This window comes from Bufo gargarizans, chromosome 6 (assembly GCF_014858855.1).
Source record: "Bufo gargarizans isolate SCDJY-AF-19 chromosome 6, ASM1485885v1, whole genome shotgun sequence".
Classification (NCBI taxonomy): domain Eukaryota; kingdom Metazoa; phylum Chordata; class Amphibia; order Anura; family Bufonidae; genus Bufo; species Bufo gargarizans.
Window position 1 is genome coordinate 311,861,568 of NC_058085.1, and position 144,179 is coordinate 312,005,746.

The 144,179-nt window shown below is 44.8% G+C and overlaps 1 protein-coding gene across 5 annotated transcripts; it reads left to right on the forward strand.

Moving 5' to 3' along the window:
* The first annotated feature begins 26,569 nt into the window (after positions 1 to 26,569).
* PCGF5 (polycomb group ring finger 5) lies at positions 26,570 to 99,077 on the forward strand. Of its 5 annotated transcripts, none has more exons than XM_044299804.1 (10): positions 26,570 to 26,672; positions 67,186 to 67,499; positions 70,633 to 70,729; positions 73,499 to 73,554; positions 74,414 to 74,473; positions 82,422 to 82,564; positions 84,287 to 84,385; positions 94,695 to 94,784; positions 96,799 to 96,876; positions 98,145 to 99,077. In XM_044299804.1, exons 2-10 carry the CDS (start codon positions 67,316 to 67,318, stop codon positions 98,190 to 98,192), a joined length of 855 nt encoding a protein of 284 aa, XP_044155739.1. In that variant the 5' UTR covers positions 26,570 to 26,672; positions 67,186 to 67,315; the 3' UTR covers positions 98,193 to 99,077. The 5 variants fall into 5 exon arrangements, with proteins under 5 accessions (XP_044155739.1, XP_044155742.1, XP_044155743.1 ...); XM_044299807.1 differs by having other exon boundaries at positions 96,799 to 96,829; XM_044299805.1 differs by lacking the exon at positions 26,570 to 26,672 and adding an exon at positions 61,806 to 61,846.
* The last annotated feature ends 45,102 nt before the right edge of the window (positions 99,078 to 144,179 follow it).

Sequence of the window (144,179 nt, forward strand, 5' to 3'; positions counted from 1 at the left end):
TATGACTCTTAAACGTACATATACATGTACACATCTGTCTATACCAAATTCCATATACAACTTGGAAACGTACATAGTGTATATATGTTTTTCTTTTTTATTATTATTATTTTTTTTTTTTTTTACTGTACTTTTCCTATTATCTATGTTCCTTGTAGACTTGATAAAGGGGCCGTCGAGACCCCGAAACGCGTTGTCTTAAAATAAACTTTGTTGTATCCTGTACTGGGTCGTGGTAATGCGCCTTATGATCGTCTACCAGCTTGATCACTCCACAGTGACAAGCTAAGACACGTTTTCCAATCTTTCATTCTCAATCAGTCTCAGAGGCCTCTGATTCGGCGTCCTCAGCCTCCTCTTTGCCTAACAAACGTGCTAAAAGGCCTAAACTACGTGATATTTGGTCACTGCTCAGTACTCTTTTCCACTACAATGGACTTAGAGGCGATGCTATTGAAGCTTAAATCTAAACAAGATAAGGCCATTGCCTCAGTCATTGCCTCAGTCAAAGCTGATATTAGCGCCATTTCTACCAAACTGACCTCCCAGGAGCGTCTTTCTAACTCTCTGGAATCACGTCAGACACAGGTGGAGGCAAGCGTGGCCTCTCAAAAAGCTCTAAACAGACACCTGCTGCTACAACTTGATGACCAGGAGAATAGAGGGCGCCGTAACAATATTAAACTGCGAGGGATCCCCGAAGAGATTCAATCTTCAGAATTGTGTAAAGCAGTGACGGCTATTTTTAACACCCTCCTCGACAGGCCGGAAGAGTCCGAGATTGAACTGGACATGGTCCACCGAGTCACGGGTCCCTGACATGTAAGTGCCTCCAACACGCGAGACGTGCCGTGTCGCATCCATTTCTTCAGAGAAAAAGAGGACTTGATACAGAGAGCCTGGAGACGAGGCCCGGTACCTTTTGCAAATTCTGAAATCCACATTTTACCGGATGTGTCTAGAAGAACCTTGATGATGAGGCGTATTCTGAAGCCGATCCTCCAAGTTATTGCTGAAGCTGGAGCCATGTATCCATGGGGACACCCCTTCCACCTGATTGTCCGCAGGAATGGAACCACGTTCGCTCTTCTCTCGCCGGACCAGGCTGAGGACTTGTCCCACTTTTTGGATGTACCTATAGTATCACTACCGAACTGGTGGGACGTCCCGACCCCTGCATTTTTTGTCCTGGACTCATTTAGTTTCCAGGGTGTTGGTGACAACCGGACATTGCCTCAAGATGTACCAATAGGGGGACGAGATCATTCTCCCCGCTCTGTTCCGGATTAATGAGCTTGTGCTGGGGCTTGAAGGCCTCTATTGTCATAGCCGGTAACTGGCTCTCTCAAAGCCACTGTGTAGGATGATCCGAGTCCTACTATCTCACCCATGTCATGTGGGCTTATTGTTATTGTTTTTCCACTAGCTGTTTTGTTATTTTTTGCCACTCAGATTAATATGACCTGGGCCCAGGGACTGGGATGCATTTTCTGATTGATCTCCCTCTCTCCAACTAGGTCAAGCGAATCTTGGTCGACTCTCTCTGAGCCTTCCAAAAATAGCATAGTGGGGAGTTTTTCTCTGCAGGCTTTGTTTTACCCTCAACTGGACTAGCCGGTTAGGGTTATATTGTAAAGTCTTCTTTGTTTTGTCTTGTCTTTTCCCCTCCCTCTTGTTTCCTCTGTCTGTTCGTATTTTTCACTTCCCTCTTTCTTAGCAGATTGAAGCCATGACTACTGTCCAGTTTGCGTCTATCAACGCCAATGGGCTGAATACCCCTGAGAAGCGCTCCTTCATTCTCTGGCTCCTATGGAGCAAGAAGGTACAGGTATCATTTGTCCAAGAGACCCACCTCCGCAGGGATGCTATGCCGTCGCTTAAATATTCTAGGTATCTGGTTACCTATCATAGCTGTTTTTCGGGGTCAAAGTCGAGGGGAGTAAGCATACTCATTGCTAGATCTGTTCCATGGGAATTCTTAGATGCTCGCACTGATGAGAATGGTCGCTTTCTATTCCTCAAGGGACGTCTAGCTGGGCAGCTGTACACTCTAGCAAACGTATACCTGCTCAACACCAAACAACTCAAGGCCCTAACCGGGATCTTGACTCGCCTGGATGACTTGCGGAGGGCACCCTGTTGGTCGGGGGGATCTCAATGTGGCACTAGACCCTGTCGTGGATGTCTCTAGAGGGACCTCTCACCTTGCCCATTCATATCTTCGGGATATCAAAAAGCTTCTCCATACCCATCAGCTAGTAGACGCGTGGCGGGTTCTTAACCCTGAGGTCAAAGACTTCACGTTTTATTCCGCAGCGAAGGACACTTACTCCAGACTAGACAATTTTCTACTGAGACCATCAGCGGCATCCCTCTTAGCTTCATCAGTTATAGACCCGCTGACCTTCTCGGACCACGCGATGCTCCATGTTTCCTTGAAGTCCCCCCTCCCTGCTCCGAAATCTTGGCAGTGGCGATTAAACAAATCCTTACTGCAAGATCTGGATGTAGCTCAGGAGGTACATACGGAGATCTCTCGGTACTTTGAAACCAATCAAACTGATGATATGTCACCTATCTCGGTTTGGGCAGCTCACAAATGTGTAATCCGTGGGGAATTCATCAAGCATGGAGCGAGATGTAAGAAAGAAAAGGGCAGCTGAAATCTCTCAGCTTTTAGCGTAAATAGTCACCCTTGAACAGGCCCATAAAAAGTCTCATGCGATGGCTGCACGCACATCCCTCCTCTTAGCCAGAAGTAAGCTCAAGGAGAAGTTGGATTTACGTACGAAAACCATTCTAGCTAATGGCCGCAGGTACTTCTTTGAGTTCGGAAACAAAAGTACCAAATTGCTAGCCAAATTACTCAGATAACAAAGAGCAAGAAATTATGTTCCCTGTATAGCCACTGCCCGAGAATCACTCCTTAATGACCCAGCCGCTATTGCAGAAGCCTTTGCTCAGTATTACTAATCCTTATACAATCTCTCACAGCCCAGCGACACTACTGGGTCTCTGCACTCGGTGATGAGCAAGTATCTTGCTGATTCGGGTATGCCAAAGATACCTACAGACTCCCTCCTAGACTTAGACAGGCCGATCTCTACCGAGGAAATAGCAGAGGCTTTAAAAACTATGCAACCCAGTAAGGCCCCGGGTCCTGACGGCCTCCCTGCCTCCTACTACAAGAGATTTTTACCTCTTCTCCAGGCCCCACTAGCTAAAGCACTCAATGTACTCAGCTCAGGGCATTCACTCCTTCACTCATTCACATCAGTCCTGTGTCATGCCAACAGTAAAGCATCCTGAGACCATTCATGTGTGGGGTTGCTTCTCATCCAAGGGAGTGGGCTCACTCACAATTTTGCCCAAAAACACAGCCATGAATAAAGAATGGTACCAAAACACGCTCCAACAGCAACTTCTTCCAACAATCCAACAACAGTTTGGTGAAGAACAATGCATTTTCCAGCACGAAGGAGCACTGTGCCATAAGGCAAAAGTGATAACTAAGTGGCTCGGGGACCAAAACGTTGACATTTTGGGTCCATGGCCTGGAAACTCCCCAGATCTTAATCCCATTGAGAACTTGTGGTCAATCCTCAAGAGGCGGGTGGACAAACAAAAACCCACTAATTCTGACAAACTCCAAGAAGTGATTATGAAAGAATGGGTTGCTATCAGTCAAGAATTGGCCCAGAAGTTGATTGAGAGCATGCCCAGTCGAATTGCAGAGGTCCTGAAAAAGAAGGGCCAACACTGCAAATACTGACTCTTTGCATAAATGTCATGTAATTGTCGATAAAAGCCTTTGAAACGTATGACGTGCGTGTAATTATATTTCACTACATCACAGAAACAACTGAAACAAAAATCTAAAAGCAGTTTAGCAGCAAACTTTGTGAAAACTAATATTTGTGTCATTCTCAAAACTTTTGGCCACGACTGTACATAAGGAAGGAAAGGACCCCACCCTCTGCGGCAACTATCGTCCCATTTCACGTTTAAACGTGGACCTTAAATTGTTTGCTAAAATCCTGGCCACACGGCTGGTTCCGCTGCTATCTAATCTCATACACCATGACCAGGTGGGTGTCATTCTGTCGCGTGAGGCGAGAGATAACACCACTAAGTTCCTCAATCTGATTCACCATGCCAGGATCCGAGATGCCCCACTCTGTCTCTCGTCCACGGATGCTGAAAAAGCCTTTGACAGGGTGGGGTGGCCTTGGTTGTTCGCGGTATTGCGCTTTGTTGGCATCTTCGGTCCTCTGGCGACATGGATCCGAGCTCTCTGAGTCTCCGTCTGCGGCCACGAAGGTGAATGGTGTGCTCTCTCCGTCTTTTGCGATACGGAATGGGACCCGCCAGGGGTGTCCCCTCTCCCCACTGATTTTTGTTCTTACTCTGGAACCGCTCCTGAGAGCAATCCGACAGAACCCGAATACATATCGGGACTCTCAGTTGAGGGCAAAGAATTTAAGATAGCAGCTTATGCGGATGATCTGATGTTCACGCTTACTAACCCCAAGATCTCTTTTCCGAACTTGATGGCGGAATTTCACACATTTCACAGCCTCTCTAATCTGAAGATTAACTTTCAGAAATCTGAGGCCTTGAATATTTCTCTACTGGACACGCTTGTGTCCGAATTGGTCGCTTCCTTCCCATTCAAGTGGGCTACCGGAGCAGTGAAATATCTGGGCACATTCATCCCCTTGGATCTGAAGGAGGTGTAGCACAGGAATTTTATCCATCTCCGGGACCGGATCAGGGAAGCTCTTAAGAGGTGGTCGAAAGGACTACACACGTGGTTTGGAAGATGTGCTATTTTTAAAATGAACATCCTCCCACGGGTGTTATACCTCTTTCAGACCCTCCCCATTAAACTCCCCTCTAGTTTCTTCAACATGATCCATGGGGACTTATTCAGATTTATCTGGGCCAGCGGTAGCCCAAGACTCGCTAGATCTCTCTTACACATCCCGAGAGACAAAGGAGGGCTGGGTGTACCTGACTTACGTAAATATTACTCAGTCTCCTTGCTTCAAAGGATAGTGGACTGGTGTCGGCACTGTCGACACTGCTTAAACAGTGTCTCGATCGAACAACTGTGTTCGAGCTACCCTCTGGCCTCCTTGCCCTGGGTAGATATGAAACTCCTTTCAGCTCTTTCTAACCATCCCACAATCGGTCCCACCATTACACAATTTCATAAAGTCAAAGAAAATCCTTTGATCTCCCCCTCACCATTGTTTCCCATCCTAGGAAATCCCAGTTTCCCAGCGAGTTGTCGAGGAGGACTGTTTTTGCAATGGTGGGTAAATGGTAGGTTCCGTGCTCCCTTTTTCAGAACCTCGGGCAGATGGTTTACTTATGACGAGATATTGAAAGTGACAGATCCCTGCCCTTTGGGATTCTGGAGATCCAGACAACTGACACATTTTCTATCCTCTATTCCGGCCTCTGCAGGGTTTGATAGGTCTCTTACCTCTTTTGAGAAAGCTTGTGTTGGGTTGGGCGCTTATAGACATTCCCTATCTGAATGTTACCAGTCCTTGGTGGCTTCTCGACAGGACGACCTGCCCCTATATGTGGCGAAGTGGTCTCAAGACCTGGGAGTAGATGTCTCCCCGATCATTGGTCAAAACTATTCTGCCTGCTCTACAGGTCATCCATGGCGAGTAGGTTCCAGGAGGCAGGATATAAGATAATGTCCAGATGGTACTATGTTCCGGTCAGACTACAGAAAATGTTCCCATCTGCGTCCCCTGTTTGCTGGCGTTGTGACTCAGCCATGGGCTCAATGCTACACAATTTTTGGGAATGTCCAAAAATCTGTCCTTTTTGGCAGTCGATCCATAAAACATTGTCCTCAATTTTCCGGTTTACGGTACCAAATACACTTGGTTTCTTTTTATTATTCCTATCGGATCTCCCAATGAGTGTGCTTCATAAGTCTTGTCTGTGCTCCTTGGTGATAGCGGCTAGTTCATGCATCCCTGCGAGGTAGAAGCTCTCTGACAATTAGCTGCCGGATCCAAAAGGTGGAGGAGATCTGGAGAATGGAGGAACTTACTTCGCAGCTACGAGCTAAGCATAAAGCTTTCCTTGATGCTTGGGCCCCCTGGTTTTCCTTCCAGGAATTTTGGCAAATCCTCCTGTCCTGAGAAGCTGAACTTATCAACCTTGTACTCTTTTGTGCTCCCCCCTTCCTCCTGTGTTCATTGTCCGTCAAAGTTTTGTTCTCCTTATATCACTATATGTTTGTTGGAAGCACCTTTCAATATGTTTACAAGTGTGTCATTTCATTCTTCCTGGGCATTTTTGTTTATGAGGCCAGGAATAACGTTTTCATCAATATCTCCAGGCAGGGTTCCTGCTTAGACAAATCAGATCCTTTTTCAACGGGGTTCTTCACCCCATACTACAGTTGCCAGAAGGCTCTCTTAAGATGACTGTAAAATGATGACCTCTCATTGTAGTGCATTATCTTTGAAGTACTCGATGTATTCTATCTACTTTGCTGATGCACGGTTTGTTATCCGTATATATTAAAATAAAGAATAAAAAAAAAATGCACCCCCACATTTTGTTACCCATTTCCCCCGAATACGCCAACACCCCATATGTGCTCCAAAAATTATGTATAGCCGCACGGCATGCTTCAGAGTGGAAGGAGCACCATATGGCGGATAGGAGAGAAGATTTAGCTGGAATGGTAATTGGGAGCTATATCGCATATGAAGGCACCCTGAGGTGGCCCTAAAGTGGAAACCCCAAAAAAGTGACCCCATTCTGGAAACTACACCCCTCAAGGAATATTTCAACGTGTGTAGTGAGCATTTTGACCCATCAGGCGTTTTACATAATTAGGAAATGCTTGGCTCTGAAAATAAAAATAGTAAAGTAAAGTTGCTTTATACCCACATTTTTCACTTTCAGAAGGGGTAACAGGACAAAATTCACCCCCACATTTTGTTACCAATTTCCCCCCGAATACGCCAACACCCCATATGTGCTAAAAAAAATGATGTATGGCCGCACGGCAGGCTTCAGAGTGGAAGGAGCATCATATGGCGGTTAGGAGAGAGGATTTAGCTGGAATGGTAATTGGGTAATTTTGGCGCACAGCAGGCCTCTAAGAGGCAAAGTGCAAAATATGGTTTTTGCAGGCCTGAATTAGCAGACATGGATTTTTGCTGCCATGTTGCATTAACATTTTTTCCTGAGGTCCCCAGAAATGAAAAACTCCAAGAAGTGACCCCATTTCGGAAACAGCACCCCCCGTACGGACATTTTAAGTGGTGGAAATGGTACTTTTTACCAAACGGGTGTCTCAAAGAAGGCAGAAATACTAGACAAAGGATTTCAAAGCACACATTTGTAAAAATGAAAAATTACTAGCAGACCCTAATTATTCACTTTCACAAGGGGTTAAAGGAGAAAATGCACCCCAGTATATGTTCCCAATTTTCTTCTCATTTTGCGAACACCCCATACGTGCTCGTAGCCTGCTGTTCTGGCGCACAGCAGGCCTCTACAGGCAAAGTGCAAAATATGTTTTTTGCAGGCCTGAATTGGCAGACATGGATTTTAGCTGCCATGTCGCATAAAAAAAAATTCCTGAGGTCCACAGAAAAAAAACAAAAAACAAGAAGTGACCCCATTTTGGAAACAGCACCCCGTATGAACATTTTAAGTACTGGAAAGGGTACTTTTTGCCAAACAGGTGTCTCACAGAAAAGAATATGTAGTGGTTGTTGAAAAGTGTATATTCAAGCGAGGTGGACAAAATCAGATATAAAGTGGAAATATTTCAGGGAGCATAAAAATTTTAATTCCATGGAAGAATGGTAGATTCTGAAGCAGTCCTGCATGCACAGGCCAGGTTTTTCAGGGCAGGTTTCGCATTGGGAAATGGTGTCTTTCCTTATCCCTCTTTTGTGACACACCCTGCATCTTTTTTGGGTCCTTCCCTTCCTTGCTGTCTGGGGGAGTTGACCTGGAAAATGTTGCCCAGGCACAACTCAGGCACCATGACTTCCTGAAGTACTGGGACCCTCCCTGGTCTGGGTTTTAAAAATTAGGGCCTTGATTACCACCTCTTGGAACTGAAGGAAAGTTCCTCTGTAGCCTGAAGATTGAAATAAGCTGTACGCATTGCACATTGCCATCTGTACAATGTGTACGACCAGCTTTTTGTACCACACTTTTGTTTTTCGTGTGGCACTGTAGGGCTTCATAAGTTGATCTGCAAGATCCACCCCTCCCATGTGCCTGTTATAATCAAGGATGCAGTCTGGTTTGGGGACAGTGGTAGTGGTGCCTCGTTCAGTGGCAGGGGAGCTGGCATTAGTGTGAATGGTGGTCAGTACAAGGACGTCCCTCTTGTCCTTGTACTTAACCTCCAGCATGTTCTCATTGCGGAGAGCCCTACTTTCGCTCATTCTCAGTGGTTGCACTACCAGGCATCTAGGAAGGCCTCTTAGATTTTTGTGTACTGTGCCGCAAGCCACAGTACCCCTGGCAGTTAGGGACCTGAATAGGGGGATACTGGTATAATAGTTATCCACATAGAGGTGGTAACCCTTATCCAGCACTGGGTGCAGTAAGTCCCACACAATGTTCCCACTAACTCCTAGGACGGAGGGTGCATTCTGGGGGTTCTATTCTGGAATCTTTCCCTTCGTAAACGCAGAATTTGTGGGTGTACCCGGATCTACTCTCACAGAGTTTGTATATTTTTATGCCCGTTTGTTAGGCAGAGATTGGCGGAATCTAATCCTCCCTTTAAACAATAATAGGGACTCATTTACACTGATATTTTTCTCTGGGTTGTACACCTCAGCAAACTTGTTGCTGAAGTGGTCAATGACAGGCCTAACCTTGAACAGTCGGTCAAATGTTGGGTCGTTTTGGGGCGGACACTGTGTATTGTCATTGTAGTGTAGGAATTTTCGGATAGATTCAAATTGCTTCCGGGTCATGGACTGACTGTAAATTGGAGTCTGGTAGAAAATGTCAGAACTCCAATATTGCCTAACGTTTGGCTTCTTTACTACGCCCATATGCAGCATGAGTCCCCAAAACGTCTTCATCTCTGCTGCATCTACTGGGGTCAAATCTAGGGGTCTAGCGTATGGCGAACCAAGGTTCTGAATAATGAATTGTTGGATGTACAAATTGGTTTGGGCCACCATTAGATTTACAAAATCTTCAGAGAAGAAGTCTGCACAATCTATCAGAATTCCTGAGTTGCCCACAAACTCAGGAATTTGGGGCTGATAATCGTCAGGAGGTGGGCTCACTCTGGGGGGCTGCCTCCACTGCTACCCTGGGGTGCCTTCTAGAGGGTCCCTCATCAGCGGATGATGATGATGAGGGGGTAGAGGAATAGAGGAAAGTGGCATCCTCTTCTCCCTCACTGGCCGACTCAGTATCGGAGGCAAGATAGGCGTATGCCTCTTCAGCTGAGTACACTCGTTGGACAGGCCATTTTTATTTTATTGGGGTGTAATGTGTGAAACGTGTAAACCTTTATTTAGTGTGGGGTGTGTATGTAGTGCTTCTTACACGTGAAGGGGCTCTGTTCAGCTATTCCAGATGTTCTTCTTTCCAGCAGCAAAGGGGTTAAATTAGCAGTGGTGGTGCACCACAAGTCCCAGCAAGCCACAGCAGCACAGAACCTCTCTGCAAGCAGTCACCAGCTAGAATGGCTGCTTGCAGGGAAGTTCTGCCTCTTCCTGTGCACCTAATAGCGCTGCCATTGGCTGGAGTGTTGTTCCAGCCAATCGCAGCGCTGGCAGGGGACCCAAAACACTGGTGTCCCCTGCCTCACCTCGGATGTGACCGGTGCTGACCAGTTCAGCACCAGCCACTGACCTCCTCCCGACCTTCCCAGCAGCTGCTGACTGCTTCCTGTGCTGCGATGTGACCGACACATTGATCTGCCAATCACAGCGCTTGGAGCTGCAGGGGGGTGGATCGGCACCATGCTGCTCTTTCCTGGCATGGCTGCCTGCTGGTAAGAGCAGCCGTGATGCAGTGATTCCACCCCGATCTTCCCCCAGAGCCCCGCAGACCCCATGAAGTATATGTACGTCATGGGTCCTTAAGAGGTTAAAAAAAAGCCAGGTGCTTAAACATACTACACTACTAACAAAATGTTAAGGATATTTGGCTTTCGGGTGAAATTTATGGAAAACGTAAAAAGTTCACGCTACAGTTATATTATATCATGTAAGTAGGGCATTTAAGTAGAAGCTTGCAATGGTGATTTCCTCATCTCAAACAATTTATTGAAACAAAAGCCAACACCAGTGGTGGGTATACCCCCACAAAAATGTCAGTGACTTGTCATGTGGCTTTGAGCATCAATTACAGCTTGACAACGACGTCTCATGCTGTTCACAAGTCGACTTATTGTCTGCTGAGGTATGGCACAAACTGTTCTTGACGGGTGGCCTTTAGGTAATTGAGGTTCTGGGGTACAGAGTTACGAGCCTCTGCATAGCGACTCAGCTGATCCCATAGGTTTTCAATTCAGGTCTGGAGAAAGTGCAGGCCACTCAATCTGAGGTACCCCTGTTTCCTGCGGCAGTTCCCTAATGATGCAACCTTGATGAGCTGGCGCATTGTCATCTATGAAGATGAAATTAGACCTGTGTTGTTCATGCAGAGGCAAAATGACTGGATTAACAATGTTTTTCAAGTAGTATGGGCTTGTCACTGTTTATTCACAAAGTGTAGGGCAGTTCTGTATTGACTAGACACCTGCCCGCACTGTAACACCACCACTACCAAAGGCTCGTCTGGTGACAACAGAAGCTGATGCGAATCGCTCTCCTTGACGTCTCCAACATCATTGGTGGCCATCATTTCTGCTCAGCGTGAATCGACTTTTATCAGTGAACAGCACTGAGGCCCACTGGTGCCTCATCCAGCGTAGATGCTCCCTGGCCCATGCAAGACGATGACGCCGGTTCCTGATGGTGTAGTCAGGTACTCTTGCAGGTCATCTAGCATGCAGACTACGCTGATATAAATAGTTTTGAATGGTCTGATGTGACACTTGGGTACCTCTCACTTCCCTTAAATGTGCCTGGAGTTGTGTGGCATTCATCATCCTGTTCCACAGGGCATTGTTGACAATGAAGCTGTCATCAGTATGGGATGTGGCCAAAGGACTTCCACTTCTATGCCTTTCTGTGACTCCTCAAGTCTCTCTGTTGAAACCTGCTGATGGCACTCTGTGACACTCTTAGGCTACTTTCACACTAGCGTTCGATCGGATCCATTCAGACTGCATCAGGGCTGGACGGAAGCGTTCGGGTCCGCTCGTGAGCCCCTTCAAACGGAGCTCACGAGCGGACAGCCGAACGCTAGTGTGAAACTAGCCTTAGCTGAGTGACCACTTCTGTCTGAGAACATCCTGCTTGAAGCCTCGCAATGGCGAGGTACTGTTGATCAATTGTTAGGTGTTGTCTTGGTTTCATGATGTCAAAATGTGAACAGCATGATGAGGAGGACTGTTTAAATAACAATTCTAATTGAACCAGGAAATTTTATTGGGCAATTCATGGATCCTGTTGTGAATTTTGGCATTAAGCTGCTTGTTAAAGAACAGCAAGTTTTGCAAAAGGTACTGAAACATTGAACATTTGGACATGTGCATTCAAAAGTTTGGAGAAGGTCACATTAAGTTCATCTGTTAAGGTTAGAGTGCATTTTAGGTTCATCTGGAAATCTCACCCACAAGCTAAATATCCCTACCTTTTTGTGAGTAGTGTATATGGTAAAAAATGCCTAAATAAACTATAAAAAAAACACTGATCACATTAGGCGTTTTTGACCCAAAACATGCCAGGACCAAAGCTCCAGCAATATTAGGACTGAAATCTCCGTGATCACATTTGTGACAAGATGGTCAGCGGTTCATTCGTGAAGATGTCTGTGAAGTATCTATGTTTGGTCTGTTTTTTGTCCTCCGTATGTCATCTGTATTCCACGGACACGGGTAGGCTGAAAATTAGCTTCCAGAGCATCTCCCACGACAGTCAGCTCCAACCTCTCATAATAGGGGACATCCATGCTCAGATCCCAGAGTAGACAAGATACTGAATAAACAAAAAATAAATAATTTCCAGCACCCAATGTCTCCATAAAAATCCAAGATTTATTGAATATCCATTAAAAAGGTTATGTGAGCAGGTAACCCGTGCATGGTCAACGCGTTTCGGATTTAAAAATCCTCTGATTTTTAATCCGAAACAAGCAGTTATTGCATGCACAGTCAACGTGTTTCGCATTAAAAATTCTCCGATTTTTTTAAAATCTGAAATGCCCCGACCATGCATGCAGTACAAGCTTTTTAATAGATCGTTAATACAGGTGAAACTCGAAAAATTTGAATATCATGCAAAGTTCATTTATTTCTGTAATGCAACTTACAATGTGAAACTAACATATGAGACTCATTACATTCAAAGCGAGATATTTCAAGCCTTTATTTGTTATAAAATTCCAGCAAAGTCAATAGACATTGATATAATGGGGTACAATTATGTCAACAAGTCCAGCATAGGAAATTAACCCCTAAAAGTAACAATTTTATTGATATACCTTAAAAGGATCCTACTAGGGTCCACTATACATAACAACAAATATATATAAAGACTTAGACGCAACTGATACTCACATCCAGTATCTGATAGTGAATAGCCTGGGGTAAGGGAATAATTATCCCTATAGATACCCCTATCCTATAGCCTCAGCCCAGGGAGGACTCTTGATGGTAGAGGCCCCCTGTCCACGTACCTAGACTGCTACCCCTTCCAATTCCCTATAGGGGTACAGAGAGGGGGTGGCACTAGATTACCCCAGGTTAAGGTAAGGATAATTAATCTGTCAATGGATCTATAAATCAGCTGGATGGAGTGAGAAAAAGACAATACAAACACAGTACATAAAGTATAGACAGATACTAAACATATAGTTGGTCCGGGTTGACTGGATAGTCAAATACCTTGGCTACCAGGTGGTAAGCAACCACCTTGGCCACCTCACTACCTAGTGGTGGACAGCCACTTTGGTTGCCTCACAATCACTTTGGTTACCTCGACGCGTTTCCCCCCTATACCGTGCTAGGTAGGGATGAGCGAACTTGAACTGTATAGTTCGGGTTCGTACCGAATTTTGGGGTGTCCGTGACACGGACCCGAACCCGGACATTTTCGTAAAAGTCCGGGTTCGGGTTTCGTCGCTTTCTTGGCGCTTTTGTGACGCTTTCTTGGCGCTTTTTGAAAGGCTGCAAAGCAGCCAATCAACAAGCGTCATACTACTTGCCCCAAGAGGCCGTCACAGCCATGCCTACTATTGGCATGGCTGTGATTGGCCAGAGCACCATGTGACCCAGCCTCTATTTAAGCTGGAGTCACATAGCGCCGCCCGTCACTCTGCTCTGATTAGCGTAGGGAGAGGTTGCGGCTGCGACAGTAGGGCGAGATTAGGCAGATTAACTCCTCCAAAGTACTTGATTATTGATCGATCTGCAGCTGTGGATCATTGAGCTGCTGATACTCAATTGCTCACTGTTTTTAGGCTGCCCAGACCGTTTGTCAGTCAAATTTTTCTGGGGTGATCGGCGGCCATTTTGTGTCTTGTGGTGCGCCAGCACAAGCTGCGACCAAGTGCATTTAACCCTCAATGGTGTGGTTGTTTTTTGGCTAAAGCCTACATCAGGGTGAAGCTGTCACACCAAGTGCATTTAACCAGCAATAGTCTGTTTATTTTTTGGCCATATACTACATCAGGGGCAAGCTGCGCCTGTCACCAAGTGCATTTAACCCTCAATGGTGTGGTTGTTTTTTGGCTAAAGCCTACATCAGGGTGAAGCTGTCACACCAAGTGCATTTAACCAGCAATAGTCTGTTTATTTTTTGGCCATATACTACATCAGGGGCAAGCTGCGCCCGTCACCAAGTGCATTTAACCCTCAGTAGTGTGGTTGGTCAAGCTATCACACCAAGTGCATTTAACCAGCAATAGTCTGTTCATTTTTTGGCCATTTACTAAATCAGGGGCAAGCTGCGCCCGTCACCAAGTGCATTTAACCAGCAATAGTCTGTTCATTTTTTGGCCATATACTACATCAGGGGCAAGCTTCGCCCGTCACCAAGTGCATTTAACCCTCAGTAGTGTGGTTGGTCAAGCTATCACACCAAGTGCATTTAACCAGCAATAGTCTGTTCATTTTTTGGCCATTTACTAAATCAGGGGCAAGCTGCGCCCGTCACCAAGTGCATTTAACCAGCAATAGTCTGTTCATTTTTTGGCCATATACTACATCAGGGGCAAGCTGCGCCCGTCACCAAGTGCATTTAACCCTCAGTAGTGTGGTTGGTCAAGCTGTGACACCAAGTGCATTTAACCAGCAATAGTCTGTTCATTTTTTGGCCATATACTACATCAGGGGCAAGCTGCGCCCGTCACCAAGTGCATTTAACCCTCAGTAGTGTGGTTGGTCAAGCTATCACACCAAGTGCATTTAACCAGCAATAGTCTGTTCATTTTTTGGCCATATACTAAATCAGGGGCAAGCTGCGCCCGTCACCAAGTGCATTTAACCAGCAATAGTCTGTTCATTTTTTGGCCATATACTACATCAGGGGCAAGCTGCGCCCGTCACCAAGTGCATTTAACCCTCAGTAGTGTGGTTGGTCAAGCTATCACACCAAGTGCATTTAACCAGCAATAGTCTGTTCATTTTTTGGCCATATACTAAATCAGGGGCGAGCTGCGCCTGTCACCAAGTGCATTTAACCAGCAATAGTCTGTTCATTTTTTGGCCATATACTACATCAGGGGCAAGCTGCGCCCGTCACCAAGTGCATTTAACCCTCAGTAGTGTGGTTGGTCAAGCTGTGACACCAAGTGCATTTAACCAGCAATAGTCTGTTCATTTTTTGGCCATATACTACATCAGGGGCAAGCTGCGCCCGTCACCAAGTGCATTTAACCCTCAGTAGTGTGGTTGGTCAAGCTGTCACACCAAGTGCATTTAACCAGCAATAGTCTGTTCATTTTTTGGCCATATACTACATCAGGGGCAAGCTGCGCCTGTCACCAAGTGCATTTAACCCTCAATGGTGTGGTTGTTTTTTGGCTAAAGCCTACATCAGGGTGAAGCTGTCACACCAAGTGCATTTAACCAGCAATAGTCTGTTCATTTTTTGGCCATATACTAAATCAGGGGCAAGCTGCGCCCGTCACCAAGTGCATTTAACCCTCAGTAGTGTGGTTGGTCAAGCTATCACACCAAGTGCATTTAACCAGCAATAGTCTGTTCATTTTTTGGCCATATACTAAATCAGGGGCAAGCTGCGCCCGTCACCAAGTGCATTTAACCAGCAATAGTCTGTTCATTTTTTGGCCATATACTACATCAGGGGCAAGCTGCGCCCGTCACCAAGTGCATTTAACCCTCAGTAGTGTGGTTGGTCAAGCTATCACACCAAGTGCATTTAACCAGCAATAGTCTGTTCATTTTTTGGCCATATACTAAATCAGGGGCAAGCTGCGCCCGTCACCAAGTGCATTTAACCAGCAATAGTCTGTTCATTTTTTGGCCATATACTACATCAGGGGCAAGCTGCGCCCGTCACCAAGTGCATTTAACCCTCAGTAGTGTGGTTGGTCAAGCTATCACACCAAGTGCATTTAACCAGCAATAGTCTGTTCATTTTTTGGCCATATACTACATCAGGGGCAAGCTGCGCCCGTCACCAAGTCCATTTAACCCTCAGTAGTGTGGTTGGTCAAGCTGTGACACCAAGTGCATTTAACCAGCAATAGTCTGTTCATTTTTTGGCCATATACTACATCAGGGGCAAGCTGCGCCCGTCACCAAGTGCATTTAACCAGCAATAGTGTGGTTATTTTTTGGCCATATCCCAGTCTAATTCTGTCACTAAATCCATACCGGTCACCCAGCGCCTAAATACTAGGCCTCAAATTTATATCCCGCTAAATCTGTCGTTACCGCTGTACTGTTGTGGCTGGGCAAGTTATTTAGTGTCCGTCAAAGCACATTTTTTGTTCAGGGTTGAAATACAATTCCCAATTTAGCAATTTCATAATTTAGTGGTTTCTGCTATATCAGAGCTATTTGAAATCTATCCCTAAAAGGGTATATAATATTCAAGGTGCACATAGGATCATTCAGAATAACTTCACACACACGCTACTGTGCATTTCCAAGTCCAATTCTGTTAGTAAATCCATACCGGTCACCCAGCGCCCAAATACTAGGCCTCAAATTTATATCCCGCTAAATCTCTCGTTACCGCTGTCCTGTTGTGGCTGGGAAAGTTATTTAGTGTCCGTCAAAGCACATTTTTTGTTCTGGGTTGAAATACAATTCCCAATTTAGCAATTTCATAATTTAGTGGTTTCTGCTATATCAGAGCTATTTGAAATCTATCCCTAAAAGGGTATATAATATTCAAGGTGCACATAGGGTCATTCAGAATAACTTCACACACACGCTACTGTGCATTTCCAAGTCCAATTCTGTTAGTAAATCCATACCGGTCACCCAGCGCCTAAATACTAGGCCTCAAATTTATATCCCGCTAAATCTCTCGTTACCGCTGTCCTGTTGTGGCTGGGAAAGTTATTTAGTGTCCGTCAAAGCACATTTTTTGTTCTGGGTTGAAATACAATTCCCAATTTAGCAATTTCATAATTTAGTGGTTTCTGCTATATCAGAGCTATTTGAAATCTATCCCTAAAAGGGTATATAATATTCAAGGTGCACATAGGGTCATTCAGAATAACTTCACACACACGCTACTGTGCATTTCCAAGTCCAATTCTGTTAGTAAATCCATACCGGTCACCCAGCGCCTAAATACTAGGCCTCAAATTTATATCCCGCTAAATCTGTCGTTACCGCTGTACTGTTGTGGCTGGGCAAGTTATTTAGTGTCCGTCAAAGCACATTTTTTGTTCAGGGTTGAAATACAATTCCCAATTTAGCAATTTCATAATTTAGTGGTTTCTGCTATATCAGAGCTATTTGAAATCTATCCCTAAAAGGGTATATAATATTCAAGGTGCACATAGGGTCATTCAGAATAACTTCACACACACGCTACTGTGCATTTCCAAGTCCAATTCTGTTAGTAAATCCATACCGGTCACCCAGCGCCTAAATACTAGGCCTCAAATTTATATCCCGCTGAATTTGAATACAATACATTGGGCCAAATAATATTTTTGTTGTTGTGGCGAACCATAACAATGAGGAAAACATCTAGTAAGGGACGCGGACGTGGACATGGTCGTGGTGATGTTAGTGGACCCTCTGGTGCTGGGAGAGGACGTGGCCGTTCTGCCACATCCACACGTCCTAGTGTACCAACTACCTCAGGTCCCAGTAGCCGCCAGAATTTACAGCGATATATGGTGGGGCCCAATGCCGTTCTAAGGATGGTAAGGCCTGAGCAGGTACAGGCATTAATCAATTGGGTGGCCGACAGTGGATCCAGCACGTTCACATTATCTCCCACCCAGTCTTCTGCAGAAAGCGCACAGATGGCGCCTGAAAACCAACCCCATCAGTCTGTCACATCACCCCCATGCATACCAGGGAAACTGTCTCAGTCTCAAGTTATGCAGCAGTCTCTTATGCTGTTTGAAGACTCCACTGGCAGGGTTTCCCAAGGGCATCCACCTAGCCCTTCCCCAGCGGTGAAAGACATAGAATGCACTGACGCACAACCACTTATGTTTCCTGATGATGAGGACATGGGAATACCACCTCAGCATGTCTCTGATGATGATGAAACACAGGTGCCAACTGCTGCGTCTTTCTGCAGTGTGCAGACTGAACAGGAGGTCAGGGATCAAGACTGGGTGGAAGACGATGCAGGGGACGATGAGGTCCTAGACCCCACATGGAATGAAGGTCGTGCCACTGACTTTCACAGTTCGGAGGAAGAGGCAGTGGTGAGACCGAGCCAACAGCGTAGCAAAAGAGGGAGCAGTGGGCAAAAGCAGAACACCCGCCGCCAAGAGACTCCGCCTGCTACTGACCGCCGCCATCTGGGACCGAGCACCCCAAAGGCAGCTTCAAGGAGTTCCCTGGCATGGCACTTCTTCAAACAATGTGCTGACGACAAGACCCGAGTGGTTTGCACGCTGTGCCATCAGAGCCTGAAGCGAGGCATTAACGTTCTGAACCTGAGCACAACCTGCATGACCAGGCACCTGCATGCAAAGCATGAACTGCAGTGGAGTAAACACCTTAAAACCAAGGAAGTCACTCAGGCTCCCCCTGCTACCTCTTCTGCTGCTGCCGCCTCGGCCTCTTCTGCTGCTGCCGCCTCGGCCTCTTCCTCCGCCTCTGGAGGAACGTTGGCACCTGCCGCCCAGCAAACAGGGGATGTACCACCAACACCACCACCACCACCTCCGTCACCAAGCGTCTCAACCATGTCACACGGCAGCGTTCAGCTCTCCATCTCACAAACATTTGAGAGAAAGCGTAAATTCCCACCTAGCCACCCTCGATCCCTGGCCCTGAATGCCAGCATTTCTAAACTACTGGCCTATGAAATGCTGTCATTTAGGCTGGTGGACACACAGCTTCAAACAGCTCATGTCGCTTGCTGTCCCACAGTATGTTGTTCCCAGCCGCCACTACTTCTCCAAGAGAGCCGTGCCTTCCCTGCACAACCAAGTATCCGATAAAATCAAGTGTGCACTGCGCAACGCCATCTGTAGCAAGGTCCACCTAACCACAGATACGTGGACCAGTAAGCACGGCCAGGGACGCTATATCTCCCTAACTGCACACTGGGTAAATGTAGTGGCAGCTGGGCCCCAGGCGGAGAGCTGTTTGGCGCACGTCCTTCCGCCGCCAAGGATCGCAGGGCAACATTCTTTGCCTCCTGTTGCCACCTCCTCCTTCTCGGCTTCCTCCTCCTCTTCTTCCACCTGCTCATCCAGTCAGCCACACACCTTCACCACCAACTTCAGCACAGCCCGGGGTAAACGTCAGCAGGCCATTCTGAAACTCATATGTTTGGGGGACAGGCCCCACACCGCACAGGAGTTGTGGCGGGGTATAGAACAACAGACCGACGAGTGGTTGCTGCCGGTGAGCCTCAAGCCCGGCCTGGTGGTGTGTGATAATGGGCGAAATCTCGTTGCAGCTCTGGGACTAGCCAATTTGACGCACATCCCTTGCTTGGCGCATGTGCTGAATTTGGTGGAGCAGAAGTTCATACACAACTACCCCGACATGTCAGAGCTGCTGCATAAAGTGCGGGCCGTCTGTTCGCGCTTCCGGCGTTCACATCCTGCTGCTGCTCGCCTGTCTGCGCTACAGCGTAACTTCGGCCTTCCCGCTCACCGCCTCATATGCGACGTGCCCACCAGGTGGAACTCCACCTTGCACATGCTGGACAGACTGTGCGAGCAGCAGCAGGCCATAGTGGAGTTTCAGCTGCAGCACGCACGGGTCAGTCGCACTACAGAACAGCACCACTTCACCACCAATGACTGGGCCTCCATGCGAGACCTGTGTGCCCTGTTGCGCTGTTTCGAGTACTCCACCAACATGGCCAGTGGCGATGACGCCGTTATCAGCGTTACAATACCACTTCTATGTCTCCTTGAGAAAACACGTAGGGCGATGATGGAAGAGGAGGTGGCCCAGGAGGAGGAGGAGGAGGAAGAGGGGTCATTTTTAGCACTTTCAGGCCAGTCTCTTCGAAGTGACTCAGAGGGAGGTTTTTGGCAACAGCAGAGGCCAGGTACAAATGTGGCCAGCCAGGGCCCACTACTGGAGGACGAGCAGGACGAGGATGAGGAGGAGGTGGAGGAGGATGAGGATGAAGCATGGTCACAGCGGGGTGGCACCCAACGCAGCTCGGGTCCATCACTGGTGCGTGGCTGGGGGGAAAGGCAGGACGATGACGATACGCCTCCCACAGAGGACAGCTTGTCCTTACCCCTGGGCAGCCTGGCACACATGAGCGACTACATGCTGCAGTGCCTGCGCAACGACAGCAGAGTTGCCCACATTTTAACCTGTGCGGACTACTGGGTTGCCACCCTGCTGGATCCACGCTACAAAGACAATGTGCCCACCTTACTTCCTGCACTGGAGCGTGATAGGAAGATGCGCGAGTACAAGCGCACGTTGGTAGACGCGCTACTGACAGCATTCCCAAATGTCACAGGGGAACAAGTGGAAGCCCAAGGCCAAGGCAGAGGAGGAGCAAGAGGTCGCCAAGGCAGCTGTGTCAATGCCAGCTCCTTTGAGGGCAGGGTTAGCATGGCAGAGATGTGGAAAACTTTTGTCAACACGCCACAGCTAACTGCACCACCACCTGATACGCAACGTGTTAGCAGGAGGCAATATTTCACTAACATGGTGGAACAGTACATGTGCACACCCCTCCACGTACTGACTGATGGTTCGGCCCCATTCAACTTCTGGGTCTCTAAATTGTCCACGTGGCCAGAGCTAGCCTTTTATGCCTTGGAGGTGCTGGCCTGCCCGGCGGCCAGCGTTTTGTCTGAACGTGTATTCAGCACGGCAGGGGGCGTCATTACAGACAAACGCAGCCGCCTGTCTACAGCCAATGTGGACAAGCTGACGTTCATAAAAATGAACCAGGCATGGATCCCATAGGATCTGTCCGTCCCTTGTCCAGATTAGACATTAACTACCTCCCCTTAACCATATATTATTGGACTCCAGGGCACTTCCTCATTCAATCCTATTTTTATTTTCATTTTACCATTATATTGCGAGGCTACCCAAAGTTGAATGAACCTCTCCTCTGTCTGGGTGCCGGGGCCTAAATATATGCCAATGGACTGTTCCAATGTTGGGTGACGTGAAGCCTGATTCTCTGCTATGACATGCAGAATGATTCTCTGCTGACATGAAGCCAGATCCTTTGTTACGGGACCTCTCTCCTCTGCCTGGGTGCTGGGCCTAAATATATGCCAATGGACTGTTGCAGTGGTGGCTGACGTGAAGCCTCATTCTCTGCTATGACATGCAGACTGATTCTCTGCTGACATGAAGCCAGATTGTCTGTTACGGGACCTCTCTCCTCTGCCTGGGTGCTGGGCCTAAATATATGCCAATGGACTGTTGCAGTGGTGGCTGACGTGAAGCCTCATTCTCTGCTATGACATGCAGACTAATTCTCTGCTGACATGAAGCCAGATTGTCTGTTACAGGACCTCTCTCCTCTGCCTGGGTGCTGGGCCTAAACTTATGAAAATGGACTCTTACAGTGGTGGCTGACGTGAAGCCTGATTCTCTGCTATGACATGAAGACTGATTCTCTGCTGACATGAAGCCAGATCGTCTGTTACGGGACCTCTCTCCTCTGCCTGGGTGCTGGGCCTAAACTTATGAAAATGGACTCTTACAGTGGTGGGTGACGTGAAGCCTCATTCTCTGCTATGACATGCAGACTAATTCTCTGCTGACATGAAGCCAGATTGTCTGTTACGGGACCTCTCTCCTCTGCCTGGGTGCTGGGCCTAAATTTATGACAATGGACTGTTGCAGTGGTGGGTGACGTGAAGCCTGATTCTCTGCTATGACATGCAGACTGATTCTCTGCTGACATGAAGCCAGATTGTCTGTTACGGGACCTCTCTCCTCTGCCTGTGTGCTGGGCCTAAATATATGCCAATGGACTGTTGCAGTGGTGGCTGACGTGAAGCCTCATTCTCTGCTATGACATGCAGACTAATTCTCTGCTGACATGAAGCCAGATCCTCTGTTACGGGACCTCTCTCCTCTGCCTGGGTGCTGGGCCTAAATTTATGAAAATGGACTCTTACAGTGGTGGGTGACGTGAAGCCTGATTCTCTGCTATGACATGAAGACTGATTCTCTGCTGACATGAAGCCAGATTGTCTGTTACGGGACCTCTCTCCTCTGCCTGGGTGCTGGGCCTAAATATATGCCAATGGACTGTTCCAATGTTGGGTGACGTGAAGCCTGATTCTCTGCTATGACATGCAGACTAATTCTCTGCTCACATGAAGCCAGATTCTCTGTTACGGGACCTCTCTCCTCTGCCTGGGTTCCGGGGCCTAAATATCTGAGAATGGACTGTTCCAGTGGTGGGTGACGGGAAGCCAGATTCTCTGCTATGGGACCTCTCTCCAATTGATTTTGGTTAATTTTTATTTATTTAATTTTTATTTTAATTCATTTCCCTATCCACATTTGTTTGCAGGGGATTTACCTACATGTTGCTGCCTTTTGCAGCCCTCTAGCCCTTTCCTGGGCTGTTTTACAGCCTTTTTAGTGCCGAAAAGTTCAGGTCCCCATTGACTTCAATGGGGTTCGGGTTCGGGACGAAGTTCGGATCGGGTTCGGATCCCGAACCCGAACATTTTCGGGAAGTTCGGCCGAACTTCTCGAACCCGAACATCCAGGTGTTCGCTCAACTCTAGTGCTAGGGGTTCATCAGGAGGTGTAGTCAAATTATTGGTCTATACAGATGGGATGCAACTAGATATATACTGACATAAAGCCAGGTCGCATACGAAAAGTGCTTTAAAGATAGGTGCCGGAATAAAACCAGCTCACGTATACGCCTTGAGATAATCACTTTAATTTTTAGATACAGGGGGATGGAGTCAGGTAAAAGGATGTGCTTAATAGCACCATTTCAAGCCATTCATGTACATATTTAGTCACATGTGCCTGTGTTGGGCTTCTTTAATTAGCAGGTATTGTATTCCCCCCTGGTAGGGGGAAAAGGAGCTAAGGGAAGGACTCCAACATTGCGGTTCTTATCAAGACCATATAATAGTGGGACAACAGAATCAATATCTTGATGAGTCTCTCCAACATCTGAACTGTAAGTGAGCACCGACTTTTGATCAATGATGCTGCATACACTTGGGTGGTAAACACCAGACTGACTCTGGCTTATCATTATTTTTTGCCCCATAGGATGTGGAATACAATACCTGCTAATTGAAGGAGCCCAACACAGGCACATGTGACTAAATATGTACATGAATGGCTTGAAATGGTGCTATTAAGCACATCCTTTTACCTGACTCCATCCCCCTGTATCTATAAATTAAAGTGATTATCTCAAGGCGTATACGTGAGCTGGTTTTATTCCGGCACCTATCTTTAAAGCACTTTTCGTATGCGACCTGGCTTTATGTCAGTATATATCTAGTTGCATCCCATCTTTATAGACCAATAATTCGACTACACCTCCTGATGAACCCCTAGCACGGTATAGGGGGGAAACGCGTCGAGGTAACCAAAGTGATTGTGAGGCAACCAAAGTGGCTGTCCACCACTAGGTAGCGAGGTGGCCAAGGTGGTTGCTTACCACCTGGTAGCCAAGGTGTTTGACTATCCAGTCAATCCGGACCAACTATATGTTTAGTATCTGTCTATACTTTATGTACTGTGTTTGTATTGTCTTTTTCTCACTCCATCCAGCTGATTTATAGATCCATTGACGTATTAATTATCCTTACCTTAACCTGGGGTAATCTAGTGCCACCCCCTCTCTGTACCCCTATAGGGAATTGGAAGGGGTAGCAGTCTAGGTACGTGGACAGGGGGCCTCTACCATCAAGAGTCCTCCCTGGGCTGAGGCTATAGGATAGGGGTATCTATAGGGATAATTATTCCCTTACCCTAGGCTATTCACTATCAGATACTGGATGTGAGTATCAGTTGCGTCTAAGTCTTTATATATAATTTAAGGAGAGAAGGTAGGTTATTGGTGGCTCACCTGGTCAGTACAATGTGTAGGTGCTCTGGTTCTGGACTGATTCACCCAATCAGGAGGCGGTTTATAACAATAAAAGTATATAGTGGAAAAACCGGCACTCTACATCTATCAATAATGCTAAGGAGGCAGTATGTGGGATAGTAAGATATGTATTTATTTTTGTAAGGGTACGTTTTAGGAGTGGGAAATAAAGAGGTAGAGGTTCTAAAAATGTGGAGGTCCAAAGGATGAGGTTCTCATAAATAAAAATAACAATAAGAATGATGTTTTGCCATATACAGCGTTGCAGATACACAATACCAGAGATATGTCAAAAATTATACCAAAAAATAACAGGAGTAGCAAAAATAGCAAATATATGCAGAGTGGAGGTGTGGCACTGCAGTAATTATTTAATAGCGGTTTTCACCTTCCGTGGGTACAGTGAGTGGTTGTGTCTATTTGTATGTTGTCCATAAAAATTGTCTGTCTGTACCTCCGGTCTTGGTCACATAGGAGGTATATAATATATGGATAGAGCGGTGAAAAAATAAAAAGGATAAAAATATATATAAAATACAAAAATGTAAAAGTATAAAAATATATGTAGTAGGTCAGTCGGGTGCTGTACTTAGTGTGGCGTCCCACACATTAAGGGAACTGCACCCTGACTGTTTACCTTTCTTTGCGAGGTGTCCTGGTTGTTGGAGCAGCCTTGCTGCGCTCTGCAGTGTTTGTTTTCCCGGTCTTCTCGGCGTGCCACGTGGATATGACGTCACTTCTTCGGTGTCTCACGTGTCTTAGCCGGACTTGGTTTTAAGTTTTTCGTTGGTGGTCTTTTTCGATCCGGAGGATTCAGATGGGATTCGTTGCTCGGAAGCGCTTCCAGAATGAGGTTATTGGCAGGTTTTCAGAGGGAGGTCACCATTTTGACCTCCCTCTGAAAACCTGCCAATAACCTCATTCTGGAAGCGCTTCCGAGCAACGAATCCCATCTGAATCCTCCGGATCGAAAAAGACCACCAACGAAAAACTTAAAACCAAGTCCGGCTAAGACACGTGAGACACCGAAGAAGTGACGTCATATCCACGTGGCACGCCGAGAAGACCGGGAAAACAAACACTGCAGAGCGCAGCAAGGCTGCTCCAACAACCAGGACACCTCGCAAAGAAAGGTAAACAGTCAGGGTGCAGTTCCCTTAATGTGTGGGACGCCACACTAAGTACAGCACCCGACTGACCTACTACATATATTTTTATACTTTTACATTTTTGTATTTTATATATATTTTTATCCTTTTTATTTTTTCACCGCTCTATCCATATATTATATACCTCCTATGTGACCAAGACCGGAGGTACAGACAGACAATTTTTATGGACAACATACAAATAGACACAACCACTCACTGTACCCACGGAAGGTGAAAACCGCTATTAAATAATTACTGCAGTGCCACACCTCCACTCTGCATATATTTGCTATTTTTGCTACTCCTGTTATTTTTTGGTATAATTTTTGACATATCTCTGGTATTGTGTATCTGCAACGCTGTATATGGCAAAACATCATTCTTATTGTTATTTTTATTTATGAGAACCTCATCCTTTGGACCTCCACATTTTTAGAACCTCTACCTCTTTATTTCCCACTCCTAAAACGTACCCTTACAAAAATAAATACATATCTTACTATCCCACATACTGCCTCCTTAGCATTATTGATAGATGTAGAGTGCCGGTTTTTCCACTATATACTTTATATATAATTGTTGTTATGTATAGTGGACCCTAGTAGGATCCTTTTAAGGTACTTTATTTGTTATAATTTCGCTGATTATGGCTTACAGCTTATGAAACCCCAAAGTCACAATTTTGAGGTCCCCTTTGCTCAGGGGGTATGGATTAATTAGCTGACTAGAGTGTGACACTTTGAGCCTAGAATATTGACCCTTTTTACAAAATTCTAATTTTAAGTTGCATTAATGCAATTCCTTTTCATTTGCATTACTGAAATAAATGGACTTTTGCACGATATTCTAATTTTTCAAGTTTCACCTGTATATCTTGAATTTTTATTTGTTTTTTTCATACCATCTCCTAATATGGTCCCTGAAAACCACGGACCAAAAACAGAGGACTACTTATTTTTTGTAAACATGTGGAAGAGGTTCAAGACGAGTACACCCAGGGCACATGAGTTTCTTATACACAGTACATTGAAATGACTCCTTCAGCTATTTATGTTCCTTGCAGAGGACACATCCTATAACCAGAATGCTCATGAGGAGGAATAGAAATTATTAACAACCCAACATTAAAGATTTGCTGCAGACTATATTCTGATGCTGCACTTTAAGGCTACATGCACACCACTGTATGTGTTTTGCAGTACGCAATTTTAAGATCCGTTTGCCATCCGTTTTTTTTTTGGGGGGGGGGGGACCAATTGTAACAATGCCTAAAACGGACAAGAATAGGACATGTTCTATTTTTTTTTTTTGCGGGGCTACGGAATGGACATACTGATGCGGACAGCACAGGGTGTGCTGTCCGCATTTTTTTAAGGACCCGTTGAAATGAATGGGTCTGCATCCTATCCGCAAAAAAAACGGAACGGACACGAAAACAAACAACGTTCGTGTGTATGTAGCCTAAATCGGTGAATTGGATGCTGTGGCAAGAACTTCTGGATGGATTAGGGCTTGTCCTCGCTCAGGAGTCTGATAAACAGTCTCTGTATCTTTAAGCAGAGCACGCCCACAAAGAAGTCACACAGCTCCAGCCCAGCAGCGTGAATTCTGTGTGTGTGCTGCAGGGTCTAATGAGGAAACACCATGATTCACTCCACACTTTCTGGCTTTGCTAAAGATTCTGGTAAGTTTCCGGATTGGTTTCTACCCCCGTCCTCTTACCCCAAGTTCTTCTACGTTGGTTATGTGACATTCCAGTGCACAGGACAAGTTCACGCTATGTCTACGAGGATGAACATGACCCCCCCCCCCCCATTCCATCCTATTTGCTCCTGCTCATGTTTCATAACAAACTGCTGGGCTGACATTAGCATTGGATGCTGGATGCTCAGTGATGCACATTGCACACGTTAGAATGGATGCAGAAAGTGCCACAGCGAGCGTGTAACTTCTCTATAGACACCGTATGATATTCAGCTGTGTGAACGCTGCTTGCTATAGATTTCACAGCAATTGAATCTATTACTGAAGGAGGAGGAGTGAGCTGCTAAGTCTCCTTCTAGGATGCTGACGCAGGTCCTAATGTGTGGAGCTCGCTGAACCCACACTGACTTAGCAGGCGACACAAATCAGTATACGCCGTGGTCTTTCTGCTGCCAGAGGCATATCACAATGGGCCGGCCTATCATTCACTGAGCTTTTATTACAGAGCTGTTATGTAAGATGTCAGTAGCACCATAAAGGACCCAGGATTACGGTGGAATGGCGTGGAAGGATGGAGCGGAGGGAGGCTGCTGATTTTCACCTGTGAAGGGAGCGTAGCTGATGTCACTGATCCACGTTTTCCGTGGGAGGTCTACACTACAGGAGAGCTGCATCTATCTGGCTGTTTCCATTGACACTCAAAGGGGGTTTCCATACTGTAAATGTTAAGAATTTGTGAATCACATCCCAGCAGGGTTCACGAGAATTCACTTGTCAGACAGTATCTGCGGGCTCAAAATGACTGCTTAACTGTTTGATTGCTGAATATCATTTTATCCCTTCCTGTGTAATGGAAGCTGTTAGTAGATATATTTAAAGGTCCGCCTACACAGCGACAAAAAAAAAAAAGGGGTACAGCTACGCGGCAACATTTGTCACTCAATTTTCCGAGAATACAGTATTGGTGACCTATCCAGAGGAAAAGTCATCAATATCTGATCGGACTCTTGGCACCCTCTGCTGATCAATTGTTCGAAGAGGCCACAGCGCTTGGTATTGCAGCCCAGGTCCATTCATTGAAGGCGCTGTTCACATCTTCGTTTTGGCATACGTCAAGCGGATACATTTGTAAACAGAAAAAAAAGTATGGCTTGACATACCCATAAACCATAATTGAGCAAACTTAGTTCAGAAGTGTATACTTTTGACTCAGTTTGTCGCTGTTTTCGTTTCTATATGGTTTTTGCAAAACCTGATAGAAACATATAAATTTTCTTTTTACATTGCAGTGAATGGGAGATGTGATGGAAGCATAACGGTACTTTCACACTAGCGTTTTTCTTTTCCGGTATTGAGTTCCGTCCTAGATCAGTTTTATCCTAATGCATTCTGAATGGAGAGCATTCCTTTTAGGATGCATCAGGATGTCTTCAGTTCAGTCACTGTACGGTTTTTGGACGGAGAAAATAAAATTCCGGAACACTTGCCGGAATGCCAGATCTGGCATTATTTTACATTGAAATGCATTAATGCCGCATCCAGCCCTAAGTGTTCCGGAAAAACTGACCCGGTTTTGCAGTCTGTGCATGTGCAAACCTTTAAAAATTTCAAAAAGATAAATACCGGATCTGTTTTTCCGAATGAAAACCGGAGAGACGGATCCGGTATTGCAATACATATGTGAGACAGACCCGCATCCAGGATTCGTATACAAATGGTAACCATTTGCATACAGAGTTCCGGCGATGGAACTGCCTGCCGGAATCCAGCGATGCTAGTGTGAAAGTACCCTAAGACGATACATTTCCATCTGTTAACCGTATCCCTTTTTATCCAGATACTTCAGACTTCCTTTGATACACTTTTTATAAAAACATATACATTTTTTGTTTAAGAAAGACACAAACGCATTAAAACGTATTAAAATGTATGCACATCCATCAAATGTATAAGTTAAAAAAGGATAGATAACCACAAAATCGCATGTTTACGTACTTTTTTTTAACTGTATTTCTAAATGTTTCTGCTTGACATACAGCAGTGAACAGGCCCTAAGCTAGACATGGGCCACGTGACCGATTAACACAACGTCACTGGCCTAGGAAGAGGCCACAGCGCTCAGCAGAGCGCCACCGTCTCTTCAAAAAGTTTGTCAGTGGGGAGTGCCAGGTGTCAGACCACCACGATCAGATTTTGGTCACCTATCCTGAGAATAGGTCGTCAATATTTTACTCTCTGAAAACCCCTCTATTAGTTCCTATGACTCGTATATTACAGCAGGAGAGAGGGGAAGAATCCAAATTCCACACAGTTTTCCTGGAAGCTTGTTAGCAGCAGTTTGATAGCAGCAGTTTGATGGCAGCCTGTAGCCTACAGTCCATTCACAGACTGCGGGTTCACATAAACAGATATGTACATAATCCAAAGACAGGCAGGGCCGCCATCAGGGGGGTACAGCCAATACCCCAGTAAGGGGGCCTGGCCAGTCCCGAGCCTTTTTCTTTTTTTGAGTCAGTCAGTGAGTGATAGGCCGCGTCGCTACAGGTAATCCGTATCCTGCAGTAACTTTAACTTTAAATCAGCGCTCATCTCTTTACTATCTTACACTGAGCTCCGGTAACAGGCAGTGAGGGCGGCGCTCACTCACTGACGTCACGCGCCTGCTCCTCCCACTAGGCGGCGCAGGCGCGTGATGTCAGTGAGTGAGCGCTGCCGCCCGCACTGCCTGTTACTGGAGCTGAGTGTAAGGTAGTAAAGAGATGAGCGTTGATTAAAAGTTAAAGTTACTGCAGAATACGGATTACAGTTTATAAATGTATACTCCTGTGAGCGGTGGGGAGAGGGATCTGTGGATGGCGGCACTGTTATAGGGAGAGGATCTGTGGATGACACTGTCATGGGGTGAATCTGTGGATGACACATACAGTATAGCATAAGATGCTATATACGATATGTGTCAACCACAGATCCCCCCCCCCATAGGTGTCATCCACAGATCCCCCTCCCTATAACAGTGTCATCCACAGATCCCCCTCCCTATAACAGTGTCATCCACAGATCCGAAAAGAGAAGAGGGTCAGTCAGGAGAAGACAGGAGTGTCTCCCTGATTACTGCTCGGTGAACAAGATCAATAAACTAAGGGGGCAGTAACTATTAAAATATTGTTTTTATTAAATCATAGGAGTAAAAAAGACGGCCCCTACAGACAAACAACAAGTAAGACTGATACATACATAGACTGGTATATGGATGGAAACCAGTATATTATATATGGTGTGAAAGAGAGGTGGACACGACCATAAGTAGCAGGTTAGGCACAGCAATGTCGGATGACAGTGACTAGCCCTAATCAGTCCCTGCTTGGCCTAGTCCACCCTATAACATAAATCCTCAGGACGGGGTCCAAAAATGCCCCGCAAGGGGTGGCCCAGACAGGAGCTCTTAACCTGCGTAGGTAACCCTGTCAGGCCCTAGTGCATCTGGCAGGAAAAAAACGTCCAGAGGAGCAAAAAACACTCATATATATCATAAGACGTAACCCCACCACAGAAAATGACCACCGAGGTGGTTAAAGAGTGAGAGGAATACTTAAGTGTCCCGACGCGTTTCTTCAAAAAGATTTGCCCCAGGATTCATCAGGGGACACGGGGCAGTAGCTAGAGTCAGTTCGCAGCTGAGTTTATTGTGTGGCAGCGGTCAAGCGTGTAGCTTTTTCCCACCGGAAGGCTGAGACCCAGGGTGGTGGTGTCTTCAGTGGTGGTGTCTTCAGTGGTGGAGTGACCGGCCGGCAAATCAAATTTTCTGGGAAAATTTGATTTGCCGCAAAGCAGAATTTTATTGTGTTTAGTGGTAACGAATCAAATTTCCCTGAAATGGCGGGAAAATAAACTGATACTCAGCCTCATCCACTTGAGCCAAGAGGACGGCATGGCAATCTTGGTTGAAGATCCCGAGCGAAATCTCGCATACAGTGAAATATGACATCACCACGCCGGCCATCGTGATGACGTTATCACACACTGTATCACACACCTCTTCGAGCTCAAATGGATAAGGTGAGTGTTATAAAAAAAAATTTGAACTGATTGACCCCTGAAAGCCCTAATTTTCCATCTCAGATGCCTTGTGATTAGCGATGAACGCGGCATCTGAGGAGTTCAATGATTGGGGAAGGGGGGGGGGCGCAAAGGACGGTCCCCATCATTGCGCCCGCTACTTACAAGGAAATTAACTTCGTGACGAAATCATTTGTCACAAAGTGAATTTCCTTGTGAAATTCAGAGAAGCAGCTGAATCAAATTTTTGTAAACTTTGCTCAAAACGGATGCAGCCGGTTGTATTCTGCTGCACAACTTTTGTCTCAGTTTAAAAAATCTTCCTCTGAGCGTAAACCTAACGGACCCCATTATAGTCTATGGGGTCTGTAGGCTCCGTTGGGCTCAGTTATGTACTGAATCCGTCCTTTCCTTTCTACTGCTCCTATAATGGAGCAGGAGAATGGAAAGGCTGAACTGTGATGTGAACTCGGCCTGAGAGATTTAGACAGAAAATGTTGTAGTTTGCAGACAAAAGGCCAAACTGGGCTGCTTTCCCTGGTAACATAAAGGTGCTAATGGATTTAATGCATGCCACAAATGGTATGTCTTGAGCCCACTCAATGACAGTGAATAGTGCTGTATATCTCCATAGACCAGAAGATACACTTCAAAAGCATCCTCGTCATAATTTATGTTCTGTAATAAATCATTTATGTTCTTGCGATCAGGGAACTTAGGAGCTTCTTTGGTCTCATGTGCCAGGATTTTCGGCCTTAGGAAACCTACCGAATTACATATTGGTTGAAAGGATTAATATTTCATATTTGTGTTTGATATGCCTGGGTTTAGAAAAATATTCTGTGTAACCTGACGATCATATAATCCCTCTCAGAGATACCTACAAGAAGTTCTAGCTCAGATTAGAATTATGACATGCAGCTTTCTGTCACATGACTAAGAGGGTGAAGGGGGGCATACTAAGACCTTAAACGTTGTATACTGTAAACCCTACTGAAGCCCTGTACTACGTGAAGTGCTAGGTGCCTGTCTACCCCTTGAAACCCAATGGACCCTATTATAGCCAATGAAGTCTACTAGGTACCATTTTTTTTTTCCTGTTCTTAGAATGGAACAAAAAAAACTATACAGAGGTGAACATAGCCTTGAACTAACTGGTAAAGCCCCCACTATTGAAGCACCGCTTCTCTGGTGGTCTTTGTTGACTTGTCCTGCGGTGATGACGTGTTGTACATACACACGTTACTACTGCAGACAAGCTATGGCCTCAGCAGTTTTATTCTATACAGGTGCGTGGCACGTCATCGCAGCAGGGAAATAAACAGAGACAGGCCGGAACTTCCAGAGCAACAGCTATGGAGTAACAGAGAATTTACTGAGTAAAAGTTCTTTGCCGATTCCTTGCTTTTGGCCCAGTCAGTCACAGTTCACACCATCTCTGTTCAGATTTGTGTAAATCTCAAAGTATACCACCTGCACAGGAACCACATCCCTAGCAAACATAGATTCACAGCTTTGACAGGACACAAGCCTTGTTACTTCATGTCTGCATCATGGGCATGTCCTCTTCATGAGCAGATGTACTGTATGCTGGCTACAGGAATAACTCGCATCTCCTAGGCCCAAATGTAAAATCTATTACAGGGCCTTCACTCATCACATGCCATTTATAATACTTGCATCTTTTTATGTCGCAGTGGCGCCTTCGGGCCCTCACACCAGGGCACAGGTGTAACTGCTATCTCTGCATTCCCTACATTTACCATCCCAGATTCTGGATACACACATACCCCCTTTACCCTGACAGACATTTCTAGAAGCACTTATCTCTGCCCTGGAAGAACAGATTTATCTACTTTGTATGCTTTGCAAGAGCATCTCTTCTTAGAATTCTGTTTTGTGCAGTTCCTCTATAATTTCTCCTTAAGGCCTCACGCACACGACAGTATTTTTTTCACTGTCCGCAAAACGGGGTTCCGTTGTTCGGTGATCCGTGTCCATTTTTCTTCCATGTGTCTTCCTTGATTTTTGGAGGATCACCAGACATGAAGGAAAGTTAAAAAAAAGTCGTTTTGGTGTCCGCCTGGCCGTGCGTAGCCAAACGGATCCGTCCTGACTTACAATGCAAGTCAATGGGGACGGATCCGTTTGACGTTGACACAATATGGTGCAATTGCAAACGGATCCGTCCCCCCATTGACTTTGAATGTAAAGTCAGGAGTCCCTATTGGAGTTTTCTCCAATCCGAAGGTATATTTTAACTTGAAGCGTCCCCATCACCATGGGAACGCCTTTGTTAGAATATACTATCGGATTTGAGTTACATTGTGAAAACTCAGATCCGACAGTATATTCTAACACAGAGGCGGTCCCATAGTGATGGGGACGCTTCAAGTTAGAATATACTAAGAACTGTGTACATGACTGCCCTCTGCTGCCTGGCAGCACCCGATCTCTTACAGGGGGCTGTAATCCGCACAATTAACCCCTCAGTGCGGCCTCCCCTCCCCCCCCCCTAATTAAAATCCCCCCCCCCCCCGATCATTGGTGGCAGCAGAGAGTTCCGATCAGAGTCCCAGTTTAATCGCTGGGGCTCCGATCGGTTACCATGGCAACCAGGGCGCTACTGCAGTCCTGGCTGCCATGGTTACTTAGCAATTTTAGAAGCATTATACTTACCTGCACTGTCTGTGACCAGCCGGGTGCTCCTCCCTCCAGCTAAGTGACAGGTCTGTGCTATAAGCAATGCACCGCACAGACCTTTCACTTACCAGTAGGAGGAGCGCCAGGCCGGTCACAGACAGCGCAGGTAAGTATAATGCTTCTAAAATTGCTAAGTAACCATGGCAGCCAGGACAGCAGTAGCGTCCTTGTTGCCATGGTAACCGATCGGAGCCCCAGCAATTAAACTGGGACTCCGATCGGAACTCTCTGCTGCCAGCAATGATGGGGGGGGGCGATTTTAATTAGGGGGGGGGGGAGAGGGGAGGCCGCACTGGCCACCAATGAATTTAATACAGGGGAGGGAGAGAGGGAGGGGGGCCCCACTGGCCACCAATGAATTTAATACAGAGGAGGGAGGGAGGGGGGGGCCGCACTGGCTACCAATAAATTTAATACTAGGGAGGGAGGTAGGGAGGGGGGCCGCACTGGCCACCAATGAATTTAAAACTGGGGAGGGAGGGAGGTCTGCCCCCTGCTGCCTGGCAGCACCTGATCTCTTACAGGGGGCTATGATACGCACAATTAACCCCTCAGGTGCGGCACCTGAGGGGTTAATTGTGCGGATCACAGTTCCCTGTAAGAGATCGGGTGCTGCCAGGCAGCAGGGGGCAGTTATGTCCACAGTTCTTAGTATATTCTAACTTGAAGCATCCCCATCACCATGGGAACGCCTCTGTGTTAGAATATACTGTCGGATCTGAGTTTTCACGATGTGAAAACTCAGCTCTGAAAAGCTGTTATGCAGACAGATCTGCGGATCCGTCTGTGCGAAAGTAGACTATGGACGCGGATCACGGACGCGGATGAGAATCTTGTGTGCCTCCGTGTTTTTTCACGGACCCATTGACTTGAATGGGTCCGCGAACCGTTGTCCGTCAAAAAATAGGACAGGTCATATTTTTTTTTACGGACAGGAAACACGGATCACGGACGCGGATGACAAACGGTGCATTTTCCGAGTTTTCAACGGACCCATTGAAAGTCAATGGGTCCGCAGAAAATCACGGAAAACGGAACAACGGACACGGATGCACACAACGGTCGTGTGCATGAGGCCAAAAATGTATGAATACACTGAAAACTGAGTGTTACCATTTCCTGCATTAGAGTGGTGTGTCCCTACTCTGTCCAGTCAGTGCTGACGCTCACTCCATACAGTATTAAAACAAAGTTTTATGCGTATCGACTTTGGATGTTTCATCCAAAGTCGATTTGCTCATCCCTAGTCAGAAATGCCCGTGCTGCAGAGCGCGTACTGTGGTGCGGACCTGTTGACTTTAATAGGTCAACAATCCATAAAACACGGCAAAAGATAGGTCATATCCGAGTGTTTCCATGGGCTTCCGATCCGTGCATCCTCTCTGCGAAAGACACTGTATGACATGTCCTATCTTTTGCCATATTTTGTGGATCGCAGACCGATTCGAGTCAATGAACATCCACAGTAAGGAGTTCACACGGCTGGTGCCCGTGTATGGCGGACCAGCTGTTTGTGGTCCCCAATATGGCCACGGCAACCATACGGTCGTGTGAATGAGCCCTTATACTGTGTTGGGACACATCCTATTGACAAGCAGAATGGTAACTCCCAGTTGTAAAGTTATTTATTCTTTTTCAGGGAGAATAACGGCTCAGTCCAGGAAAAGATGACCCAGCATTGTTATTTTATGGGGACCTGAGAGATTTACTAAACCTGACATGTCAGTAACAGGTTCTCTTTATGTTCTGCCACTGACACATAAAGTGATTGGCAGCAGGGACAAATAAGTTAATTAGACCCAAAATGGTGATGTCACCCAGACTCCTACTGCCCACTTCACTTAATAAATTACTCACCAGTATTTCCTACCTGCACGGCTGTCAGCTACTATAGTCCAATGCTTTACCAGTACACGGGATCTTATTGCTGCTGTTGTTAGTGCTCTGGGGAATTGCCACATAATACAGCAAGACAGAAATTCCAAGCCAGTGACACATCAGCACCTAAGACTGTTTTATTGCATGGTTGACAGCTCTCAAAAATAGCTCTTACTGGCAATTACAGTTTAATACAGTTTGAGGAAATAAAAAATAAATAGCAAGTACATGGAGGGCCCCATTACTGCATGTAGTGTTAACTAACAGTTAACAATTATCTCAGCCTGAAAAGAACACTAAAAATAAAACCCAAAATACTTTATTCAAAGATACTGCGATAAAATCCAGGCAACTAAACCCACATAAGATACACAAGCAGGCTGTATGGATGCCTCAAGTGGTAAGAGGTATATAAATACGCAGACCTCAGCCACCCTGCACCCAAAGGTTGCACTTTATTTTACTTTATGGTGGTGGCTAGATATTCATTCCAACACACCCACCATGCCTCCACTGGCCCTACAGTATACTGGGCAACTCAAACACTGATCGCTTGCAACTATGCATTTGCGATCAAGTGAGGGGACATACAAAGACCAGCTGGCAGTGCAGCTGTTAATACTTAGTATCTTGTATCTATACAGAGCCAATACCAGTAATCCTACTCTAATTACTTACACTATATCTATGCTCAACGTGTTTCTACATGGGGGAGTAAGCCCCACGTGTCATCAGGAGCAATCTCTTTAGCAGAGTAGTCTGTGTACAAAGTACAAAAGAACGCAGTCAACCACTGATGGCGTGTGGACCACATGTGCCCAGCACTTGGATGGCCATACGCGGCCACTCTAGATGCGGGTCTAAATACAGAAAGCCCCACCCCCCTGGACGTGCTCCTACGGCCGTTCCCCCAATCAGGAGTGTGGGGGTCGGCGGCCGAGATACAGGATTATCGCACGAGGGCAGAGCAAAAGAGCGCTACAGCTAGCAAGGGAATATACATCGGCGGATAAAAACATAATCTCCAGTATGAATACATTGGCTCAATAATTATTGGTACTTAGGACCACCGAGGGTTATCAGAGAAAGGGATGAAACCACCTCCATAAGAAAATCGGAACATGTATTAGAGGATGTCCTCAAATATAACATGAAAACGCAGGCAAATGGGTTATTAGAATATTTAAGATATTAAGTCACATCTCCAGATGTATAATAAATCAAGTAGGTGAAAGGAAGGGTGAGTGGCCACCAAAGACCATCATATTCACCCACATAAACTCCACAGGGCCATATATCAAATAAAGCAGGCTAAGGAAATGGCATCATTTAACCTTTTGGGACAATCAGTTTCTAGATTGAGGATCCACAGGGCTTCTTCACTTAACAGTGTCACATCACTGTCTCCACCACGCTGGGACCTCTTGACACTCTCTATGCCCTGAAATTTGACCATTTTCACATTTCCATCATGATAATCGCCCACATGGCGATTGGGGTCTCCTTTTTATTCCTGATGTCTGACATGTGTTCCCCGATCCTTTTCTTAAACTCCCACTTAGTTTTGCCTAGGTACTGTATACCACAGTTACACGTAAGCAAATAGATGACCCCTATTGTTCGACAATTAGCAAAGGATCTGATGTAATATTCCTTGTCTGTAGTGGAACTTCTAAACCTTTTGCCAGACTCGCATGTTACGCAGGACCCACATGGGTAGGTTCCTACTGTGGTATTCCAGCGCCAAGTTTCTTGAAGGGGCTTTTATAAAGGTTGTGTACCAACTGATCTCATAAGTTTCCACTCCGTCAGTACCTGAAATCTGCTAATTTAGAGCAGTTTCTCAGCGCCCTCAAAAATTGCCATTTCGGGATCTCTCTTTTTAAAGTTGCCGGGTGCCTACTCTCCCAGCGGAGCAAATTATTCGTATTTTTCCGGAGATGGACAAATCGAAAAAAATTGATGCTTATGGCATTAATGTCACAAGTAAAAAAGAAGCCCAGTGCATTGTTATTAAGCACTGACACAAATTCCATAAATTATTCTTTAGTGCCATTCCACAAGAAGAACACTAACGGTTAGGACACAGTCATGACTATTACCAGAGTTGTAGACACAGATAGAGCTATGGCACACAGTACCGGAGAAGGCCCTAGTCCCAGGATCATTTTTTCTTTCAAAAAGGTAATACTTGTTATGTAAACCTATTTAGGTAGTGTCTCCCTTAGAACTTTCCACTAAAGAAGTAACTTGAAGTTTCCAATGTAAAATCTGTAACCGGGTCCTCCAACTTTATTATGATATTGTATATAGAGCAGAGTAATGGTGGGTTTACACGGGCTAAGGAGCAGCCGATTATCAAGAAGGAAGTGTTTCTTACCAACAGTCGGAAGCTCGTTCGGTGGGGGTGAAGCATTGTATTTACATACAGCAATCACTTCCACAGTATAAAAATGAGCAATCACTATTGTGATCGTTCGTCTTCATACAGCTGAATTGTTTCTGGGCAGAATACTGTTCACATTGCACAATCTTCTGCCCAAAAACAATCATTTACTTGTCTGCATGAATAGCGGTTGGACCCGATAAATGAACATTTCGCTCGTTCATTGTGATTGGCTGCACACGGCCAGATGTGTTCGCAGGGATATTCGTCCCGGATAACCTTCCCGACTATTGGGCCATGTAAACCCACCATAACTGAGATAATAATCTGAGCACCCTGATAATAAACAGAGATGTCACAGAAGAGGGATAATAAACACAGTGATGTCACAGTCATAGCAGATAACAGTTCGAAGCTGTGGCCAGAGCAGATTCTAGCTTTCTGCTGCCTGATGTGTACAATTGAAACGGCACCCCCACCCCCATGCCAAATTCTCAACCCAATTCCCCACCCCAACCCTACTGTTAAAGACATATTTGAATAGAACACTACATACAGCGCTACATACCACCAGTAATGTTTCCTCTGATCTAGACGTTCTCTTTCCTCATCTTCTCCATTTTGGACCAGATTGTCATGATGAATTATTTCAGCCACGTCTCATCTCAGAGTTTGGCACACAGACATCTTAGATTCCTCACTTTACCATCATCCTTCCCTCCTGTTTCCCCAACAGTGTTATCCTGCTGCTCCCTCAATACTGTGCCCACTTTGCCCCCCTATCCCCATATACCATACTTATGAAATAACAGTGAAACAACAATATAAGTTATGCATAGTCTTGTATATGGTGATATGGATGATCTGGTAGATATTTATATACATTTTATTATGTAAAGTGATAAATGGACCATACTTCTGATTGAGAAAATGCTTAGGATATAACAGCATGCACCATGTTGCCATATATAAAAAAATAAAATAAAATGGTCCATTTATTACTTTTCATTAATAAATAAATCTAAATACCAGCTGTGCATATCAATATATATCATATGTACAGTTGGCATATACATTAAAGGGCTTCTGTCAGCCCACTAAACCGTTTTTTTTTTGGTTAATAATAATCCCTACACTGCGAGCTCCCTATACATAAGTTAAATAATCATTTTGGTTCAGTAGAATTTGATAAAAAGCTATTTTTAAATATGTAAATTACCTTGCTACCAGCAAGTAGGGCGGCTACTTGCTGGTAGCAGCCGCATCCTCCGATCCTAAAGACGCCCCCTCCGCATTGTGATTGACAGGGCCAGGGAACGGAATCGTTCTCTGCTGGCCCTGCCTGTTTGCATTCAAAATCCGGCGCCTGCGCTGCGGCCGTACCTATCTTCAATGTGCGCAGGCGCACTGAGAAGCGATCGCTCGCTCGGCCGCTCCATCCTCAATGCGCCTGCGCCGATGACGTCACATCTACACCCGGCGTAGGTATTTTGCGGCCCGCAAAACAAGGATCCACAAAAAAAACGGATGACATCCATGTGATGTCTGTGTTGCAGCAGTTTTTTTTTTGGTGGACCCATTGTAACAATGCCTGCCCTTGTCCGCAAAACGGACGGGAATAGGACATGTTCTGTGACGAGGGGACATCCTATGCGTCTGGAGGAAAGAAGGTTTGTACACAAACATAGAAGAGGATTCTTTACGGTAAGAGCAGTGAGAATATGGAACTCTCTGCCTGAGGAGGTGGTGATGGTGAATTCACTAGAAGAGTTCAAGAGGGGCCTGGATGTATTTCTGGAGTGTAATAATATTACAGGCTATAGCTACTAGAGAGGGGAGTTATTCTTATTGTCTGATTGGAGTTGGGAAGGCATTTTTTTCCCCTAAAGTGGGGAAAAATGGCTTCTACCTCACAGGGTTTTTTTTTTTTGCTTTCCTCGGATCAACTTGCAGGATAACAGGTCAAACTGGATGGACAGATGTCTTTTTTCAGCCTTATAAACTGTTACTATGTTACATTCTAATACTGTACAGAGCCGTACAGTATTAGAACAAAGTTTTATGCGAATCGACTTCGTATGTTTCAATGTCTTGGATGTTCGCTCATTCCTAGTCATGCAGGACCCTCTTTTCAGCCACCTATTGCAGTCCTCTCCTGAGCCTTCTAGGGATCCCAATCGTCCCCCATGGGTGACCTTTTGACCATGCACTGGGCACTGAAATGTGATTCAAATTGCCCTAACCTAATTAACCAATGAAGATCTGGCAATATATATATATACATACATAACATTTAAAGTGTAGGTGTAAATGTGACAGGTGAATGGAACATTCCCTGTCCTGGATTTTACAGATTATGGGGTGACATTGTGTATATGAAACCTTCATCACTGCTTCTCTAAAATGTCATAAACTGGAAAGTATGTGAGCTGTACAGTATGTATGGTGTGTAGAAGGAGTGTAATTCTGCAGATACTGCAATGGCCAGGAGAATGTGTGTATAACCATCGCAGCAGTTCTGATTATTTCTTCATCCGGACATCACATTATCAGGCAGATATTTTTTAACAGGTTTATTTCAAGAATTTCAATATATTTAGAGCTTGCAAATGGGGTAATTGGACACGACAACTGGTTCTTAAGCGTCTGGTATGAAGGCATTTATGTACAGGCATGTTTTATTTATCAGTGTACTGACTTGTTTCTGGATGTATCTGGATACACAGTGTGGCAGTGGAGCTGCCAGAGGGCCATTAAAATGGTGTATCTCACCCAGAGGAAGCTGGGTTAGAAGAACGGCTGAGACAATAGGTTTTTCCCACTGTCTGCAGCAGCTAGGCTGGTATTTAAGATAATTAGCAGCCGACTGAGGAGCTCGGATAAATGTGGGCTGAGCTCCTCAATCAGGGCTCCCGGTCCGGGGAATGAGCAGGCTGCGCCAAGGCCTGTGGGAGCCGGGACCCTCTAACCCTGTGTAGGGTAAGCACCATGTTGTGTTTTGGGGAGCTGGGTGGTAGACCCAGATCCTGATAGACAGGGAGAAATACTGTGTAGTCAGTGGCCAGACGGCCAAGGATTTATGTTTATGATTTGTTTGGACTGCTGTAAAAGTGACAATAAAGCTGGTCGTGGCCAGTTTGCACCCAAATCTGCAGTGTTGGAGTGGCTTCTTGAGGTGTGCCAACAGTCTAAGGCTACTTTCACACCTGCGTTTAGGTGCGGATCCGTCTGGTATCTGCACAGACGGATCCGCACCCATAATGCAAACGCTTACATCCGTTCAGAACAGATCCGTTTGCATTACCATGAACAAAAAAAAATTTTTTTTCTTCATGATAATGCAAACGGATCCATTTTGACTTACATTGAAAGTCAATGGGGGACGGATCCGTTTGAAAATTGAGCCATATTGTGTCAACTTGAAACGGATCCGTCCCCATTGACTTACATTGTAAGTCTGGACGGATCCGTTTGCCTCCGCACGGCCAGGCGGACACCCGAACGCTGCAAGCTGCGTTCGGGTGTCCGCCTGCTGAGCGGAGCGGAGGACAAATGGTGCCAGACTGAGGCATTCTGAGCGGATCCGCATCCACTCAGAATGCATTAGGGCAGTACGGATCCGTTCGGGGCCGCTTGTGAGAGCCATCAAACGGAACTCACAAGCGGAGCCCCGAACACTAGTGTGAAAGTAGCCTAATCGGAGAAGACGGCGATCCTGGAGAGCTAAGTGACCCCGAGTTGTCACAACAGATACTGGTTAGCCCAACTGTCGGAGCTCAGTAGGCAACCTCTGTCAGCCCTCTGGGCCACCATTAAAGTGTACTTATAAGTTTAAAAAACTTTTGATAGGTGAGAATGATGTAGCAAAGGTTTTGATTGTTGGGGTTCCAATTGCTGAGACCTCCATCTTTCCCTAAAACGAGGAGATTTTGACAGTGCTGTCTCTCCTCGCTGCAGAAGTACAGACTCAATAGAAATTTTATGAGCCCGTCTCCAGCAGTGCTGAGTGCTGAAACCCCCACCGATCAAAACCTTCCATATGTCACTAAGACATCTCAAAGGATTTTTAAAAGTACAGGTAGACTGAAGGATTAGATAAACAGGGCAGCTTTCTTTCAAAAACAGCTGCCACAAATGTTGATAGGTTGTGTCTGGTCTTGCAGCTAAATGCCACAGGGGCAGAGCTGCAGTACCATATACATCACTGTGGGCAGGTGTGGCACTGGAAGAAGCAGCCATGTTTAACTTCTTCTGGACAACACCCTTTAATATTTCATAATCTATAAAGGGGTCGTCTCATCTCATCCCTAAGGCAAAACGGGCAAGGAAACAGTCGAGCAGGCCATCACTCCACTGTCAGTAGCTGCCATGCACTGCAATGGGGACTACTAAAACTCTGCTGCTTCCTGGCCACCTGGTGGTCTTAGTAATGGACAGATAAGACAACCCCTTTAATTCTTATGTCTTTGAGTTGCGCAATAAACTTTATTACAGGGTACATGTTTACACCATTAAAGGGGTTTTCCAAGATCTGATCGGATGGGTCCCGGGTGTCAGACTCCCACCAATCAGATCTTGGAAAACCTTTTTTAATGGTGTAGACATGTACCTAGTAAGAAAGTTTATCAGCTGTCTGAGAAGACACCAGCACTTGCTCTAGCACTGTGGCCTTCTCACAGCTTTTCCTAGGCCATGTGATGTCACGTTCATCGGTCACGTGGCCTAGACACAGCACAGCCCCATTGAAGTTAATGGGGATGAGCTGTGATACCAAGCACAGCCGCTATATAATGAGAGAAGGCTGAGAGATCAGGGGCCTTCTGAAACAGCTGATCAGCGGGGGACCCCGGTGTCAGACCCCCACCAATCAGATACTGATGACCTATCCAGAGGATGGTAATAAAATATGGGCAGAAGCAGCACTACACGGTCTTTCGTCGATGCGAATGATCAATGCAACAGCCTCGCCGTTGGCCCTTGATCCAACAGGCCATATGATGAACAAAGAAATAAAGATGGCTCCGGCAGCATCTTACATCATCCGGTATTTTTATTGCGACCTCAAGACAAATATAACAGCAACGTTTCGGCTGAAACTCAGCCTCAGGCTTGACAAAGGCTGAGTTTCAGCCGAAACGTTGCTGTTATATTTGTCTTGAGGTCGCAATAAAAATACCGGATGATGTGAGATGCTGCCGGAGCCATCTTTATTTCTTTTTTCTCTATCCAGAGGATAGGTCATCACTTAAAAGGTCTAAGAAAACTCTTTTAATATTGACAACTATTTTCACTTCCTGTTCATATTTAGATTTAGAAAGGTGCATTCTTCTACTCCAGCATTTAAATTGGTTGCTCATAGGCCACCTGGAAGTAATGTTGTGGTCTCCTACTTCATATCCCACTCATTCCAGACCACTTCCCATGGTGATAACAGCCAAATCCTAAATAGCTCATTTTCAGGGACCTGTTGTGTGGTATGGGTTTATTCAATTCTAAGTCAGGGATCAGCAACTTCCGGTACTCCAGCTGCTGTGAAACTGCAACTCCCAGTATGCACACTTAGGCCTTTTTCACACGTGCAAGTTTTCCGCACGGGTGCAATGCGTGAGGTGAACGCATTGCCCCCACACTGAATCCGGACCCATTCATTTATATGGTGCTGTGCACACGAGCGGTGATTTTCACGCATTAATTGTGAGTTGCGTGAAAATCGCAGCATGCTCTATATTGTGTGTTTTTCAGGCAACACAGGCCCCATAGAAGTGAATGGGGCTGCGTGAAAATCACAAGCATCCGCAAGCAAGTGCGGATGTGGTGCGATTTTCACGCATGGTTGCTAGGTGACGATCGGGATGGGGACCCGATCTTTATTATTTTCCCTTATATATAACATGGTTATAAGGGAAAATAATAGCATTCTTAATACAGAATTCAAAGTAAATTGGGGAAGGGGGGGTTAAAAAATAAATAAAATTAAACTCACCTCATCCACTTGTTCGCGCTGCAGTCTTCTTTTTCTTCTTTGATGACCTGGGAGGAAAAGGACCGAACCCGGACTTCTTCACAGAAGTTTGGGTTTGGGATCAGTGTTCTATAAATTTTGTTATTTTCCCTTATAACATGGTTATAAGGGAAAATAATAGCATTCTTAATACAGAATGCTAAGTAAATTAGGGATGAAGGGGTTAAAAATAAAATTAAAAAAATTAAACTCGCCTCATCCACTTGTTCGCGCTTCCCGGCTCGTCTTCTTTCTTCTTCTCTGATGTACTGGGAGGAAAAGGACCTTTGGTGATGTCACTGCACTCTTCGCATGGTCCATCACCATGGTGATGGACCATGTGATGGACCACGTGATGAGTGCAGAGCCATCACATGGTCCATCACCATGGTGATGGACCATGTGATGAGCGCAGTGACGTCACCAAAGGTCCTTTTCCTCCCAGTACATCAGAGAAGAAGAAAGAAGACAAGCCGGGAAGCGCAAACAAGTGGATGAGGCGAGTTTAATTTTTTTTTATTTTTAACCCCTTCATCCCTAATTTACTTAGCATTCTGTATTAAGAATGCTATTATTTTCCCTTATAACCATGTTATAAGGGAAAATAACAAAATTTACAGAACACCGATCCCAAACCCAAACTTCTGTGAAGAAGTCTGGGTTCGGATCTGGGTACCAAACATGCCGATTTTTCTCACGTGGGTGCAAAACGTATTAAAACGTTTTGCACTCGCGTGGATAAAAATGCGCATTTTCCCGCAATGCACCCGCATTTTATCCGGCCCTCACACGCAACGCCCGTGTGAAAGAGGCCTTAGGGTATGTCTACACAGCAACATGTGTCACGTGGCAGCAAGTTGCAGAAAAGTTGCGCAACCCCAAAATATGTGCGACTTGTCAGCAACTTCCTGTCACATGACTATTTTAGAACTGTGATTCCGACATGCCTGGATCTTTTGCGACTGTCACGTAGCAGCATATCGGTCACATTGCGACATCATTAACATACATTACATTAAATGTTGTGCTACTTTCTTGTCGCTGTGTACACTTGTGAAAAGAATAGCGCTGATCCTGCTAAGACATGTTTGTTGGTTGAGCATATTAACAGTACATCTCTACCCAAATAAACGCTGTGCACATAAATGCTGATCTCCTCTCAGATTTCTCTGTGTTTCAGTTTAGAGCAACACTTTGTGCTCCACAGCTGCTCTTCCTGAAGTATGTGGGGACTTCAAATCATGGTCAAACAATAGACAAGATATTAAAGGGGGAATCCCATAAAACCACACTATTCACCTATCCAAAGAATAGGGGACACCGCATTCAACCCTATGGGACTGCAGGAGATAGCCGAGCCCTTGTATGTAGCTATCTTTGGCAGGCCCATAAAGTATAATGGTGTGGTGGACACACGTGTCTGACGTTCCATTTAAATAAAGAACCTAGGCCCCTAGTGATCGTCGGGGTCCCAGCAGTCAGACCCCCGATAAACTGACTCTTGGGGATTCTTGTCATGGGACAACCTGTTTAACCTGATTTACTCTTGCAGCCTCAATCTACCTGTATACATAGATTCTATGGTGATTTTTCCTGATTATGTCAGGTCTCTGTCTGTCAGTAAGGTGTACATCACTTCTATAGTCATATCCATGCCCCATTTGTATTTAAAGCAAGGAATAGGCACCGAAGTAGAAGAATCTACGTGCTATGAACTGGGGTGGATTTCAGTTGTAATTTACTCCAGTTTTCTGAAGTAAATTATTATGATTGTGTCAGTCTGCAGACGAGCGAGTATTCCGCACGGGTGCAATGCGTGATGTTAATGCGATGCGCCTGCACTGAGTCCGGACCCATTTATTTCAATGGGTCTGTAGTACATGAGCGTTGGTTTTTGCGCATCACTTGTGCGTTGCATGAAAATCGCAGTATGTTCTATATTCAGCGTTTTTCACGCAACGCTGGCCCCGTAGACGTGAATGGGGCTGTGTTAAAATCGCATTGCATCCGCAAGGAAGTGCGGATGCGATGCGTTTTTCACTGATGGTTGCTAAGAGATGTTTGTAAACCTTCAGTTTTTTATCACGCGCGTGCAAAACGCATTAAATCGCATTGGACCCGCGTGAAAAAAACTGAACAACTGTATCACATACAAAACTGAATGAACTTGCTTGCAGGACCTTTTTGTTTGGTAAAAAAACAGGATCCCAAATGGAAACTGAATAGATCCCATTGTAGTCAATTGTGTCTGTTCAGCTCAGTTAATTTCAGTTACTGTATGTGCGACACTTCCGTTATTTTCGTTGTTCTGCTCCTATAATCTCGGATTTTTTTAGATGCCTCCCTTATGGACCTCCACTGTAACCAATTTTTGGAGGTAACAACCTAAGTTGATTTTGGTCGTTCACTTCAGATGCCGCAGACCCGCTCTTTTCTTAGCTCCACTGAATGAAGCTAAACTGCACGGACAAGCCCCTTCTTGGTGCGGCTTTAAACTGCCAGCCCACTAACTTCAGCACTGCCTCCTGTTGAAACCAGTGGGAGGCAGACGCCACACGAATTTTAAAGCGGTGTCTGCATCAAAATCCATTATGTGAATGGGCCCTAAGCGCTAGGCCACACATCCGAGAGGACCTGTGTATTGCCTCTTAATTTTGGCACATCTCAGCGGACTTTATACTAAGAATGTGTATGAAATGCTAATCTTGGTAAACTTCCACCAATGATTTTTAGGAGTTTCATTTAGCATACAGTTTACATTCTAGCAGATTTTTCTTGTATTTTCTTAAGATGTTTTTAGATAGAAATGTCTTGTACATGGCATAGGTTATTACATGCGTTATATTGTGACTTGTCTGCGGGTATATGGTTGCCTTGTTTTAGGATTATATTTTGTTTGATAGCTATCCACAGAATTGATAAATGAGGTCTTTGGTGGAAGAGGAGAAGAGAGCAGTAGTTGTTTTAACGTAATGCTTTCCAGGAGCACTCTAACTAAAGCCACTTCTTGAATGAACTTTTTGTGTTCTCTTCAGAAGCAGGTAGGTGGAGCACTACAAAAGTATAGTGTATTTCAAATTAAATAAATTCAATGCAGAAAGGGCAAGTCACAAAGCACCTTTGTTCAGCAGTATGGATTTTCATGAGGTAATAGGAGCGTCTACCTGAAAGAACACTGTAAAGTCACATCTATCTTCTCCGTAAGAAGGACACCCTAGCAGACACATAGTGGTTCACATGAAGATTGCTTTCACAGTTGACATTTTGAAGACACTTTGCCTTATATATAAGTAATTATATACTATCAAATAGTGTAGGGATCGTCTCTTATTCGGGGGTCAGTCTCACAGAATTGCCTTCATCATCACTGGGTTTCAGGTCCAAACAGTGCGATTTATTTGACACTCTTCATACACAGCATGGCATAAAACAAAAGCCTGCCCGTCTGGGCTCTACCTAAACATAATAAACATCGTATCCCTCACTCAGCTATACGATAGCGTTCACACATGGAACCAGGTGCAGCTTACCCCAGACAACAGTCCACCAGCCCTCAGACTGTAACAAATGCAGTACCTTTGGAGGGGGTTGTGGTCTAGCAGTCCTCCCGACTATGACCTTTCAATGCTTGTTCCCGGGCGTCGCTGAGTCCCCCAAAGTCCAGGCTATTGCATAGCCTCGTGGCCCCTCAGCCTTGCCTAGCTGAGACCACACTGAGAGAGCCTCACCAGGCCTCTGCACACTCTCCTGAGTGAGACACATCAAATTCCAGCAACCAGACTGAGACACATCCAATTCCAGCAACCCAATTCCACACCTAATTCCAGCAACCAGATTAAATGGAATCCCTGGACGTGAGCGTGCCCTAAGTCCTGGACTGGAGCATGGGGAACAGACACCCACCCAGCACATTGCCTGTTCCCAGTAAAAGCCCGCCCCGGACTAGCTGGAACCAGCTATTCTAACTATATTGGTGTCCACCAGCTAACTTAGTGACCACCTATTTAGGGGCCTTAACTCCACCAAGACCGGGCCCCTTGGTGACATGCTCCTGGTGCAAACAACACCCCTTTTATCATGCTTCCCCAGAACATTACTGCACACCTCAATGTTCACATTGCCACAATAGTAATTAATGAACACTAAAAGCATGTATTTCATAAGATGCCACACATGAAAGGATGTGCACTCTGCTCCAGGTAGAGGTTGTAGGGATGTTCAAACTGTATTTTCTTCTTTTCTCCCACCTATCGCAGACATACACAGTTGAGTCACATTATTATGACCACTTTCGACGTCGGCAGTGCGTAGCTTATGGAGGAAAGTGTGTTGGGAGCGGGCTTGATGGGTGTATAAGTCTGCACACATATCCCTCGTTGCTGTCATGGGTAAAAGGTGCAATTTATCAGAGTTGCAAAAAGGGATGATTATTGGCTTTCGGGGACAAGGGTGTCAGTATTTCTGAAAAAGTGCAGTTTGACGAGGACAACCCAAGTTGTTATCAACGCTCAGTTCAGAAGCCTGCATCTCTGATGGTATGGGGTTGCATGAGTGCGTGTGGCATGGGCAGCTTGCATGTCTGGAAAGGCACCATCAATGCAGAAAAATATATTCAGGTTCTAGAACAACATATGCTCCCATCCAGACGTCATCTCTTTCAGGGAAGACCCTGCATTTTTCAACAAGATAATGCCAGACCACATTCTGCATCAATCACAACATCATGGCTGCGTAGGAGAAGGATCCGGGTACTGGAATGGCCAGTCTGCAGTCCAGATCTTTCACCTATAGAGAACATTTGGCGCATCATAAAGAGGAAGGTGCAACAAAGAAGGCCCAAGACGATTGAACAGTTAGAGGCCTGTATTAGACAAGAATGGGAGAGCATTCCTATTTCTAAACTTGAGAAACTGGTTTCCTCGGTCCCCAGACGTCCCAGATTTCCAAAAAGAACTTCGAATCGTGACTCGTCTGACCACAGAACAGTCTTCCATTTTGCCACACTCTATTTTAAATGATCCCTGGCCCAGTGAAAACGCCTGAGCTTGTGGATCTTGCTTAGAAATGGCTTCTTCTTTGCACTGTAGAGTTTCAGCTGGCAACGGCGGATGGCACGGTGGATTGTGTTCACTGACAATGGTTTCTGGAAGTATTCCTGAGCCCATTCTGTGATTTCCTTTACAGTAGCATTCCGGTTTGTGGTGCAGTGTCGTTTAAGGGCCTGGAGATCACGGGCATCCAGTATGGCTTTACGGCCTTGACCCTTACGCACAGAGATTGTTCCAGATTCTCAGAATCTTTGGATGATGTTATGCACAGTTGATGATGATAGATGCAAAGTCTTTGCAATTTTTCGCTGGGTAACACCTTTCTGATATTGCTCCACTATCTTTCTGCGCAACATTGTGGGAATTGGTGATCCTCTACCCATCTTGGCTTCTGAGAGACACTGCCACTCTGAGAAGCTCTTTTTATACCCAATCATGTTGCCAATTGACCTAATTAGTGTTAATTGGTCTTCCAGCTCTTCGTTATGCTCAAATTTACTTTTTCCAGCCTCTTATTGCTACTTGTCCCAACTTTTTTGGGATTTGTTGACACCGTGAAAATTTGAATCAACGTATTTTTCCTTTAAAATGATACATTTACTCGGATTAAACGTTTGATCTGTCATCTACGTTCTATTACAAATAAAATATTGACATTTGACATCTCCACATCTTTGCATTCAGTTTTTATTCACAATTTGTTTAGTGTCCCAACTTTTTTGGAATCCGGTTTGTAGTTCCACACAGATAATGCCATAAAAAGGAATAGTGCAAATCATATAGTGCCCATCAAAATATTTCCATATGCACAACACCCCCAAGCAGTGTCTATCTTTGTGGGTGGTGGCCCCTAGATCCCGAAGGTGGTGGAGGCAGGGTCTGTGCTCCATATGCTGCTCCAATAATACAGCCCTGCCTGGCAAGGTTGTCATTTATCTTTCCAAGGCAAGATAAAATACTGGTGAGGTAGGCTCCAGACATATGCAATATTGTATATAGCGGACCGGTTTTTACTCCGCTGTCATTGGCATCTGCCTAGGTCTGCCTCCTGATGACAATATACAGATCTGTTATGTAGGAGCTGGGTTACAACTCATGTGGGAGTTGTAAGGTAACCCTGCTGAATGTCGTCCAGGTTTTCCATGTAACTAGGAAATTATTAAATAGGATTTTAAGAACCTTACAAAAAAAATACATTTTGTGTCAAAATTGCCAGCCTGAGATACACAAAAAAATCTGCAATACAGAAAGCAACTTTGTAGTAAATTAGATTTCAGTAACACTGAGGTCACTGACTACTACCTGAGGTGATGGAGTGATCTGGAGGTTTACAGAATTGATTGTGTACAAACAGCGCCCCCTATGCAAAAACCTATATTTATGGTTGATTTTTCATAATACTGAAGTATCAAGATATGTATTGTGGGGAATTTGTCATAAGGGGAATATTTGAAGTCAGTTTTGCTTGAGTCTGTGTTGGGGTACTTTATACCACATTTATCAAGTGTTGCATGTTGTTTGATAAATTTGTGTTATCCTGAAATTGCTTGACCAGTTTCCTATACTGATGACCTATCCTAACCCCACTGATCAGCTGTTTGAAGAGAATGCAGCGCTTGTACGAGTGGTGCCTTCTCTTCACTCTTTAGGCTTGTTTCACACTGGTGTTAGCCTTGTCCGGGTCCATACTAACCTTTGCACATGCGTGCTGCCGGAAGTCTGCTCCGGCACCACTCACTATAATAGGGACGGGCCAGAGATGCAGCCGCAGCACGACGAACATGCCGAGAGGTGGCCGGACAAAAAACACACGTGTGCAAACATTAGTACGGATCCGGCAGGCTGTTCCCCTGCCGGACAAGCTTAACAACAGTGTGAAAAAACCCTACCTACTTGCTGTCGACATTGCAGCAGCGAGCAGTGTAATTTGCAGCTCCTCCGTCCCATTCAATTCAGCACAAGCGCTGCGTTCTCATCAAACTGCTGATTGCCTGGGTGCCGGGAGTCGGACCCCCGCCGTTCAGATATCGATGACCTAACCTGAGGATAGGTCATCAATATAGGAAACTGGCAAACCCCCAAACCCTTTAAACCTAACACTTTTTGTCTAGAAAAACTACTGGAATGAGATTGCGACTTTCCAAAAACTTTTCAAAGCCGGAATTCTGGAGTGAAGACATGATAACTCAGGGCCATAGGCTGTTAGGTGCATAGAGTCAGCTGTATGAAGTAATGGTGCCAGTATCTAAAGTGGTTGTAAATGCTGTGACATCATTGTACATGAAATATGTTACGCAGCTGGAAAGCCCATAACTATCACAAAGCACCATTTTTGTTCTGCATTTCCTTTCACTGGATAACAGGAACTAGGCATGGACTCATTAATACATGAGATATACAGATAAGGTAGTTCCTAGACCTACTGCTATGAAGAACTGGAATTGCGGTACCACTTGCAGAAATAGTCTTTCATTGCTACAATTTTCCGCATTTAAGTCAATGGTAGAAAAAGCATGGAGAGGTTTTAAAGGGGTTCTGCAGTTTGTTTAAATTGATGATCTATCCTCTGGATAGATCAATCAGCATCTGATCGGCGGGGGTCCGACATCCAGGACCCCCGCCGATCAGCTGTTTAAGAAGGCAGCGGCGCTCCAGGTGAACAGAGCTTAGCCCCGCTCAGGCCAGTTAACACAAGTCGTGACGTCACTGGGCCTGCGGTAAACAGTGAGAAGGCCGCGCTGCTCCCTTCTCAAATAGCTAATCGGCAGGGGTCCCGGGTGTCGGACCATCGCCGATCAGATGCTGATTGATCTATCCAGAGGTTAGATCATCAGTTTAAACAAACTGCAGAACCCCTTTAATGGAAACCCCTTTTCCTATGGTAGTGTAGGATTTAAAAAAAAAAGACTCTCCTGTTGCCAGCGCACTGGTTCCAGTACAAGCTCCCTTCTAGTCCCTGCTGGACCAGAAGTGTGACGTGCCACCTACATATACGTCACCCTAGCCTCAGCGTTGATGTTTGCAGGCATGGCATGTGACCACTGCTAAGGCCACCGAATGGCTGGCAGGGGTAACATGCATGTAGATGACACGTCACATTCCAGGTCCAGTGGGGACTGGAAAAATTGAAGGGAGCTCGGTACTAGAACTGGAGCGCCGTTTACTGGTGTTTTTTTTTCTTTAAACTTATGCAACCCACCCCAGCCCCTCAGCCATATGAAAAGGGGGTTCTGGTATTGAAATAAGTAGAAGCAATTCCTGGAAAACATGAAGTTTTCAAAAGCAAAGGGTGAATGCATTTTTTGGACACGTGGTGTTTATACTGAACTCAGTTGGCGGCTCCATTCTGCATTTTCATGGTCTACTGCTTGGAGACTGAGCACTGGTTGCTGCTACAATAAAAAGCACTTACAGTTAACCTGGGCAGATCCGGCAGATCGAAATTTCACAAACTGACTTGTGGCAAAGGTGGCATCCTATGACCATGCCACATTTAGTTACATAGTCAATACGGTTAAAAAAACAACATAAGTGCATCAAATCTCTTCGGCACAACCCATACTACTATGAGTGAGATGATATGGTTGCATGCTTGATTTTATGTACCTGCTCATAATGGGTGTAACTGAAAACACCCAAACTCAATAATTAGGAGTGGTTTGACAGGCACAAAGCTGAGCACATTAATTAAAGGGAGTCTGCTTAACCAAGCACAATGTCTTGTAGGACTAGCTCAGCTGAATGTACTGATACATTTCACTTAGTGATGGTTTGGTTCATTCTGGGAAAAAAGTATTTTTAATCTATACGCAGATTAGCAGTTAAGTGCACCAAGGGCGGGCCTAAGCCACCCCGTGCACCTTCCGCCTTCCTCTGCCAGCCCCTTCTTCTCCTGGATAAGGTGAGATGACTGTGCAGGACCCTGACTCTGTCAGACCAGAAGGAGACAGAGGGGCCGGCAGGGGAAGCAGTAAGAGCGAGGGTCCATCCTCTGGGCACTTAACTGCTAATCTGCATAAAGATTAAAAGTACTTTAGCAAAGTATTTGGGGTCATGCCCCTCCGCCAGAATACCGCTGTAAAAACAGTCGCAAACTGTAGGTTTGCAACTTTTTAAATTACATTTGGCAAGTGGTGTTTTTACTCCACCCTTGGTGTTTTCCAAAAGGGGGGCATGGTATGGTGGTTCCGGGGCCATTGAAGATGGCAGATGTATCATTTTCTCCAGTTTTCTCGTATAAATGACTGAAATCTACACCAGCTACCAGCTGGAGTAGATATCATTGTAGACACGCGGACCGGTATTGATAAGTGACCCAAAATGTGTCTGGTTTTAGGTTAGGTTCCATGTTCATGTTTTCCGATGCAGTTTTTGAAGCCACAACCAGGTGTGCCTGCATCAGAAAACCTGCCTAAGGCTGCTTTCACATATAGAAGTTTGCTGGCATTTTTCTGCATGTCAGGATCACGACTTAGACTCAGGATGGGGAAAAAGTACAGATGGGTGTTACCAGTTGGGGGTGTGTCTCTGCGCAGTCTGATACCAGCAGCACTGATTGGACAGTCAGATAAGGCTACTTTCACACTTGCGGCAGAGTGATCCGGCAAGCAGTTCTGTCGCCAAAAATCCCTGATCAGTCTTAAAAATGCTTTGAAATGGCGGATCCGTCTTTCCGGTGTCATCCGGAAAAATGGATCCAGCTTTTTTTTTTTCAGAACAGAAGGACAGATCCAGCATTCCAATGGAAATAATTGCCATTCAGGCAAGTCTTCCGTTTTTTTGGGCCGGAAATAAAACCGTAGCATGCTGCTGTTTTATCTTTTGCCTGATCAGTCAAAATGACTGAACGGAAGACATCCTGATGCATCCTGAACAGGTTGCTCTCCATTCAGAATGCATGGGGATAAAACTGATCAGTTCTTTTCCGGCATTGAGCCCTTTTGACAGAACTCATGCCGGAAAAGAAAAACGCTAGTGTGAAAGTACCCTAAACCTGCTACTGGTTACACCCAGCAGTACCTTTACTGCAGACTGCTGGCTATTTATTTGTAAACTTTTAGCAGGAATAATACAGGAATGGAACAACATAGAGTCATAAGAATATATGCTCCAGAATTGTTATTATATGGGGAACGCAAGTCCTTACTAAAACAGACCTGTCAGGAGTGGGGACAGGTCCTCTTTAAAAAGTTTTCTCAGTTAATATTGTTCTGTTAAAAAAAATTGGCCGGCTTATATAAACTTTAAAATAGAATTAATATATTAGGCCGTGGTGACATTTTGTTGGCCCATTCTTCGTAGATGTTGCTGGAGATGAACTGAAAATCATTATGATTTGACATGTGAGCTAAATGACGATACTTATGTCAACTCAATAGAAGAGATGTCACAAGATCAGTCACTCAGTAGATGTCACTGCACACATAAAGGTCTGCTTTTAGTAGATGGATGATGTGTGTCTCACGTTTCCATCTATGACACAACCTCCATAAACTATCATAGTACAGGCTCCCAGCGACCGCACGGTATGAGCCTTGCCCTTCACATTCTCATAAGGAATAATTAGCACTGTATATCCGAACAGATGTAAAATTTACAGACGTACATAAGGGAAAATAAATAATAAGGATTACCATAAAATCTATGGCTAGATATCCTACAGCTCCCTTGCTTCAAAGGGTTCTCTCATTAGAGACAACCTCTTTCAGAATCCAGTCCCAGTTACTGTGGATCCCTCAGCCAGCGTGTCCGGAAAAACAGCTGATTTTGCCGGGAAAAGCCATGGGAAGCGAGGGATTTGTAATGTATATGACGGCCATTCGGATAAATGGCCTTTCTGTAAAACAAGGATAGCTTGAGTCCATCAAGATTGGGAGCCACGTGTGCAGAGCAACACTCCATTTTGGTTTGTCAAAGGAGGTCCCAAAAAGGGTACCCTCTGTCCTTATGTTTTAACAAGGCATTAAGACAGCATTTGTTTTAATGAGACAACCCCTTCAAGGCTGGTTTCAGACAGCAAAAATGCAGATCCGGACCTTCTGTCATTCTGTGGTTCATCTGATCTGAGATGAAATTACAATCTTCATTATAACATTGTACTGGGACCATCAAAGAAGGCACTGGAATCTGAGACTTCAAATCTGGTTGTGACCTTCACCAGCTGCCTCAGTCTGTAGAACAGAATAAGGGGACCCCATTCCCACTGCAGTTTGTGGGGCTGTTTGTTGAGCCAAAGTCACAAGTGGATGCACCAAAAATGAGAAGTATATGTCCTTTTTTCATATTTTTCATTCCTTTTGAATCTTACTGGCTTTAGCCAAAAAACTGCACTAAAAGCTGTTGTTTTTTTTTTCAAAAATGCTTTGTGAAACCACCCTGAAGGAAGTTTCAAACCAAATACTTTTGTAGTAGTTTTTGTACTAGTAGTGTATTTTTGTAGAAGTTGAATCAAACTGTTACAGTACATGTAAACCTGCAAATACAGAAGTAGATGTTACAGCGGCGGTCCATGGCTGTCAGGGTAGTTTTGTGCCTCGATGCAGGCTGCTAAGCCTCTATCTCTCTCTCTGCCCATCGGGTGCTCGCGCACACTCTCTCTGGCCCTGATCCTCACCAGCCAGGCTGGCCATCTTGGGGTACTTAAGGCACTTTCCCCTGTGGGAAGGTGCCTAAGCTATAGGTTCTAGTTGGCTAATGTCCTGCAACGGTGTGCTGTTTTAAGTGTCTTACTGTGTACCGACTTCTGCATGTTTAATGAACTTGACCCTTCGCTGTCTAACCTGACCTATGCCTGATCTCTATACTGCCCACTCTGTGTTCAGACTGTTTATCGGATTGCACATACTCTATCAGTCCTGACCTTGGAAAGTCCATAACCGCAGTTTTGCTCAGGGGCATAGCTAAAGGCTCATGGGCCCTGGTGCAAGATTTCAGCTTGGGCCCCCCTTCCTTAATTGGCCAGGAAAGCACATTTCCTTTGTGCTGCCTGAGGCAAAAATTTAAACAGCATGCCAAATTCTCGACCTAACCCGTTCCCTCCAGCCAGAGGTTTAACTTGACCAGTATGCACTTTCTATAATACCAGTGTCTTCTTATACACCACAAGGATCTTTGGGCCCCCTCAGGCTCCCGGGCTCGGTAGCAACTGCTACCTCTGCACCCCCTATAGCTATGCCCCTGGATTTGCCTAATCCCACGGTGCTCAACACTGGTGTCTCTTGACCCTCTTGGGTCTGCAATGACTTGAACAGAGTCTACTCCGAGAGGTAGTAGCCTGGTCTTTCCCCTGCAGCAAAGTCCAGATCCCTGTATAGAGGTTAAGGAGTGAAAACCAGGGGGGGCCACTTTGATAATGCCCTTGGTAGTAGACCTAAGCCAAATAGTGACACGGTGGATCCACACTTGTTGTGTAACACTGGCTAAGAAGTATCAGCCTTTGGCCTAATGTACACGGCCGTTGTTTTGGTCCGCATCCGAGCCGCCGTTTTGGCGGCTTGGATGTGGACCCATTCACTTCAATGGGGCCACAAAAGATGCGGACAGCACTCCGTGTGCTGTCCGCATCCGTTGCTCCGTTCCGTGGCCCCGCTAAAAAAATATAACATGTCCTATTCTTGTCCGCGCTTTGCAGACAAGAATAGGCATTTATATTAAAGGCTGGCCATGCAGTTCCGCCAATTGCGGAACGTGCACACATGGAAGCCATCCGTGTTTTGCGGATCTGGGATTTGCGGACCACGGTCGTGTGCATGAGGCCTTTCTCTAATGTTTCCATTTCATTATGGATCCACTGCTGGCTTTGGCTGGCTCAAACAATGATGACTTACTCCATGTGTGATTCCACCTTTTGTCTATTTCGTAAAAGGTGAAACAAAAAAATGATATCATACTGAATGTGCATTTCCAGCGTCAGTCTATTATTCAGCATTTTGAACTTGCTCCAAGGAGCAGTTTTCATAAAGAACACAATCTGTATTGGGTTCAGATTTTGGGAAGACAAGAAGTGAGCTGGAAGGAATTAATTGCATTTGAGGGAGCAGAAAAGTTACTGAAGCAAAATGATTTAATGAGCCTACAGAAAAGGAACTTTCTAAAATCTTGTACAAATGTCTATTTTTTCTTTTATAGATAAGTCTATCTATATATTCCTATATCTTATGTACAGTATATTAGCCTTGTTTTTTAAAGGACTTCCCATTTATAAGAACATTTTTCAGGTTATGTCTAATAGATTTTACTGCATTATCGTTCAAAATACTGTGCACTGTAGTAGTTGCAGTGATCATTAAAGAGTAAATGACCCTATGAGGGACCAATTTATCAGTTGGCCTGTGTTAAAGGGTTGTCTCACTTCAGCAAATAACATTCATCATGTAGAGAAGGTTAATACTATATTGTCATTGTCCATATTGCTTCCTTTGCTGGCTTTGCTTTGATTCGTTTTTCCATAACATTATACACTGCTTGTTTCCATGGTTACGACCACTCTGCAACTCAGCAGCAGTGGTTGTGCTTGTACACTGTAGGAAAAAGCAGTATATATAGTGTTACCACGGACCGCTCGCGGCCACGGAACACGGCCATGGGCATTCGGCCTTTAGCTGTCATTAAGGTCTTGTAAGAAAGCTTGGATTTCAGGCTAGCTGCTACCATTCAGGAGAAAGCAACATCTATAGCAGCCCTCCACTTTCTGCCTGAGCCCAGCTCCAGCAGAACAGTTAGCTACTTTTCCCACTGCCCCAGCTGGACTCGGGCAAAACAGTTAAGTGGTTAAAAAACAAACAAACAGGTTTTTTAGTGGCATTTTTTACACATGTTTTTCCCCCCGTACATTTCTATAAAGAAAGTGACATTACAGGGGGCATATACTTTCTTCTAATAATCACTATGCATGCAAACATTTTATTTATTTATTTTTGGTGGCCCCCAAAATCTCCAAAACCAAATCTGTTGTAGCGTGTCAATTTTTTATGTGCGGATTTCATAAATCTGCACCCTGTGAAGACACCCTTAGGGTGCCTGGACATGTTGTGGATTACATCGGGATTTTCTGCATTGATTTTCATACGGACAAACCGCAGTGTAATACAGTGCCAGCAAAGGGTATAAAATTAGACAAATCTCATGTACACTTTCCTTTTTTGTTTGATGAGGAAATTAACCTGCTGTGCAAATTTTGAAATCTGCAGTATGTCAAATCAGTGTTTGTCCGTCATGTGATAGAGAAGCCAGAGGGGAGCTGTCCAAAAAAACTCTTTATAAAACTCATAGGGGCTTATTTATTAAGACCGGTGATTTAGACGTCGGCCTTATGTCTGTCTGTGCTGCTGGAGGAAGCGCCAAAGTTATGTGGAGGCGCTTCCTCCAGGAGGCCGTGTGACAGACTTAAATCTACATCAGCTCCCTTTCTGGTGTAGATTTAGGGTCCATTCACACGTCCGCAAAATGGATCTGGATCCAACTTTGCGGAACGGATCCAGACCCATTTATTTTCAATGGGATTGGAAAAGATGCAGACAGCACACAGTGTGCTGTCTGCATGCGCACTTCCGTTACGCATCCGCACTTCCAGTCTGCAAAAAATGGAACATGTCCTATTCTTGTCTGCAGACGCGGACAAGAAAAACATTTCTATTAAAGTGCCGGCCTTTAAATGCCAAAATGCGGAATGCACATGGCCGGGTGTCCGTGTTTTGCAGTTCCGCAATTTGCAGACGTGTGAATGGACCCTTAAGCAATTTTCCACGCCAAAAACTGGTGTAGGAAATGATAAATGAGATGGCCCTGCCAACCCGCCCTCTTCCCCGCTCCCTTTTCTCGCTCTGACGCAAAAGTCACAGATATTGCCGCAAAATGATATGTCACAAAATCTGCAACTGATATAGGCCACAAACGTGGCCTATATCAGTTAATAAACGAGCCCTATAGTCTCTTCTTATGGGGGAGCCCTGGCTGGGGCTGCATGAAGAGGCTTTCTTTAATAGTAGGGGGACTTGCACACGCTGCAGATTATGTGTGGTTTTTCAGCGTTTATTCTCATGGGGAAAAAATGCTGCCTAATACAGTACCAGCAAAGGGTATGAGATAAGACAAATCTCATTTACACTTTGCATTTTTGTTCCATGCAGAAATTGCCCTGCTGTGTGGATTTTGAAATCCGCAGCTTGCCAGTTCTTTTTGTGCGAATTTCACCCTTTTTAGGTTCAGGCCTCATGCACACGACCGTTGTGTGCATCCGTGTCCGTTGTTCCGTTTTCTGTGATTTTCTCCGGACTCATTGACTTTCAATGGGTCTGTTGAAAACTCGGAAAATGTACCGTTTGTCATCCGTGCCCGTGATCCGTGTTTTCTGTCCGTCAAAAAAATATGACCTGTCCTATTTTTTGGACGGACAACGGTTCACGGACCCAGTCAAGTCAATGGGTCAGTGAAAAAACACAATCCTGGCTGCCATGGTTACTTAGCAATTTTAGAAGCATTATACTTACCTGCGCTGTCTGTGACCGGCCGGGCGCTCCTCCTACTGGTAAGTGACAGGTCTGTGCTATAAGCAATGCGCCGCACAGACCTGTCACTTACCAGTAGGAGGAGCGCCCGGCCGGTCACAGACAGCGCAGGTAAGTATAATGCTTCTAAAATTGCTAAGTAACCATGGCAGCCAGAACTGCAGTAGCGTCCTGGTTGCCATGGTTACCGATCGGAGCCCCAGCGATTAAACAGGGACTCCGATCGGAACACTCCGCTGCCACCAATGATGGGGGGGGGAGGGGGGAGGCCGCACTGGCCACCAATGAATTTAATACAGGGGAGGGAGAGAGGGGGGGCCGCACTGGCCACCAATGAATTTAATACAGGGGAGGGAGGGCCGGGGGGGGCGCCGCACTGGCCACCAATAAATTTAATACAGGGGAGGGAGGGGGGGGGGGGGCGCACTGGCCACCAATGAATTTAAAACTGGGGAGGGAGGGAGGGGGGTCTGCCCCCTGCTGCCTGGCTGCACCTGATCTCTTACAGGGAGCTATGATATGCACATTTAACCCCTCAGGTGCGGCACCCGAGGGGTTAATTGTGCGGATCACAGCCCCCTGTACGAGATCGGGTGCTGCCAGGCAGCAGGGGGCAGTCATGTACACAGTTCTTAGTATATTCTAACTTGAAGCGTCCCGATTACCATAGGAACGCCTCTGTGTTAGAATATACTGTCGGATCTGAGTTTTCACGCTCTAACTCAAATCCGATGGTATATTCTAACATAGAGGCGTTCCCATGGTGATGGGGACGCTTCAAGTTAAAATATACCATCGGATTGGAGAAAACTCCGATAGGGACTCCTGACTTTACATTTAAAGTCAATGGGGGACGGATCCGTTTGCAATTGCACCATATTGTGTCAACGTCAAACTGATCCGTCCCCATTGATTTGCATTGTAAGTCAGGACGGATCAGTGTGGCTCCGCACGGCCAGGCGGACACCAAAACAACTTTTTTTTTAACTTTCCTTCATGTCTGGTGATCCTCCAAAAATCACGGACGACACACGGAAGAAAAAACGGACACGGATCACGGAACAACGGAACCCCATTTTGCGGACCGTGAAAAAATATTGTCGTGTGCATGAGGCCTCACACTGAGTTTTTTTTATAGTTTGAAGCAGATTTCCCTTTAGGTTTTCCAGGTAAAGCCAGAATTGGATCCAGCAGGAAGGAGAAGCAGAATTCCTTCCTTTATAGTTCAGATTCCTTTTGTATCCACTTCCGGCTTCAGCTGAAAACCTGCAGAAAAATCTGCCTCAAAAGCTCAAATATGTATTTTGCGATCCACAAAACGGATAATGTCCGTGTTGCATGCGCACTTTTTTTGCGGACCTAGGTCCGTGATCCGCATTTTGTAGCCATGCTCTATCTCTTTGCAGAATGGACATACGGATGTGAAAAGCATGTCCACAAAACGCGGACAGTCCGCATTCGTATTTTGGAGATCCCCGCAGTTTGTGGACCGCAAAACAGAGTGTGCAAGAGGCTGAAACCAATGCAAGGGTGAAAACTGCAGTAAATCTGCATCAAAAACCGCTGGGGACACGTGTGGATTTTGGTGTTACTGCACAAAACAAATGTGTGGATTTTCTGTAGGTAGCCTGATTACATGCAATCTATTTACATAAATTCAAAGCCCATCTGTCAGCAGATCTGTCCCCGTGACACTGGCTGACCTGTTACATGTGCACCTGACAGATGAAGACGTCTGTGTTGGCCCCATGTTCACATGGCCTCGCCTTGCAGAGAAAAATGTTTTAATATATAAAGATGAGCCTCTTGGAGCAACGGGGGCGTTGTCATTACACCTAGAGGCTCAGCTCTCTGCACTTTGATTGACAGGGCCAAGAGGGGTAAAAATCATGTCCCTGTCACTCAAAGTGCAGAGAGAGCGGAGCCTTTAGGTGTAACGACAACGCCCCCGTTGCTCCTAGAGGCTCATTTGCATATAATAAAACATCATTTTTCTCAGCACTGCGGGCACATATGAACATGGGACCAACACCGATGCCTTCAGCTGCCAAGCGCCCATGTAACCGGTCAGCCAGTAGAACGCACGGCTGCCGACTGTCCAGAAATTCCTGGAAAGGCAGTAAAAATAGTCAATTTTGGCAATCTGACTGATTTTATTTTATTTTTTCAGCAGTGGTAGTGGAGCAGGTTGTTTTTGAGGTAATTATTATTTATACACGTTCATTGTTGGATGGTTTTTGCAATCTGTTCATAAAACCCTAAACATAAAATATATAAGCACAGCCAGTTAGAGAAGTGGCACCAGCCCAGCAGCAATGTTTATCCTCTCACCGAGCAGTCTATGAAAAAACCACTGTCACCAAATGTGTATACAATGTGTCACTCTCCACCGCCCCGATGTCGTCTCTATTTACTACGCAACCTCACCTCCCATTCATGTTCACCTCCAGCATTGTAGTGCGCCTGCGCAGACCCCTGCCCGCCGCTCGCTAGTAGCGCGCATGCGTCAGGCGAAGTCTTCGTCATCAGGAATTACTGGCGAGGTGATATTTGTCGGCGCATGCGCGGTCCTCTCTGGTGAGTTTCGCCCCCCTAGAAGTCCCCCGTACCGGCTGCGAAAGAGCGCGGAATACTTGTATCGCGCTGTGTGTATATGGCGCTGCTAGAGTTCTAGAAGTAGAAGGCCTCAGCTGGAGCGAGCTGAGAGGAAAAAGTCGCAGCCCTCCCTGTTTGTAACAGGGGGAGCTCTGTTGGTTTTCTGGCTTCGGGGGAGTGTCAGGACATGTTGAAGAATCAGGGAGGCTGCTAGGAGCCTTGACAGTTCTTCCCGCCTTATATCTCTGACAGGATACAGAGAAACCTGAGGGGATTATAGGAAAGAGAAAGTCATTGGGGGACATTTATCAAACTGGTGTGAAGTGGACCTGGCTTAGTGGCCCAGAGCAGCCAATCAGATTCCTCCTTTCATTATTCACAGGTCCTTTGGTAAATTAAAGGTGGAATCTGGTTGCCATGGGCAACTAAACCACTTCGACTTTGCACCAGTTTGATAAATCTCCCCCATTGCCTTCTGTTGAGTGACATGGGTGGGCACCCAGCTTTCCCAGGTTCCTGAGCTGCTAATAAAGTGATACGTTCCTGCTTGACCAGTCAGATTTGCTGACACATGAGTTTTTTTCAAGACTTTTAATTGTCAGGTTGACATACAGATCCAGCACGTGTCCTGTGTGTCGCACTGGGAACTTAGGCTACTCTCACACTAGCGGCAGGACGGATCCGACAGGCTGTTCACCCTGTCAGATCCGTCCTGACGCTATTTCGCCGTGCCGCCAGACCGCCGCTCCGTCCCCATTGACAATAATGGGGACTGGGGCGGAGCTCCGGCGCAGTGCACGGTGAGAGGCCGCCGGACTAAAAAGTCGGACATGCAGTACTTTTAGTCCGCCGGCCTTCCGCCGTGCTGCGCCGGAGCTCCGTCCCCATTATAGTCAATAGGGACGGAGCAGCGGCAGGACGGATCCGACAGGGTGAACAGCCGTTGGATCCGTCCTGCTGCTAGTGTGAAAGTACCCTTAAAGTGGCCCTGCAAAAAAAACTTAAAGTGTCCTCATGTTGTAGATGGGTCCAAATTGACAGAAGGCGGGAAACACAAGTAGGTGAGGCCAGCGATACTGTAGTGCAGCACAATATACTGCCCCCCAATGTCTGATACGTGTAGGGTCCACCTCTGGCGCCCACCTATCCTTAGAACGGAGCCCGTCGGAGGGTGCACCGCGTATGTGGGGCCACCCTCCATTTATTTCTTTGGGAATGTCGAAAATAGCCAAGCGGCACGCTGGTATTTGTGAAAGTTCTGTTGAAATGATTGGGAAGTGCACGTGCACGGCCACCGCTCCATTCGCTTTTGTGGGGCTTACGGAAGTAGCCGAGCCAGCCATAGAAATAAATGGAGGGCGATGAATCCTGGCGATATGGCCCCAGTGTCCCTGATGGGATGAACCCTTTAATTGATGGTTAGAGCATCCGATCATTCTGTACCCGACCGGTGGCAGTGAGGAGGGCTCGGGCGCCCCCTGGGCATTGGCCCACTGAGAAATTTCCCTGTAGGGTCTATGGCCATTCCGCCCCTGGTTGCACATCTGTTTAGAATTTTGCTGCGTAATTCACCCCTTGGGTCAAATCTGTGTCAGATTTATGCACGTGGTACATACAAATTTTAGGCCACGTTACAATGGATGAATCAGTGGGGGAGATTTATCACAACTTTTGTAAGGGAAAACTTCATAGCGACCAATCAGATTCCAGCTTTCATTTTTCACAGCTTCTTTGGAAAATGAAAGCTGAAATCTGATTGGTTGCTATAGACAACTAAGCCAGTTTTCCTTTACACCAGTTTTTTATAAATCTCCCCCCAGTCTGTGTATATATAGCAGTAGCCGGGGAAATGCGAATTCCAGGGCGGGTTGAGGGTTTGAAAGGACGCTTTGTGTCCTCAAATGTGTGCAGACGTCTCTGCTGCGTGTGCACTGGGTTCTATAAATCTCTGTTTACATGCTTTGTACTCTATGGCTCACTTTCAGATGAGATTGGCAGAAAAAGATTGATCAGTGTGGTTGGTGACAGATTTGGGGTCCATTAACACGTCCGCAAATGGGTCCGCATTTGTTCCTATATATTGGAAACGGGTATGGACCCATTCATTCTCTATGGGGCCGGAAGAGATGCGGAGAGCACACTATGTGCTCTCCGCATCCGCATTTCCAGTGCGTGGCCACGCAAAAAATTGCGGACACGAATAGGCAGTTCTATGGGGGGTGCCGGATATTTTTATTCTCTGACTTGTTGGAAAGGCACATAAGGTAATCTTATTACCAGCGATTGTATTTGTGAGTTATAACCTCCCTTCTGATCCTCAGCTGTGTCATGTGACCAGCACTCTGCACTTCCCAATAACACAGCATCTTATGTGCAGACAGGAAGTCTGTTTCTGTGTGTTTTCCTATGGAAGCCTCAATGTCAGTCTCATAGGATTGAATAGAGAAGTAACTGCTTTCCTGTCCTGTGTCAGTTGGGGATCAGAGAGTTGGTCACATGACACAGCTGAGGATCAGAAGGGAGGTTATAACTCAGAAATACAGTCAGTGGTGAAAAGATTACCTGCACTACAGATTACATCATGTACCTTTCTTACAGGCCAGAGAATAATAATTTTTGTGGGAATGCTACTCTCATAAGGTTTGTGATCAGTGGAGGCCCCGGGTAATTTCAGCACTTACACATTTCAAGGCTCCATTCAGATGTCCATATGAGTGGTCCGGATCCGTTCCGCAATTATGCAGAACAGGTGACCCATTCATTTTCAGTGGAGTGGGAAAAGATGCGGAAAGCACACAGTGTGCTGTCCGCATCCGCACTTCTGGTCCGCGGCCCCGAACGTCCACAAAAAAATAGAACATGTCCTATTCCTGTCCGCAATAGCAGACAAGAATAGGCATTTTCTATTATAGTGCCGGCCATGTACACATGGCCGGTGTCCGTGTTTTGCGCATCTGCAAAACTCTTACAGACGTGTGAATGGACCCCAAAAGCCGCTCACATGGATACGTTTCTCTTTTCTACATCTCTAGCAACAAATGTGAAACAAAGTTTGAGTTTGAGACGCAATAATAAAAAGTGAGATGCGCTTGTTTCATGGGTCTCCCTCTCCCGACTCTTTTTAAGAGCTCATGCGCACAACCTTTTTTTTACAGGTCCGTATGAGGAACTATTCACTTCAATAGTGCCGCAAAAAAAGAGAAATTACTCTGTGTGCATTCCGTTTCTGTGTGTCCACATGTCCGTTCCGCAGAAAAATAGAACTTGTCCTATTGTCCGTTTGGGGACAAGGACAGGCATTGTTATAATGGATTTGCAAAAAAATGGATGCAATACTGGTGTCACATGGATGTCATCCATTTTTTTTTTTTGCAGACCACAAAATACATACTGTCTTGTACATGAGCCCTAAGGCTGGGGCTACGTGTCAAAGCCAAGATACAAAGCATGAAACAGGTGCCGGTCTTTCCTCATCTGGTTTTGGCTTGGAAAAAATATAGTAGGTTCAGATGAAGTGTTTTCTACAGGGTTTTAGCGCCGTAAATCAGGCTGAATCTGCGCTGAAACTGCCTCCCATTTTTTCAGTGGGAGGTACTGCCCCTGTTCATGCGTCTGAGGGTTCTTGCTGCACAGTTCTCAAGACCACGGCAAGAATGTACAGGTTCATTCTTGGCGCAGTTACCGTGTGGACCCCTCACCAGCCTGCTCGCGATGTATTGGAGCTCCGTTCCTAGAGCAGGTCCGCATGGACACCCACAGCAGAACTCGCAGCTCAGCGGCTTCTGCTGTGGAATACGCTGGGTGAAAGGGACTTTGTGGCAGGCCATCAGTATGAGATCGCGGGCGTCCGACCCTGGGGATCCCAAATATCACTAAATAATGGGGTTAAGGCGCTGAATGCGTGATGAAGCCACCTCAATGTTTTCAGGTTTTCCAGCTGCTTTCAGAGCGTGCTGTTTAGGGCGGGTTCACACTTGCGAAAGGGTATTTGTTCCGTTATAACAGAGTTTTCCATTCTGTCTTACGAATTCCATTATAAACGTAACCTATAACCCGCCCTTACATCACACTAGGACAGGAGTGGATTCTAATAGAATTATTAGAATCCATCAGTGATGGATTTTTTTTTTTTCGGTTGACTTATCCAAAATCGCTGTGTAGCCAAACCCTTATACATTCATTTCAATGGGGAAACCTGCAGCAAAACTGATTGTAGTTTATACCTGTTAGGCCTCATGCACACGACCGTTGTTTGGGTCTGCATCTGAGCCACCGTTTTGGCGGCTCGGATGCGGAACCATTCACTTCAATGGGGCCGCAAAAGATGAGGACAGCACTCCGTGTGCTGTCCGCATCCGTGGCTCCGTTCTGCGGCCCAGTTAAAAAAATATAACATGTCCTATTCTTGTCCGCGCTTTGCGGATAAGAATAGGCATTTATATTGCCGGCACCCGTTCCATAACGCAAATTGCAGAAGGCAACACGGGCGGCTTCAGTTTTTTGCGGATCCGCGGTTTGCGGACCGCAAAAAACAGCCTCGGCCGTGTGCATGAGGCCTTACCATGATTTACCAGCATTTAAAGGGGACCTGTCCCCTCCCCTGACATGTCTGTTTTAGTAACTACTTGCATTCCCCATGTAATACCAGTTCTGGAGCAGCTAAAGATACAGATGGTTATTACCAGTTGGGGGGGTGTCCCTGCACAGTCAGACACCAGCAGCAATGATTGGACAGAGTCAGACACACCCTCTACTGATAAAACTCAGCAGTACCTTTACTGCAGACTGCTGGCAATTTACTGTATTTTTTTGCACTACAAGACAAAAATGAGGGAAAAATGGCAGGGCATCTTAGAATTTGAAACTCTGAATGCTAATTAACCCCTTCCATTCTAGAAGAGGTTATTAATTTGCAGGAGGCACAAGGAGCAGTGAGGGAAGTGCTGTTCTGGCTCTACTCACCCTCCCTGGTGCTCAAGTGAATGGATCCACATACGTGATGTGGAATGCACACGGCCGGTGCCCCGTGTATTGCGGACCTGCCGTATGCGGGCCGCAATACGGCAACGGCCGTGTGAACAAACCCTTACAGACAATCTACTGAACTGTTATCACATAATACAGTGACTACAGTTCAGTAGATAAGTAGTGAGACTGTGCGTGTAGCCTTAGGCAGATTTGTCATATCCGTACTAGTGACAAGTAGATAAGTACTTGATCTGTCTATTATATGACGGTACTAATTTGCTTGTCCATCTTGCACATTGTCTCCTCTGTGTAGTGGAATGAATATTTTTTTTTTCCTTTGTCTCACTTTGCAGGAGCCTCGAGGTTTAACAGATTGTAAACAGCCAAAGGCAAATTGAAGCGATGAACGTTACTTCAGTGCGGTTCATCTCGAGCACAACCTTCACATGGAGAAAAATGTGAGAAATTTAAGTGAGAAGTCCAATGCTTGTTAAATCCTGGTCCCTTCAGTCTCTGCCTGTGTCCAGGGATCGTCTGTCTCTAGGCATCTTGTCAATGGCAACCCAAAGAAGGCGCTTTGTAAAAGAATTCAACCCACATATCACTTGTTATATCTGTAAAGGCTATCTGATCAAGCCGACCACAGTCACAGAGTGCCTGCACACATGTAAGTATTGCACCTTGTTCACTGACCATAGGCGTAATATGTGTCTGAAACAGTACATCTTGTATTTCGGGGTACGGTTTCGCATCTTTTCACATTTTGCATCCCTCCTATTTGGTTACTGGGGCTTTTCCTCCATGTGTATGTACATGGAAATTTCTCATCCAGTATAATAATTATTATTAGTTTATTTACCACCATCAGCCTCTGTGGCGCGGTATTTAGGGCAGACAAGTTACACAATGTTTAGACACATTAGTTGAAGCCCTGTCCATACATTGTATAAGAAATAGACCAGGGGTGCTCAGCTAGCTTCAGTCAAGGTCTACTAAGGCTACTTTCACACTTGCGTTAGGTGCGGATCCGTCTGGTATCTGCCCAGACGGATCCGCACCTATAAATGCAAACAATGGTATCCGTTCAGTGCGGATCCGTCTGCACAACAGCTATTTCAGATCTGAGTTTTCACGATCGTGAAAACTCAGATCTGACAGTATATTCTAACACAGAGTTGTTCCTATGGTGATGGGGACACTTCAAGTTAGAATATACTAAGAACTGTGTACATAACTTACCCCTGCTGCCTGGCAGCACCCGATCTCTTACAGGGTGCTGCCAGTGCGGCCACCAATGCTTTTAATACTGGGGAGGGAGGGGGGTCTGGCCCCTGCTGCCTGGCAGCCCCCGATCAGGGGGCTGAGATCCACACAATTAACCCCTCAGGTGCGGCACCTGAGGGGTTAATTGTGCGGATCACAGCCCCCTGTAAGATATTGGGTGCTGCCAGGCAGCAGGGGGCAGTTATGTACACAGTTCTTAGTATATTCTAACTTGAAGTGTCCCCATCAATATGGGAACGCCTCTGTGTTAGAATATACTGTCGGAACTGAGTTTTCACGATCTAACTCAAATCCGATGGTATATTCTAACATAGATGCGTTCCCATGGGACTCTTCAAGTTAAAATATACCATCGGATTGGAGAAAACTCTGATCCGATGGTATATTAATAGCGACTCCAATGGGGACGGATCCGTCCCCATTGACTTGCATTGTAAGTCAGGGCGGATCCGTTTGGCTCTGCACGGCCAGGCGGACACCAAAACGCTGGAAGCTGCGTTTTGGTGTCCTCCTCCAGAGCGGAATGGAGGCGGAAAGGAGCCAAATTGCTGCATTCTGAACGGATCCTTATCCATTCAGAATGCATTGGGGATGAACGGATCCGTTCAGAGCTGCTTGTGAGAGCCTTCAAAACGGATCTCACAAGCGATACCCCAAACGCAAGTGTGAAAGTAGCCTTACCTGGATTTGAAATCAGGTGAAGGTCTGAGCTGAACAGCAACAGAAAAGATGTTATCTTGTTAACATTTTGCACATTTTTTGGAATTTTTTACATCAAGATTTCTTATTTGTTAGTGGATTGAACCAGACCCAAATTAACAAATTAATTCAGTACAGACTCCAAAAATAGCTAAGAAACCATTCAGACCCCAAGGCCACCTGCACACGTTGTGGAATACGTGGTTTTTCTATGCAAATTCCTGTGTGGAAAAAATGCAGCGTAGTACAGTACTACCACGCAGATTTCAAATTAAGTAGCATGTCAATTATATTTGCGGTTTTAGCTGCAGATTTCACTCTTTTCAGTGGAAGGATGAAATCTGTAGCAAAACCGCATCAAATGCGCACCAAAAACCGCAATTAGAAATTGCAGACTTTGGTTCGGATATTCTGCAGAAACGCACATAAATCCGCACGGACATTTGTGAGTTCACCCGCACCCGTGTGCAGGTGGCCTTAAACCCATTAGATCCCCCTACCAATCCCTAGAACAGGGGGTTCTGTTCCCACATTCTGATGCAGCAGATCGAACATGCACCCTGCTGCTCCATTCGTCCTCTGCAGGACTGCCAAATAGAGAATGAATGGAGCAGCAGGGTGCATGTTCGATCCGCCACTCCATCTGGATGGGGTAACAGTTCTTGGAATTGATGGGAATCCCAGCAGTCAGACCCCCATGATCAATTAGTTATTCCCTCCCCTGTGGAAATTTGCGCAGACCCCTGACAAGACACCTGAAATGATTTCACACCCCAGACATCTAAAATTAATTCAGACCCCTAAGCCCCTAAAATTAAATCTGATCACAGACCAGACCCGGGTCCTTTTCACCTACACCTCCGCTGCACACAATGTCCACGGTGGTAGTTCCGCTTCTGGCGGCAGGCCTGGTGTCATAGCTCTCCTCCAGTGCACCTGTAATGGCATTGCCCAGACTGTGGGCATTCCCAGTACAGTTTCAGACATAAGCACTGCTGAAATATAGAGGTAGTGTTGGAATGTCAGTTAGGGTGATCTTTAGGCTTATTTAGTGGAATCTAAGTTTTTTAGGAGACAAAAACAATGATTGCAGATTTTAGGAACCAAGTAGACAAGTCCAGGAATCAGCTTTTTTTTTAGTAGACTTCGACAAAAGTCAAAAATTACCCAGAACGTTAGATGCAGCATATTTGTATGCACTTTGGGGCAGGTTTGTCACTGCATTTACATCAATTTTATGGAGTAAAAAAAGTTGCAGATTACGTTGCATGCTCTAGCCGTACTATAATTTGTGTTGTTTTGCACTGATTGACACTTCTCAAAAGTGTTGAGATTGGGGTGAGACTTGGGAGGAAGGGTTGAGGACAACAGAGGATCACCATTTTATTATAATCTACACCAGAAACTGGTGTAAAATACAGCTCGAATCTATAGCAGCTCATAGCTGGTGTAGATATATTTTTCTGGCACTGTCAGAAGATGTCAGAAGCTTTACTGCTCAGCCTTGCCTCATCTTTGCGTAAAAACTGTGCTGCCCTATACTGCTTTAGTGGGCACTGTGTGACTCTGGCACTGTCTGCTTGGACCTGATCAGCTCCTAGTAACAATTTCAGCTTCTCGTAATGTCAGATGTGAGGGCTGAGGTGCATTGGGGGGAGCATAAATCGATTCCTAATATATTATCGTATGGCGGTATAAATACAGGCTCTGCAGGGATCGCTGTCAGGGGCTGCCTTTACTGACAACTTAACTGAACATGTGATAACTTTTTTTATTTGATGTATTATTTGATTTAATATTATCATTTTTTTCTCAAGTTTGTAAGAGTTGCATTGTCCAGCATTTTGAAGAAAGCAATGATTGCCCCAAATGTGGAATTCAAGTTCATGAAACAAACCCTTGGGAAATGCTAAGGTATGGCACTAATACATTTACATATTATAAATCTCGAATGCTGTACAGTACATGCTGCTGTGCTCAAAACTCTAACCAGCCCCATTCATTTGAATAGGACTGTGGCTGTACTGTAGTCTGATGGGCGGGTGCTAAGCGGGTGCTAAGATAAATTAGCGCTACCTCGCCTTCTTTCTCAGGATCAGTGGGGGTCGAACGCCCACAGATCATAAAGTAACTACGTATATTGGTGATACGTCATCACTTTACAAAACGGGAATTCATTTTATCTGACCCTTAAACCGATTCTAGTTATGGCCTTGAGCATTAAAAAATAGCCACTCACCTCTTCACAAGCATTCTGCTCCAGCGCAGAGGGTCCCGTACCCGCACTTCCTGTCCCCTGCAGACTAGAAGTGTGACTTCCTGTTTGTGGTTTGAGGCTGCGCTCCCTTCATTGTTTACCTGCTTGACATCGCAGCAGTGAGCAGGTGTAATGACAAGCCGTCCCATTCATCTGATCTAATATTGATAACCTGTCCTGAGGATAGGTCATCACTATTAAAATCCCGGAAAACCCCTTTCACTGGCCTCAGCAGTCGCGGGTATGTCCGCTCTGGAACGGAGCACCGCTGGAGAGGTGAGTGGCTGTTTTTTCTTTATGCTAAACACTATCAGGGCCATAAATACAACTGATTTATGGGTCAGACAACCCCTTTAAGTTTACCTTTAGGTTATTGCTAATGGTTAACAGACTTGATTCATTCGTAATTTTCCCCCCTTTTCTATTGTAATAAAGGAAACCCATATATACAACCCCAATTCCAAAAAAGTTGGGACAATGTGTAAAATGTAAATAAATAAAAACAAAATCCAATTAAATGCAAATCTCATAGATCCATATTTTATTTACAGTAGATTATAGAACAAAGATCGGATGTTAAAAATGAGACATAGCAGTTCATGAAAAAAATTAACTCATTCAGAACTTGACGGCAGCAACGCATCTCAAAAAAGTTGGGACAGGGCCATGTCTACCATTGTCTGTAAACACCAGGGAAATGAAGAGACTAGAGATGAGCGAACCTCTGTTTTAAGTTCGGCGTCTAAAGTTCGGCTTCCGGTTAGCGGAGAATCCCGATCTGGATCCGGATATGGATTCCGACTTCCGTTGTGGTCCGTGGTAGCGGAATTAATAATGGCCGATTATTGATTCCGCTACCACGGACCACAACGGAAGTCGGAATCCATATCGGGAACCATATCGGGATTCTCCGCTAACCGGAAGCCGAACTTTAGACGCCGAACTTAAAACAGAAGTTCGCTCATCACTAGAAGAGACCAATTGCTGGAGTTTTAGGAGCAGAATGTTGTCCCATTCTTGTCTGATATTGGATTCTAGCTGCTCAACAGTCTTGGGTCTTTTTGGCCTGATTTTTTTAGTTCATCATGCGCCAAATGTTGGTGAGAGCTCTGGACTACAGGCAGGCCAGTTCTGCAGCTGGACTCTTTTTCTACAAAGCCATGCTGTTGTGAAGGATGCAGTATGTGATTTATCATTTTCTTTCTGAAATATGCAAGGCTTTCCCTGAAAGTGACGTTGTCTGGATGGCACCATATTTTGTTTTAAAACCTTTATATACTGTTCAGCATTGAAAGCTGCCCTTGCCTAATGCAGCCCCATACCATCAGAGATGCAGGCTTTTGAACTGTTCGATGATAACAAGCTGGCTGCTCCCTTTCCTCTTGAGTCCGCAGGACACTGCGCCTGTCGCTCCCAAAAATAATTTCTAATTTGTATTCTGACCACAGAACAATTTTCCATTTTGCCTAGAGCAGGTCCGCATGGACACCCACAGCAGAACTCGCAGCTCAGCGGCTTCTGCTGTGGAATACGCTGGGTGAAAGGGACTTTGTGGCAGGCCATCAGTATGAGATCGTGGGCGTCCGACCCTGGGGATCCCAAATATCACTAAATAATGGGGTTAAGGCGCTGAATGCGTGATGAAGCCACCTCAATGTTTTCAGGTTTTCCAGCTGCTTTCAGAGCGTGCTGTTTAGGGCGGGTTCACACTTGCGAAAGGGTATTTGTTCCGTTATAACAGAGTTTTCCATTCTGTCTTACGAATTCCATTATAAACGTAACCTATAACCCGCCCTTACATCACACTAGGACAGGAGTGGATTCTAATAGAATTATTAGAATCCATCAGTGATGGATTTTTTTTTTTCAGGTCGACTTATCCCTGTCACAGCCAAAATCGCTGTGTAGCCAAACCCTTATACATTCATTTCAATGGGGAAACCTGCAGCAAAACTAATTGTAGTTTATACCTGTTAGGCCTCATGCACACGGACGTTGTTTGGGTCTGCATCTGAGCCACCGTTTTGGCGGCTCGGATGCGGACCCATTCACTTCAATGGGGCCGCAAAAGATGAGGACAGCACCTCAGTCCATTTTAAAAGGGCCTTTGCCCACAAAATGTGGAACGCACATGGCCGATGTCCGTGTTTTTCGGGTCCACAATTTGCTGACGGGAAACCACTTACGGGCGTGTAAATGGACCCTTAGTTGCAAATTGCTTCTCCAGCTCTTTTTCATTAATATCACTTACTTTTCAAGCCTTTTTTTGCCCCTGTCCCAAATTTTATTGTTGTGTTGCCATTGTTCGTATGACTGTTATTTTTCCATTCTTCTGATTTGTCAGAAGAACAGAAAAATAAAGAAAATTTTGGATCTGTTGTGGTGAAAAAATTTAATTAACTGGTTTTTCCTATTTTCATTTCTAGATTAGACAATACTCTTGAAGAAATCATATTTAAACTGGTACCAGGTCTACGGGAAGGTATGTTACCTTTCTTGTGTATAGGTAAAATTAAAAGATTGGGGTGCTAGATATATGTGTACAGTAATATATACTGTATATACATCTAAAAGCCCATCTGTCAGCAGATTTGTACCTATGAAACTGGCTGATGTGTGTTTGGCAGCTGAAGACATCTGTGTTGGCCCCATGTTCCTAAATGCCCGCATTGCTTAGAAAAAATGACGTTTTAATGTATGCAAATGATCCTCTAAGAACAATGGGAGCGTTACCATTACACCTGGAGGCTCAGCTCTCTCTGCAACTACTGTGCCCCCTGCACTTTGACAGGGGCAGGTCTGAGGACATTTTACTGCCTAGCTCTGTCAATCAAAGTGTAGAGGGCATGGCAGTTGCAGAGAGAGCTGAGCCTCTAGGTCTAATGACAACGCCCCCCTTGTTCCTAGAGGTTCCTTTGCATATATTAAAACATCATTTTTCTAAGCAATGCGGGCACATAGGAACATGGGACCAACACAGATGCCTTCAGCTGCCAAGAGCACATGTAACAGGTCAGCCAGTGCCATAGGTACAAATCTGCACTTCAGATTCCCTTCAAGATGTATATATTACTGTACACGTACAGCCTGGCCGAGTTCACACTTATGATGTGATGCTCTGTTGGGATCTCTGTCAAGCTTTTTGGTGTTTTTAACAGCAAAGATAGAACAATCTACAGTGCCGTTCTTGCTGTAGAAACCCCAGGCACTTTATTCCATTGGACAACAAAACTATTGCAACATTGTGGCTTCTGCCATAAGTGGGAACCATGATGCTAGTATGCCTTAATCATACAATATGTCCTGTTAACTTTTAATTTTTTTTATGTTGCTGTAACTAGGAGAGCAAGAGCGGGAATCTGAATTCTGGAAGAGGAAAAGACCACAAGAGAATGGAGAAGGTATTTCTATATGTGTAATATTGTATATTTAAAAAAAAAAGCATGAAATGTATAGTTTATTATAAATGTCCTGTTTACTGATATCTGAGGGGATTGTCAAAAACTTCTTCTGTCTGTCAAATGTTAAAAAATGTGTTATATCCTTGCAGAATTTTGATTTGGAGTCCTTATTTTCTAAAAATCCAATCTACCTGTGCACATATTTCTCTGATATATGATATAATGCAGTGATGTTCATCCATTTCCTGGACTCTCTATCATGAACACATCTGTTAAGAGAGAACACATTAGGGTCCATTCACACGTCCGCAAGTGTTTTGCAGTCCGCAAATTGCGGATCCGCAAAACACGGACACTGGCCATGTGCGTTCCGCATTTTGCGGACCGCACATGGCCGGCACTATAATAGAAAATGCCTATCCTTGTCCGCTATTGCGGACAAGAATAGGACATGTTCTATTTTTTTGCAGAGCCACGGACCGGAAGTGTGGATGCGGACAGCACACTGTGTGCTGTCCGCATCTTTTGCGGCCCCATTGAAAATGAATGGGTCCGCACCCGTTCCGCAAAATTGCGGAATGGATGCGGACCCATTCTGCAGACATGTGAATAGACCCCTAGGCCTCCTGCACACGAATGTTTTTTTTTTTTTCCGTTTTTTGCGTTCCGTATACGGAACCATTCATTTCAATGGATCCGCTAAAAAAATGGAAGATACTCTGCATGCCTTCCGTTTTTTGTATTTCGTTCCGTTCAAACATAGAACATGTCCTGTTATTGCCCGCAAATCACGTTCCGTGGCTCTATTCAAGTCAATGGGCCCGCAAAAAAAACGGAATGCATACGGATTGCATCGGTATGTCTTCCATATCCGTTCAGTTTTTGCGGAACCATCTGTTGAAAATTGTATGCCCAGCCCAATTATTTTATGTACGTACTTACTGTTTAAACATTATTGTATGCTTCCGTTTCCATTTGGGATCCGCAAAAAACGGATCACAAATGGGAAAACGCAAAGGCAAAATAGAACGGAAACAATACTGAAACAAAAAAAAAAAAGATAAACAAATCAGTTTAAAACGGACAGCAAAACCTTACGGTCATGTGCAGGAGGACTTACTTTGACATTGCTTTTAACATGTAAAATGCTAACAAGGTGGGAAAATGTAATTCTTCGGTATAACTAATGGTAGGAGATAATGACTTGTATTCACTAGGTCAGGAAACGTCTACTTCCTGAAGCAAATGCCGAACGAGTCCTTTTTTCACCCTGCAGTGTAATAATATATGTGCACCAGGAAGCCAGTGTTTCCCGGTGAAATGCTTTCATTTTCTTGATTCACTTTTAGCCATTTTCTGTTCATAATGTATGACAAATAGGACGTACCTCAGGAAGAATGCTTATCTAATACATGCACATATTGCTTCCTCCAATATGTTAGTTGTCAGCAGGAAAGTATTTGTAGAAACAAGTCAAGCAGATGAACTGATGGCAAATCGGACAAAGGGACAAGGGATGTTCAGGAACTTACATATTGCTGTATGGATGACCAATCCTCAAAATGAGCCATTAGTATCTGATCATCTCCGCCAATCAGCTGTTGGAAGGGGCCACAGTGCTGAGAAGAGTACACTAAGCACAGCACTGTGCTTGGTTCAGCAGCTCAGTCCTGTTCGCTTGAAAGGGACTGATCTGCACAGAGGGCATGTGACTAATAGATGTGACATTGCAAGCCCAAAAAGAGGCCATAGTGCTCGGCAAAGTATTACAACCACTTACAACAGACGATTGGTGGTATTGGTGGTAGGGGGATGGTCAGACCCTCACCAGTCAGATATTGATGAGCTATCCTGAGGCTAGGTCATCAATATCGAAGTCCCAAGAAAATACTTTAAAAAAAGTTTTCCAAGAGCAATCCACATGGTAGGGAACAATTATCTAAACTAATGGCGGATTATAATAGGGGCGTTTGGGTCGGCACCCCGGGGCCCAACGTCAGTGAGGGGCCCATTGCCGCCCCAAACGCCCAGATACCATTACATATTCTTATATTTGCTTATATCGCCGGGGGGGGCACAGACTTATGACCAAATCAGAAGGGGTGATGGACTAATTGTGGTATGTATACCTCCATCAACCCCTATTAGTCAGTGGTCTGGTCACTAATGTTAGTCTGCACTCCCACTTGGGGCTATATAAATCGGCTACCTAATAGTGTCCCCTATAGACTAAAGGCTCTCCCCTCCATAGTTCAGGGAAGCCTATCTGGCTCGACGCGTGTCTCTGGTGACTTTTACTGCCACCAATTCATCAGGAGCGCTTGTAGACACACACAAACAACTGTGCTGACATGCTATGGTGCATAGTGTGCAGCACGTTGCCTGCGGCACTGGGACGACCATAGCGCGGCCTCCCTCCACTGCCGCTAAAAAAGAGAACACCACTTCCCCTAAGCCGGACATCCTCTCGCGGAAACCAATAGCTCGGGGTACCGCTAAACACAAGCGCGCCCCTGTCCTGCCTCCTTACAGTATTCTCAGAGGCATAGGAGGTAGGAGACATGAATGAAGTGACTAATAGGCGGTTTACTTAATACCAGGTATAGTATTGCTCACTAAAATTACTAGCCAGGAACCCTGTTAAGAAACATCTACACCAGCAAAAACGCTACAGCTGGCATGTGTGAATGGTTGCCAAGCGAATGAACGCTTGGAAACACATGAAAGCAAAATAATGCCCATATGGCATCCATCACAACTACATGGGCAAAATGCATAACAGCAATTTTATATAAGAATAGGCCAGTGTCACGAGAGACCCTGCTAAGGGTCCATTAATACGTCCGCAAAATGGGTCCGCATCTGCTCCGCAATTTTGCGTAACAGGCGCGGACCCATTTATTTTCAATGGGGCCCGAATATGCTGTCCCGTCCGCACTTCTGTTTAGCAAAAAAATAGAACATGTCCTATTCTTGTCCGCAATTGCGAACAAGAAAAAAAAAAGCATTTTCTATGAGAGTGCTGGCGTTATGCGGTCCGCAAGATGCGGAACACGCATTGCCGGTGTCCATGTTTTGCGGACCTGCAATTTGCAGATACGCAAACCACGTACGGACGTGTGAATGGACCCTAACTGCTCAGCCACTCCTGGGCACGCTGCCTGGCTCACACACAGCCAGTGACTGTAGATGACCTGGCTCCACCAGTCCAGAGTGGGTGGATGTCTGAGAGCCTCCCGATCTGCTTTCAGTGGCGGCATCCTCCTGTCCATGGCAGCATCTGGCTGGTGCACACCTTGTGATGGTGTGCTGAGTACCAGCTTGCTGACAGTTTCATTTATTTTTTAACAAGCAGGTACAGTGTGCAAAAGGTTTTTTTTTTTTAAACTGCATGATTTCTCTGCTGTCCTGGTGTCAGGAAGATATATGGTGCAAGGAGTGCACCAGAAGTGCTTCTCATGATTTATACTTTCTCCACAGTTTCTTCTAAGCAGAGTTCAGGCTCATCAGGTTGTTACTGAAAGGGGTCAGTGAGCCTGAACTCTTTAGCTGATGAGGAGCCGCTCAGTGACATGTCAGTGTCCTGGCGTCTCTTCATAGGAGACATGAGAGTGCATCAGGTGTAAATCCTAATGCACACTGCTCTCTGTGGCCTGCAGCACTCCTTCCTTATCTGCTGCAGATATTGAAGTTGTAGTTCTATGTTGGGGGAGGGGGGGGGGGGGGTCACAGATCGATCTGTGTTGTGACAATGATGTCATTTACTCCCCCATTTCTGTGCGGTGATGCACTTTATATCGCATACTGTTGTATACTATATATGGTATACTGAGGGGTGTTATGGTATATGATGTATCCTGTGGAGTTTTATACTATATACTGCATACTATGGGGTGTTGTATACTATGCACTATGAGAGGCTGGCAGTGTTCTACTATACACGGTATACTTGGGGGTTATACTATATACTGTGGGGTGTTATTCTGTATAACGTGTACTGTGGAGTGTTGTATACCATACATTCTTAGAAGCTGGGGGTGTTATACTCTAAATGTGGCATAGTTATATATATAAAAAAAAATAATAATTAAAAATATGGGGTGGAATGTGAATAAGAGATCATGGCGAGGGGTGGGGGTTGGGATGTCTTAATGGAGGGAGGGGGCCCAGGATGGATAAACAGCCTCGGGCCTATGATGCACTTAATCCGCCCCTGATCTAAACAGTCAGGGTCTAACTGCTGAACCCCTACCACTCATGAGAATGGGATCCTATGTTGAATAGAGCAGAGGTTGTGCATGTTCATGCCACTCCTATCGACTCCATAGGATTGCCAGTGATAGCGGAGTAGAGTGCTCTGCTATCTAGGCAGTTCCATAGAGCTGCAGACTACTGTGCTATTCAGACAGGGGAACACAGGTTCCACATTCTGGTGAATGGTGAGGGATGTCTGCCAATCAGATACTTATTCCTGTCCCGTGAATAGGGGTTATGTGTTTTGTGAAAAACTCCTTTATGGGTATATCCATTCCGCAAAAAAATTGAATATATTCCTAAAATGCGGTCCACGGACCCATTAAAATCAGTCACTTTCTCTACTTCCTTCATTTCTATTCTTGGGGTAGAGATCTGCTGTCCATTAAACAGCAGCGTATAAAAATGTCTTCTACCCTGCTTGCCAGAGAAGGACCAGAGTCTGTGCATTAGCACAGAAATATGCAGCCAAGTCGGGATAAATATCTTCTGCGGATTGATTTGTGAGTGACCAAGTACTATTTCTTTTCACTGCTTTAGACCCCATGTTACAATTCTTAATAAGTCCCCCAATCAGACCTCCGATCAGACCTTCATGTGAATGGCCCTTAATCAGACTTCCATAAGTTCCCCAATCAGACCTAAGATTAGACTTGCCTCTCCTGCTCCGGACACCACTTCTCACATCCAGCGCTCTTGTTCTTTCTGGCGTACGTGACCCGACAAGCACAGAGTGAGGTCACAGCGCCCCACCGTCTTCACGCTGTGCACAGTCACAGCACAGTGAGCACCCAAGGACCAGGAAGTGGTGAGTACAGAGCCCGGGGAGCACTTCATTCACTGCTTTCCAATCCTCCTGTACTAATGAGTGCTTCCATAATGTAATGTAAAGACGCACTGACATTCCATCCCCCCCAACCCCACTCTGAGGGGAACAAAGTGTGTCTTATAGGGCGAAGAATTGTGATTATCTATATAGGAACTTACTGGGGACTATTTTTATACTTGCTAGGATTATTGACAAGGATCATACTGTGGGCTATATAAACAGCTGCCAGAAGGGGAAGGAAATTGACTGGGAACTTACTGGGACTATATCTTAAGCTGCCTGAGAGGGTAGGAGACTGACTGGGGACAATAGTTACAGCTCCTAGAAGGGGAAGGAGACTGACTAGTAGCGGGGGGAATGATTGACCTATAGAGTGCATGCAAGGGGGTTTTGGGACCTGTTGGCAGAAAACAGACAAATGGGTCAAGTCATACTGCCCAGAAGCCTCTCACAGTAGTGCAGATTAGAATTTCTGAGAGGGACACAGGGACACTAGGTAGAAGACTGTCAGTCATCAGCAGGTGGGCAGGGAGAGCAGGAATTTATGAATAACCATGACTCTTCTCAGGTGGCCGTGACTCTTTTCCAGGCCCAGTCTGCAATGATTGTGATGTTGGTTCTCGGCAACCACTTACTTTTTAACTTATAAATGACAGACCGCTGAAATCAACTCACCTGTCTCTACTTTATTCTGCTGTTAGTATGGGCAGCATACAGTTGATGACAGGTTCCCTTTAAGGAGTCTTCAGAAATGAATTGATTCAATAGAATTGCAAGATTGTAGGCAAATATACTGGACATTGTTCCGATAACTTCCTATGAGAAGTTTAACAATGTAGAGGAAAATATGTAGAGAACAGCTGATTCGACCTGATCTTGAGAGAGCCCCTTGTCCATATAGCCTATTAGGAGATTTGGGTGGATCCCTCCACTCAAGACCTCCTTCTGTGAGCTAGGACAGAGCCTTTCTGTAAGAGAAGCTCCTATTCTGGTGAATGTATAACCCGCTGGGCCATGACTTCCCCAGACAAAAATAAACAGTTTACTGTTCTCAGTCTCATGAGACAACCCTTGGACACCCTCTTGTGGTAGACGGGTCTCCTGTTGATGCTATGACCCCAATATTAGCTGTAATCTGTGGGGAGACTTGGCAGCCAGTATTTAGCAGTTCCAATTGCTGATAGATGCTGGTTTTATAAGGGTTCTTTCTTAGGCCTCATGCACACGACTGTATCCGTTTTTTGCAAAACACTGATACCGGCCATGTGCTGCCCGCACCTTCCCGTTCCGCAGGTCCCGCACTATTGTAGTAATGCCTATTCGCCGCAATACGGACAAGAATAGGACGTGTTCTATCCTTTTTGTGAAACCGCAGAACAGACATACATGGTGTGCTGTCCTCATCTTTTGCGGCCCCATTGAAATGTGTAGGTCTGCATTTTTTGCGGATCGGATGCAGGCCAAAAATACGGTCATGTGCATGGGGCCTAATATTGTGCTTTTTTACCATTTTAAGAATTGTGGAGACGAGAAATAAAACACTAGGACCTGAAGTTTTATTTTGCTTCCCTTTTTAAGACCTTTTTATTCCTGATTATGAATCCGTTCAGATATGACAGTTTTGCACAGTATAGGAGGGTATTTATGCCACTTTGGAAATATTTTCTGATGTCTAAGTAAAACATTGACAGCCGCACCAAAAGCCGCCTTCTCTTTGAAAAAACACCAGTTGTTTAGTAGGTGGACATAGCGCTGCGATATTAGGGAAATAACTAAAACATTCTGTTTCCGAAATGGTTGTAGTGATTAAACTGCATGGCGGCTTTTTTAGTGTTTCATTCCATAGCTAAATAAAGACATCAGTGCTTTACCAGCAACATTTTTTTACACATAAGAAATAATAAAAAAGTAAATTTGCTGACTAGGTTATTTACTTTACTATCATTTAGTGGAGGCAACATCAAGGCTTTTGTATTTCAGGGTTTCCATTCATTTTGATGGCAAGAATAGTGCAGCATGCAATAGTGGAAATGCAGCCTCCTCGGACTCCATTACAGTACCGTACTATGTTGTATACAGGTGGAATTGGATACTCCTGATATTTTTAGTATTTCTATAAAAATGAAGTTTTAAAGGGAACCTGTCACTACAATGTTGGACTATTAACTGTATTAATAAATACGTAATACTGCAGATACAGTTTTCCTCCTTCCCCCCTGCTTTCAGCGCTCAGAGCTGAGATGAAATATATTGTCAGGACTGCTGTACATGCGCACAGAAGTCCTCTTCATTATGCTAGCACAGCAGTCCTGACAGTGTATTTCAGCTTAGGCTACTTTCACACTGGCGTTTTGGTTTCCGTTTGTGAGATCCGCTCAGGGATCTCACAAGCGGTCCAAAACGGATCAGTTTTACCCTTGATGCATTCTAAATGGATAAGGATCCGTTCAGAATGCATCAGTTTGCCTCCGTTCCGGCTCCATTCTGCTTTGGAGGTGGACACCAAAACACTGTTGAAACTGAGCCAAACGGATCCATCCTGACACACAATGTAAGTCAATGGGGATGGATCCGTTTTCACTGACACAATATGGCACAATAGAAAACGGATCCGTCCCCCATTGACTTTTAATGGTGTTCAAGACGGATCCGTTTTGGCTATGTTACAGATAATACAAACGGATCCGTTCTGAACGCATGCATGTAGTTATATTATCTGAACGGATAGTTGTGAAAGTAGCCTTAGCTCTGAGCGCTGGGGACAGTAGAAAAATAAAGAATAGTGATCTGGACTCTTTCGTCTTTAGCACCAATTACATTTTGATGGCTACAGTTTCCTTTACACTATGTGTATTCTTAATACAGATGGGCTTCCAAGCAATAAAAGACTTAAAGATGATGAAGAAGAAAATGATGAAAACAAAGACTACCACAGAAGCGACCCACAGATTGCCATCTGTCTGGACTGTCTACGTAATAATGGCCAGTCTGGTGACAACATAGTGAAGGTACATCTGTCTGATTGTCAATTTTTTTTATTTTTTTTATTTTTTTTTTTACACTGGCTTCTATACCAGGTAGTTCTAATGTTTGAGTGTTGTCTCATAAAGACAACCCTTTTTTTATGTACCTTAATAAGCATAGGTGCCCTTCCTCTGTGAGCTGGAACAGAGAGTTGCTGTGTATGAATGGCTCCTGTTCTGGCAGACTGGAGCTGTACTTGTATTTCATGTGCAGCCAATTGTTTTTAACTTGATGCCTCTGTATGAATAGCAGAGTCTGCTGCACTATTCCTTGCAGAAAAAAAACAGAATCTTCAGTGAATACTGCCAAGAACACTCTTTTGGCCTCCGCCAGTACAATGGGTGCCTATAGGTTTATTTAATGTACGCTCCGGGAGCTTTCCCTTCCACATACAGTAAGCGTACACTACAGGCACATTGTGAAAAGAGCCTAAGCAGGCTTCTAAATTTACTGTATAATGCAATCACTTATTTAAAATCTAGATGCTCATATTTTTGAATATATCTATATTGACAGTGGATGCACAGCCACCATAGCTTTATAGGGAGTCTGTTAGCAGTGCCATCATTGCAAAACTGCTGGCAGACATACCGTAGGTCAAGGCAGGGGGTAGAAGTTAATACATAACTCTGATCCTGTTTTTAATCAATGGAGTGCTGTAAAAATAAACGTTGAATGCCACGAACCCCGCTCCCACAAGTGCATTAGGGTGCGCTTACAAGTTGCAGTGGTTCAGGCTCAGTATATGAGCAACTCTGCAGAAACCCCCCTCTGCTGTGAGTGACAGCTGTAGGGGTCTCCTTATTGGATGTTTCATCCATCATACACATACCATAAGTGAGGGGCTGTGGAGCTGCTCATACAACATTGCATCTGTGGGCCTACCCCTGTTGTACATATAGGAGCAGCGCTCACAGCATTCTTAGTTCATTTTCACTCCATTGATTAAAAGCAGAGGCAGAGGTATGTATCATCTTATCTCCTAGGTCCTTAAAAAGGACCTGTCGCCACAAAATTCAATGCAATCTGAAATTACAAGAGTTACTGAATATTTTCCCAATAAAACTGTATATCAATCTGCTCAGTTTCTCCTGCTCTATAACATGGTGCTTTCCGATTGCAATTTGTCTTGAAAGGTCCTCTTTAAATATGTCTATAGGCAGTTTTGCATTAACAAAACTCCTGACAGATGCTCTTTAATTAAATTGTTGTGATTGCAGCTTTAAAGGGAATCTGTCACCAGCGACCACCATATTCAGCTGTTTGCATAGACACTTAGCTGTGCTTTACTTGATTAAAATGCATTTTTTTTTATTTTTTTTTACCTGAGGCTCCTATCGTAAGTTTTTAAACTTTTAAATATGCAATTTAGACCAATGGTGCAGTGAGGGCATTACCATTGCTCTTGTTCCACCCAAGCTCCTCTCATTTCTGTGGTCAGTTCCTCTCTGGCTGCTTTGATTGACAGGGCTAGGTAGTGGCAAAGAAGGAAGAGAGGTGACCACAGAAAGAAGCTTGGGTACAACAAGACCAATGGTGACACCCTTATTGCATATTAAGAAAAAGTATCATAACTTGGGTACTGAGCCTTGGATTAATAAAAGCCTCGGATTAATAAAAGAAAACTTTGCAAACAGTTGGATAGGGAGGTCATTGGTGACAAATTCGCCCTAATATTTAATGATTTGGTTTGTTTGTACTTGTAGGGACTGATGAAGAAATTCATTCGCTGTTCAAGACGCATAACGGTTGGGACTATAAAAAAGTTTTTAAGCTTAAAATTAAAACTACCAAGTACATACGAGGTAAGAAGGTTGATATCCTTACAGATCCTTTAGTCTAAAGTCACAAAGGACTAGTGGTGCAGCACAAAATAAAAAAAAAGTATACAGTGACTATACTTTTAATGTACAATACCTGATCACAGTTATCCAAAGAAGTAATGCTTCACAATTATCGGTGTGATCCTGACATTAAAATTCTTGATAAACCATCCCTAATTTATTGCATATTTATTCCTTATCTTATTGTTCAAAGCAGTACCTTAACAAGCAGAAGTAATTTGTGTTAAAGGGCATCTGTCAGCAGATTTGTACCTATGTGCGCTTGGCAGCTGTTGGTCCCATGTTTATATGTGTCTGCATTGCTCATAAAAATGAAGTTTTAATATAGGCAGATGAGCCTCTAGGTGCACTGGGGGCGTTGCCGTTACACCTAGAGGCTCAGGTCTCTCTGCACTTTAATAGAACCAGGCAGCGAAAACGTGATCATGCCTGGTCCTGTCAATCCAAGTGGAGAGGAGGCTCATTTACATATATTAAAACTTCATTTTCTCAGCAATGCGGGCACATATGAACATGGGACCGACACAAATGCCCTCAGCTGCCAAGTGCACATGCAACAGGTCGGCCAGTTTCATAGGTACAAATCTGCTGACAGATGCACTTTGAAGGGTAGAACAGCACCAGGAATATCAATATCCCTTAAGTATCATCGGAATACAGGAGAGGTGTACAGTTGTTACATTTGTCCGGGGACAGAGCAGTGGGATGTCACGATGACTGTGTCTACATTGTGCTGCTGTAGGCTGTGTGTAAGCCACACTGCATTATCTGACATAAATCCATCAGAGCCTTGCTCTTGGCTGTGTCGGCTTTCTCTACTCTCCCCATTCCTTCTCTTAGTGTTAAAGAGGACCTATCACCACTCCTGACATGCCTGTTTTAATAGCTTCATGCATTCCCCATGTAATAACAATTCTGGATCATCTATTCTTATGGCTCTATGTTGTGCCATTCCTTTATTATTTCTACTAGAAGTTATAAATTAATTGCTAGCAGTCTGCAGTAAGGGTACAGAGCGGAGGTAACCAGTTTGGGGGTGTCTGAAAATGGCAGCACTGATTGGACAGAGTCAGTCTATGCAGGTACACTCCCCCAACTGGTTACCACCCTCTGCAAACTGCTAGCAATTCATACATAACTTCTAGTAGAAATAATAAAGGAATGGCACAACATAGAGCCATAAGAATAGATGATGCAGATTTATTATTACACGGGGAATGCATGAAGCTATTAAAACAGACATGTCAGGAGTGGTGACAGGTCCTCTATAAATATAGCAGCTGGGTGGGGGAGGAGATTGTACACAGCAGATCAGTGTGCAGGGAGGGGGAAAGCATCTAAAGAGGCCAGGTCACACAAGCCTTTAGGAAAGCAGAAATAAGTCAGCCTGCAGAGAATTAAATTGGCTGCCTACAAACGTAGAGAGACAGCAAATACCCTATGGCAAACTCTTCCGGGGAAGGGGAATCACACACATTTCAGTAAAAAGGGGAAATCATTCCAGAAATGAAGCTGTGCTTATTCATGAGAGCTAGTGAAAGCAGCAGCATCCTGGACACCCAGAATTCACCTGCAGTATTTATTACTGGGAGAGACATGCCCACATGAGAAGAATTTGAAACTAGGAGCACCCTAAGGTCCCTTCCGCACGGGTACAATACGTGACGTGAACGCATAGCACCCTCACTGAATTCTGACCCATTCATTTCAATAGGTCTGTGTACATGAGCATTTTTTTTTTCACGCATCAGTTCTGGGTTGCGTGAAAAACGTAGCATGTTCTATATTCTATGGTTTTCAGGCAGCCCTGGCCCCATAGAAATAAATGTGGCTTCAGTGAAAAATGCATTGCATCCACAAGCAAGTGCGGATCCAGTGTGTTTTTCACTGATGGTTGCTAAGAGATGTTTGTAAACCTTCAGTTTTTTATCACGCACATGAAAAACGCATCAAAACGCATTGCATCCAGGCGGAAAAAAACTGAACAACTAAACGCAAACGCAGACAAAACTGACTGAACTTGCTTGCAAAATGGTGCGAGTTTCCCTGAATGCATCCGGACCTAATCCGTCATGCTCGTGTGAAAGAGGCCTAAAACTTAGAGCAGTTTTTTAATTCAAAGTAACCACTAACATATGTAAAAATAATTAAGGTGTTGATAGTCTTTTAAGTATGCTTGGGGTTAAAGTGCAAACTTGTTTGTAGGGTCCCTAGTATCTTGAGGTACTAATGCACAGCACTAATGGCACAGTAGGCCAATTGTCTATCCTTTTGCCTTATATAAGACTGTTTTGACGTGGGCCTTGCTTGAAGTATGAAAATATACTTTACGGAACAAGCAGTCGTGTGCAGAACGTTTCTGTTGTGTGCAGAGATGAGCAGATTTAGCAACCAGGTTATATATTTAACATTGTGTTCAATATCTTTGAAGGAATTATTAAAGGAAAAAGTGACATTAGTGTGGAATATAACAATTTCCACCCACCATCCAAAACTTACTTACCTAAAGTTGGCATTTATAACATTTGGCAGGTCTGCCTACCCACTGTCTGTTTTTAGGTGATGTCTCAGGGGCATCAAGTTTCAGTACACAACACGGTACTTGTCTCAGAAACAAAGACGGTTGGCAGACATTATGATCTCTTAGCTTCTTCCTACTCCTATTTTTACAGACAAGCTTTGTGTTGTGTATCAGTAATAGTTGTGAATTTTAATTCTCAAACTGGGCTCTTCTTTACAATTTCTTATGTTTGCTTCTTGGAAAGCTGGGTGGCGATCGGCATTATGTGATACTGTCAGCCAGTGTACCTAAGCTCATCTGTCTAGTATAGCCTCTGCTCACATTTTCTTTGGAGACTTTGTCAGGTCTCATAAGATGCAGCACTATTTGTCCCGTCAAAATGATGGAACCTGATAGAATCCATTGTAAGTCATTGGGATCCATCAATGGCTGGTGGTATCCAGATCCAGCAGATAGTAGTGGCTTCTGTTATGAATGTGATATATATTCGTCTATATCTCTATTTACCGTAAGTTACCATTGAACAATTTGGGGTAACAGCTATGCAGAAACATTAGTTTTTGCCTTCCCTTTTATAGCATAACATACAGTCATTTTTAAAACTTTAACATGAGAAGACTTATACTCCTCAACATTAAAATTGCAATGCCAAGAAGGAAAGATTGTGGAAGTATGGAAATCACAGGACATGTTAATGATATGCAAATAATGAAAAAATGGAAACAAAATATTCAAAACGTCTTGATTTAAATAGTATGAGTGTGAGCGCCACATGCAGCAATACCTGTGCTTAGATGCCTTGGCATGCTACCAGTGAGATTACTGATGGTTGTCGGAGGATTGTTCTGCCACTCTGAAAGCACTTGGGCACACAGATCATCAAGATTTGCCGCTGGCAGCTCCGTTTGCTATTGCCAACCAATGACGTCCCAGATGTGCTTGATGGGAAACAAGGCGGGATATGCTGCAGGCCATGGTAGCACATTTAGGTCATGCAGGCAGCTCACAGTAGCACAGGCAACGCTGTTGAAAAATGGCTCCTGGGAAATTGGCCGTACCACTGGTTCCGTGATCAAATCAATGGAATGTCGAGCTGTTAGTATGCCTGAAATGAAAACGAGAGGGGTACAGCTACCATACATTATGCCTCCACACAACGTAATCCATGGAGTAGGACCGATGTAACATTCCTGTGAAGGCCTCTTCATGACGTTACCTCTGTGATCTCCAGACCAATCTCTGGCTATCATCGAAGAGGAAAGACCTTTATTCCAGCCTCCATTGCTGTCTTGCGGTGCACCTTGATATTCTTTGAGAGCAGAAGCATGCTGTCAGTTGAACATCTGTAGCTGGACATCTGGCTTGTAGCTCAGTGTTGTGCAAATGCCTTTAAGGCTGGGTTCACACTTGAGCGTTTTACAGCGCGTTCCTACGCGCTGTAAAATGCTCAACAGGCAAAAACCAATGATTCCCTATGGGCATGGTTCTCACCTGAGCGTTTTACAACGCGTACGAAAGCGCGACAATGGGTGTTTCTTTTTTTTTTTTAAATCACATTTTATTAAAGGAGATTCATTTTGCATACAGACACTGTATAATGTTCCATACATCGTATTCAGTGCACAATTACAATGCCATCCTTTTGCAAGACAACAAAATTCCATTTACCATCTCCTCATACATTTTTAAGAATTCCCTCCCCCCCCCCCCCCTCCCCCCCGCAACAAAACAAACCTTACAACCAGAAAACCTTTGGTCACAATCCATACATTTCTCAACCAATCTGGGCCCGATTTTGATACCATCCTGCCTCCCATCCGTCCGGTCCTCCCCAAGTGCCTTGTCATCTTGTATATCTCGTTAAACCCCTTAATCCATAGACAGATTTCTTAACGTCCCCTTCAGTTGTTCCTCCAAATACCATCTGGAGTTAAGGAAAGGAGTCACAACCTCTTTCCTCTCTACCAAATCCAAGGAGAATTCTATGAACTGTCTCCACTTATGGAAGAACTGCTTGGTCGCTTTCTCCTTATTGCTCTCCGCGTCTAACCTATCCATGTAAAGAACATGCTTCATTGTCCCTATCGCCTCATCTAATGTGGGAATAGACGCCTTTATCCAGTGTCTAAGAATAGTTTTCTTGACAGCCAATAAGAATAAATGGACCCCCTTTATATGTGTAGAGTGTGTGATTTCACCCCTCTTATCCAACGGAACATAGTGGACGATTCAATTAAGTGGGGTAAGCTGGGGTTCTATCCCCCAGACCTCTTTTATGTAACTAATAGTTTCATGCCATAGCGTCTGCAAAACTGGGCATTCCCACAACCCATGTAACAAGCCTGCTTTCGGTAGGTGGCATTTTGGGCACCACCTTAGGTAGTGACTTGGTGCATCTCTATACGAAAGATCAAATGCGTATGTCGCCTTATGTAATATTCTAAAGTGCATCTCCCTCCAAGATTCACTGGAGATGGCCCCTCTCACCCTTTCCAGGCCTTCCTGAAGTTTCCCTATCAGAGAAGTGTCTCCTAATTCCTCCTCCCACTTCTTAAACACCTTTGCCCCAGTCGGAGACAAATAAACGTTTCTAATCTTTTTGTATAAATCAGACAAGGATGTCTCCTGAGATCCCACCAAGTGCTCAAACCATGCCATCCTCTCTGCCTCCCCCAAAATTGCTGATTGTGACTTGCAGTACGACACAATCTGCCCATATGGTAAAAAATGAGAGGCCGGCAAATCATATTTAGACTGGAGCTCTTGCCACCCCATGATCCCCGTCCCCGAGGCAGACAGGATCTGTTTTACCGTGTGTATGCCCTTCTCTCTCCACTGTACAAACATCTTGGATTGCCTACCCTGCGAGAAACCTGGCAGGGACCACAATGGCATATACGGAGTAATATACATGGGCAACTTATATAGCTTTATTACTAATCTCCAGGCCGTCATAGTATCCCTAATCAAACTAAGGTGTTTTATTCCCACTGGAGTATCCCTGATCCTGGTATGTAAAAGGGCAACCAGATCCCAGGGGTGCGCCAATTCCCTTTCGAGGGGGGTATTGGAAAACTGCGATGTACACTTCACCCAATCTCTCACATGTCTAAATAGTGATGACAAATTATAAAGTCTGATATTCGGTAGCTGTAAGCCCCCCTCCCATTTTGTTAAACACAGCTTGTCATATGCGATACGCGCTCTCTTTCCCCTCCATAAGAAACGGGAGAAAGCTCTTTGTAACCTGCTCACATCCCTATGCTTTATCAACAATGGTATGGTCTGCATAGGTTATAGCAGTCTGGCGAAGCTCACCATTTTCAAGAGGTGTGCCCTCCCAAACAGCGTTAATGGCAAGTGCAACCACTTCTCCAATTCCAGCTCGATTTTCCTGATCAAGGGTTCATAGTTTAGCTGGTAGAGAGCAGATGATTTTCTCCCTATCTTAATTCCTAGATAGGTCAGGTAAGTGTGAGCTATGTCCACCTCTAAACTCCCTTCCCCTCCTTCCCTCCCGGGCCCTCTGTCTCCTAGATATAGTTGTTGACTCTTGCCCACATTTATTCGATACCCCGTAACCTTCCCGTAATATAGGATGGAATCCAAGATATTCTTAAGGTGAGCCTTCGGTGAGTTCACAAATAGCAAGACATCATCCGCAAAGCAGATCAACTTTACCTCTCTATTCCTAATTTTAATACCCTTATATACCGTAGACTGCATTAGGAACTGGACCAACGGTTCCAAAGCTAAATTAAAAAGTAAAGGTGATAAAGGGCAGCCCTGCCTTGTACCCCTAAAGAGACAGAAAGGTTCCGACAAAAATCCCGGGGTATTCACCCTAGCCTGAGGATTTTTATATAATCTGTCCAAGAAAATCCCAAAAGGACCACTCAAACCAAAGGCTTCCAGGGATCTCTTGAGCCATTTCCAGTTCACATTGTCGAAAGCCTTTTCTGCGTCTACTGATAGCAAGGCAGGGCTGCAGTGAGTAGTATCACTTCCTGACAGAAAATCCTGGACTGCCAAAACCGTCCTTATGTTTGATACTGCTGCCCTACCCTTTATAAAACCTACCTGGTGGGGGCCAATCAAATTAGGCATGTATATGGCTAACCTATTTGCCATCAACTTGGACAGTATTTTTAAATCCTGGTTAATTAGCGAGATTGGCCTATATGAGCCAGGTAGTGTTAAATCCTTTCCCGGTTTAGGGATAAGTTTTATATGAGCCATGTTGCCCGAGGCCATTATATCCCCTCCCTGTAGGCATGAATTAAAAAGGGCAGTCAAAGTTGGGGCCACTTCAGTATATAACGCCTTGTAGAATTCTGCCGAATACCCATCCGGGCCCGGCGCCTTGCCGTTTTTCAGAGATTTTATAGTCAGTTTAACCTCCTCCTCAGTGATCTGTCTATTTATTTGAGATAGCATCTCCTCTGACAATTTAGGAAGGGAAATACCCTCAAGGAGTTCCTCCGCCCTAGTTGACTCATATTCTTCCTGCATATATAAACGCTCAAAATATCGTCCCAGGTGATCTGTTATTTTTTTGGGATCAGTCAATTTTTCCCCCTTATCATTTTTAATACATTTAATGTGTGAGGGCTGGTATTGGGGTCTCAGTAGGTTAGCCAACATTTTGCCCGACTTATTCCCAAACTTAAATAATGATGCTTGCTTATGGTCCATATATAGTTTTGCCTGCTGATGTAAATGGTGATCGTAGCTATGTTTCGCGGTAACCCATTTAACTCTATTCAGATCCGAGGGATCAATTAAAAAAGTGGTATAGGCTGCGCGAACCGCTTCCGTGGCCTGCTGTAAATTAAGCTTTATTTTCTTCTTTTTTGCCGCCGTGAAAGAGATTATCTGTCCCCTAATCACAGCCTTAGCCGTATCCCAGAACAAACTATGATTCTCCCTATGACCCTCATTATTGTCTGAGAACTCCCACCACCATCCTCTCAATCTATCTATGAATTCCTCATCTGTAGCTAGATATGTGGGGAGCCTCCAGATATAATCCGTCCCCCTTGGAATAATGTCTGCTAAAACTATGGAGACCGGTGCATGGTCAGATATTACCATATCCGATATTTCGGTCGCTACTACTCTCTCCATGAGCTTATTAGAGGACAAGACATAATCCAGTCTGGACCAAGACTGATGAGAATGGGAAAAGTGAGTAAATTCCCTCTCCACCGGGTTAATGGCTCTCCACGTATCTATCAAATGTGTGGCCCCCAAAAAAGGTTGGAGAGTGAACTTTCCCCTTGTTTTAACTATCAAGTCCTTCCTCCGATCAGTCTCCCCCAGGTGTCTTCTGTCTTCATCAATATGATGGACCGCATTAAAATCTCCTGCCACGAGAACCTGGCCCCCCTCTTCCCGCAGAATTTTTGATTCCAGTTCCCTATAAAAGGGGGCCTGGGCAGAGTTAGGGCCGTAGACATTGAATATATTTAAAATGCCCGCATCAGTGTCAAGTTTCACCCTCAAAATCCTCCCCTGCCTGTCACAATCAGTGGAGAGAATCTCATGTCGTACCCTCTTGTGTATGAGCAAGATGACCCCTGCTTTCCTCCCATTGGATGGAGAACCCAAAACCTTGCCCACCCATAGTCGGTGCATACGGTACAGATCCGCCTCCGATCTCCCACCCAGCAGTACGGCATCAGCAAAGCTTTAACGTTATAGATCATGACCACATAATAAAGAGAAAACGCAAACCCTCCCAAACCCCTAGAACCTTTTCTGTAACCTAAACACAGAACTTTTCCCCTCATGGAGGTATGTCCAGCCTGGAGACCCTCTGGACTTCACTTTTTTCGCTCCCACTTGGCCGAGACCGCTGGAAGTCCGCGTGCCAAGCTCAATCTGGTGTAATAAGAAGAGCTCCCCAACCAGCTCCCCCCCCCCCCCACCACAACGGCCCAATATGCTTGAAAGCCCGACTATTCCTCCCTCCACTTTTAATTCTAGCATCCCAAACTCTTTAGCATTCTTTCATAACAGTTACAAATGAAACCTAAGCTAGTACCCCTACCCTTGGTGCACTCTTCCCTATCCCTAACATACTGGCTGTCCGTCATTCCCTCTCTTCACATCAATCAGCTCTTGACCTCTTGAGAGGAATAACCTCCCATGTCCAATACTTGCAGCAGGACTTTCAATCCCATTCCGGGCTGGATGACGGGTCTCTCTCCCTCGCCGGCGATCTCCGAACCCGACCAGTGGCTGTGGTATCGTTGCCAACCTCTTGACCTCTTCCCCTGGGCGAAGATCTTCCTCTAGGTGCAGCAGCCTTTCCGCCATCTACCCCGGAGTCGCCAGACTCTAAAGCCTCCCAAGCGTCTTTGGGCGACATGAAAGTGTCAATCTTGCCATCATGCCTGAAGACCCTCAAGATAGCAGGGTATATAAGAGCAAATTTTATCTTCTGCTGCACCAAATGGGTGCATAGCTGCGAGAAGGCCCTCCGCTTCCTGGCCACCTCCGCCGAATAGTCCCCAAAAAGCAAAAGTCGGTGGCCTCTCACTTTCAAAGGCTGGTTAAGGCGTCTGTATTTTTGGAGGACAGCTTCCTTGTCTGCATAATTCAAATATTTAGCAATCGCAGGACGCGGTCTCGCTCTCGACCCATCTGTTGTGGTTTCTCTCGGTGGGCCTGTTCTATGCGCCCTCTCCACGGTCACAGGGGATTGGAGTCCCAGAGCTTTTGGTATCTCTTCTGCGCAGATATTCACCAGCTGTTGTGCCGACACACTTTCTGGGATACCAATTATGCGTAGATTGCTCCGTCGCGAGCGATTCTCCAAATCCTCAACTTTCTCTCTGAGCATTCGGTTATTACGCAAAACTTCTCCAATTTGAGACTGGGCCTTCTCCAATTCTTCCTCTATCATTCCCACTCTCTGTTCCAGCTCCGCAGTCTGAGCCGCATTCTGTGCTACTTCCCCCTGCAGCTGCTTCAAGGTAGACGCGACCGTTGCTTCCAACGTGGCCTTGATGTCTGGGGCGAGCAACTGTGCTACCGCTATGGCCATTTCCTTGCACGATAGGTCAATGCCTTGCACCTGCTGGGATGTTTCTTTCAGCAACTCCTGGGAGTCACTTACTTCCGAGCAATGAGGTGGTTGCGAGGAGGCGCGGGTGTTTCTTTTTTTCCCGTCCGCCATCTTCTCCCTCTGCTTCTCTGCCGACTCGCGCTGCGGGCGTGGAGACTCTGTCAGTAGGGCGCCGCCGCGAGTAAGATATTTCTCCATTGACCTCCTGAGTACTGCAGGAGGAGGATTCGGTGGGATTTTATCCCCGGTCTGCAGCGATTCCCCACGTTATGTGGAGGGGTGGTGCGGAGCTCTCACCCGCCGTCTCCTTACATTCGCGCGCCGGAACCGGAAGCGACAATGGGTGTTTCCTTGTTTCCTCGCACGTATGTAAATGCCCGATAAACACGCTTGTGAACAGCGCTTATTGGGTACGCTCAGGTGTGAGCCCAGCATAAATGGTTTGTGTAGGCCCTGTTTGCATAACCTCATGGCTTGCTCTTTTTGGCGTTGGTTTCATTGTTGAGGAGTGTATATTGTAGTTACATTTGATTATTATTATTTTTTTTACTTAGGAGGAAGTAGTCGTATCGTAGGTAAATTGGGGACATATTTAGAGATGAGCAATGTAATGAGCATCCATGATCACTGAAAAATGCTCCATATCTACACTACTTACAATAGCTTGTATTTTTCAGCTGGATGTACTATGCAATGGTGAAATCATGGGAAAGGACCACACAATGGAGTTCATATATATGACGAGGTGGCGACTAAGGGGTGAAAATGTAAATATGTTCTCCTATTAGCATTATATGTGCTTTTTATGTGTACCTGTAGTGAAGTAAGATAAAATATGTGTGTGTATTGTACCGTATTTTTCGCCCTATAAGACGCACCTAGGTTTTTGAGGAGGAAAATAAGAAAAATATTTTTAACCAAAAGGTGTGCTTTTGGTGGGTTTGAACTAATGGTGGTCTGTGCATGATAGTATTATGGGGGATCTGTGGATGATGCACTGTTATGGCGTGAGGGATTTGTGGATGGCACAGTTATGTGGGGGATCTGTGGATGGACTGTTATGTGGGGGATCTGTGGATGGCATTATGATGGTGGGGGGGATCTGTGGATGGCATTATGATGGGGGGATCTGTGGATGTCACTGTTATGGGGTGGTGGATCTGTGGATGACACTGCTATATGTGTCATCCACAGATACCCCCATAACAGTCCCATCCACAGATACCCCCATCATAATGCCATCCACAGAACCCCCATCGTTATGCCATTCACACCCCCATCATTATGCCATTCACAGATTCCTAGGGAGGGACTGTAGTAGGCGGGGAGAGCGGCGGGGCCGGGCAGGCACTGTACTCTGGCCCCGCAGCTCAGTATGTACTGTATTATACGTAGTGTTAATCATCAGATCTAAACTGAATAATGATCTGCTCCCTATGTGTACCGTACTTACCGGTACATGTCATGCTCCTGTAGTAAGCACTAGCAGCTAGCAGGCCGGGCGGCTGTAATTCACTGAGGTCACGTGCCTGCTCCGCCTACTTCATTCATAAAGTAGGCGGAGCAGGCACGTCACTTCTGTGAGTTACGGCAGCCCGGCCTGCCTGCTAGCGCTTACTACAGGAGCGTGACATGTACCGGTAGGTACGGTACACATAGGGAGAAGATCATTATTCAGTTAAGATCTGATGATTAACACTAGGTATAATACAGTACATACTGAGCTGCGGGGACAGAGTACAGTGCCTGCCCGGCCCCGCCACTCTCCCCGCCTACTACAGCGCCTCCTCCCTCCTCACTAATACATCGCAGACTGCAATGTAAATTTCCAGCATTCCCCCCATAAGACGCAGGGGCACTTTTCCCCCACTTTTTTTGGGTGGGGGGGGGGTAAGTGCGTCTTATGGGGCGAAAAATACGGTATGTCTTTGTCTGTATATAAAGTCCCATAGACACTGCATTCAAACTCCTCTGTAAGGCTACTTTAACACTCACGTTTGGTGCGGATCCGTCATGGATCTGCAAAAATGTATCCGTTCAGATAATACAACCACATGCATCCGCTCAGAACGGATCCGTTTGTATTATCTTTAACATAGCCAAAACGGATCCTTCTTGAACAACATTGAAAGTCAATAGGGGACGGATCCGTTTTCTATTTTGTCCATATTGTGTCAGTGAAAACGGATCCGTCCCCATTGACTTACATTGTGTGTCAGGACGGATCCGTTTGGCTCAGTTTTATCAGACGGAATGGAGAATGATCGGAGGCAAACTGATGCATTCTGAGCGGATCCTTTTCCATTCAGAATGCATTAGGGCGTATTTATTTTGTAAAATTCGGTGAAGCAGCTGAATCGAATTTTTAAATATTTTGCTCATCACTAGTTATAACTCAAAAATAGTCACTGGTAAGAAAATTCTCTTTAATACAGTTTACATCATGTACCTTTGTAATAGGTCAGAGAATACAAATCTTAGTGGGAGTGCTTCCTGAATGTAGATGGGAAACGCTGTATTAAAAGATTTTTTATTAGCTCTTTTATGCAGATCTGGGTATTCATTAGACTGGTAAATGCAATCTCATGAATCATACATTGAGGCATATTTTGTAGCGTAATTAACTCTCTGTTGTCTTCTGTATTCTGTGAAATATACACAATGCTATTCTCATCTCCAGCTGTTTTGAGGCATTTTTTATGCCAAATATTTCACAGCTCGCTCATTTCTACATGCGGTTGTGGATGTCTTTTTCTAATAAGCACATAATCTCCTTCACAGTTTCAGTGTCAGAACAATTCGACTGCACCACGTAAGTCGCTCAGCGATATTGCTCCTGATTCAGAGACATCCTCAATCGTATGTATAAATTTGTTTTTGTTTTTTTATACTGCACAGAAAGAATGTCCTTTATGTGATAAAAGTGGGGCTCAGCACAAAAAACGTACCTCTTATACTGTGGCTATTTGATAATATTTCCTAAGGGGGCAGTCGTGTGGTGCCACTGCCAGGACGGGGAGCTGTGCTGGTGGACCCCTGTCCAAACATTTCACGCTCGGCCATTCATTTAAATGGCCAGCGTGTACTGTTATGTGATACACAGGGGAACTGTATAGCCAGGGTTGACTATTCCTGGTGATAGCCGATTGCTGTTGATTTTTTAAAGTTTGCTAATTTGTCGCTTGTTTTTCAGCATATAACGGTAACTTCTCTATAATGTGGAAAGTTACAAAAGGTGGAATTTTATAAAACCAGAAGAACACTAGGCATGTAGGAAATTGGTTAAGGGTACATTCACAATGCATTTTCAGTGCATGTTTGGCATATGGGCTGGAAAAGCTCCTGGTGTAAATGTCAACCATATCGATAGACCTCAATTCACCTGACAGAGGCCAAAAGGGTGTTCTTATTACCTTTACGTACAGCTTTAGCCTGCTCAAGTGAATGAGACTGAGCCGTAATACTGGGCACAGCCACTACAGAATTACATGAATTACAGAACAAGCCCCCTCAAATAGCTGTTTGCCATGCACGCTGATCCAATATCTGATCCTATCTTAAAGGGGTTTTCCAGTTAATAGATACTGATGACCTGATAGGTCATCAGTATCCGATTGTGGGGTCAAACTCCCATTTGCTGTATGCTGGCATATATCACATTGTGCCATATCTGGGCATTTACAAGACAGTGAGCTGTGTTAGCCTACCTTCACACTGCCGCTTGGTGCAGATCCGTGATGGATCTGCACAGACAGATCCACACCGATGATACAACCGCATGCATCCGTTCAGAACAAATCCGTTTGTATTATCTTTAACATAGCCAAGACGGATCCGTTTTCTATTGTGCCAGATTGTGTCATAGAAAACGGATCCGTCCCCATTGACTTACATTGTGTGCCAGGACTGATCCGTTTGGCTCAGTTTCGTCAGACGGACACCAAAACGCTGCAGGCAGTGTTTTGGTGTCCGCCTCCAGAGCGGAATGGAGACGGAATGGAGGCAAACTGATGCATTCAGAACAGATCCTTTTCCATTCAGAATGCATTAGGGCAAAACTGATCCGTGTATTTCAGAATCAATGTTTTATCTAAACCCGATTCTTTTGTTTCCTTTCTTCTGTTTAGTCTTATCCCATGGTATTGCAATATCGGCCAAGGATTGACTTTGGTTAATCGGTCGGGAACACTGAGAAGAATCCTGCACTATACGTTTACTCATCGACAGATTGCACAATGAATGGATGTGCCTAATTACATGGACTAAAAGGACACCGTCTATTTTTCAGCATGCAGAACATGGCTGTGGTCTATTTCCAACCTGCCAGTAGTGTCATTTGTAGCTACCATTATGAAACCAAGTGCCAGTCTGCTGTGAAGCATCGGGCTGACGTCTAGGTGTGCTGTCCGCAGCCTTGGTGGATGTAATAGTGTACCCACACATCTTGTTGATGTCTGGTCAGAGCCAACATTTTCACATTGCTACTATTTCAGCCCCTTGTGGTCTTATTGTTACCAAGTCTTTGGTATAATACTCATGGTTAGTAATATAGTGAAATCTATAACTATTTCCTATGGATATTTGTGACTGACAATAACTAGAAATAACATGACTTAAAATGATCATCATCAAAAGCATTTAAATGATATTGCAGCCCGGAATATTTATTACCTACCCACTGGGTAGGTGATAAATGTTAGGTCAGTGGGGGTCTGACTGCAGAGACGCTTATAATGGCTGGAATGGGAGACTGCGGTTATGGTGAGGGAGATTTTTTATGGAGTAGTGACTGACCAGTTGATCTGCTCTTACATACTGTACTGTATAGTAGTTGTAAACTGCACTCAGCTCTTTCCATAGAGAACAGGCTCGCTTAACGCAGTTGCAGGAGACCTGTTTTCATCATTCTTTCAATTGGTGGGGGTCTTTATAGTGAACTTCCAACAGATTTACATTTATCACCTGTTTGCTAGATAGATGATAAATGTCTCTGACTGGGATACCTCATTAACTAACAGGGATGAGCGAACCCGAACTTCACCGGGTTCAAGTTTGGTATTCGGGTGGGTTGGAAAAACGGAATATAATGGAATTCGTCGATGCAATGCAAAATGGAAGCCTAAAAAGGCTTCTGTTTTTCCAACCCACCCGAACACCTAACCCGGTGAAGTTCGGAATCGCTCATCCTTAAACTTGTTCCTTTTTTTTTCTTTTAAATAAGCAATTGCTATGATCAGAATACTTCCATTTACAGATATGGTAACAGTTTCAGCAATTCATATAGGATAAGAGTGATTGCTTTATTTTTATTGATAAATGATCAGTTTACAAAAGAATAAGCAACAGTTTTATTTTGTTTATACAGGCCAGTCAACATTACAAACACAGACCAACAATCACTTCATATTAAAGGGAACCTGTCACCGGGATTTTGGGTACAGAGCTGAGAATATGGGTTGCTAGATGGCCGCTAGCACATCCGCAATACCCAGTCCCCATAGCTCTGTGTGCTTTAATTGCTTTAAAAAAACGATTTGATGCATATGCAAATTAACCTGAGATGAGTCCTGTACGTGAGATGAGTCAGGGACAGGACTCATCTCAGGTTTATTTGCATATGCATCAAATCGTTTTTTTTACACAATAAAATCACACAGGGCTATGGGGACTGGGTATTGCGGATGTGCTAGCGGCAATCTAGCAACCCATGTCCTCAGCTCTATACCCAAAATCCCGGTGACAGGTTCCCTTTAAAGAGGTTCTCCCGAGATTTTGATACTGATGACCTATCCGAGGATAGGTCATCAGTATCTGATCGTTGGGGGTCTGACACTCAGGGCCCCCGCCAATTATTTGTTTGAGAAGGCATCTGCGCTTGCAGTAGCACCACGGCGTTCTCGCAGCTTTCCCTAGGCCAGTGACGACACATTCATCAGTCACGTGGACTAGGCGCAGCTCAGCCCAGCCCCATAGAAGTTACTGAAGCTGAGCTGCGATATCAAGCACAGCCGCTATACAATGTACAGTGCTGTGCTTGGTAATCTGCGAGAAGGTTGCGGCTCTCACAGGAGCGCTGGTGCCTTCTCAAACAGCTGATTTGGCGGGGGTCCCGGTTGTTGGATCCTCATCAATCAAATACTGATGACCTATCCTCTTAGGTCATGAGTATTAAAATTTCGGAAGACTCTTTTAATGGTCTTTAAAGGGGGTGACCCACGAGAAGCCATTACTTAGTAAAAGCTGGACAATCACTTTAAGGAGACCCTGTCACCAGGAAATTCATTGCAATTTGCAGCCAGCATTTTATAAAGCAGGATGAGCTGAGCAGATTGATATATAGTTTTGTGGTTAAAGAATCAGCAGAATTTGTAATTTATACTTTTATATCTCTGCTTTAGTTTTATCTTTAGCCTTACATGGGGGGAATCTTATCAGTGACTGATGGCACCCCCATACATACGTGTGTATACAGAAATAGCTGTTACAGTTCAGAAAGAGGACAGGTTAAAATGTATAAATTACAAGTTTTACTGACTTCTTTCCTCTTAAAATTATGGGGGTCATTTGCGATCAGAAATATGCCTATATTAGGAGTATTTCTGGCGCATAACCTTTGCGCCGCAATCTTTTCCCAGCTCATGCCAAGTCTAAAAAAGTTGACGGGGATGGGCCAGCAGGCCCATCTCATTCATCATTTTCTACGCCTGTTTTAGCAAGGAAGCTGGCTTACATTTTGACCGGCGCTAGATACGATAAAGTTATGTAGAAGCCAACACCTCTACGTAACTTTGGCGGATCCACCGTCAGCACAGGGGCTTATTAACATTGGCGTCTAAAACGCTGGTCTTAATAAATGACCACCTATATGTCTATCTGCTCAACTCCTCCTGATCTAGAATATGCTGCCTGCAGATTGCATTGGATTTTCTGGTGACATGTCCTCTTAAAGTAAGCTTGTCCAAGACAGGACACTTTTTGCATTTTCACAAGTGCTTATCATTAAAGTCACCAGCAGCTGGGAGCCCACCAATTTCAAAATCTAATGGGTCACAGCGTATGTTATCCCATACGTGTGGGGTAACCTCTTGCTAGGTATAACACCCATTTACTCTCCAAGTTCGTTAGAGAAGAACCATGTATGCACCTGGTGACCTCCACTTTGAAAACGGGGACAAGGATCCCTTCCAACTTGTGGAGCCTGGCTATTAGACCTTTGCTGATTGGCAAGTTTTAAAAGTCAAGTGTGGGAAATCTTTTATTTGTCCATTGTTATTGAGACTGATAGTAGCTGACCATACCCATGAGATATATGTTGGCCTAAAGGCCCCCATACACATTAGTGTATTGTCAGCTGGAACAGCGGGTTCGGCCAACAGTCTAATGTATATAGGGAACGCCTAGCTCTCCCCCAACATCATCTGTTGGGGGAGAGAAGGATCAGGGAAGGTGAATATTTTCACCTGCTTCTTTTGTCCAGTAGTAACATTCTCCTCTCTCCCCTTTTGCATACACATACGTGTTTAGTCGAACTGAACATGTATGTGTATGGGAGAGTCAGCTTTCCAATATGTCTGACACTTGTTCGTCCGATAGCTATCTCTCTCAAGAGGAAGAGGGCACAAAGCCGCTGCAGGAATACTGACAGAGGCTCACCTTCCCAAGAGCAAAAGGATTGAGTATTTGAAATCCAACTTTCTTATCTTTTATCTCCAGCATTTGCCAGTGGGGAGAATCGGGAGCCTTCCACACAGAGTTGATGGTTGGCTGGTTCGGCCAAAATTGGCAGGTTCAACTGACATTTATTTTATGTGTATGATTTTTCTGATGTTGAGTAAGATAAAAATCTATATTTTCCATTATTCAACCATTTGTGGTAGCACAGTTTGTGGTAACCTCTGATATTTCTTTCGTGTCTGAGTTCTGTTTCCCAGCTGTATTGACCACCCATCAGCCATGTGTCCAGAGCTCTGCTTGTGCTCTTCTTCCTTGCCAAATGTTATTTGCATTAGTCTTCCATATTTCTTTTTTACATAATTTATTATATGCAGATATAATGCAAGAAATCCATGAAAATTCTATGTAAAAATGTCCTGGCCATAAGTGACAGTAACATGTGTGGTTTATAATTCCTTCATATATTAATGATAATGTATTGTGTACTTTTATTTATACACATGTTCTCTAACTGTGCGTCTCATACAATCTGTAGGTAAGTATTTTAAAAAAAATAGGTTGGTAGCACTTACTAGTATTATAGAAAACTGTGTGCCTCATTGTAGAATGATATACGGTAATACAATATAGGGTCTGGTTTATATATGAACAATACATACAAACTGTGTATATGCACTGTGAGCGTATAGGAAAGATACTGTTATGAATCCCTGTGTGGTGAGATGGGTATATTTTCTTACAGATATTTCTTTGAAGAGGAATAGTAACTATACCTTGCTGACAAATATGCTATAATATGTGTAAAGATGCCTTTAAAAATGTAACCAAAATAACTGTTAAGACTACAGAGGAGAAAATCTATTATATAGGATAGTTTCATGACCAAATTCCTTGCACTACCACGTCTGAAGAAGGGACTTGATGTCAGGAAGTATATTTTTCTAAGTTATTTTCAGTTAAAATTGTATTTTGTACCTGATAAAGAAGTAAGGTTGTCGCATATTCTCTAATTTCCTTTCAGATTGAAATTTTGTAACGATGCTCAAATTGAAGTGGATTTTATAAGAAATGGCACATTTTGTAAATAGTCTTTAAGAGCTGAACATCTATCTGAACAGTTTACTGTAATATAAAACTGGATTGTTGGTATTATACCCGTGCGTATTTGTGTCTTACTTGCTTTCTGTCATTCGTCCTTGTCTCCTGGTGCCCCTAGTTCAACAATAGAGCTCTTTTATTTTTATTATTTTTTTTAACAATGTGCGTATTTTACAGTGTGACTTCATGCAGACTTACGGTACGCAGGGACTGTACGGTTGTTGCCCGTCTCATTTGCCATTTTCTACGCCTGTTTCAGCTGTCTTCCATTTAGAACTGGTGAAGGATCCGCCGAAGTTATGAAGAGGCCAGCGCCTCTTCATAACTTCGACAGAACCACTGCCAGCTTAAGCTACTTTCACACTAGCATTTTTGCTAGTTCTGGCATGGTCCAGCAAAAATGCTTACCTTACTGATAATTCAACGGTTGTATTATTTTTTAACATATCTTAAACATTGCCAAGACGTATCCGTCATTAACTCTATTGAAAGTCAATGGGGGACGGATCCGTTTTCTATTGTGGCAGATTGTGGCAGGAAAAAAGATACGTCCCCATTGTCTTGCATTGGGGGTAATGACGGATCCTCCTTGCTGCGCATCCCAGGACGGAAAGCAAAATACACGTTGTGGTTTGCTCTCCGGTCTGGGAACGCAACTAAATGGAAAATAATGCATTTTGGAGCATTCCCTTCTGTTTAGTTTGGTTTTGTCCCCATTGAAAATGAATGGGGACAAAACTGAAGCGTTTTTTTTCCCCCGGTATTGATCCCCTATGATGGAACTCAATACCAGAAAACCAAAACACTTGTGTGAAAGTAGCCTTAGGGGTTTAGGAAGACCAGTGTCTAAAACGCCGGTCTTAATAAATGTGACCCTAAGTCAGGAGTTCAGAGTAAAGCTCCATTCACACGTCCGCAAGTGTCCGCACCCGTTCCGCAATTCTGCAGAACAGGTGCGGACCCATTTATTCATCCGCATTTCCGGAGCAACCACCCCGCCCCCTGAACTTCCGGTCTGCAGCTCCGTAAAAAAAATAGAACATGTCCTATTCTTGTCCGCAGCTGCGGACAAGAATAGGCAGTTCTATGGGGGTGCCGGCCGAGTGTATTGCGGATCCGCAATACACTAGGGACATGTGAATGGACCCTAAGGCTACATTCACGCGACGGCAAAACGGTCTGTTTTTAGTTTTTTTTCCACTGATGCCTGCCTGAGAAATAGCTGTTAAACACTGCCCCCTTCAATTGTATGGTGTCTCTGTGAAAATGGACAAAGTAGGATATGTCTTATTTTTTGATGGCTTTTATTCATAGGCTGTCCAAAAAAAGTTGTGTGTAACTGCCATTGTTCTTAAAACAGTGGTGTTAGTATAGCCTACAGGGCTTCACATGAGCCATCCGATTAGTTCCCTAAACAGAAAGCTACACTGCACATAGATAGAAACTGAGGCTATACTGGGAATATGGGTGAATGATTTTATTAAAGAGCAATTGAGAAAATGATTTTAGCCCAAAATGAGTAGAATGCAATAATAACAAAATGTCCCCAAAGGTGTCCATAGACTGTATTGTATTGCTGAATCTTTCTGAACTTTTAATGCTATGGAGCCTGAATTCACCTACACCATACTGAAGCACATGTTTACCAGTGTTACAAACTCTTCCTACAGGTTATGTATCACAGATGTTATAATGGAGACAATTTGTTAGTATGTACAGTAAAGTGCGGTACAAATAGAACTCACATAATGCACCCACTGATTGTTTTTGTAGTCTCTAAATGTATTTGCTCTCAGAGTTTATACCTTAGACTTTATAATAGACAATCTTTGAAATTGTTGCCTGAGTGGGAGCAAAAACTCTGGTCCTGGACTTCAATGTGAGAGCCCTGAAAACAAAATCATATATTTTTAAAGGAATGCTGTGTTCAAGGGTTATTTCTATCTTAAGGTGCCCATACCTCTTTACTAGCTGTCAGTCAACAGCAGGGGTCACCCAATCCTGGTCATAGACAGTGCTGCATCCAGATAACTTTTCTGGTACTATAACATACTGCAGATTTTCCACCTGCATTTCCAGCGTATCAGTCATATTTAAAAGGGCTGTCCAACATAACTGAAACATTAAAGCCCAGTAGTAAAGTATGTACAAAAAGAAAACTTTTATATGTTATGCCTTTCCAGCGACACGGCTCCCATCCCTACCAGACCGGAAGTGATTATGTCTCATTCTTGGTTATGTGACTGCTGCAGCCTTTCATTAGCCCCAGCAGTCATGTGTGCAAGAATGGCAACATGCAGTTACATGTGATTCATTTATACATGATCGCCAAGGTCAGTGATCGGCTGACTTGCTGATTTTGCACACGCAAATGGTGAGGCCAGTGATTGCCTGCAGCAGATATATGACCAGATATGTTTTCATCCATGGCAGTGTGCACCTGCGCATTGGGATGTGCTGACTAACCTCCTTTTCTTTGCAGACAGCGCTGGAGATGTGGCACTCCAGCGAGTCGTGCACTCCTGATTATCCTGTCTGCCCCATAGGCAGATTTTAATTCGTCTCAGTATAAAGCTGTGGCCTGCTCTCACTACATTTATTAGAAGCCGTCTGGCACAAGGAAAGGTATGGAGTGTGCTCGGCATGCATGTTGGTACCTGCATCCCTTGGACATAATGGAGACCATTATGGCACCAAAAATGGTAAAAGGCAGAGTGGACCCAGCATGCATGTGGAACCAACACTTCCTCAACATTATGGCGCATAACAGGTAGTATTTAGTGTTAGGTTCCCGTCTTACAGAGATTGCCTTGACGTTTGGCAGACGGGCTCAAATGGTTTTGTACAAAATGCATTTGCCAAGCATCTCACTTTATAAATAAGCGTAGCATTAGCACTATAATATTTTTTGTGACTATGGCATTATCGTACTTTATCTGGTTTGCATTGCTGTTGCATTGTCTTTTTTCTCTTTGTTTTCAGCCATGGCAGCGTGCACCTGCGCATTGGGATGTGCTGACTAACTCCCTTTTCTTTGCAGACCAAAAATGGGATATCATCACTTCTGGTCCAGCAAGTGTGAAAGCTGCTGTGCTGGAACAGTGATACATTTAAAGGTTGAGAGTTTTTTTTTTGTTTGTTTTTTACACACTTCTTTGTCTGCCTGTATGCTTTCAGTTATGTCAAACCCCTTTAAAGCAGTTGTTGTCCCATTACAAAAAGTGTCTGGCAGGGGTCTGACTGCTGGGACTCGCCAATCACTACATACAGTAGAAGCGCTTGGCTATCTCCGGCAGCCTCAGAGAGTTAAATAGAGTGGCAGCATGCATGCATTTCTGCTGCTCCATTCAAATAAAGGAACACAGGCCCCTTTCTATTAATCTAGATTCCTGGGGCCCCTGCCGACCAGACATTTATCCCCTATCCTCTGGATAGGGGATAAGTTGTTGTAATAGGACAACCACTTTAACTTTGTGGGAATCCAAAAAGTTGACTGTGCTTTCATTCTTTGATTTGGGCTGCACCTCATTGGGGAAGGGGCAGCTGTGTTGGGGAGAAGATGGCTAGAAGGTTGGATTAGTGATGTGTGAGGAGGACTATGACATAGTGATAGCTGATAGATGATAGCTATGGCTGGACGGTTAACATACAGGGTTACAGTCTGTTTAGAAAGGATCGCAAAAACCAGAGAGGGGGAGAGGTCTGCCTTTATGTAAAGTCCTGTCTAAAGCCCACAGTCCGAGAAGATATAAGTGAGTGACATGAACATGTGGAGTCACTGTGGGTAGAAATACATGGAGGAAAAAAGCAATAATAAAATACTAATAGGAGTTTATTATAAACCATCTAATATACCAGAGTCCACAGAAAATCTGCTACCAAACAAGATAGACGAGGCGGCAGATCATAATGAGGAGGTTATTATGGGGGACTTCAACTACCCAGATATAGACTGGAAAACTGAAACCTGTACATCTCATAAAGGAAACAGGCAATAACCAGCGACAATTAAAGGGGTTCTGCACTTTGTTTAAACTGATGATCTATCCTCTGGATAGATCATCAACTTCTGATCGGCAGAGGTCCGACACCCGGGACCCCTGCCGATCAGCTGTTTGAGAAGGCAGCGGCGCTCCAGCAGCGCCGTGGCCTTCTCACTGTTTACCACTGGCCCAGTGACATCACGACTAGTATCAAAAATACCAAACTTCAAAAAAGGCTAAATTTAGCCAACTAAGAGAGGCCATAGGCCTAACTAACTGGGACAAAGTCCTCAAAAAAAAATACAGCCACACAATGGGATATTTTTAAAAGCATCCTAAAATCTAATTATGAGAGGTACATACCTTATGGGAATAAAAGGTTAAAGAACAAGAGAGAAAAAAAAACAATGTGGATAAATAGAACTGTAAAGAAAGCATTTAAATCACTAAAACAGGAGGGTAGTGAGGAAGCACTGAAAAACTATAAGGAAAATAATTGAATATGTAAAAAACAAATAAAAGCAGCCAAGCAAGAGACCGAGAGATTAATTGCCAAACAGAGCAAAACTAACTGTCGCGAGTAATGGGAAGGGGATAACACCAAATGACACACAGAAGGGATAGACCGGAGTCTAGGCCTCAAAGCTAAGGGAGAGGGATGGTGACCTCCTAGGGATCCCTAGACCTCTCCCTGACTCCTGCCAGTATGAGTAGACCCTGAAGGTGGAAATACTCATACCCTGGAAGGCCCTAGGAATGGTGGCAGGGAATGAGACTACTGGTTCCTTCCCAGATAAAGAAACCAGCGTCTCCCTGAGGCCAAGACAACAACACAAACAAGCGAACAACAAAATGCAAAACAAATTGCACTTAGCTTAAAGTAGAATGGAGAAGCAGGAGATCCAAAGGAACAACACACCAGCTGAACCAACTCCAGCACTAAATATCAACTGCATGGTAAGCAGTGTGAGTCAGAACTAAATAGGGCCTCAGTAATAGCTGCAACTGACAAGAGGTGTGGTCATTACCAAACACAACACTGAAAGGAGAAAACAGAGAGACTGTCAGATATCCTCACGTGTTGCCAGTCTCTCCGATCTTTTCACCTCTGTCATGAGAGGGACCGTGACAGTACCACCCCCATCCCTCTACGGGTGACCTCCGGACACCCAGGGCCGACTTTATCAGGATGCGCCCTGTTAAAGGCCTTCAAAAGGCGACTGGCATTAACGTCGGTCGCAGGAACCCACATTCTTTCCTCTGGACCGTAACTTTTCCAGTGCAGGAGATACTGAAGAGATCGACTGAAAGATTATGAGTTCACTATCCTGGCAATCTGAAATTCAAGATTACCATCCACAAAGACCAGAGCCGGAGTTAAGGAGGATGGTTTAGCAGGTTCAACATATCTTTGCAGTAATAATTTGTGAAAAACATGAATTTTTAAAGCCTGCGGAAGTTCAAGACAAAAAGCAACCGGATTAATAATAGAAGAGATCTTATATGGCCCAATAAACCTTGGCCCCACCTTTCAAGAAGGTACCTTCAACTTGATGTTCCTTGTGGACAGCCACACAGAATCACCCACTCTTAGGTCCGGACCACTTATACGTCTCTTGTCAGCCATACGTTTATACTTTTTGTCCATTTTCTTTAAATTGTTTTGAATTTTCTGTCAAATAGATGATAACGAAGAGGAAAATCTTTCCTCCTCAGGAATACCGGAAGTTTGGGAACCAGAAAATGTGCCAAACTGTGGATGGAACCCATACAGTATGCCCCAAAGGACGGCGACTTATCAGTGGACTCCTGTCTACGGTTATTAATGGTGAACTCAGCTAAAGACAAGAATGAAGACCACTGTGCTCAGTCCAGGGGCGGACATACCGCCTGTGCAGCCGCTGCGGCCTAGAGCAGGAGGGGGCCCCTTCTTACCGGCAGCAGGAGGGAGATGAGCACTTTCATTGTGGAAGTGCTCATCTCCATTCAAATGGATGGATGTGCAGCGGGTCAGGGGAGAGGTGTTTCCCTCCCCCAGTCCTCTCATAGGTTGCAGTGCCTGTAGCCTATCAGAGGGAGGCGCAATGACATCATCACTCTGCCTGAGCCGTACAGCGCGGGACACAGGCCGGAAGAGGCCTGCATTGCATCGCTGAAAGCTGCAAGGAGGTAAGTATTTGAGTTTTTTTTTTTTACACTTTACTAGGGGCCCTGTCTGGCACTCATGGGGCCATGTACTGGCACACATGGGGACACTATGGAGGAGGAGGAGCACTATGGGGGCCCTATTTTAAATACTGACACACAAGGGGGGCACTATGGAGGGGGGAGTACTATTGGGGCCCTATTTTATATACTGGAATGGATGGGGAGGAGCACTATGGGGGCCTATTTTAAATACTGACACACATGGGGGGAGTGCTATTGGGGCCCTATTTTATATACTGGAACACATGGGGGGCTCTATCTTAGTTACTGGCACACATGGGGGGTACTATGGAGGGGGAGGAGCACTATGGGGACATCTTCTGGGGCTCTATCTTATATATTGGCAGATATGGGGGGCACTATGGGGTCCCTATCTTATATGCTAGCACACATGGGGGGCACCATGGAGAAGGGGGAGCACTATGGGGGCATCTACTGGTGACCCTATCTTATATACTGGCACACATTATGAGGGCATTTTATACTGGCACATTGTCAGGCACCATGGTGACAAGGGGAGGCGCACGATATAGGAGTATTTTATACTGGCGCAAATTATAGAGCACTATGGGGACCTTGGCTCAACTGGGGGCACTAAGAGGGTTTTTGGAGCACACTGTAGGGGGCATTGGCATATATGAGGGTACTATGGGGACATTGGCTCTACAGGGGGCACTAAGAGGAAGTATTTTTTATACTGCCACACAACAGGGCACTTTTATCTACTTGCGCACATTATAAGGGGGCATTTTTCTACTGTTACACATTATAAAGATAATTATTACTACTAGGGGCATTATGGTGGGCTTTATTACAGTTTAGGGACTATGAGGAACTTGAATACTAGTATGAGCACTATGGGAGCATTATTACTTCAGGGACAAAGTGGGGTCATTATTACTGTAGGGGCACTATTACTACTACGTGTTGTCTGGTAGATAATTATTTCTTTTGGTGGGATTTTGGGGAGCACTGTTACTGTTGGGGCCCCCTGGCACAGTATCAGCTTAGCACAATTATTTTTGGGGAACATTATGTTTACACTATTAGTGTCAGGGACACGGTTTCCTAGGCGCAGTTATTTTTTAGGACTGTGTGCCAATAATTATTGAAGAGGAACTATCTGTGTGTAACTTGTATAGGGAGCAGAGTAGGCACAGTATTAGAGGGGTATTGATTAGGTGGGAGGATGATGGAAAACTAGGAAACTAAGATGTCTGTCTGTCTAACCCTGCAGAGAGAAGAGATGACTGAAAGAAATCATCATGGCGGTGTGGGATGAAAGGAGAAGATGAGGACAGAGAAAATCTACATCAAAGAAGATGTCCCTAGATGTAAGCGGTATGTGGGCCTGTATTGGGCTACCTTCACATCTGAGTTTGTGATTCTGGCAGGCTCTTCCAGCAGAGAACAGCCTGCCGGAATGCTCTAGCACTGCTGGATGCAGACAGAATGCCCGCCATCTCCATTAACTATAATGGGGTATGGCAGAGATCGGCCACAATCTGGCAAAAATGCTGAGAATCAGCGGGACACAAACCACTGCATGCTTGTAGCTGCATGCTTGTGCAGTATCGCAGCAGAACCGCACACAACTGCTGTACAATACAAATGCACTATAATATACTTTCTATTTTAGAAAGTATATTATAAGTATATCACAGTATCACACCTATCGATAGCACACACTATACCAGTCCTTAAAAGGACTTTTGTGGCCATATTAGCTAGCATTTGGTGTCCCTAACAGTCTGTCCCTGCTCCACAAAGCAACCTCTCCCTACACTGGCAAAACACAGAATGTAAAATGGCGGCCAGATCTGGTTCTGGTTTAGGGTGGGGGTGTGTCCATGTGCTGAAGCGCATATGTATATGCTTGAAAGGCTGCTCCAGCAGCAAAGTGCCGTTAACGACTACCTGTACGAACTCTGCAGCAGGACAGGTTCTGGGGAGCTTGGTTTTTTTTCACCGTGCCAGTGGCTGCTCATGCGCGACGCATGCAGATTTCTGTGGCCATTTAATGAGATCACCAAACTGGTCAGTCAAGCCAGGGCACCATCAGTGACATCGTACCTTACACCTTCTTTCTGGAGCGTGCGTTGCGTTGTGTCATTGATCAAGCCGTCGAGGACAGGAGCTGGAATATGAGGAAGTCGCAATGCTAAATGAATTCCCGGGGGGGCTACTCCATCTGAGAGGAGTAAGGGGGAGTCAGAGGAGAATGGTGGCTGGGGGGAGGAGGAGGAGCAAGAAGAGCAGGCTTTGAGTGGACTTTAAACTTTTCTGGGATCCCTGGTGTTGTCCGTGGCTGGAGGGAGGAGACCGAGGATGACATTCTCCTGGGTGATGAGCAGGATCAAGGGCGCTCCACCACTTCCAATTTAGTGCAAATGGGGGCCTTCATGCTCCAGTGTTTGAAGAGGGACCCCAGTATAAAAAGCATAAAGGGCAAGGACCAGTACTGGTTGACAACTTGGATCCCCGGTAAAAACATAAAATGGCGGACATGTTACCAGCATCACAGAGGGCTGTCAGAATGCAGCATTTCCAGGCCTTGCTGCAAGAGATGCTGCATTCTGCTTTTGCGGGCGCTGGCAGAGGAATTTCCACCCACAGCGAAACAGGTGCGGGTTCCAATCCTACCACCCCTGCAAGAAGATGGTCGGTTTGAAGATGTGTTGGTCACTTCAGATATGAGATCATTCTTGCATCCAACCCATCAACAGCCGCCCTACGATCCAGCCTCAGGAAACGCCTAGACCGACAGGTGTGCGACTACATCGGGTTAACGGCCGATGTGGACGCTATAAGAAGCAAGGAACCCCTGAACTACTGGGTGTGCAGGCTTGACCTGTGGCCAGAGCTGGCACAATTTGCCAAGGAAGTCTTGGCTTGCCCCTCGTAGAGTGTCCTGTCCGAAAGGACGCTTAGCGCAGCAGTGGGGGATCGTGACCAATAAGCGCACTTGCCTAACTCACGACAGTGTGGACTACCTCACATTTCTAAAAATGAATGAGGCATGTATCTCAGAGAAATTCAACACCTGTGACAACCACATTTAATTGAATTTTCTCATGCCAGCCTACACATATCCGCCACCACCCAGAACAAAGAATGGTCCTTTTCTTATGTATAAGCAGTGGCATAAAAGGCCTTTTCTGTCAGATGAATGCCTAATTTTTGGGGCCTGTACTGGTCTACAGTAAAATTGTAATCCAGTGACCACCTAATGTACCTCCAACCACATAATCACTTGTTCTTTTCTGTCAGATGAATGCCTAATTTTTGGGGCCTGTACTCCAATGGCCTACAGTAAAATTGTTATTCAGTGACCGCCTAATGTACCCCCAGCCACATAATGGCTTCCTCTTTTCTGTCAGGTGAATGCCTAATTTTTGGGGCCTGTACTGGCCTACAGTAAAATTGTTATCCAGTGACCGCCTAATGTACCTCCAGCCACATAATCACTTGTTCTTTTCTGTCAGGTAAATACCTAATTTTTGGGGGCCTGGACTGGCCTACAGTAAAATTGTTATCCAGTGACTGTCAAATATACCTCCAGCCACACAATCACTTGTTCTTTTCTGTCACTGGTATGGTATGTCACTGTCCATGTTGTGGAACTATTTGTGCACTTCTAGTAAGTATTTTTTGGCTGCAAATATGACCTGAAGGTTTTCCAGGTTCGCCTGCCATTAAAGTGAATGGGGCCCGCCGCAACTGAGCGGTTTGCCGATGTTCGTCCATCACTAACGTGATGTTCTTGAAACACCTTGTGCCGTAGTTCCGAAGGAACAAACAACTTCCATGGAGGACAAGAATCAGGTGCATTTCTCTGGGCCTCAACACCTCTACCTCAAGTTCAGGATAAAGGGCGGATACAACCACCACATCAGCTAATATCGGGCCAGAATCCTCCGAATCACCCCCCTTCCCCCCTGCCTTTTTTTGCAAATTGTGTATGTGCATTTGTGACAGTAAAATAGAAGCTTGAAATACTGCAATTAGATTCTGGGTTTAAAAAAAATCACCAATTTTTGGCAGGACCTTACATCTGTGGCCTTTGCAGCATTTGTCTGTGTGCAATTTAGGCTTAAAATTTTTGCAATAATTTTCTGGGTTTTAAAAAACAACCTTTTTTGGCAATACGCTCCATCTGAGGCCTATGCCGCATTTGTCAGTGTGCAATTTAAGCTTGAAATACAGCAATAATTTTCTGGGTGTAACCCGCTGTGCCACTTACTGGTTTGGCTTTGGGCCAAACTTGGGAGCAGAATCTAAGTGTTCCCATGGTTTTCACCCTTTATCCAGCTCCAAGATGCGGAAGCTGGTCTTAGCTGCAGGGAAGACACCAGGATGCTACTGCAAGAGTGGTCCTGGTTAAGTGGGAGCTGTCAAGCACTGGGGATACAGGCAGGTGGAGCGAGCTGACACTGGGTGTAAGGAGTGCAGCAGCAGAGTCAGATAAAGCAGAGCTGGAGCTGTTAGAACAGCAGAGCTGAATAGCTCAGGTGCAGCAGGTGTAACAAGCTGAACAGCAGACAGAGGCGTAGTCGACAATCCGAATCATACACTGGGTGGATGGAGTGCAGCAGCAGAGTCAGATGAAGCAGAGCTGGAGCTGTTAGAACAGCAGAGCTGAATAGCTCAGGTGCAGCAGGTGTAACAAGCTGAACAGCAGACAGAGGCGTGGTCGACAATCCGAATCATACACTTGAAAGCAGCGAGGTACAGGAGGATCAGGCAGAGACAAGGTCAGGATACAGGCTAATGTCGTAAGCAGGATAACAACACAGGAACAACAAGCTGGAACTTTCGCTGTAGAAAACTACAATATTGCTCAGGCATCACAGGAAGGGGGAAGCCCCCTTATAAAGGTAGTGCCTGGCCAGGATTGGAGAGAAGGCGGAATCAGGGCGTGCACGAACCCTTAAAGAAACAGGACGCGTGCGGCTCCTACAAGGTGCAACTGAAGCTGTCGCCGCCAGCGACACTGCAGGAAAGCGGGTCCAGAGCCTGCAGCGGAGAAGGGGAGCCATGTGTGCAGTTTGACTGAGGTACATAGCAGGATGCGCTGCACGCTGGCGGCTGCCAGCTGCCATTGTTACACTGGGTTTTAAAAAACACCCTTTTGGGGCAAAATACAAAATTTTACAGCCCTTGTTGCATTTGTCAGTGTGAAATTTAGCAGCGTTTGCTGAATCTGTCATTGTTACATGCAAGCTTGAAATATTGCAATAACTTTCTGGGTTTAAAAAAGCACCCTTTTTTGGCAATACCCTCCATCTGGGGCCTATGCAGCATTAGTCAGTGTGCACGAACCCTTAAAGAAACAGGACGCGTGCGGCTCCTACAAGGTGCAACTGAAGCTGTCGCCGCCAGCGACACTGCAGGAAAGCGGGTCCAGAGCCTGCAGCGGAGAAGGGGAGCCATGTGTGCAGTTTGACTGAGGTACATAGCAGGATGCGCTGCACGCTGGCGGCTGCCAGCTGCCATTGTTACACTGGGTTTTAAAAAACACCCTTTTGGGGCATAATACAAAATTTTACAGCCCTTGTTGCATTTGTCAGTGTGAAATTTAGCAGCGTTTGCTGAATCTGTCATTGTTACATGCAAGCTTGAAATATTGCAATAACTTTCTGGGTTTAAAAAAGCACCCTTTTTTGGCAATACCCTCCATCTGGGGCCTATGCAGCATTAGTCAGTGTGCAATTTAAGCTTGAAATACAGCAATAGTTTTCTTGATTTAAAAAAACACCCTTTTTGGGCAAAAGGCTAAATTTTACAGCCCTTGCTTCATCTGTCAGTGTGACATACAAGCTAGAAATATTGCAATAATAATCGGGGTTTAAAAAAACACCCATCTTGGGCCAAATACAAAATTTGCAGCCTTGGCTGCATCTGTCTGTGTGAGATACAAGCTTGAAATACTGCAATAATATTCTGGGTTTAAAAAAACACAAATTTTTTGCAATATCCTACATCTGGGGCCTATGGTGTATTTGTTAGTGTGACATACAAGCTAGAAATACTGCAATAATATTCTGGGTTTAAAAAATCACCCATTTTGGGCCAAATACTAAATTTGCAGCCTTGGCTGCATCTGTCAGTGTTGAATACATGCGTTAGATACTGGTGTTCTATTCTGTTATAAAAAAAATACCCATTTTGGGCAAGATCCAAAATTTGCGGAGAATGAGGAGAGCGTTGAATAAGGGACGTGGCCCCTGTTGTGGTGCTGCTGGTGGAGCTCCTGTTGCAGGGAGAGGACGTGGTCGATCTGTGCCAGCTACACGCACAAGTGAAACACCTTCCTCAGGTGCGAGTAGGCGACAGAACCTTCAGCGTTATTTGGTCGGGCCTAATGCGGCTCTACGTATGGTGAGGCCAGAACGAGTACAGGCGATAGTAGATTGGGTTGCTGACAGTGCCTCCAGTTTCTTTACATTGTCTCCCACCCAGTCTCCTGCTAAAAGATCAGAGTTGGCACCTGCAGTCCATGTCCATCAGTCTTTCACCTCACCCCCTTGCAAATCAGCCAAGCAGTCTGAGTCATGCAGCAGTCTCTTCTTTTTGATGACTCTGCTAGCAGGGTTTCCCAGGGCCATCCACATAGCCCTGCCCCAGAAGTGGAAGAGATTGAGTGCACCGATGCCCAACCACTTATGTTTCAAGATGAGTACATGGAAGGACCACCGCAGCACATCTCGGATGATGACTAAACACAGGTGCCAACTGCTGTGGCTTTCAAAAGTGTGCAGACCGACAAGGAGGGCAGGGGAGAAGACGATGAGGTCCTCGACCCCACATGGAATAAAGGTCATGCGAGTGACCTGTGTAGTTCGGAGGAAGAGGCGGTGGTCGCACAGAGCCACCAACACAGCAGAAGAGGGAGTATGGTGCAAAAGCAGAGCTGCTGTCCCCAGCAAGGAACTGAGCACACCAAAGCCAGCTCCAAGGAGTTCCCTTCAGGGCCGGTTATAGGTGAAATGGGGACCTGGGGCGAAAAACAATAAGGCCCCCCCCCCCCCCCACGACACTTGCTGACTTTAAGCCCCCCCCCCCCCCATCACTACAGAAACACAACGTCCCATAACTCTTACATCCAGTTACGTCTCCTTTGATGTAGATGTTCTCTGTCCTCGTCTTCTCCTTTCAGACCAGACCACCATTTTGTCGCCATTTTCAGTCTCTGCAGTTTGACAACACCCAAAAAAATCTTAGTTTACTACTTTTCCATCATCCTCCCATCTTCTGGACAAATCATCCTACTACCCCAATACTGTGCCGCTGTGCTCCCCAATACTATACCGCAGAAACAGATAATACCCCTGATAATACTAGTACCACACAGAGCCCCCCATATAAAATACCCCTTCTTTGTGGCCTCAGTAGAAGCCCCCATAGTGCCCCATAATAATGTGCCAGTATCAAGTGCCTCTCCATGCCCCCATGTGCCAGTATCAGGTGCCAACCCCCCCATGTGCCAGTAACATGTGCCTCTCTTCCCCCCATGTTCCAGTATCAAGTGCTTCCCCCCCATGTGCCAGTATCAAGTGCCTCCCCCTCATGTGCCAGTATCAAGTGCCAACCCCCCCATGTGCCAGGATGAAGTGCCAAACCCCCCACCCCCATGAGCCAGTATCAAGTGCCAACCCCCCCATGTGCCAGTATTAAGTGCCCCTACCCCATGTGGCAGAATCAAGTGCCAACCCCTCCGTGTGCCAGTATCAAGTGCCAAACCCCCCATGTGCCAGGATCAAGTGCCAAACTTCCCACCCTCTTGTGCCAGTATCAAGTGCCAACCCCCACCCTCATGTGCCAGGATGAAGTGCCAAACCCCTCTCCCATGTGCCAGTATCAAGTGCCAAACCTCCCCATGTGCCAGGATCAAGTGCCAAACCCCCCACAACCATGTGCCAGTATCAAGTGCCAACCCCCCATGTGCCAGTATCAAGTGCCAAACCCCCCCATGTGCCAGTATCAAGTGCCAACCCCCAAAGTGCCAGTAACAAGTGCCTCTCTTCTCCCCCATGTGCCAGTATCAAGTGCCAAACCCCCCTCCCATGTGCCAGTATCAAGTGCCAACCCTCCATGTGCTAGTATCAAGTGCCAACCCCCCCATGTGCCAGTAACAAGTGTCAAACCCCCCTATGTGCCAGGATCAAGTGCCAAACCCCCCATGTGACAGGATCAAGTGCCAACCCCCCCATGTGCCAGGATCAAGTGCCAAACCCCCCATGTGCCAGGATCAAGTGCCAAACCCCCCATGTGCCAGGATCAAGTGCCTCAAGCTCCCCCCATGTGGCAGTAAAAGTCCGGTATAAAAAAACAAAAAAATAACACTTATACTTACCTTCATGGCAGCGATGCGATGCAGGCCTCTTCCGGCCTGTGTCCTGCGCTGTACAGGTCAGGCGGCACAATGACATCATCGCGACGCCTGCATCGGCCTCTGATAGGCTGCCGATACAAGGCCTGCAGCCTATCGGAGGAACAGGGAAGGCGCCTCTCCCTCCCCTGCCCCACAGCACGGGCATCTGTATCGGTGTCCTGAGAACGGCGATACAGATGACTATGGAAATGAACACTTCCACAATGGAAGCGTTCATCTCCCTGTGACGTGTCGAGTGGTGGGTTTGGGGTCACCTAAGGACTCGGGGGCCCAGGGGCAATTGCCCCCCTTGCCTCTATGGAAGCGCCGGCCCAGACAATGTGCTAACCACAAGACGTGTGGTTTGCACACTGTGCAATCAGAGTCTGAAGCGAGGCATAAACGTTCTCAACCTGAGCACAACCTGCATGCTGGCCAGACTGTGCGAGCAGCAGCAGGTGATAATGGAGTCGCTCTGTGGAACAGCACCACTTCACTACCAATGACTTGGGCCTCCATGCAAGACCTTTGTTCCTTGTTGCGCTGTTTCGAGTACTCCATCAACATGGCCAGTGCCGATAACGCCGTTCTCAGCGTTACTATCCCACTTCTATGCCTCCTTGAAAAAACGTTTCTGGTGATGATGGAAGAGGATGTGGCACAGGAGGAGTAGGAGGAAGAGGGATCATTTCATAGGGTTTCCGGCCAGTCATTCACAAGTGGCTCTGAGGGTGGGTTCCTGCACCCACAAACGCCAGGTACACAATTGCCCAGCCAGGGCACAGTTCTGAAGGATGATGAGATGGAGGAGGAGGAACCGTGTTCACAGCAGGGTGGCACCCAAACCAGCTCATGGCCATCACCGGTGCGTGGCTGGGGGGATACAGAGGACACAGACGATACACCTCCCACAGAGGACAGCTTTTTGTTGTCTCTGGGCAGCCTGGCACATTTGAGCGATTACATGCTGCAGTGTCTCCGCAATGACCTCCGAGTTGCCCACATTATAACTTGTGCTGATTACTAGGTGGCCACGCTGCTGGATCCCCGTTTCAAGGACAACGTCCTTAATTCCGTCACTGGAGCGTGATCGTAAGATGCGCAAGTACAAGCACACGCTGGTAGACGCGTTGCTGGTGGCATTCCCACCTGACAGCAGGGACACAGTGGAAGCACAAGGCGAAGGCAGAGGAGGAGGAAGAGGTCGCCAACGCAGCTGGGGCACCGCCAGCAACTCAGAAGGCAGGGTTAGCATGGCCGAAATGTGGAAAAGCTTTGCCAGCAGGCCACAACAACCAGCACCACCAGCTGATATGGAACGTCTTAGCAGGAGGCAGCATTTCAGCAACATGGTGGAGCAGTATGTGTGCACACGCCTACACGTACTGAATGACGGGTCTGCCCCCTTCAACTTCTGGGTCTCCAAATTGGGCACATGGCCTGAGCTTTCCCTTTACGCCATGGAGGTGCTGGCCTGCCCTGCAGCCAGTGTATTATCTGAACGTGTGTTTAGCACGGCAGGGGGTGTTATCACAGACAAGCGCAGTCGCCTGTCCACAGCCAATGTGGACAAGCTCACGTTCATTAAAATTAACCAGGCATGGATCCCTTAGGACTTGTCCGTACCTTGTGCAGAATAGACAGGTATACCGGCCTTAGCCAGCCATTGTTATACTACAGCGCAATTGCTCGTTGTTGTATTTTTTATATTTCCCACTCTTTTGGGGTGTACCCTAATTTAAAAAAATAAAATAAAAAATGTAAACTAAAAAACAATGTTGGCTACCTCAACCTCCTCCACCGCCGCTTCCACCTACACCGCTACGTCCACCGCCTCCTCAACCTCCTACTCCATATGGACCTCCACCTCATACATCAAGATAATTTTTTTATTTGTACGTATTTTATGTAATTTCACTAATTTGTCTGTTACATTTGAAATTCACCAATTTTTGGCTGTGATATTCCCCTGCTCTACCTAGTAGACAGTTAAACAAATTTCACTAATTTGTCTGTTACATTTTCGGGTGAAATTCAAATTTTTGGCTGTGATATACCCCTGCTCTACCTATTAGGCAGGTTAATAAATTTCATTAACCACCTCCGGACCGCCTAACGCAGATGTGCGGTCCGGAGGTGGCAGCCCTGCGCAGAGTCACGCATATATGCGTCATCTCGCGAGGGCCGGGATTTCCTGTGAACGCGCGCACACAGGCGCGCGCGCTCACAGGAACGGAAGGTAAGCGAGTGGATCTCCAGCCTGCCAGCAGCGATCGCTCGCTGGCAGGCTGGAGATCCGAATTTTTAAACCCCTAACAGGTATATTAGATGCTGTTTTTATAACAGCGTCTAATATACCTCCTACCTGGTCCTCTGGTGGTCCCTTTTGTTAGGATCGACCACCAGAGGACACAGGTAGGTCAGTAAAGTCGCACCAAACACTACACTACACTACACCCCCCCCCCCGTCACTTATTAACCCTTTATGAACCCCTGATCACCCCATATAAACTCCCTGATCACCCCCCTGTCATTGATCACCCCCCTGTCATTGATCACCCCCCTGTCAGGCTCCGTTCAGACGTCCGTATGATTTTTACGGATCCACGGATACATGGATCGGATCCGCAAAACACATGCGGACGTCTGAATGGAGCCTTACAGGGGGGTGATCAATGACAGGCGGGTGATCACCCATATACACTCCCTGATCACCCCCTGTCATTGATCACCCCCCTGTAAGGCTCTATTCAGACGTCCGCATGATTTTTACGGATCCATGGATACATGGATCGGATCCACAAAACACATGCGGACGTCTGAATGGAGCCTTACAGGGGGGTGATCAATGACAGGGGGTGATCAGGGTGATCACCCCCCTGTCACTGATCACCCCCCCTGTAAGGCTCCATTCAGACGTCCGCATGATTTTTACGGATCCATGGATACATGGATCGGATCCACAAAACACATGCGGACGTCTGAATGGAGCCTTACAGGGGGGTGATCATGTCACACATGTGGTATCGCCGTACTCAGGAGAAGTTGGGCAATGTGTTTTGGGGTGTCATTTTACATATACCCATGCTGGGTGAGATAAATATCTTGGTCAAATGCCAACTTTGTATAAAAAAATGGGAAAAGTTGTCTTTTGCCAAGATATTTCTCTCACCCAGCATGGGTATATGTAAAATGGCACCCCAAAACACATTCCCCAACTTCTCCTGAGTACGGCGATACCAGATGTGAGACACTTTTTTGCAGCCAAGGTGGGCAAAGGGGCACATATTCCAAAGTGCACCTTTCGGATTTCACCGGTCATTTTTTACACATTTCGATTGCAAAGTTCTTCTCACACATTTGGGCCCCTAAATTGCCAGGGCGGTATAACTACCCCACAAGTGACCCCATTTTGGAAAGAAGACACCCCAAGGTATTCCGTGAGGGGCATGGCGAGTTCCTAGAATTTTTTATTTTTTGTCGCAAGTTAGTGGAATATGAGACTTTGTAATAAAAAAATAAAAATAAAAAATCGTCATCATTTTCCGCTAACTTGTGACAAAAAATAAAAAGTTCTATGAACTCACTATGCCCATCAGCGAATACCTTAGGGTGTCTACTTTCCAAAATGGGGTCATTTGTGGGGTTTTTCTACTGTCTGGGCATTGTAGAACCTCAGGAATCATGACAGGTGCTCAGAAAGTCAGAGCTGCTTCAAAATGCGGAAATTCACATTTTTGTACCATAGTTTGTAAACGCTATAACTTTTACCCAAACCATTTTTTTTTTTTGCCCAAACATTTTTTTTTTATCAAAGACATGTAGAACTATAAATTTAGCGAAAAATTTATATATGGATGTCGTTTTTTTTGCAAAATTTTACAGCTGAAAGTGAAAAATGAAATTTTTTTGCAAAAAAATCGTTACATTTTGATTAATAACAAAAAAAGTAAAAATGTCAGCAGCAATAAAATACCACCAAATGAAAGCTCTATTAGTGAGAAGAAAAGGAGGTAAAATTCATTTGGGTGGTAAGTTGCATGACCGAGCGATAAACGGTGAAAGTAGTGTAGTGCCGAAGTGTAAAAAGTGCTCTGGTCATGAAGGGGGTTTTAGCTAGCGGGGCTGAAGTGGTTAATTTTTCTGTTACATTCTTTTTGCCGTGAATAAACCCCTGCTCTGCATAGGTGACAGAGACAGAAATTTTTAAAAATCATCTGTTCCAGTGGTGGGTGACATTAACCCATTTCTGGCGATGAAAAAACCCTGCTCTGCATAGGTGACAGGGACTTAAATTTCTAAAATTAGTCTTTAATTGGCCTTTCATTCGATCCTTCTGCTTTAATAATTTGTCCCACATTTCAGCTTGATCACATTGCAGCCATTGATCTCCCTTGGATGTGGTCTCCCTTTCTCACGCTCCCTCTCTGTCATGGAACCCTGATTCGCCTCTAACCGTGATCAACATGGTAGGCGCAGAAAATAACATCTAAAGTTGATAGAGCAGATATCCAATTGGATCGTGGACATCACGGGGACCTGTGACAAGGTGGAGCAGTATGTGTGCACATGCCCTACTTGCCAGGGAGACCCAATCTTGGTCATCGTAAATAAGCCCCAGAGCTCTGAAAAATTTATCTACCGACCGGAGGAATTGTGATCCAGTCGGCAACGAAAAAGCCCAAGACTGCGCGTCACCTTTCAGTAACAAAATAATAATCCCCACTCTTTGACTCTCATCATGTCCCCAGAAGCGTTAGGACGTAGTCTAAAATATAATTTGCACGATTTCCTGAACTGAACAAAGTTGTCACTTTCCCCGGAAAACCTATCTGGGAGAGCGACCTTAGGTTTCGGGCAGGCCTAGTTCCCGCTGCTGGAAGCCGCCGCCTGTGGTCTCTCAAACTGAGAGACGGCCGTGCGGAGGTCAGCCACCTCCAAAGACCATCCCTGCATACAATTGACCAGTGCAGAAACAGTATCCATTGCTGCACTGACACAAACAAAATAACTTTTTTTGGGCAGTTGATAATGTCACGAGTACTGGGGAGGGGATAAAACCAAATGAAACACAGAAGGAATAGACCGGAGTCTAGGCCTCAAAGCTAAGGGAGAGGGATGGTGTCATGGGACACCGACCAAGAGCTTGCTCTCCTCAGCACCGTCAGCGTCCTGCCTCTGTGCAGGAGCGAGGACGCGTGTAGCGTCCTCGTCTCCTAGGTGATAGGGGGCGGTACGGACCGGCCGTGCACGTCTCCTCAGCGCCGCAGGCGTCCTCAGTTCCCCCGGCAACCAGGGGAGGTCTGAGCACCGAGCTGGGCACTTGGTGCTCAGCTGTATTCAGCAGCGTGGGTCATGTGACGCTGGCCACATAACATGACCCCAGCTAGTTCGTATATAACAGGCAGCCTGCTGGCCACTGGTTGCCTGTTAATTTGGTTAATTTGCTATTCTGTTACCTGGCATACTTACCTGTTCCTGTGTTCCCTGACGATCCTCTGCCTGCTCCTCCTGTACTGCGCTGCTCTCCTGGTATTTCGACCCCAGCTTCCACCTAGGGTGACCACGTGTTCTGGATCGCCCGGGACAGTCCCGCATTTGGAGAGTCTGTCCTGGGACCCTGTCACCCTCATTCCGGGACAATGCAGTGTCCCGGAATGACCTGAGCCACCAACCGCTGCTGTGACCAGGGCGTTTCTTTGACCGGGTAGACCGGGTGGCTGCCCGGGGTGCTGTCAGAAGGGGGGCGCCAGCAGGGCACAGCAGGAGATGAGCGCTGCGCTTCCATTGTGGAAGCGTTCACTCATCTCTATAGTCATCTGTATCGCCGTCCTCAGGACGGCGATACAAATGTCTGTGCTGTGGCAGCCGGCAGGGGAGGGAGAGGTGTGTCCCCTCCCTGTTCCTCTGATAGGCTGCAAGCACTTGGCCGGCAGCCTATCAGAGGCCGGTGCAGGTGGCGCAATGACGTCATCGCGCCGCCTTGTGAAAGTAAGTGTCCCTGAATGGCAGTTAGGAAATGTGGTCACCCTACTTCCACCTGACGATTCTCTGCGGACTCCAGTGGTACTTTATTACTCTCCTGGTATTTGACTCCGGCTTCTCCTGACTATTCTCTGCTTACTCCATTTGTACTTTGTTGCTCTTGGTATTGACTCGGTCCGTTCACTATCCGTTGTTTGTCTTGTCTGTACTCCCAGCACGTATTCTAAGCTAGGGACTGCCGTCCAGTTGCCCCCTGTCATCAGGACTTGCAAGGCAAGTAGGCAGGGCCAGGGGTGAGGGTGGAGCGCAGTGGTCACTATCCTCCCCCGAGTGTGTGTGTACGTGACCGTTACAGATGGTGACCTCCTAGGAATCCCTAGACCTCTCCCTGACTCCTGCCAGTATGAGTAGACCCTGAAGGTGAAAATACTCATACACCATTACCTAGGCCCTGAAGACCCCGGAAGGTCCTAGGAATGGAGGCAGGGAATGAGAGTACTGGTTCCTTCCAGATTAAGGAACCAGCTGTCACGGTCCCACATCAAGGAGACTGGCAGAGCGTGGAGGAATCTAACAGCCTCTTTGTTTACTCTTTATTTAGTGTTTGTTTGTGACCTCATCCCCTGTTTCAGGTGTAGCTTAGTACTCATTACTCTACCCTATTTAGTTTTGCCCCACCCTTCTGACTGTGCGGTAGATAGCTTCATTTGGGTTTGGGAGAGTTGGTGGGAGGTCGTCTCTGGTGTTCCTGCTCGTCTATCACTACAGATGTTAAGTGTCACGTTTGTTTGTGTTTTGTTTTCCCTTCCTTGCTTGTTGTTACTAGGCCTCAGGGAGACGTCTGTTCCTTCATTGGGGAAGCTGTAGTAAGACTAGGCATGCTGGTAGTTGTAGTTTTGCAACAGCTGGAGAGCCTCAGGTTGGCCATCCTGTCATAGCCAGACCCTTATTTCTGATATTTAAGTACCCTATACTGACAGGGAGTGCTCCATAGGATTGGCGCATAGCAAATGTGGTGCCGGTATTCAAAACGGGTCCAAAAACAGATCCTGGAAACTATAGGCAGGAAAGTTTAACATCTGTCGTGGGTAAACTGTTTGAAGGTTTTCTAATAGATGCTATCTTGGAGTACCTCAATGAAAATAAGCAAATAACACCATATCAGCATGGCTTAATGTCATGTCAAACTAATTTAATCAGTTTCTATGAGGAGGTAAGTTCTAGACTTGACAGCGGAGAATCAATGGATGTCGTATATCTGGACTTCTCCAAAGCATTTGACACTGTACCACATAAAGGGTTAGTATATAAAATGAGAATGCTCGGACTGGGAGAAAATGTCTGTATGTGGGTAAGTAACTGGCTGAGTGATAGAAAACAGAAGGTGGTTATTAACGGTACACACTCAGATTGGGTCACTGTCACTAGTGGGGTACCTCAGGGGTCAGTATTGGGCCCTATTCTCTTCAATATATTTATTAATGATCTTGTAGAAGGCTTGCACAGTAAAATATAAATTTTTGCAGATGACACTAAACTGTGTAAAGTAATTAACATGGAAGAGGACAATATACTGCTACAGAGGGATCTAGATAGATTAGAGGCTTGTGCAGAAAAGTGGTAGATAAGGTTTAACACTGACAAATGTAAAGTTATGCACATGGAAAGGAATAATGCAAGTCACCAGAACGTACTAAATTGTAAAACACCGGGTAAGGCCGAATGCACACGGCCGTGTTCCGCGTGATCTATACGAGTGTATTACTGTAGTGCAGCGGCGTCATGAAGCGAACGGCGTCATAGCAACCAATGACGCCGTGCACTCCTGCTCTCAGCAGGAATCCAGGCCGTGTTACCACGGACCGCTCACGGCTGCGGAACACGGCCGTGTGCATTCGGCCTAACACTGATATGGAAAAGGACCTAGGAATTTTAGTGATCAGCAAACTAAACTGTAGAAACCAGTGTCAGGCAGCTGCTGCCAAGGCCAATAAGACATAGCAGAGCTGGAGAGGGTTCAGAGGAGGGCAACTAAAGTAATAACTGGAATGGGGGGACTACAGTACCCTGAAAGATTATCAAAATTAGAAAAAAGACAACTGAGGGGAGATCTAATAACTATGTTCACTCACCTAAACAATTATTAGGAACACCATACTAATACGGTGTTGGACCCCCTTTTGCCTTCAGAACTGCCTTAATTCTAAATGGCATTGATTCAACAAGGTGCTGATAGCATTTGTTTAGAAATGTTGGCCCATATTGATAGGATAGCATCTTGCAGTTGATGGAGATTTGAGGAATGCACATCCAGGGCATGAAGCTCCAGTTCCACCACATCCCAAAGATGGTCTATTGGGTTGAGATCTGGTGACTGTGGGGGCCATTTTAGTACAGTGAACTCATTGTCATGTTCAAGAAACCAATTTGAAATGATTCGAGCTTTGTGACATGGTGCATTATCCTGCTGGAAGTAGCCATCAGAGGATGGGTACATGGTGGTCATGAAGGGCTGAACATAGTTAGAAACAATACTCAGGTAGCCCGTGGCATTTAAACGATGGCCAATTGGCACTAAGGGACCTAAAGTGTGCCCAGAAAACATCCCCCACACCATTACACCACCACCACCAGCCTGCACAGTGGTAACAAGGCATGATACATGTTCTCATTCTGTTTACGCAAAATTCGGACTCTACCATTTGAATGTCTTGAGACTCGAGACTCATCAGACCAGGCAACATTTTTCCAGTCTTCAACAGTCCAATTTTGGTGAGCTTGTGCAAATTGTAGCCTCTTTTTCCTATTTGTAGTGGAGATGAGTGGTACCCGGTGGGGTCTTCTGCTGTTGTAGCCCACCTTTCTTTCCCATTCTGACATTCAGTTTGGAGTTCAGGAGATTGTCTTGACCAGGACCACAACCCTACATGCATTGAAGCAACTGCCATGTGATTGGTTGACTAGATAATTGCATTAATGAGAAATAGAACAGGTGTTCCTAATAGTTCTTTAGGTGAGTGTATAAATATATCAGGGATCAGTACAGAGATTTCTCTCATCACAAACATAGAAGAGGATTCTTTACAGTAAGAGGAGTGAGACTATGGAGCTCTCTGCCTGAGGAGGTGGTGATGGTGAGTTCACTGAAAGAGTTAAAGAGGGGCCTGGATGTATTTCTGGAGTGTAATAATATTACAGGTTATAGTTACTAGAGAGGAGTCGTTGATCCAGGGAGTTATTCTGATTGCCTGATTGGAGTCGGGAAGGAATTTTTTTTCCCCTTAAGTGGGGAAAATTGGCTTCTACCTCACAGTTTTTTTTTTTTTCCTTCCTCTGGATCAACTTGCAGGATAACAGGACGAACTGGATGGACAGATGTCTTTTTTCGGCCTTATAAACTATGTTACTAAGAACTACTTCAAAGAGCTTGTGTGCATAGCCATATTATGGTTCTGTTTCAATTATAGGAGTTATCCCATGACTAATGTAAGAAATGAAAATCCAACATCATCTAGTACATGACACCTCTTTCCAACAAAGCCAGAACCAGCCCATTCAAGGAGAGTGTCTGTTGCAGCTAAGGGGGGGGGATCTCAGCTCTGCCTATCACAGCTCAGGAAGCAGTTGAAGGATTAAACTGAGCGTGTGTGACCTTCTCAGTAAGAAGGTCAAATAAATAAGAAAAAACTAAATGCAGGAGGCGCTATACAGATACATTTTACTTCAACTATAACTCATTGGCTATGATACATTTTTTATTACAATACTAAAGAATTCAGATCCAGGTGCTGGTTTGAAAACTGTAGAATATTTTTCGTGGAACAGCCACTTTAAGTCTAATTTGTATAATACAGCAACAATACAAACCTATATAATGTGTGCCTCCAATATCATTAGGAGGTATTTTGTCAATTGTCAGTTGAATTCATAGTCCAGAGGCATTATATGGCAGTAAATGGTCTGGTTACATCTTCCAGTCCTATTATTTGAGCTTTATGGATGGACTATAAATAGAAAAATAGAAAACATATGATTGTTCGATTTTCCATCTAAGTCCAGTGGCAGGTACTGCACCTCAAGGTACGCAATGAATGTGCTATTGTTTAAATATCACAATATATCAGCTGAGACAACAAAAAGAAAAAGCCAGAATTCTATAAATACAGAGTGTTAAACAGCAGGTGCAAAAACTCATTCAGTCCCCCCATAATTTTATTAACTGTTTTCTCTTTCATATGTTTATGGTGCTCTGCATGCTCAATGTTTCAACTGCAATTACATTCTTGAAATATATATACATAGGTTCTTTTTTTCCAACTCGCTCATGGTGAAAATTATTGCCGACAATTTAATTACAAATTCAGCAAGAGAGGTAAGACCATTAACCCACAATTTTTTTTATTTTTTTTATTTTTTACTGCATGGATTTCTTTGTGAAGATATTGAATTTTACATTTCTCAGTGCTGGGCAGGCTCTTTAATAACATGTTATGTAACAACTTTTATATGGGTAATAGAATTTTTCCTAACATTCTCCTTAAAATGAGAAGTGATTTATGGGTCCAGTTTCCATTAAACAAACTGAAAATCTACTGGCAGTCTGTAATTTGAGCACCTCCTTTTTTGTGGCAGGAATCCAACAACTTCATTTGGAAGGTATGTTACTGCATTTATAATTCATGAAAAAAGTTGGCATTAATCCCATAAAGAAACATTTGCACACTCTATTTGCTACACCACTAACTTTTTTACAACCATTTTCTGTTATTCTAAAATGTTATTTACAGGAAATTATTTGTTGAAGGAGTTTTAGTGATGAAACAAAAAATATATAATGATTAATCATGAAACATAGTAACATAGTACATAAGGCCGAAAAAAGAAATTTGTCCATCCAGTTCGGCCTGTTATCCTGCAGGTTGATCCAGAGGAAAAAAAAAAAACCTGTGAGGTAGAAGCCAATTTTCCCAACTTTAGGGGAATAAAAAATTCCTTCCCGACTCCAATCAGGCAATCAGAATAACTCCCTGGATCAACGACCCCTCTCTAGTAGCTATAGCCTGTAATATTATTACGCTCCAGAAATACATCCAGGCCCCTCTTGAATTCCTTTATTGTACTCAGCATCACTACCTCCTCAGGCAGAGAGTTCCATAGTCTCACTGCTCTTACCGTAAAGAATCCTCTTCTATGTTTGTGTACAAACCTTCTTTCCTCCAGATGCAGAGGATGTCCCCTCGTCACAGTCCTGGGGATAAATAGATGATGGGATAGATCTCTGTACTGACCCCTGATATATTTATACATATTAATTAGATCTTCCCTCAGTCGTCTTTTTTCTAAAGTGAATAACCCTAATTTTGATAATCTTTCAGGGTACTGTAGTTGCCCCATTCCAGTTATTACTTTAGTTGCCCTCCTCTGGACCCTCTCCAGCTCTGCTGTGTCAGCCTTGTTCACAGGAGCTCAGAACTGTACACAGTACTCCACGATTTGTAAAGTGGTAGGACTATGTTCTTATCACGGGCATCTATGCCCCTTTTGATGCAACCCATTATCTTATTGGCCTTGGCAGCAGCTGCCTGACACTGGTTTTTGCAGCTTAGTTTGCTGTTTATTAAAATTCCTAGATCCTTTTCCATGTCAGTGTTACTGAGTGTTTTACCATTTAGTATGTACGGGGGACTTGCATCATTCCTTCCCATGTGCATAACTTTACATTTGTCAGTGTTAAACCTTATCTGCCACTTATCTTCCCAAGCCTCCAATCTATCCAGATCCCTCTGTAGCAGTATACTGTCCTCTTCAGTGTTAATTACTTTACACAGTTTAGTGTCATCTGCGAAAATTGATACTTTACTATGCAAGCCTTCTACAAGATCATTAATAAATATATTGAAGAGAATAGGGCCCAATACTGACCCCTGAGGTACTCCACTAGTGACCGTGACCCAATCTGAGTGTGTACCGTTAATAACCACCCTCTGTTTTCTATCACTGAGCCAGTTACTTACCCACATACAGACGTTTTCTCCTAGTCCGAGCATTCTCATTTTATATACTAACCTTTTATGTGGTACAGTCTCAAATGCTTTGGAGAAGTCCAGATATACAACCTCCATTGATTCGCTGCTGTAAAGTCTAGAACTTACCTCCTCATAGAAACTGATAAAATTAGTTTGGCATGACCAATACCTCACGAAGCCATGCTGATATGGCATTATTTGCTTATTTCCGTTGAGATGCTCTAAGATAGCATCTCTTAGAAAACCTTCAAACAGTTTACCCACAACAGATGTTAAACTTACCGGTCTATAGTTTCCAAGCTCTGTTTTTGGACCCTTTTTGAATATTGGCACCACATTTGCCATGCGCCAATCCTGTGGGATATTCCCTGTCAGTATAGAGTCTGCAAATATCAGAAATAAGGGTCTGGCTATGACATTACTTAATTTCCTTAGGATACGGGGGTGTATGCCATCCGGTCCTGGCGATTTGTCTATTTTTATCTTTTTAAGTCGTTGATGTACTTCTTCCTGGGTCAGACAGGACATTTTTAATGGGGAATTTATTTTTACATTCTGCATGTCATCTGACAGTTTATTTCCCTCAGTGAATACATTGGAGAAAAAAATATTTAACAGATTTGCTTTCTCCTCGTCGCTCTCTGTGACTCCCCCCTCATTACTCTTTACGACACCTTCAGATTTATACTTTTTAACATTTATAGAATTAAAGAACATTTTAGGGTTAGTTTTACTCTCTTTGGCAATTAATCTCTCAGTCTCTAGTTTGGCCACTTTTTTTTATTTTTACATGTTCTATTTTTTTCCTTATAGTTTTTCAGTGCTTCCGTGCTACCCTCCTGTTTTAGTGATTTATATGCTTCATTTTTGTCATTTATTACTTTCTTTACAGTTCTATTTATCCACATTGGTTTCTTTTCGTTCCTTAACCTTTTATTCCCATACGATATGTACCTCTCACAATGAGATTTTAGGGTGCTTTTAAAGATATCCCATTTTGTGGCTGTATTTTTATTTTTGAGGACTTTGTCCCAGTTAGTTAGGCCTATGGCCTCTCTTAGTTGGCTAAATTTAGCTTTTTTGAAGTTTGGTATTTTTGTTTCTTCCTGTAGAAACGCTCTTTTGAATTATAATTGGAAGGTTTTTACTTTATGGTCACTATTTCCCAGGTGTCCCCCAACCTGCACATCTGTTGTTCTGTCAGGCCTATTGGTTAATACTAAGTCAAGTATGGTCGTCCCTCTAGTCGGGTCCTGAACTAGGAGAGGTAATTGTCTTTGGTTATTGCCAAGAACCTGTTTCCTTTATGAGATATACAAGTTTCAGTTTCCCAGTCTATATCTGGGTAGTTGAAGTCCCCCATAATAACCACCTCATTATGATTTGCCGTCCTCGTCTATCTCGTTTAGTAGTAGATTTTCTGTGGACTCTGGTATATTAGGTGGTTTATAGTAAACTCCTATTAGTAATTTATTGTTGTTTTTAGCTCCATGTATCTCTACCCACAGTGACTCCATATGTTCATGTCCCTCACTTATATCTTCACAGAGTATGGGCTTTAGACAGGACTTTACATACAGGCAGACCGCTCCCCCTCTCCGGTTTTGACGATCCTTTCTAAACAGACTGTAACCCTGTACATTAACTGCCCAGTCATAGCTATCATCCAGCCATGTCTGTTATTCCCACTATGTCATAGTTGAAGGAGTTTTAGTGATAAAACCAAAAAATATATAATGATTAATCATAACAAGTGAAAGAATAAATGGCTATATGTTATAGAATGATAAATAAACAAGGAACTGGGGGGGGGGGGGGCTCTTTTGTGGCATAAAAAAGTCCAAAACAGGGTGCCTTGCAACTTTTTAAATGCCACTTGACAAATTATGTTGCAAGTAGCATTTTTACACTGGCAAATTTATCTTCATTGGCACCTGTCCTTTCTACACTAGGACAGCACCCAGATAGGAAAATTGTTTGTATGGATAAGCACTACGTGGTTAACTTTAGTTTGCATCAGGTTTTATTCTGCAATCTTCATTCTTTCATTTTTTATTTTTTTTTTTTTTGATAGGCAGTGTGCAACCTGCTACTAGTTTTAAACCTTTCTCATGCAGGTATTTCCAAGCAAGTAGTACATGCCGGATGTAAGTACTGTGGGTCCAGTGGGCCTAGGATGCTGCTGCCTCTTTAGCCCTCTTCCTTATCTTGTATAGTCTCTCCTGGGTGTTCTCCTTTCAGTCTACAGGTGTGTGTGTGTGTGTGTGTGTGTTTGGAAAGGAGCAGGGCAGTAATGCACAGGGTATTGCTTGATATTCACAGATGCCCAGGAAAGCTGAAGCAAACAGTTCATCATTCAGAACAAGTAACCAGACAGGTAGCAAGCTTCTCACAGAAAAGTACCGTATCTTTTAATGCTGCAGAACAAGCAATTTTTCCAGGATCAATGTGGCCAGTTGACAATGGTGCCTTGTTCCTGTCCAGAACATCAATCAATTGCACCTTACTTCCCTGCTATGGGGGTATAATGGCTTAATTGGCAGAGCCTCCTTAAGACCTGCTACTACCAGAGTTCTCCTTGCAGCTCTCTGTCTTCAGTTGCTAAGAGTATCTGCTGTCTAACTTAATACCCCTAGCACCAGTCCAGCTTCCATACGCTATCAGCTGTGACTCCTGAATTTACACTCCGGCACGGGGCACTGCTACTGGCAATATGACTACACCACTATGGCAGTAAACAACTCATTATTGGGAAGGTCAAAGGTTTACCTCGGTAAGCGCAGTGACCCTGCATGGTTCTGCCTGATGTGGCCCTGGACCAAATCACCTGTCCTTGTCCAAACTCCCCCGGTGCCATTTGGCTGGGCTGTGACCTAGTACATGAGAAACCACCATTCATATACTGTAATAAATAAAGTCAGCAATACAGGACATATCCAAAAATGGATGCAAGTAAAAGGCCAGGGCCACAGCAGTGACGTACCTAAACAAGTGATTGCCTGGTCTTTTCCTGCATGTCAAGAATGCACCACAAAGAAGAGACCAGATTGGGACCTGGCATGCATTGGAATGGGAGTAGTGAGGAATTTGAGGTGATTATTGCTTGGTTTATTTTTTTTTCCACCCATCAGAGATTTCAGTATTCAGATATCAGAGTCCACTATTTAACCCCCTCCTGTACTCTAATCTAATAGTATGTCAAGGGTCTTAGGTAGTTGAGGCACCTTACGTAATAGTATGTCAAAGTGTATAAGGGAGGGGAGTCAATGCTTACTGAAGTTATTTTTGGCCCTTGAGTGGTATGTGTGGCTCCCCACCTCTAGGATGGCTGAAGCAATGCAGTCGGACACAGGTGGAACTTGCAACAATGAATTTCTACTTGTCTCGCAGATGCCTGTGACGTCATTGCACATCCTACCATGGTCTCAATACACACAGAACGTTGCACCCACATTAGTGAACATTTTATCTGCTTACCATGCTGGCTTCTCTCAGTGTTCTAAGGCACATGATAGGACATATCTCATAGCATGACAACATGGTGTAGCATATAGGGTGCAATGTTGCAACAGCTTTACCCTCTCCTACTGTGCTTCACCCATACCATGTAGATTGTGTAAGCCATGTACCGGGGTGGGCTCCCCAGGATACAGTGAAGTCACGAATGAGGAAAGCTACCCCAACACCAGCTTTTGCCAAAACAGAAATTTACTTAAATGTGGCAATAAACACAACCACAAATGCTGAGAACATACAATCAATTTGCATACACCCAGCCCAAAGGCTGAGACCCTTGTGCTGCACAGCACGGCGCCCTCGGATGGATGCAGGAGGAAAGGGCAGTAATTTACCTACTGGTGGGCACAACTAAACTGCCACACCTTACCTGTTATTACCCTAAAAGTACAAGAATGACTGTATGGGTGTGTGGTACGGGCTGGCCTGCGGTGCAGCACAACAGCCTACAATCTTATACAGATCTACAGTACTCCCCCTCCCATAACTGGTCCTGTAGAGCAAAATGCCAGCCTGGCTTGAGTTTGTGGGGATTTATCAGCTCTCCAAGGTGAAATGTCCCTTTAAGTTATGGTCCTTGCAATGAACAATATTAACACTTATGGCTTGACACAAACAGAAAACCCTAACTAACTAACTACAGGCCTGGTCTCAGTCTTTAGGCGCCAACACTGTGATGAGGTGTGTGCACGATCTTACTGACCCGGGTCTGCTTTGCATCTGCTGGTGACCCTGAACAGAACAAACGTCTCTCCAACAAGCATGCGGTACCGCAGTGTATGTTGCTTTGTTCCTCTGCTCTCCTCAGCGTTCCTGGCCACAATCTTCCTTCCTCTGGACAGGATCAGGGTCTTGGACACTAGTGTTGAGCGCGAATATTCGAAAAGCAAATTTTTTACGCGAATATCGGCACTTTGAGAATTCGTGAATATTTAGAATGTAGTGCTATATATTCGTAATGACGAATATTATTATTTTTTTGTTAACACAGTACATTTCAGGAGATCATCCCTCCCTTCTTCTAGCTTGTGGGCCAATGAGAAGGCTTTGTCACAGCTTAGCAACATCCCTAGCAACCAATAGAAAAGTTGCCTACCCCACGCCGATATTTTGCGCGCATTACGCAAATAATACATTGCTGATTTTCGCGAATTCACGAATATATGACGAATATTCTACAAAATATTTGGGAAATATTGCGAATTCGAATATTGCCCCTGCCGCTCATCACTATTGGACACGATCAGCTTCACTCAGCTGCAGCTCTGGTATCTGAAGGTTGCTCTCACATCTGGATGCCATCAGACTCTCTGCTCACACAGCTCCTTAGCTTCACCTCCCTCTAAAATGGCTCCTCTGTCTTTTTTTTCTTTCCTTTCAGACCTTGTGTAGAAACCCCACCTCTCTCATGAATATGGAGATATATGTGCAGTCTGTAGCTGTGTTAGAAAACAGCGACATATTGTGGCCAAACGGCAGAATGGCAGTCCAGAACATTTTATTTAATCACACAGTGTTCAGACAAGGAGAGCTGTTTCCGCACCTCACAACTGTAAGCCCTCACGGGCAGGGCCCCTTCTCCTTCTGTATAGTCTGTAACTCCTCTTGTTCATGCTTTCTTGCAATTGTCTGTATTATGTATGTGCACCCCTTACAGCGCTATGGAATGAATGGCGCTTTAATAATAAATAATATATAATAACTTACATGTCACACTTAAAGGGTAATTCCCCTCTCAGACAAATTGGGGCATATCATTTGCTTTCTTATTGGCTATTTTCGGCGGACCCATAGAAATTAATGGAGGGCAGCCGCGCATGCACGGTGCTCCTTTTGGGACTTTGCCGGCTCCGTTTACGAGATAGGTGCGGGTTCTACCTCTGGGATCCACACCTATGAGACAATGAGGGCATATCCTAGTGATATTTCCCCTTTGTCTGAGATGACACAACCCCTTAAAGTGCTGGGAGATATAATATAGCATGCACAAACATCACATACGTAAATGTATTGCTGGTGTGTCCCCAGCAATAGTCACATAACCGTATACCAGTTCAACAGAGTCAACAGTAACCCACAGCAATCAACACAGAAAACGATATGAAATGGGAACTGCCACTATGTAATCACCAGTGAAAGGACTGCTGTAGAAAATTATAATCCTAACAGTTGAGCTTCTCAATGCTGCAATCGAGCCTGGCCTGATCTCAGCACTGTATAGGGGGCTCCTCTCCTCTGACCTCTCCTTGAGCATCTCAGCTTGACCTTCAGGTATCTACCTATGTAGGCATATGGAGAGATCTGTCAATCAAGCAGAGTTGGGTGGAGAGAGGCCAGAGGGGAGCCACCCAATGACCACTGCTCCCCGTGAACCACTCTTTTAAACCTGTTTTCTCTGAGTAAAAGATAGTTCTTTATAATGGGACTAATAATTTTAATATTTCATGCTGTCTGTGGTTAAGGCGTGGGACACCCATCTATCAGCCAGAGTGAAGAACTAATATTGCTTGAGGTATCCTGAGCTGAACCTCTGCTCCAGCTGCATCGGCTCGCCTCGCACATTAAAGGAGCTGCCTGAGGCGAGACAACCCTTTTAAATAGATTTAGTCTCGAAAATACCCTAAAGCTATTAAAACAGAATACACTGAAACTGATAGCATTGTATGCTTGACAGACTAGTCTTTGTGTGGTCCCTATGTACTAAAGCCTGGTAGGGTTTACAGTTTATATCTAGTAAGTTAGACAGCATACAGGTGTGCAATATAGAGAGACTGATTCAATATGTGACATTATTCTTTATTACAGGTCATCATCCTTTCCAGAGACGCTCTCTTCTGCTCATACTCTACCGTAGACTTTATAGGGAAGTATTTAATAATCTTTAAAGTGAAGAGCTGAGACCATGAGGGGCAGAGGAGCACTTGGTCACTGTTCTGCACAAATATTTGGCAGCGTCAAAGAACTGTTATTCTTGTCTATGTAGCAAGCAGGGCGTGTTGTCTGTCCCAAATGAATTGCGGCTTAGTGTTTATTATGTTTAGACCCTTGCTCTTCCCTTCGTCTGAGGGCCTCACTTGTCACATTCTCTTCTCCCGCGCTGTTTGTCATACCAGTGATTCTCAGATGCTCATCACTGGTTATTTTTAGCTGTGTGCTCTCGCCTAAATAAAAACCGTACATGGGAAATGAAAGCCCCACCTCTGTCTTGAGCGAGTCCACATGTACGGTAATAGCTGGAAATGCAACCCCACGAGGTGGACGAGCAATGACACAATAGATGAAACTCTTAAAAGTATCCTGATACATTCACCTTCTACTTGAAGGCATGTCAAAAGCCATTGGTTTAATCTTCTCTGTAGAAGGCCACCACATCTACACCAACAACCTTGACATTCAACAACAATTATATTTGTATCTTCCACGGCTGCCGCTGACATTGCTGAAATGCAAGGCATTATTTACTGACCATGTACTTCAATTAAAGGTCATGCTAATGAAGAAACTTGGCTTATACACTATAGGATCTGATTTGGAATAAGACTTCACAAAGTGCTACGGATGATGGATTCTTGAGGCATCACAAGCCTGCTGAAGTCATTCTGGAAGCTTTGGATAACAGGTGCACTGGCCTGTATTAAAGGAAGGCATGTGGAGGATATTTTAGACATGCTGAATCTTCCTTTGTGGATTTTATTAAAATAACATAATACAGAAAAAGACATGTATAATTATCAGTGTCTCAGGCTCTTAGGGTGGTTTTTAGTTTTCTGTAGATTAAAGGGGTTGTCTCACTTCGGCAAATGGCATTTATCATGTAGGTAAAGTTAATACAAGGCGCTTACTAATGTATTGTGATTGTCCATATTGCCTCCTTTGCTGGCTGGATTCATTTTTCCATCGTATTATACACCGCTCATATCCAGGGGTTACAGAGACCGCTGTAGCACAGATACGACGTGATCAGGACGTGAGCTGCTGTGAATGCAAGCCTATACCAGAGAGGCCGATGCTTTTTCCTATACCGTGCAAGCTCAACCACCCCTGCCGGAGTGCTGGGTGGTCATACCTGCTGGGTACAAGCAGTGTATCATGTGATGGAATAATGAATCCAGCCAGCAAAGGAGGCAATATGGACAATCACAATACATCACTAAGTCCCTTGTGCTAACTGCATCTACATGATAAATATATTTGATTTTAGGTGGAGGGGTATTCTGGTTTACAGAACGTTATCCCAAATTCACAGGATAAGGGATAACTATTAGATCAGTGGGGGTCCTACTGCTAGGACCCCCACCGATCACAAGAACATGGATATAACTGAGCGCTATCTCTGGCGCTCCCATAAAAATGTATGGATCAGTGTGGGTCTCAGCGGTAGGACCCCCACTAATCTAATAATTATTCCTTATCCTGTGGATGGGGAATAACTTTATGTAACCGGAATACCCAGACTCAGATCACCATTGTAAAAAAAGTAACTGCCCCTTAAAAGTAATAACAGCGTTCACCTAATTTAGCATGCTGAGGTTTTCTTTCCGTCAAGGGATGCGGAGCAAGACGGATCCATCATGGCCCACAATGCAAGTCAATAGGGACGGATCTGTTTCCTCGGACACAATCTGACACAATAGAAAACGGATCCGTCTCCCATTGACTTTCAATGGAGTTCATGATGATCCGTCTTGGCTATATTAAACATAATACACCCGGATCCGTTCATAACGGATGCAGACGATTGTATTATCAGTAACGGAAGCATTTTTGCTGATCCATGACGGATCCAGCAAAAACGCTAGTGTGAAAGTAGCCTTAAATGGTTACTTCAACACACTTTGCATAAATTCATAGTAACAGCAAACATCAGAAATTTGCTGTCTTACATTTAGACCCTTTTCTGCGCCTAAAACAGGCATATAAAATGGTAAATGAGATGGGCCTGCCGGCCTGTCCCACAATTTTAGACCTGGCGTGAGCGGCAAGAAGTGCTAGTAATTTGCACCTGAAATACACCTAATATACGTGTATTTAAGTGTAATAAATGACCCTCAATGACCCTGCTGCTCCTGATTCTAGTGCTGGCTATAACATTCAGTACTCATGTATGACGTTTTCCGTGCTGTTGCTGCTTCTAGGTGTATGAGAGAGTTGGGAGCAGGATATCCTCTTCTTCCTCATCTGCACATGCAACATCTTATTTTGAAATGCCAGGTTAATGGGACAGGTTAAAGATATTTTCCCAGAATTAGCATTTTATCACTTCTCCACAGGATAGGTGATATGTGTCTGATCTCCCCATCACATTGTCATTCTTGTTAAGGCATTTGATTGTGATATCATTTATGGGCTGTATACCAATAGTACTTGAACACTGTGGCCACATTATTTGGGATTTTCATAGCAATTGTATATACATTGGGGGACATTTATCAATAATGATGTAAATTGTGGCCAAAAAAATACTAACATTACAAATCGAGAGTGCTGATTTGTTTCACCTCATATATCAAAAGGTGCACACCACTTTTAAAATGTGACTTTTTTTTAAATTTAAACTTGATTATTCGCCTATTTCTCACGATTTGCGACATTTGATAGAACCAAAATGCGACTTTTTTAAACAGAAATGTGCCATTTCAGCCAATCCTGCCTGACCACACTTGCGACTTTTGAAACATATTTGTGACTTTAGAGGCATATTTACGACATTTCCACTGGTAAATTGCAACTTTTATCTCAGAATCGGGACGTTTTTGTCATTGTTTTGTTTTTGTTGAATGTCAATTTATTGAGAAAACCCTGTTGTTTAGCTCATGTATATTATATAAAAATAAATACATCCTGTTTTAATACTTTGTCACTTGTTCCCACGAGTTGGTTTTTCTTTTCATATATGCAACTTTTTGACAAAAAGTCGCATCTTTCTGCCATAAATGCCACCACATAAACTGGCTTAATTGTCCGCAACAATTTGAGCCATTTCTGCCGATAAGAGAAGGATAAATGAGGCGTAATATGCGCAAATTTGATAACCCCGCCCACTTTGACCTTTATAGCTTATTTCTGGGGTTATGCATTCTTTATGATGAAAATTCTGGAGAAAACAGTTGATATATTTGGTGCAAATCAAAACACCATTCTTTTTGGCGCATTTTACGCCATAATTCTGGAGCAATATGCTTAGTTAATGTCCCCCATTGTGTGTGCAAATTAGTATTTCTGACTTTGATGCTCAAACATCCCTAACGGGCCCTTTACACCCCCAGATTTTCCCTGTCCCTCTCCATATCTTCATTTTCTTCTCCTTTGTCCCATTACCCACCTTTCTCTTTTCCTAAGCCTCTTGTAAGGGACTCTGCGGTTTTGGTTCCCTTGCGGGCAGATACGGTGGGGCCTCATCATGGGAGCCGGAGGGGAGGGCCACGGGGATCTCTGAGGCAGAATTGCCGGGCTGATGGCAATACGTCGCGGCCGGTCCTGCCTCCGGTGTCTCCAGCGGATTCCGTTTCGGCGTCCATGCTAGCACAATCCCGTGCCCGTGCCGAGTCTGTTGGGCGTCCGCGTGCACGCCCAAGGGGTTATTCGCAAAGGAATGCGCGGCCGAGTGTGCGTTCATCTTATGCGCTACGCCGGCCACTGGCAGGTAAAACATCTGTGCGCAAATTCAAAGTTGATTAGGGATTTGCTGCACAGGTGCTAATGAGTAGGATCCTCGCATGACCTATAAGGTTCGGACAAGCAGCACTCTGTGATTGGCCAGCAGGTGTTTAAAAGGAGATCTCCCTGGCTGACCAGTGCTCACTGTTGTCTCTACAACCTGGGAGTATGCTGGTTCAGAGTCACTAAGTTTGTTCCATGCATGAACTCTGAGTGTCTCCATTTAGTGAATGCCTCTGGAAACCTCGTCTCTGCTCTACAGTTGCACCGTGTGTGGCCTCGGATCGGACCTTGGATACTTCAGTCTCATCCTTAGGTATTTGGTTTCACGGACTATTCTGTATGAACTTTAGCCTGGTCTGGCTTTTTTCTGACGTTTTTTCCACAAAGGTTATTATTTGGACTACGTTATTTCTGAATAATTTCTGGCTTGGACTTTACTGCTGTGTTTTCAATAAATCCACGTTTGTTCAGATCTTTGCCTGGTTGCTTGGGGTTCTGCAGCATTACACTTCTAATACACCTTTTACGACTCCACAAAAGATATGATCATGATCATACTCCTACTAAATCCTAAACAGGAGGAACACTTTTTTTTATAAATGGAGGTAAAACCATATTACGAGTCAGAAGAATCCAGCTTACTGTAATTACTTCTCCAGCCAGAACAAAGTGGCCCCAAACAATAACTTTGAAATCAGTCATTCTTATTTGTCTAATTGGCATTCCCAATGAATTTTCTTTAGCCCAAACTAAAAACATTTGCAGTTCTTTGGTTATTATAGTGGGATATGTGTGATTTCCTTGATGAGTTGTCCCAGCGCCCGTTTAGTAATTCTGGCAGGACAGCTGCTTCTGAGAATATATTAAATTTTGGGGAGATTTATAAAACTGTCTAAAAGAAAAGCTGTGTTTGTTGCCAATAACAACTAATCACCAGATTTCTTATTCTGCTGTCAAAATATTAAATCTGTGCTGTGATTGGTTTCTAAGGGCAAAAAAGACAATTTATCTTTTAGACAGTTTTCGTGAGGCTCAATGTATTAAAAGCAAAAGAAACAGCTTGTAGCCCACTCCAGATGTATGTATCAGTCTAGATACTGTATATTTGTTGGCATGTCTTATGAAAATCCCTGGTCATTACAGATGTATGTATCAGTCTAGATACTGTATATTTGTTGGCATGTCTTTTGAAAATCCCATCAAAGTTTTCCCACGGAAACACTGTTCTGACTACTTTACTTCTGTATAAAAGGAAACTTGTCACATTGAAAATGTGAACTAATCTGCAGGCCGCATGTTATAGAGCAGGAGGAGCTGAGCAGATTAATATATTGTTTTGTCAGAAAAGATTCAGTAAAACTTGTATTTCATTCATTTAAATTCCTGCTCATTCTGGGCTTTGAAGTCCAGGAGGCGGTCCTATCAGTGATTGACAGCCTGTCCTCTATGACTGTGTATACACAGATAGCTGTCAATCACTGATAGGACCGCCTCCTGGACTTCAAAGCCCAGAATAAGCAGGAATTTGAATGAATGAAATACAAGTTATACTAAATATTTTTCCCATAAAACCATAGATCAATCTTCTCAGCATCTCCTGCTCTATAATATGCTGCATTCAGCTCAGACACCATGTTCAATGTGGCAGGTTCCCTTTAAGATTCACTACATAGTAAGGTTTAGTGTAAGCCGTGGTTTAGAGAAGGTTGCGCTTCTGCCCGGTTGAATCCTGAGTGGCAAAAATATATGCAAAATAAATAGTTTTTATGAACTTCATAAACAACCTATATTTGTTCAAAGGTCACATTATGGGGGAAGTTACAGTAAGGTGGATGCACAGTTAGGGAACAAAAACGTTCTTCATGGATCTCTTTTTTATCACACTTCATAAATGACTTTATACTGTATTTCAGAAGATGTAAGAAACTACAGAAGAATTAAGGTTTATTATTTCTGGCTGGAAGTGTAAAATTCTAAATTACTTTTATAGTTAAACTACTCAATAAATTTACGCTTTTTATGAAAATTCTTGGCACTAAATGAAACCTAGTAGAGCACCACACCTAGGTTAACTTGCCTGAAACAATGGAAAATAATAGAGCTTATGCTTCGTTCTCATCGGCATAGGACGTTTTCACATATTCCATAAAAAATGCTGGACAAAATTACCAACACAGTCTAGTGGAAACCAGATGACCCCAGTGTAGTCAGTCCATCAGGTGCTACTGGTACCTGTCATATCACAGCTCCAGCACTGCCAATAATTTTGCTTTTCTGTTCCTATTATGGAACAGAAAACTGAAAGTATGGCACATATGTGAACCCAAACTTTATATGTATGTATGGAAACTTAAATATACATAAATGGTCACTAACTTTTCACAGAACTTTGAATAAATAAATAGTACAAGTGACTGTAAGAAACTTTGTGATATATCTCAATCCAGGAGCAACTTACTAAAATATGTCAATACTAGTCTATGGAAAGGGGTGGGGGGAGAGCAGAAACACAGAGACACAAGAGAGACACAAATAGCCAAAGAGACTCAGTTTCTGATACACAGGATACACAGTTTCTGTCTCAGTCAAAATGCTTTATTCACATCAGTATGGGTCAGTACTTCTCTGTAATGTCCTCTGTGATCCTGGGGCTGCTTTTCAGTGAATGTGATAAAGTTAGAAAAAAGATTCTCCTCTACTTTCTGTGTACAGTGAATGGGTGCTGGTCTCTACCAATAATATCTGGGAGAACTTCAAACTAAAGTTGTAGCATACACAGGAGAAAACTGCTTAAAATGCCAGATATAAGTCATATAATTGCCAGAAACCGTTAATTCTCATGTACATACACTGTACTATTGATTTAATACAAAGATTGTTAAAAGGATAGATACACTTTGACTCATTTTAATGTTTTCTTTCTTGATGAGCAATTACTTTAAATACCACAGTATCTTGTAGATTAACCCCTTAGTATTAATGCAGTGGTGGAATTTAACACCCAGTGCGGCACATGAGCTATGGTTACTCAAATATGCCCTTGCACTGTGATGTTTCATAACACAGACTGGTATATAAATATATATATATACAGTGGAGGAAATAATTATTTGACCCCTCACTGATTTTGTAAGTTTGTCCAATGACAAAGAAATGAAAAGTCTCAGAACAGTATCATTTCAATGGTAGGTTTATTGTAACAGTGGCAGATAGCACATCAAAAGGAAAATCGAAAAAATAACTTTAAATAAAAGATAGCAACTGATTTGCATTTCATTGAGTGAAATAAGTATTTGAACCCTCTAACAAAAAAAGACTTAATACTTGGTGGAAAAACCCTTGTTTGCAAGCACAGAGGTCAAACGTTTCTTGTAATTGATGACCAAGTTTGCGCACATTTTAGGAGGAATGTTGGTCCACTCCTCTTTGCAGATCATCTCTAAATCCCTAAGGTTTCGAGGCTGTCTCTGTGCAACTCTGAGCTTGAGCTCCCTCCATAGGTTTTCGATTGGATTAAGGTCCGGAGACTGACTAGGCCACTCCATGACCTTAATGTGCTTCTTCTTGAGCCACTCCTTTGTTGCCTTTGCTGTATGTTTTGGGTCATTGTCGTGCTGGAACACCCATCCACGACCCATTTTCAGTTTCCTGGCAGAGGGAAGGAGGTTGTCGCTCAGGATTTCACGATACATGGCTCCGTCCATTTTCCCGTTTATGCGAATAAGTTGTCCTGTGCCCTTAGCAGAAAAACACCCCCAAAGCAAAATGTTTCCACCCCCATGCTTGACGGTGGGGACGGTGTTTTGGGGGTCATAGGCAGCATTTTTCTTCCTCCAAACACAGCGAGTTGAGTTAATGCCAAAGAGCTCTATTTTGGTCTCATCAGACCACAGCACCTTCTCCCAGTCACTCTCTGAATCATTCAGGTGTTCATTGGCAAACTTCAGACGGGCCTGCACATGTGCCTTCCTGAGCAGGGGGACCTTGCGAGCCCTGCAGGATTTTAATCCATTGCGGTGTAATGTGTTTCCAATGGTTTTCTTGGTGACTGTGGTCCCTGCTAATTTGAGGTCATTAACTAACTCCTCCCGTGTAGTTCTAGGATGCTTTTTCACCTTTCTCAGAACCATTGACACCCCACGAGGTGAGATCTTGCGTGGAGCCCCAGAGCGAGGTCGATTGATGGTCATTTTGTGCTCCTTCCATTTTCGAACAATCGCACCAACAGTTGTCACCTTCTCTCCCAGCTTCTTGCTAATGGTTTTGTAGCCCATTCCAGCCTTGTGCAGGTCTACAATTTTGTCTCTGACATCCTTGGACAGCTCTTTGGTCTTTCCCATGTTGGAGAGTTTGGAGTCTGCTTGATTGATTGATTCTGTGGACAGGTGTCTTTTATACAGGTGACTAGTTAAGACAGGTGTCCTTAATGAGGGTGACTAATTGAGTAGAAGTGTCTAACCACTCTGTGGGAGCCAGAACTCTTAATGGTTGGTAGGGGTTCAAATACTTATTTCACTCAATGAAATGCAAATCAGTTGCTATCTTTTATTTAAAGTTATTTTTTCGATTTTCCTTTTGATGTGCTATCTGCCACTGTTACAATAAACCTACCATTGAAATGATACTGTTCTGAGACTT

Bases quoted from the DNA above. Each gene is read 5' to 3' on its own strand.
- PCGF5 (XM_044299804.1), top strand. From the start codon at position 67,316: ATGCTTGTTAAATCCTGGTCCCTTCAGTCTCTGCCTGTGTCCAGGGAT. The intron at 67,500-70,632 runs GTAAGTATTGCA...TTTTTTCTCAAG, and splicing joins CACAGAGTGCCTGCACACAT to TTTGTAAGAGTTGCATTGTC. The intron at 70,730-73,498 runs GTATGGCACTAA...TTTCATTTCTAG, and splicing joins AACCCTTGGGAAATGCTAAG to ATTAGACAATACTCTTGAAG.